Below are 144,179 nucleotides of genomic sequence, written 5' to 3' on the forward strand. Positions count from 1 at the left end.
GGCTAACTCTAGGTAGGAAAGGGCCCTATCAAACAAGTATTAGCAGGAAATAAACTCCAATCACTAATTTTAGTAACAACTGGCATTGACACTGCAATAGTTAAAAAAAAAAAAATCTTATTCTCTAACATTTACAAATGTGTGCTTACAAGAAAATTGGGCCCTAATGGACATTCTCTTCTAAATATTGACACATTCTTTATTAAATGACATTAAAAATCACTTTTAAGAATTGGGATGTTATAAAGAAATGTTTTAATTTTTAAAAATACTGTTAAAGTAGAAGGTGGCACCTGTATGTTTATAATAACAAATAAAGGAATGTAAACAGGAAAGGCCAAGCAGACAATAATGCCCACAGTTTGCTACCTGACAAAGTATTTTTTGTCTAGACTCTTAATGTTTAGACTCTCTGACATTAGAATTTAGGCTGTTGTTTCAATCTGTAAGTAATGTTATTATTAATAGATTGCACTTAATCTAGGATAGATTGAGCAACTTTCACAAGTGTTCTGCATCTCAAATCACACGTCTTTTTTTAAACTAAGATAAATGCTTTATTTCCCTTTATGTCGAATTACAATGTAAGATATCATTGAAGTGTAATTTCCTTCCCTGATTATATGAAGAAAAGAAATGCTACTTTTTTTCAAGATTCTCTATTTAACACATCATTTACAATTTCAAGATCTCTCCAAATACCCCTCCTGCAGAATTTGTTCCTAATAGGAAAAAAAATCAGAGAATCCATATTACCCACTATGCCCTGGATGGAATTAAAATTTAAGCATTCTTCTCAAAAAGGCATTCAAAACCCCAGAGACCTCCATGTTCCCGAGAAACTGACACTGAAATATGTATACCCATTTATTCACTATCTCCCATTTCCTCCTACTCTGACCTTAACTTTTTATTTCTTTACATTGGAAGTGTCTTAAGCACAAGGGATTATAGCAAAGGTTCTCTCCTTTTTAACATAACTCATCTGAAAAATTAGATCAAATCGTCCTTCCTGAACACTACCTATAGCCACAGAAGAATTTCCATTGAGTTATATAATTTTCTCTACTTTAAGCTATTTTCTGAGATAATCACTTTGGATGTTATCAGATACATCAAGATGAAAGCCTGCAAAATTCCATTTACAGATAGGGAAAAAAGTGCCATCTTTTGCCAAAAGATCTGCCTAATTCATTTTCACCACCACCACCATCATTTCCCTTCCCCTGCTTTCCCCACCAAAAAAATCCTAAATATTTAAATTTAATAATGGAGTCTCACCATCTACAGTACATGAAGAGCATCATGTACTTCCAAATGATGAAATCAGAGTCTAATTAGGATAGGGCTTGACCCAGGGTGCTGAAATTTGGAGAATAGCCTGAACTTGAAGGTTTTTGTTTTTACAATATTTAGAAATAGCTGAGCTTAGCAACCACTTAGTAAGAATTGTTGAAATGTATAGCTTTCTTAGGAGAACTTTGTCCTCTCCTCCTTTAACACTAGTATAACAGAAACTGTTATACTTGCCCAGGTTCATTTTGTGTTTCCGTCCTGAATGCAAAAATCGGTACTTATGACTGACCCAAGTCAGCTATCATTTGGAATGGCTTCATTTGAGTAAAAGAAAGATCTCTGGGGGAAAAAACTACTCTTTGAAAATTGGATTAAAAGCTCTAATGCAAACAATGCTTTGTTAGTAATTATCTATGAATCTAAAAAAATATTATTTTATATATTTTGCTATATTTTACTTTAAAGTTTAAAAATATCATATTTCCAAAATACTTTGAAAAAGTAGGCATTTACCAAATTTTTGTTGAACCAGTTACTGATATAAAGATGTATTAAATTCACTATTCAAAAAAAAATTACATATCTATTATATGTGGGTTTTTAATTAATATGCCAACCACAGTTACCATTAGCCCATTCTAAATTGCTACTATGTAGATATATATTTATAGAGTTGTGCTTGCAAAATTACAGTCAGATGGCCCGACTATTTGTCAGGGGCAGAGCTAAAAGAGGGTTCTGGTCACAATATAACCCTTTGTTACTTAGGACCACAACTTTTCTTCCTTCCTTCCATACTAGCAGGAGGATCTCTGAGATTGCAAGCCTTCATTAGATGGAATCAAGAAAGGGAGAAGCATTTTATTTTTCCAGTTTCATTATTTAATTGTATTTTTGTCCCAATTAAATACTTTGCTATTTAGAAAAACAAAATGGATCAATCAAAAAAATTGCGCAATATAAAATAACCTACAAATAAAAATATGTATTTCTTCAATTAGAAAGATATGATATCAAAACCACCTACAACAAAAATTGAAAAATTAGATCAAATCGTCCTTCCTGAACACTACCTATAGCCACAGAAGAATTTCCATTGAGTTATATAATTTTCTCTACTTTAAGCTATTTTCTGAGATAATCACTTTGGATGTTACCAGATACATCAAGATGAAAGCCTGCAAAATTCCATTTACAGATAGGGAAAAAAGTGCCATCTTTTGCCAAAAGATCTGCCTAATTCATTTTCACCACCACCACCATCATTTCCCTTCCCCTGCTTTCCCCACCAAAAAAATCCTAAATATTTAAATTTAATAATGGAGTCTCACCATCTACAGTACATGAAGAGCATCATGTACTTCCAAATGATGAAATCAGAGTCTAATTAGGATAGGGCTTGACCCAGGGTGCTGAAATTTGGAGAATAGCCTGAACTTGAAGGTTTTTGTTTTTACAATATTTAGAAATAGCTGAGCTTAGCAACCACTTAGTAAGAATTGTTGAAATGTATAGCTTTCTTAGGAGAACTTTGTCCTCTCCTCCTTTAACACTAGTATAACAGAAACTGTTATACTTGCCCAGGTTCATTTTGTGTTTCCGTCCTGAATGCAAAAATCGGTACTTATGACTGACCCAAGTCAGCTATCATTTGGAATGGCTTCATTTGAGTAAAAGAAAGATCTCTGGGGAAAAAAAACCACTCTTTGAAAATTGGATTAAAAGCTCTAATGCAAACAATGCTTTGTTAGTAATTATCTATGAATCTAAAAAAATATTATTTTATATATTTTGCTATATTTTACTTTAAAGTTTAAAAATATCATATTTCCAAAATACTTTGAAAAAGTAGGCATTTACCAAATTTTTGTTGAACCAGTTACTGATATAAAGATGTATTAAATTCACTATTCAAAAAAAAATTACATATCTATTATATGTGGGTTTTTAATTAATATGCCAACCACAGTTACCATTAGCCCATTCTAAATTGCTACTATGTAGATATATATTTATAGAGTTGTGCTTGCAAAATTACAGTCAGATGGCCCGACTATTTGTCAGGGGCAGAGCTAAAAGAGGGTTCTAGTCACAATGTAACCCTTTGTTACTTAGGACCACAACTTTTCTTCCTTCCTTCCACACTAGCAGGAGGATCTCTGAGATTGCAAGCCTTCATTAGATGGAATCAAGAAAGGGAGAAGCAGTTTATTTTTCCAGTTTCATTATTTAATTGTAGTTTTGTCCCAATTAAATACTTTGCTATTTAGAAAAACAAAATGGATCAATCAAAAAAATTGCGCAATATAAAATAACCTACAAATAAAAATATGTATTTCTTCAATTAGAAAGATATGATATCAAAACCACCTACAACAAAAATTGAATAATTATCAAAATAAATCTTTCAATTACACATTTTCCCCACAGAAAATTTGACTAGTTTCCATAACTCTTAAAAACTGTCAACTGAACTAAAATGTTTAGTCTGGATAAAATTATTTCACAATAGCAATCAGTATATTCATTTTTAAATGTAAAATATATTTAATATTGGTTTTACCAATAAAATTTCATCATAATAGCATTGCAGCATAGCATTTTTCAAAAATGCAAAATATATTTAATAGGGCATTTACCAGTAAAATCTTGTCATAATAACATTCTAACATATCCATTTTTTAAAATGTGAAATATATGATGATTTTACTAATAAAATGATGTCATAATAGCATTCGGATATTCATTTTTAAAAATAAAGTATATGGGGCAGCTAGTTGGTATAGTGAATAGAGCACCAGCCCTGAAGTCAGGAGGACCCGAGTTCAAATGTGACCTTGGACATTTAACACTTCCTAGCTATGTGACCTTGGGCAAGTCACTTAACCCCAAAAGTCTCAAAAGAAATTAATTTTAAAAAGTATATTCAATAGTGGTTTTATCCTGTTACAAAGTCGCTGGTAATAAGATATTAATTTCTACAGGAAATACTAAGATTAATCTGGCTTTGGTCAATATGGTACAAGAATATTAACAAGGGGAAGCAAAGAAGAAGCAGAGTTGGCCAAAGTAGAAACAAAGAATTGGAGGACACCTCAAAAGTTACCTTAGTCCAAATTTCTCATCTTATGCTTAGGTCACCTTGGACACTTCCTCTCCCTAGAACTCAGTTTTCATATCTGTAAAATGGGGAGGTCAGTTAGGTAAAGCAGTCCATAGAGCTCTGGGTTTGGAGTTAGAGATACCTGAGTTCTAATCTGTCCTCAGATATTTACTTGCTGTGAAACCCTAAACAAGTCATTTACCAAATATTTGTTGAACCAAAGTCACTAAGACAAAAAGATGTATTAAATTCCCTACTCAAAAGAACAAAACAAAAAACCTGTCTTTTTCAGTTTCCTCAACAATAAGGGAGGATAATAACAGCACCCACCTCACAGGGTTATGGTGAAAATCAAGTGAGATGAGATTTGTAAAGGATCATAATGATAGCCGTTATAGCTATTATTCTAGCTATTATTATTAACATCATGAAAACCATCTAGATAGAGGACAGGAATCTGCTCACTGTTAGAACGTTAATTAGACTTGTATAACATTAGAGTTTCTGAACTTCAACACTACTTTGATTCTTTTCCTTCTTTCCTTTTTCTCCTATAGTACAGTGCATGTACACACACACTTACACATACACACATATACACACTTTTCTCTCATTCATTTAAAAATATATATTTTCCCTCTGAAATTAATCTCTACATTGAAATTACTGACAATTCTTGAACAAAATGTCAATCTTTAGTAACAATTCCACATCCAATTTTTAGTAACAATATTCCACACACCTACCCCTCAGTCTTTCATGTAAATAGACATTTTTACTCAAACAATTTGAACAGTTTGTAGAATCATAGAACATAAACTTGGAGATGTTAACAATTCATCTCTTCTATTTTACCAGGACCTTAATTAGACCAGGAAAACCTGAACTTTATCCCACATCAACAACATTTAAATAATCAGATGGTACCAAAGTCCCATCATAAGGTGCGCTTTTTGTCCCTGGTAGCTAATCCCCAAGTGAATTCCTTCTACTCTATCCCTCGCCTCCATCTTCTGTTTCACAAGATACAAAAGTTCAGCCATAAATCTGAATTTTAGATATGAAGCAACTGAGGACTATTGTGATAAAGTTGTATAGTCAAAGTCACCTACCCTCAGTTGTGGGAGACAGCCCTAAAATTAAAATCATCTAAATCCCAGTTGAATGTTCATTCAGTATAATACACCAAAATCTTATTCAACTGTTTTTGGTTTTCTTTTTTAATAAAATTATGTATAAAATACAGGAACACTTTAAATTTATCACTCTGTAAAAGTATTCAAATACAAAAATCTCCTCCTTTTAAAAAAGAAACAGTGCATACAATACAGATATGAGTGCAAGGATGTGGTTGGGCAATTTCCCCACCTGGGTGAAACATTTTAAATGTTGATGTTGGTTCTTTGAAGATTCAAAAAAAATATATTTTCTTATATATTCAACAGGAAGTTATTTTTTTTCCAGGTGAGATAGGGCCTAAAAACATCTAGTGCTAAAAGTGTTGTTTATTGGGAGAATTTAAAATGGACTGATTTGGAAAAGGGTGAAGACCTGGGTCCTTTCCGTTTCATCCTCCTCACAAGGAACAAAAGGACTTTGCCTAATTTCTTACATGGCCCTATGATTAAAAATCTTCACAATAAATAAACAAATCATGTTTTCAGGTCAGCACATTTGCTGAATAAAACTGATAAAAAAAAAAAGCCCCAAAGCGCCTCTCTTTTAATGCACTCAAAAAAAAAAAAAAAAAAAAAAAAGAGTTGCATCCCTTTTCAGTTTGTTAAAAAAGGAATAGTGATACCTAAGCCAGTGTGACTATTTGGAGGACTAGTACAGTGCAAATGAAACAAGAAGGAAGAGTTATGGGTTGAAGATTTAAAGTTAAGATGGACTCCTGTCACCCAATCTCACATCACAATCAAGTTGAGTGACAAGTCCAAAGAGCAGAGAACACTTTTCACAGTTTATCTACCTAGAACATGTAAAACCATTAAAACCAAAAAACAAAACAACAACAGAAAAAAAAAAAAAATAACACGTGTAATACAGAAAATGTCCCATGGCCTTCAATTTGAAGACCCTAGGATTCAGTTAGGCAATGTCACGGAGAAAGATTATAAGAGTGGTTTGTCATTATCTCTCCTTCCCCTGCCCACAAAAGGTGTCTGCCCCTAAAAAGGACAGTGTGAATGGCTCTCTAGACGTGTACTTGAAGGTACACCTAAACTTCTTGAACACAGGTTTGAACACATAAGAAAACTACTGCTTGGAAATACTTGTTTCCTTTGAGATCTAAGCCGTAACCCAGTCTTGTAATCCTCTGGAATCTCAAGAAGCAGTTTCTCATTTTCATTTCGCCTCAGATAGAAACAGGTAAGTGTAGAACATCAACATATGGCGCCTTCTTTGGAATTCAATTGATCATGACTTATTATGGCCATCTTCTGTGGGTACAACTTCCAGCAATATTTGCAGGGTTCTGGTTATTCTATCTATAAATAATAATTTGAAGAAGAAGAAAAAAGTATAATTAGAGATAAATGAAAAGCAAAACTCCAGAAGACATATCGGTACAGTGACAATGTCCTTGTTCCTGGCCAAAATGTTCAAAACACACAGTAGTCGCATTTCTCATCTTTCATCTGGCTGAACTATCTTGTAACTTCTCTTGACTGACTTCTCTAACCTGCACTCAAAAATTCATTATTGAGATAAACCCTGTAAGATCTCATCAGCCTTGATCTTCTACCTTCATAGAGAGCTTAGGTCAGATAGCAACTCATTTCTCACCTGGCTGTACTACTTTGAAATCTCTCTGACTGAATTCTATACTATGTCCTAGGAATAGTACTTTTTCCTTCTACTTTCCCTCTTCCCCACCATCTCTCAGCTTCCTATTGCTCATTAAATTGTAAACTCCTGGAGGGCAGAAACAAGTTTTTTTTTTTTTTTTTTTTTTTTTTTAAAATCTGTATCCCTAACACTTAGCACATTAAGTGCCTTAAGCAAACTGGGTGATTTGTATGAGTATTTATTTCATCAGGATCTCACATAAGGTTCAAATTAATATCACTTTTGCCATTTCTCTCCCTACTCTTTCTGGGCTCCTTGGTGATGATAAATTAACCCATTTGTTGGCAAGTTTCTCATTTCTGAACCAAACATCTGAAAATATCTAACAGAGGAAACTTTATGCTATAAAATTCAGTGAGAGTTTACATGAACCATTTGGCCTGTCACTTTTAATAGGGTAAAATCATTTGCTATTTCCCCAGCAATCTTTCTTACCCCTGGATCCAGGCTGTTGCCTAGTTAATCTTATTGGAGCACTCTTCTTGGATCACTTTTGCTCCTCAGAATTTCCCCACTGGCTCCAAAGTATCAAAGTTTCTGTCGTTATAGCCAGTCTTAATTAATCTCTCAGTTGGGCTGATATAAGCTTTTCTCCCTCACTTGGGATTTTGTTGCCAAGAATACCAGTTAAGTATTAATTAGACAGAGCTAGTATTTTTTCCACTATTTTTTTAAATCTCTACCCCTTACTAAGTGCTTTTGCTTTTTTTTTTGGGGGGGGGGGGAGGGAGGAGGGTGGTAATTAAGACATAGAATAGAATTTAAGAGGGCATCTAATCTAATCTCATTTCACAGATAAGAAAACGGAGACAAAAAAGTGAAGTGATTCGTTTTCATTTTCCTAAATAGATGACTTTCCATTTATATGAAGAACAAAAAGATACTCTCAATTATGAGATTCAAAACAAAACATTTTACCTGTCTGTTTCATCCTATCATACCTCATCTCTTCACTCTTGTAGTTTCTTACTATCAGCATATCAATCTCCTCTGTTAAAGTATACAAAATATTTCAGGTTTACTTTGCCTTGTCATTCTAATCTCATGTGTGAGTCTCCTTTCAAGTTAAACCCAATATCTATTTAAATAAAGAAGAAAATATGGCCTCACATAGCTATGTAGTTGCTTTTAAAGGCAAAAAATATTTTAGTAATATTGTGAAAATAGTTTTGACCTCATAGACCTCCTGAAAGGGTTCCCAGGATTTTCAGAGAACATATTTTGGGAACTTTTAGTTTAGATAAAAAGAACCAATTTCTATCAGGAGTGGTCCCAGAAGGCAAAAAATAATCTCAAGTCCTTACCAAGAAGTCTAAGTACATAGCTTGACACTGTTTTAGTAGAAGGATTTAGAATTCATTATTAATTCCTTTCATGCCCTCTGAGTTGCAGCTAAAGTAAATTGCTTCTATTGGCCATTCATGATGTTATTCCATCTCCCACCATCATGTCTTTATCTAGACTGTTCCTGATACCTGGAATGACCTCCCTCTGTATCTCTATCTTGTGGAGTCCCTAGCTCCTTTAAAGGATTATTTGAAGGATCTTCTTCTACAAGAGACCTATTCTGATTCCACTAGTTAGTGATTCCTCTCTCCTCCCTCAAGCCTGGAAATATAAGACCACATTTAAAATTATTTTTAAATTGAATGACCTCAGGATCCTTGGTTCCATAATATTTCTACTATAGAGGCTTGTGTCAAATCATCCCCCTACCCCACCCAATCCTACCCAAGAATAGAAGGCCATTGCTACCTAATACCCTGTTGTATGTAGGATAGAAGCATACATAAATTGGTTGAATTAGCTAGCAGCAGCTCAATAAAACTTTCTGCGACTTCTAAGGGACCAGGAAGATATAAACAGGAAGAAGAGATGGAATTTATGTAGAATCTTTGAGTGTTCAAAGACTGAAAGAAATGAAACTATCTTAGAAGAAAAAGAAAATCAGGTTCCATGACAATTGCATCAAAGATTGGGAGTTCTGGGCTAAATAGGATCATAGAGTATAATGTAAAAAGCAAAGTAATAAGAACCAAAGGACCTATTTAAAAATATCAGTTCTGCAAATTCCTACTTGCAGGACCAGTACTTTAATGGTCACATGCCAATGACTTTACTTCATGGGGGACTCAACTTCTTCAACTCTAGCATGAGGGAAATTCTCCTAGCTCTACATTATTATTATCATGTGTGAATTAGGGCAAAATCTGCACAGGGGCTTGAAGAAGTAGCAGGGTTAGCTAAGAAGCATCCTTTGTACAGGGCAATTGACCTCCTTCTCTCCCTCAATCCTCATTTCTTTCTCAATTGCCTTGCCCCTTAGATCCATTCAAGGTGAAACGAAAAGCAGAGTGAGGGGGTCTATAAAGAATGGGATGGAGGAAACAAACTCCCCGTGGCAACAGCCCGTGGGAAGAGAGAGAGGAGGAATTCCTAAGGAGGAGAGACAGAATTATAGGTTTATAGATTTTGTTTTAGAAAAGACCCTTGGGGGGCAGCTAGGTGGCGCAGTGAATAGAGCACCAGCCCTGAAATCAGGAGGGCCTGAGTTCAAATCTGATCTCAGACGCTTAACACATCCTAGCTGTGTGACTTTGGGCAAGTCACTTAACTCCAATTACCTCAGCCAAAAAAAAAAGGGGGGGGGAGACCTTTGAGCATGAGTTCTTACTTTAATTTTAAGGGAGTTATGAAGTTGGGTAGGAAAAATATTTTAATGACTACATTTCCTGTGAAATTGGTTTCTTCTACAACACATGCATTTTGTTTTTATGCATTTAAAAACATTCTGAGAAGGGATTTATAGTCTTATCAGAGTCCATTGCTCACAAAAGAGGTCAGCTAGTTTAATCTTCTCATTTTATAAATTAGGAACTGGCCTGGAGAAGGGAAGACCTAAGTAAAAGACAGGCTTAGACTCTGGGTTTCTCAGCAGTGTGGTGAACAGGTCATCTGGCTGAGTGGTTGGATGTTGAAGAGTGAATTGTAATCCTGTTAAAGTCCCAAGCAATGAACAGGAATTTGCAGCACATTAATACCCCATCTTCCTCCACCTCCTAAACTGAGGACTAAGAAGAAATCCCTCCATGTCTTTCACCGGCCTTTTGTGTGATTAGACATGAGAGTCGTGTACAATAAGTCCCGTCTTCCCTCTGGCCCTTCTGTTATTTTGTTTACACCATTGATTCACATCTGGTCACAAATCATGGACTTACTGAAAACAAGAATAAAGTATTCCCTTTCTCTTTAAAGTCAGCTTTCAACAGATAGGGCCTGCTTGCAGGGCTGTGAAACCTGCAGGTGCCTTTATTCTATTTAGGGCAACCACAGAGTATTTGGAAGCTAATCTCCAACACATTTGCTCTGATTCAACGCTGTAGGTTTGAGTGCAACAATAGGGTGTTGAGACGAGAAGAGCAATGATGTGGTTTAGAATGAGACAATGAATTAATGGCCTTCCTTACAATCTCAAAACATATAGAGGCAGTAAGGCTGAGGTTCGGGGTGTAGAAAACCACCATTTAGAGCTGGAGATGAGGCGGCTTCTCAACAGAAGAAACTATGATAGTAAACTTGGGTGTTAGGTAAGTGAGGAAAGGAAAAGTCTCTCGACTTTAAGTGGGATGGTTGACAGCTGATCTCATTTTCTTGGAACACAGCAGGTGCTCAATAAATGTTGGTTAAATTATATGGGAAGGGTACTTCAAGCACAAAGAAACCAAACAAAATATATATAGTAATGTAAGAAGAGGGGAAAGTACTAACAACTGGGGAGATCATGAAAGCCTCATAAAGAAGGGAGTATTTGAACTGAGGCTGAAAAGAAGTTAGGGATACTAAGAAGAAGTGAGTAGGAAGAGGAGTTCAGGCATGGGGAACAACAAAAGCAGGTATTAAGAGAGTGCATTTCTATATGCAGAACAGTTATAAGGGCAGCCTGGCTGGAAGATATGGACACAAAAGGGAAAGAAAAGTTGGGGGGCTCTTTTGAGGGGGTGTCTAGGAGTGGCTTGGAGTCAGGAAAATTCAACTCCTTGAGTTCATATCTGACCTCAGACACTTACTGTGTCTGTGTGCCCTAGGCAAGGCATTTAATCCTGTTTACCTCAGTTTCCTCATCTGTAAAATGACCTGGAGAAGAAATGGCAAGCCACTCCAATATCTTTGCCAAGAAAACCCCAAATGGGGCTGTGAAGAGTCAGATATGACTAAAAACCACTCAACAGCAAATTGGAAGACAGAATGCAAGATTTTAATTGCTAAGATGAACAATTTGCATTTTGTTTTAGAGGCAATAGGGAGCCACTGAATCTTTTTGAATAGGGAATTGGCAGAGTTAAAGCTATGTTTTAGAAATGTTGATTTAGCAACACAGTTGATTTAGATTGTCATGGGAGAGATTAGAGAAGAATAGAAAATCAATTATCAGACTATGGCGACCTATGAAAGAAGGGGATAGATGTAAGCATTTCTCCCTAAGGTTTCTCCTCTGGGCACTGAGATGTGCCACAAACCCACTTTCTAGTTGTATGTCAATTCCCTCTCTCCAAATGCTGAACAGTTAGTATTTCTTTTCCTTCAAAATAGTTATAAAGCCCCAATTCTCTCTCCTCACTTCTCCTATCCTCTATGCATCTCCCCAGTAGAGTAACTATAATTCGGAGGTCCCTTATAAAGGTCAAAACCAACCTTTCCTGGCTTGTAATATCAGAGGAGGCAATTAGGCAGAGTAAAATCCCATTTTTCAAGAACAAGGTTGGGAACAAGACCAATCCACTAAACAGAATTTTCCCAGGAACACAGCAATTGGTTAACAGTGAGGCAGCTGCTGAAACCTTTGTAGGCAAAGGCTGATGGCAGAAATATGACTGAAGGGAGCAGGCAGAAACTAGCAGATCATGAGACAGGCTGGCCTACAATGACTGACCAAATGGCAGGAGGGGCTGAGTAATTATCCTCTACCTTCCACATTGGTTCCTTAGAAAAACCAGGCCCACACTGGACAGCAGGTCATTCTGAAACACTGGAGAATGCATATTTGCCCTTGCCAATCCCTCACTCCTTTTTGGAATTAAATGGTATGTCTGCCAAAGTTGCTTTCTCTCAAAATCAACCTTAAAAACCTCTCCGTGCCTTCCTACCACACTTTCTGCTTTCCTTTACTCCTGACTAAAGAAGCCCTTTTACGCACAAATAGGATTTCTCATTCAGCAATGCCAGCAAACCCTTCTTCCCAAATCCTAAAACACTAAAAGACAGCTTGGAATCAATTACTTTTTAATATTCCCTTGATATACTTGTCACTTTCTTTGGCTATTTGGATTCTTGAGATAGAAGGTGGTGAAATGGCTAGAGTGCTAGCCCTCGGAGTCAAGAAGATCAGAATCTGAATCCTTTCTCAGACATTGGACAGCTTCATCTACCTCTCTGGGCCTTATATTCCTCATCTGCAAAATAAAGCTATTTATATCTCAGTAGAGTTCAACCCATCCAATATAAATCAAGTATAAAGTTCTGAGATATAATGAAGAATCAGAAGCTATTTACATCTCAGTAGAGTTCAACCTATCCAGTATAAATGAAGGTTAAAGTTCTGAGATACACTGAAGAATCAGAAGTTTAAGGATCTAATAATAAATCCAAGGGTCTAATAAAAAGCCTAATAATAAGACATCTAATCATGACTTGATCCCAGAAGATGAAGGGAAAAACACACATTACTCATGTAAGCTAAGACATGGACTTTATCTGGAATGGTTGTCATAGAGAGCTAGTATCCTATTAAATTTTGCTTGACTATTTATTAAAGGAGAAGGATTATTGGAGAAGAACTGGGATATAATGAAGTACCAATTAACCTTTTTTAAAAGAAAATTATCATTAAGGTAGAGCACTCAGCCTATCCAAGTGGGCCTCCACAGATGCTTGTACACTCAAAGGTTCAATTTTAAAGCACGAAGATGACCATCCATCCCCCTACTTGCAGTAATGCTTATCAAGCATTTTGAGGGCCACAGATTACAACCCCATGATACCGTTCTGGCTATTAATAGATAAAGTGGAGCAGATGAGGCAGCACGTGGTAGAGATTTTGTTATCTGAAAGCTGCAGCATAAAACACTATTTGTGTATTTTTAGCAATACCTTCTGTGTTCAGGAGCTTACCTTGGAAGACTGAAGCAGGAACAGGCCTACTGGCTCTGATTTGCCCAGCCACATATGGTAGGAGTGTGGGAACAGCAGCAGACAGCTAATACATGGGTGAAATATTAACTGCCAGGTGCAAGGCCAAGAGTTCCCCCTCCCACTCTTGGAAAATGGAATTGTAATAATACTTTACATATGAAAAGTGCTTTTATCGTTTTCAAAGGGCATTCAAACACACAATCTCACTTGATCCCCGCAGCATGTGCAGTTTTGACCACTAAGGTAGTCTGGGCAGATGTTGAGAATGACTAAACAAGCTTAATTAATTTACAAGCCAGGGTTAGGAAGAAAAATGTCACACTGTGGACTCCACCAAAAGTCTGTCAGACGCACCCTCCCGATTTCTAAGAAACGGATTTATACCGACACCTTCCTCGGGACGAGCGCCCGTGGGACCCTACAGAAGCACAACATCGTCCATCAGAACAGAGATTTTAATAATTCTGCCGGCACTGCTCTAGGCTGACATAGATAATTATGGGTTTTATTTAAAGGCGAGTGTGTTGTACAGGAAACCTGGCCTCCACATCCCCCAAATGTTTAGCGTAAGCATTCATTCTCTTGCTGGGAGACGCAGAGGCCACCAATAAAATAGGAAAAAAAAAAAAAAAAAGATTATGGGTCCGGGCTCAGGCTGTACTTTGTCATTTTCTCTGCTACCACAGTGGATTTGAATATGTCACAGAGGTATCTACCCCTCCCCTCCTGCACAAGAAGCTCATGTTTTTAAAAAAGAAAGAAAGAACAGAGGAATTAACTACTCTATCACAGCTGGCAAAGGAAAAAAAAAAAAACGCTTTCCATCGAGCCCACGGCTCCCTTAAAGAGCACATTTTATTTCCATCAGAGGAACGCTATCAAGCAAAAAGTGGTTCAACACTGGCATCCTGTGGCCAGAAAGATTAATCAAATCTCAGCTTCTGCTTTTCAGGCTCCGAGCATCCTCTTACCTCTGAGTCTACCACAGCTCTCTGCTACTTCCTAATGGTGGTCAGCGAAATCTCACTCCTGGCAGAGGTATATTAGGAATATTGGGTACAGCCTTGTGGGAGGCTCTGTGTCCCTCTAAAGGGGCTCATACGATCTGTTAACTTTAAAGAAGCCAAAAAATAACAACAAAATTCATATGGAACAATAAAAAGTCGAGAATCTCAAGGGAATTAATGAAAAAAAAATCAAATGAAGGTGGTCTAGCTGTACCTGATCTAAAATTATATTATAAAGCAGCAGTCACCAAAACCATCTGGTATTGGCTTAGAAATAGATTAGTTGATCAGTGGAAAAGGTTAGGTTCACAAGACAGAATAGTCAACTATAGCAATCTAGTGTTTGACAAACCCAAAGATTCTAAATTTTGGGATAAGATTTCATTATTTGATAAAAACTGCTGGGATAACTGGAAATTAGTATGGCAGAAATTAGGCAAGGACCCACACTTAACACCACATACCAAGATAAGATCAAAATGGGTCCATGACCTAGGCATAAAGAACGAGATTATAAATAAATTAGAAGAACATAGGATAGTTTATCTCTCAGACTTGTGGAGGAGAAAGAAATTTGTGACCAAAGATGAACTAGAGACCATTACCAATCACAAAATAGAAAATTTTGATTATATCAAATTAAAAAGCCTTTGTACAAACAGAACGAATGCAAACAAGATTAGTAGGGAAGTAACTAACTGGGAAAACATCTTTACAATTAAAGGTTCTGATAAAGGCCTCATTTCCAAAATATATAGAGAACTGACTCAAATTTATAAAAAATCAAGCCATTCTCCAATTGATAAATGGTCAAAGGATATGAACAGACAATTTTCAGATGAAGAAATTGAAACTATTACCACTCACATGAAAGAGTGTTCCAAATCACTATTGATCAGAGAAATGCAAATTAAGACAACTCTGAGATATCACTACACTCCTGTCAGATTGGCTAAGATGACAGGAAAAAACAATGATGAATGTTGGAGGGGATGCGGGAAAACGGGGACATTGATGCATTGTTGGTGGAGTTGTGAACGAATCCAGCCATTCTGGAGAGCGATCTGGAATTATGCCCAAAAAGTTATCAAACTGTGCATACCCTTTGATCCAACAGTGTTTCTATTGGGCTTATACCCCAAAGAGATACTAAAAAAGGGAAGGGGACCTGTATGTGCCAAAATGTTTGTAGCAGCCCTGTTTGTAGTGGCTAGAAACTGGAAAATGAATGGATGCCCATCAATTGGAGAATGGCTGGGTAAATTGTGGTATATGAACGTTATGGAATATTATTGCTCTGTAAGGAATGACCAGCAGGATGAATACAGAGAGGCTTGGAGAGACCTACATGGACTGATGCTAAGTGAGATGAGCAGAACCAGGAGATCATTATACACTTCGACAACGATATTGTATGAGGATGTATTCTGATGGAAGTGGATTTCTCTGACAAAGAGACTTAACTGAGTTTCATTGGAGAAATGATGGACAGAAACAGCTACACCCAAAGAAGGAATACTGGGAAATGAATGTGAACTATTTGCAATTTTGATTTTCTTCCCGAGTTATTTTTACCTTCTGAATCCAATTCTCCCTGTGCAACAAGAGAACTGTTTGGTTCTGCAAATATGTATTGTATCTAGGATATACTGCAACATGTTTAGCATATATAGGACTGCTTGCCATCCTGGGGGGGGGGGGAGGAGGGAGGGAGGGGAAAAAACGAAACATAAGTGATTGCAAGGGATAATGTCGTGTAGAAATTATCCTGGCATGGATTCTGTCAATGCGAAGTTATTATTAAATAAAATAAAATTTATTATAAAAAAAAAAAAAAAAAAAAAAAAAAAAAAAAAAAACTTTAAAGAAGCCCAGGTCCAGCCGAGAAATAAGAACCTGCAGCAGGAAAGGACTGAGTTCTAGCACAGCAGGTAATGGGGGAAAGCCTTCCAGCTGAGCTCATGTGATTCCTCTCTAAAAAAGCTTTACAAGTTTTATCCATGAGGCTCAGAATACCTGTGTACATGGGTATGTGTGTGTATGTATATGTGCATGTGTATATGTAATTGCATGTCTGTGTATGTAAACAAACATGCAAGTATGTGTTTGTGTGCATGTATATGTGTGTGTATATACACACAAACACTTTTTTTTTTTTGGTTACACCGACAATAAATATTAATTTCATGTATTTTACTGCAACGGCATTTCATGAGAGTATGGGTAGAGAATAACACAAAAGCAGAGGAAGTCATTACTTTTTGGCACTCTCTTGCAAGGAAGCTATAAAGATAATGACTGATAAGATGTTGGTTTAAATCAGAAAATCCCCAGATACTCAGGAGGTTCCAATACCATTTCCTTTTCAAAATCACTCACTACAGTATTGCTAGTAAAATTCAGGAAGGATGAGAGCTAAACGTGGAGGTCACACACACATTCAGAGATTAGTGAGGGGGAAAACAATGCTACAAAGAGATTTGAAAGGGAGGAGCAAGTAGGCAAGAAAGGAGGGAATTGGAATCAACTGAGGAAACTGCAAAAGCTGGAATTGGAAAGGAAGAGGTGTGAAATGCAGAAGACAGCTGCAAGGAGCAGGAGCAGAAGCAGGAAAGACTCACAGGCTGGAAGCATCCTCAGGGAGGCAGAAGAGGAGCAAATGCACCTCCCAATGCTTGGCAGGGGGTGAGTTTCTCTTTTCATTATCTCATCATGAGATAAAATCCATAAATCAATAAACCAGGCTCTAAATGCCAGCTGTTTTCTTCTCATAATATCCCTGAGACCAGGCATTCTTCATATGTACATACATGCATACCTGCACACATGGAGAGATAAGAGACAGAAAAGAAGAGAAGAAAAATGAGAGAAGAGAAACAGAAATAACAAGAATTAAGGGGAGGGAGAGAGGGAGAAAAAGAGAGAGACAAAGAGAAGAAGGGGAAGAGGGAAGCAGGGAAGGAGGGAAGAAGGGAAATAGAAATGAATATGTAAAAAAATCTATTGATTCTTATATGGATTTATATACCTATAATAATTCATTGATTCTATATACATATATTCTATTATATACTTATAGCTAGATCAATATAGATAGAATATATATGACATGTATGAGTCCATGCATATACATATATAGTCTGAGAATGTTATTTTAAATATAAGTGGTTTCCTGTGTAACTCTCTATATTTTATTGTATGTACTAAAAACATTATCCTGGAAGGGTTTCATAGGTTTCACCACACTGCCAAAGGGGTCCAAGACACATAAAAATTTCCTGCTCTAGGAAAACTGTAAGGGCATTATAGATTTTTCTCTAAGTTAAAAACAACAACAGAGCATTTGTTAAATACCTACTATACCCTAAAAATGAAAAACAGACTCTTCCCTCAAGAATTAGCATATCTGCCACTTTTATGTTTTTAACATGATTTCATATCATTAAGCACCATTTATGTCAGGCACTGAGTTGGGGACTAGAAATGTCTTAGATTTTCACAGTGCTCCAGGATATCATCTTAAAGAGGGAAAGGGCCATTTCATTTAAAGAATATACCAAAGCTCACCCTGACAAGAGCTAAGTTGAGAAAAGGCACACTAAAAGGAAGCTTCGGTGATTTGCCTGCCACACAATTTTACTGTTCACTGTTCAACTAGACCTTTCCAAGAAGAGGTGATTTCTTGAACAGCCTAAAAAATGTAAAAAAATAAAAATTCAAGGGAAATATTTTGACTGGGCTAAGAATACTTATTAACGAACCTGTTAGAAATTTTTGTTAATCTAATTCTTCAAAATTTCTGGAAACAGCATCTATCAAAATATTACTCGGAAAAAAAAAAAGTTCAAACTTAAATAGCAAAAATGGGGAGAGGATAAATGAGTACAGAGTCTAGATTGAGTAGATAGTGGGTCCTTGGTCTCCAATGCTGACATATCCCATGTTTCCCTGCTGGTATTGGTCTTCCCCAACCTTCCATATGACTTTATATTCAAGGAATTCTTGGGATGGAGCTAAGATGGCGGAGTAAAGTCAGAAAGCTGCCCAAGCTGTCCCAGTTCCCCTGGAAAAACACCTGAAATATGGTACTATGGTGATAAAGCAGACCAAAACACAATTGAGATGAGAACAGAATCTCCACAGAAGAAATCTCAAAGAATGAGAGAAATTGAGGTTTCTTGGAAATATTCATATGATTTTATATCCATTCTACACATAGTTTGGATTTTCTTGGTTCATAATGGTTCACAAAGCCTCCTCTGACAGAGGTTATCTCACTTTTTGTCTTTATATGCTCAAATCCTAGAGCAAATCCTATTACATGGCAGATACTTGTTGCTGTGAACTGAATCAAAATCCTAAACACTAATGAAAAAATGAAGATGTTTAATCTGCCAAAGACAGCTAGATTCTGAATAAGTGTCTATGGCACCATGTAGTTCCCACACTTTTAATTTATTTATCATCTTTACTACATCCTCCACCTCCATATCTAACCCTTTTCCCAATCATGCTACAATCTGACACTGATGCAACTCAGCCCAACATACATGTCCCAGGATGTGCCCATGTTCTACACAGGGTGGACAATGCAACAAACAACGGCTCCTGCGCTAGGTGCCAGGTACAAGGTTTGATACAGAACACTGAGAAGAACCTGCTCACAAAGAGTTATAGCCAGTTATGGTGAAACAAAGCCATAAGTAGTCAATCTGTGATAATAAAGATCATGGAGTCTTCATTCCCTTTCTCCTAAAGGGAGCTGTTTATCCTCCCCACATACTTTTTAGGGGTGGGGTGGGAGAGGGATTTCAGTCAACAATTATTAAACAACCACCATGTACAAACCCTACCTTAGATTCTCTGAAATACAGCATTTTGATTAAGCTGCCTTTATTCCCAATCCTGAACCACTGTAATTAAGTTACTTAAGGGATTGGAAAGTACAAGTAGGTCATTACATACCTAATAACATTTTTATCTAAAAATTCTTTAACAGAGCTTAATAGCTTTAAAATCTTAAAGAGCTACTCTCTGTCTGAAATAAATGTCCTGGCAAGGCTCTTCCAAAAGTGGTATCAGCCCCTGGAAAGGACTTACTTAGTGGCTTGCATTCAAATGTTTCTCTTCTTTCCAAAAATTATTCACTTCAGAGAGGAGCAACCCTCAATTTTGAAACTGGTTGTTCTTCAAAAAGATGGTTTTGTTTTGTTTTGAATGCAAGTTGTTTATAACTGCAAATCAACTTTTCTTTGGAAATATGGTGTCCAAGTTCCCAAGCTAGCTCACAATAACTTGTTAACCTAAAATGTTGTATAGGAGAATTGAATCATCATGTCTAACAATATTTCTTTGGGTAAATGCACAGACTTCCTCTTGCAATACCTGAAATACAACTCTCCTTCCTCCTCCTCTTCCTCCTGCACTGTAGTGGGTTTTTGGTTTTGAAAACTTTCTCCTTCCACCTGCCCTATCTATTAAGAAGGTAAAGATGAGGGCCTTAGAAGATAAAAGGTAGAAATTTTGGAAAAGTGAAGAGAAACAATACCTTCTGCCATTGTAACCTCCTTGTGGGACAGATTTCTGGGAAATCTGTTCCTTTTATTCCACAAGCCCTAAGGATTAGCTCAGGATGATTCTCTATCCCAAACAAACTACACTACTTTCTGTCAATTCCCTAAATAGATTTCGTGCTTCTAGCTCTGACCTTTCCTGAGTAATCAAACAAGAATCAGGTACCCTGAAACAATATAAATTGTTCCCAGAACCACATTAAAATGTTGGGAAATTTTTTAACAAAATACATAAAATGGCAATAAAACACAGGTAACATTACATTTTATAATTAAGTCAATATGCGCCCCATCAGGATCCTCATTCATATAAGGTTTAGTGGCTCCTGTTCTATATGGCTTTGACACCAATGCCTTAAGCAATTCCCGTATGCCAAACATAAGCTGAAACCCATCCTTTTCTCTGCTAGATTTAACACCTTTCCTTCATGACCCAGTTAAATATAATCTCTGTAAAACAGCCATTTCTGTTAATATAGATTCTGACTCATGATAGGCCTAAGGAGAAAGTAGATCATATGAGGTTATACACAGGGCATCTAGAATGTATTATTATTTTTTAAATGATTGGCTATCAGGTAAAAAAATCAGCAAGAAGCTATCAGATGAAGTGCTTGGATACTGGCTGACCTAGTCAAATGGCAACATAGGGAAGTGGACCAAAAGATCTTAAAAATATACACTAGGCAAAAATCCTGATTTTACAGATAGGTAAATTGAACCCCAAGGAAGTTAAATGACTTGCATAAAGTCACACTGCTACTAAATACACACCGAGACAAGATTTGAGCTAAGTAAACAGAATCAGAAATATAGAGTTGGAAAGAATTATAGAGGCCACTGAATTCATTTTGCAGAGAAGGGAACTGAAGGCCTGGAAAGCTGATTGACTTGCACAACATTGTTGAAACAATAAACAGCAGAGATGGGATTTTAATCCAGTTCCTTTTGTTTTCTTGCCACCATATAACACAATTTCTTATATTTTTGTTGTTGTTTTTCAATTATGAGTCATATCTAACTCTTCACAACCCTATATAGATTTTCTTGGAAGATTTGCCATTTCCTTTTCTAGCTCATTTTATAGATGAAGAAACTGAGGCAAACAGGGTTAAATGACTTGCTCAGTCTCTGAGGCTGGATTTGAACTCAGAATGAAGTATTTTCCTGATTCCAAGACTAGCATCTATCCCAGCTGCCTCATACATATAAATATATATAGTAGTTACATATTTTCTTCTCCTTTAGAATTTAAGCTTCTTGAGAACAAAGGTGATGTTTTTGCCTTTTAATGCCATTTAATTGACATTTTAATGTGTTCTACTGTTTTAAGGGATACATATGTCCCAATCAGTGTGGCTTTCACAATAATAATATATCTACCTTTCTTAAGTCTTTGCCTAATATCAAGACCATTACCTGATATTCTCTGGAACCACTTTGGCTTCTTGTCCCAGACAATGAAGAAATAGTATGCCGGGACACCAGTCAGCGTGATCCCAAAACCTATCCCGGTACTGAGAGGATCAGAATAAAGGGACAAGGCCACCATGAAAAGGCATGTGAAGGAAAAGAGAGCTGGGATAAACAGCGGCACCTGAAATAAAAAGACATGACAAAGGTCACTTTGAGCTCTCTTTGGACACTGAATAAATGTAATACAAGTAAATAAAAGTTGAGTCACTTCTTGTAGCTATGGAGTTGATTACAATGATGAAAGGAACCTCAGTAATAAATGCCCAATAATAGCATCCTGGGGTATATATTAAGATACGTGTTTGGAATAAGTCAAGATGGATGTCTTCACATCATATAAAACATAAAGTCAGGAACATTATCTCTCTATAGATGCCCTTTCTTATATTAAGTATTATCGTTAGAGATGTAAGTAAAATGTTTGTTACCGAGGGCAAGCTTTCCCAAGAACACAGCAAAACAAAACAAACAGCAGGGTAACTTATGTCAAGTATCCAGAGCACATTTGAAGAAATGTTTCCATTGGGTAGGAAGCTGGAGAAAGACTGGGATACAGCAAGGAGCTGCTGGGAGGGGGAAGGGGGAACTTACATGGGTTTGATAGCTAAAGGAAGAGGACACTTTCTGGAAGTTTTCTTTTTTAATTAATCAATTGTTTTTACTGTGCTGAAGGACCACAAAGTATTTTCAGTGGGCAGTAACACCCTGGAGTAAAGACCTGTCTTAGTTTTGGCTGTGATGAGCATGTTTTATATTTTTGGACTTCAAACACTGAATCTTTGAGAGTTGCCATTATTTAATATGATACAAGTAGCATAGGCCACTTGTTACACTTAAAAATGATTAAGTGTGTATTGATTTCTTTTCTGAGAAATGCCACAAGGACTGATAAAAGGATAAAAGAGGCAAATTCCTCTTTGACCACCGATGAAGATAGTCCCTAACACTATGCAATGAATATAATTAAAAAGTTTTCTGATGACATTATCAGTATCTTTTTAAAATAAACTAAATGACAAGATCCAATCAGTTCTATGAAGGATTCAGAGAAACTGTGGTCATTAATATTCAGCTTTTCCAAGGAAAGTTGTGATGAATAAAATAGACATTCTGTAAAGTGATATATTCTTCTTGAATTCTACCCCAAAATATGAACTTAATATTTTTCTTTTTGGAATTTGTGGTTGAGAAAAAGAAATCATACGATAACATCAAATAGCTATGTTGGTGACATTAAAATACTCAAAATATTTCATTTGTGAACTCCTGATTTCTTATATTTAACTCCAGCTGTAAGGAGGAAAGATTTTGTCACATACAAATGATGCCTTGTACAGATTATCAAGATAATAATAAAAAGTGATGATAATTATGATGATGATGATAAGGACTAGACTTTAGCTTACTTCAGTATGGAGAACTCCCAATGAAGAAACTCCCTCTACCAACATTGGTCAGTATCTTCTCTGTAATTTATACCCATAAAAAGTTGCTTAGAGCAGACTTATCAAACTCTTTTATCCACAGACCTAAGCATCCCATAAAAATCCCTAGTGAAGTAGATTAAAATATATTTGGGAAATGTTTATGAAAATAAATAAAAATACAACCTAAGAGAAAAAATGTGAATTTGTGATTTTTTCTAAGTCAATATGAGACCAGTAGCAATTCACTTCTTTTTTAGTTTATCATATTACATATTGGTTAAGCCCTTTTTCTAAAATTCCAAGTCCACTTAGATTCCTCTAGTTTCTGCAAGATCCTGTATTGAGTGCTGAAGATACAAAGGTAAAATTCCCTCATTTTTACTTTTTTGAACTTAATGAAGATTGTGGACAAGTAGAACACTGAGAAGACAAGCAAAACCTACAGTCTCCATCATTTAGAGGGAATAACAGGAATGTGTTGAACCAGCACTTCCTGAGAACTAATTATTCATTTTGGTGTGAGACTTTATAACAATGATTCAGTAAATACTACAACTCTGAGGATTTATTATTTTGTTGATTGTCAAGACTTAAAATGATGGAAAAATGTTAATAGTTCTGATTAAACTTAAAAGCATATTCCCACCCACCCCAGGGAGCTAATCATTAAATAAATGCCAGCACAACCTTGTAATAACAAGATCAACAGGATCACAAACCCCATAGAATAATGTAATAATTAGTGGCCTTTCATAAATCTTTATCTGACTCTTTGAAAATCTTTATGGGTCTTGACAATCCTAAGATTTTCTTTCTAATTTGTTATAGAAAAAATACGGAAAGCGTATAAATTCTAAACCAGTGGTTCTCAAACTTTTGTTTTCAGTATCTTTATCCTATTAAAAATTATTGAGGATCTCTCCAAAGCGTTTTTGTTTATCTGGGTTTTATATTTATAGACATTTACAATATTGGAAATAAAAACTATTTTTGAATTTGTAGACCCTCTAAAAGGGTTTCACAGATCCCCAGGATTCTCTAAACCATACCTGGAGAACCACTGTTCTAAACCCTCTAAAGTCAACAGGTGTGATCATGAGAAACACAAGTCTACTTAATGAGTTTCCTTCAGTAAGGAAAATAGTCTTGTATCTCCTCCCCCCCCCCCCCCCATTTAAAGGAAATCTATTGGCCATGCATTTACCATGGAGAGTTAAGCCCTGGATTCAAGAGAAGACTCCTGTCACCAGTGTCATCACTGAATTGAATTGTCCCAAGTAGAGAGCTATGGCTTGTGGAGAACGATTTATGTAAAGCCATTAAAATGACTAGGTTACCTTGAAAGGACGATGCATATCTGGCCGTTTGTATCGGAGATAAATCAGTCCCGCAACTGCTAGCCCAATAAAAAGCCACCTGGCAAAACTGAGGAAGTTCAAAAGACTATAAAGATCACCGAAGAAAAGCATTATCATCGTCAAAGGGTACTGTGGGGGGAAAAAGGGAGAGAAAAAAAGTTTCCAATTGAGTCTAGCAAAACGGAACATACAAATAATGAGAGCACTACAGAGCATCAGCCTCTAATTAGATTTCAAATGACCCCTTAGACCACTGAGCCACCAATGTGTTGTAAGAAACAGTGGATTAACAGCACCATTTTGTGACAGGACTAAAAGCAAGGCCATCATTATCATCTCCTCCCACCTGCAAACAAAATAACTAACAGGATCAATGAACAGGGCCATTCTATTTTAATATGAGCATCTGGTTGTGGGTTTGTTCCTTTCATTGAAAGGGGAAAAAAGTAGAGAAAATATTTTTGTACCAAGTGAAAGAAATTCAACCCTGGAAACAGTACCTAGATTCATATGCTATGTGGGACACTTGTTATAGTTGAAAATAGTTAAGTTGGTATTGATTTCCTTTTTTGAGATCATAGTAATGCGAGTGTCCCTGGGCTAATTATCTGATTTCTCTGGATTTCTGTCTCCTATTCTCTGTCAAATGCAGGAACTGGATTGGAAGACTTGTATGTCCCCTTTAAAAGTTCTAAAATTCAATTTAATACACATTAATAAAACATTTACTACATGCCAGTAAGTTTGCCAACTTTGGGGGATAAAGAGACAAAAATAAACCATTCTTGACCTCAAGAAGTTTACCTTTATTTGTGTGTACATACACACATCATATATATGTATAAACATATATACATGCATACATATACATGTATAGATATAGATATTTTCATTCTATACAGAATTACATATACACAGGAGTAAAAAACAAAATAATTATCATTTCAAAATTGGGGGAAGAACTAAGTACTAGCAGAATTAGGAAAGGCTCTTGTAAAAGATGGCAGAGCTTGGAAGAAATGAGCTGAGTTTGGGAGGAAGTGGGGTAAGAAGGAAGACACCCTTTGTAAAGATCCAAAGGTGAGAGAGAGAATGTTATTAATGGGAAGCAACAAGTTGGCTGGTTTGGTTCCAATGTAGACTATGAAAAGAATCATTATGAAAACCCAAGTTGATGTCAGACTGTGAAAGACTTTTAAATGTCAAATATGAGAGGCTGGTTTTTAGCCTAAGAGCAACAGGGAATCACTGGAATTTCTTGAACAGGGCTTGACATGGTCCAATCATCGGTTAGGTATAAATTTTCAGCAATGAAATAGAGAATTGTGTGGGAGAAAGATTTGCAGGTAAACCAATTAGAAGCCTATTAAAATAACCCAGGCAAGAGATAAATCTGTGTTACTATACGCCTGTTTGTTTTGTTTTTTAGTATGACCGTATATGAAGAGATAACAAATAATAATGACAGAAGACATTTTGAAAACCAATGGCTCTTTCTCATAAATGCTGCCCAATAAATTCCTTGAGATACACACCTGCGATGCGGGCATCTCTACATAACGGTACCTTTACTCCTGAATACAAACCACTGACCTTTCTTTCCCTCCAAAGTCACTCTCACTCTGTACCTGCCTCGTCTGACCCTCAAGATAGTAAAAAAAAAAAAATAAGGAAAAAGTCAAGATCAGCACAAAGTGTCTCTGCAGCTGCGCATACCAAGGAGGGTCTGAGTGGCAGTCTGGGCTTTAAATGAAAGGTCTCTTCACAGAATAAATAATACATTCTGTTCTCACGAGGGAAGCTTATGGAGAATGTGTACTTTAGAAGGAATTTTTGCGGAAAGATTTTGAAAGAAATTAAATGCATTTATTAAAAAAAAAAAGATTAATGCATCATCTAGTGCACCTCATAACAGATGGAAGTGTTGAAAAATAATAGGTAAAAGTTTACATCAGGAGTATTTTCCATTTCTTACTAGCTATTATGGCCCATCTTTCCAAAATATATGTCCCTAAATGAAAAAAAAAAGTTGAAACCCTAATTTGTATTTTAATATGTATGTGTGCTTCCTTTTGGGTACTCTCCCCAACTGTCTCACTTTTAATCACAGAATCAGTCCCCAGCCCAAGTCTTCCTCCATTATCTTTGTGCATAATTGTCTGTGCTTTTCATTATAAGGTGTCTATGATGAGCCTGGGTGTTCTCAGTCTACAGCACTGAGCTTCACTTTCAATTAAGTGAATCTGAGCTTCATTACTCAGACAGCCTTTTCTACAAGGTGTTGAGTCAGTGACAGGGGTCAAGCTAATCATTTCCCTTCAAACTCTTAGGAAAATCCTAATGAGATGGGCTTTAGTTACCTGCCTGGGAGAGTTAAAGACGACGAGGAAGAATGATGGAGCAAAGGGAGCCCATGTTCTACAGTGGAAAAAACATCTAGAGGACTGGGGTTCAAATCCTACTGCTAATAAATACTACCTATGTAACCTTGGAAAACATACTCAACATCCTGAGCCTCAATGTCCTCATCTACAAAACGAGAGGGTTACAGGAGATAGTTTCTGAAGAATTACAGTCCTATGGGTGGTGGACAGAAGTAATGCTGTACAGAGGAAATAGGACTGGCCCTGAGCATTAGGAACCAATTTGAATCCTGCCTCCAACACTTAGTTGTGCGAATGATGCAAAAGTCACTTACATAGTCTGATGCCTCAGTTTCCCCATCTGTAAAATGGGACCGATAACATCTGCAGGGTCAATGTCTTAGGTCTGTTGTGAGGCTCATAAGAGTTTGTGCATGTAAAGAATCTCAGAGTACTGTATAAATGTCAGTAATGAAAAAGGAATCCGTAAGGACGGAACACTACTCATGCAAGTCTCACCGCACCCCTTATGTGCTTCAGTAAGAAAAGTGAAGAAAGCAGCCCCTGAGAAGTTTCCTTTGATTCCGCCTTTGCAAGCCTATTATCCCCGTTTCATGGAGAAGCACTTGTTAATATGCATTACCAAAACGATGACAGCTGGCAGAGGAGTGTGCTTGCGGACATGAATCATGGAGAGGATTTCTGGAAGGTGACCCTCACGGGAAGCAACATAAAACAACCTGATGGGAGAAAAATGTGGATTGACTTTATGAATGTTCATTCCACAAAGGAAAACTTGAGAAAACCAGAATCTTTTCATATGGAATGAGCTCAGTTCTCCCAAGGTGAATCCTGGAATTTCTCTTTTGAGGCAGGACTACATAAACAGTGAAAGAAACCGAATTTAGAAGTATACAAAATTTGCCAACCCCATACGATTATTCATTAAGTGGACTGAATAGTCATGTCTCATTTACGGTGAGTTCCTGTATCTAAAAAAAAAGGAGCAAATAATAATGACAATGGAAAAGCTGACAGTTTTAATCATTCCAAGTATAAACCACAAGAGATAGCATGACATTGGGGATCAGAGTCCTAGCCTTCAAGAAAACTTGGATTCCGACCTGTTCTGCCTCTGCTATTTATTGTCTGCTTGGCCCCACCTAAGTTCATTAACCTTCCAACACCTCCAGAAAACTATTTAAGGCTTAAATTAGAGAGTTCTCATTGATCTGCATTGGGGAAGGGCCTTTTTCACACCAGTGAAGGCATTGATAAAAATTAATCAGAAAAGAAGAGTACTAATGATAATGATAATTTTTATGGTTGATAATAAAAACAATGAAAACGAAACAATAGGCCCTTTGCAAGACAATGTAGGATTTTGACCTTTGTCTCTCTCTTTATCTGACTCTCACCGTGTCTCTGTGTTTCTCTCTGTCTTTGTTTCTGCCTCTCTGTTCTCTCTCTCTCTCTCCCCCTCTTTCTGTCTCTCTTTCTCTCTCTCTCTCTCGTTTTCTCTCTCCATCTCTCTCTCTCTCTCTCTCTCTCTCTCTCTCTCTCTCTCTCTCTCTGTCTCTCTCTCTCTCCTTTCTCAGGAATTGGACCTAAGGAACTTCCTCTATAAATTCAAGTTGACAGCTCTGAAAATTAGTATCTTAGGGAGCTGTTTAGCATACTTGAAAGCAACTTTCCCAGAGTCACATGGAATGCATGCGTCTGAGGCAGGAGGATTCCAGATTCCTGGCTCTAACACACACACACACACACACACACACACACACACACACACACACACGAAATTCAATAACCTATCCATTATATCCCTATCTCTATCATCCTTCTATCTGACTGTATCTATCTATCTAACTAAGGTTAGATAGACCTTTCTAGGACCTAAGTCCAAAACACCTTAAGAGCCAAAAGCAAACCTATGCTATTGTACCTGTAATTCTCACTAAAAAAGATACTAATCTTCATCCCCCTCAAAAGAATTATAATCAAGTTAAGGATAATGTCTCCAAATAAAAGAAGGAAGTCAGTGCCTCTTTCCCCTTCTGAGGATCTAGAACTGGAAGAATCCTTGGAGATTATCTAATGACTCTATTCTAGCCTATCTACTCATTCCATTGCTATAACCATTCTTTTGATTAGTTGGCCCAGCACAACCAAAGAGCAGTCATCTTTTGATTAGGTACACATTTATTCACTTACCTGGAGACAGCAAAAACACCCCCATTCATGGAGCCAAAACAGGAAAGGGCAACAAAAACTGGAACGGCTAATGAGAATTTTCCCAAAAGCCTTTCTGCAAAGGTCTAGAGAAAGATACAATAAGGGGGTATTCATAAAGTGGAAGAAAAATGAAGCACTTTGCCAAGAATAAAAATGAACTTCTTAATAATAATTCTTAATTGCATAAGGCACAAAATTATTCTTATAAAGTGGGCCACAATGGATTGATTACCTCTTTTCGACTCAGTTGGTCATACATGAGTACATTTAATGTGAACAGGGAGGAAAGGAGTAGAAGAAAGATGAGAGGAAGGAGTTATCCTATTGTTCAGCAGCCCATAGGTAAGAGAAAGAAATAGCAGCATCAGGAAAATAAGAAAGCAAGCAGTAATTCACCAAGCATTTATTATATTCCTACTTATATGCCAAGCATTATAGTAAGTGCTAGGGCTACCAAGGAGGTAAAAAAAAAAAAAAAAAACAAAAAACCAGAACTATCATCACTGACTCGAAGGAGCTCAAGTTCTAATGGAGAAGACAACATGCAAACTATACACATTTACCTAAATCCATATAAATATTGATAGATGTTTAGTCATATACAGAAAAATATTACATATACATATATATAAAATCCATATGAAATTTCAGAGGCTACATTTCTGGATGAAGAGGAGTCCTGATTTTTATTCATAATATATATAATCTATGTGAAATTTCAGAGGCTATATTTCTGGATGAAGAGGAGCCTTGATTTTTATTTATATATATATACACACATACACACACACATACATACACACACAAAGAAATAGTTTTTGTGTATAGGGAAGGAGAGCATTCCAGGCATTGGAGACAGAATAAAGTCAGGAGATAGTATTTTGTGCAACGGACAATCAGAAAGTGAGTGTTAATGGTTGTTAAGTACAAGAAATGAAATAAAATAAGTGTAAGGCTAGAAAGATAGGAAGGGGTCAAGTTGTAAAGTTGGGGTTTGCCATTAGCTTCTACAGGTAATAAGGAGTCACTGAGGTTCATTGAGTAGGAAGGTAACACGGCCTGACCTGTGCTTTGATAAAAATCATTTGGACAGTTGAGTGGAAAATGCATAGGAGTGAGGAGAAACTTGAGGCACAGAGACTAGCCATAAGACTACTAGAGAAATCCAGAAATGAGATGATTGTCACTCATGTGAGTTGAGAGAAGGGAAAGTATAGAGCAGATGGTAAAGATGACAAGACTTGGCAACAGATTTTCTAGGACATGTGAGTGTGAGGAGACAACAGTGATACTTGTGTTGTAAACCAGGGTAATTAGAAGGGTGATGGTACCTTCAACATTAGTAAAGAAGTTTAAAAGAGGGAAGGATTTAAGGGGAGAAGAGTTAACACAAAAAATATCCAGTCACTCTGGGCACACATTCAATGGCAAATCTCTTCAATTCTCTTTAACTTGGTGATCATTTCTTTTTCCTTGAGATCTCTGTCCATAAGGAGTCAGTTTAAAACAGTGAGATTCCAATATCATTAAGTGAACACTTCCTCCTTCTAATCCATATGAAATTTCAGAGGCTACATTTCTGGATCAAGAGGAGTCCTGATTTTTATTTATAATACAAACCTGACAAGCCTACAATCCATTTGAGAACATTTCTATACATGCAGGAAGTAGACAGGAAAGGAAGAGAAGAGTTGCCTATTATTCTCATCACCCATTCAAACAGTCAGACCCATTTGAACTATTAATCACAACCTATTAACTCCAAGGAAGAGCTGGGGACATAGTTTTTAGGCATCAGTTATCCATATTCCCAGAGGGGAGCTGGTATGCTTCCTAATACTTCTCCCACTGGTGGGTTGATGATCCCATTGTTACCTTACTAAGTATAAGAAGAACTCAAGACAGTCTGTGAAACCTCCTTTAATGAAACCCAAATTCATTTTATACATTCTTATACTAGATTCTAAGGACACAAGAACATGTCTCCAGAAAACTTACTCATTCAATTCATCCAAAATGACGCATCAAGTCCCATGGAAATTAGCAAAAGATAAATACAGAGAGAAGTAATATAATATAATACATATGTTATTTTTTGTTACTTCTAACATTATTCCCTCAGAATATGCATCATGGCATACTTTCCTCAGTGGTATGAATGATGGAAATTTTTACTAAGCAAATCATTATTGTTGGGCATGCATATATACACAAAAATAAAAATTTCTAGCATTGATTAATTGCCTTTGACATAGATGATTCATTATTATGTCAGACCATACCAGGACACCCCACCCCCCAAAAAAAAAATTAACAATCTTTAAATGTTAAAATCATCTTACTGACTTGAAACGAGTAAAACATATATATATATATATATATATATATATATATATATATATATATATATATATATGTGTGTGTGTGTGTGTGTGTGTGTGTATATATATACATACACACACACACACACACACATATATATATGCTTTGAATTATTTTGTATGACTAGTTGCAGTGAACAAAATCATTCTTAGTGCACTAAACTCCCACATGTGATCAAAAGAGATTAGGCAGCTTATCCTTAGTAAATGATGCTGGCTGAGTAGATACTCAGAATGTAGTACTATCTATTTAAAAAGGACAATCAGCCAGGAGGGGGTTCACAAACTAATCTAGAGATCTAGGTTAGATTTTTATGTTCAACTTGTAGTCCAATAGAGTAGCCTAGAGCACTGAGAAACCAAGTGAATTGGCCAGAAGTTACATTGCAATTATATTTCAAAAGCAGGAATTGTACCCTGGTCTTTCTGGTTTCTCTCTGTCTCTCTCTGTCTGTCTTTGTCTCCATCTTTCTCTTCATATGGGATTCCAACTAAATCTTTTGTTTGATTTGTTTTTTTCTCTCATCAATAAAGATTTTTTTTAATGCAGCAGTATGAAGTTTTTTTTTTTAATAGAGTATAAAACAATTATTTACCAAAAAGATTTCCCAATCCCTCTTGATTATCCTGTTTAGTTTATCCTGCTTTTATCTTGTACATAGTTGATCATGTACTCTTAGATTGTGAACTCCTCAAGGGCATGGACTGATGTTTGCCTCTTTATTTTGCTTTTCTAATATCCAGCACTTAGCACAGTACATCGTACAAAGAAGACTTGTTAATAAACACTTACCAACAGTTTCTGAGAGTCAACAATTGTTTTATACACAATTTGGTCAACTCCAAAATCCTGAACAGGAACTTTGGGGAAAAGTTGAGTCAGAGATATTCTATTTAGGTAGACTCTATTAGCATTTTCTAACTACAATGAACTCAGCTAAAAATAAATTTGAATGCCAAGCATACATTATTGCTTAGATTCAATTACTGTCTATATAGTGTCTGGTCCCCCAATGGTAAACTATATTCTTCCATTAAAAAAAAAAGTCCCCTCCAAATATCCCCAACACTGAAAGTCTTCTAAGTTCTACATGTGGGCCTATTTTATCTATAAAAAACCTGAAAATGCATTAAATGATCATAAAAACAGCACTTGTTTTATAGGACCCTAGCTATATAAGTTAAATGGAATATGCCAAGGAAAGATGTTGTAAAAGTGAAGTTGTTTATATTAACATACTTCTATAAAAGCTGATGTCCAAGACTTTTTTCACTTCCTCACTTGCCCTGATGCCTATGATCAGAGGACAGAAAATTTCAAGTTTCTGCCAGAGAGAACCATTGGCAAATTGCATCAGCTCCATAACCCATTTTGCATTTGCATTTTCCATAACTTGTACTTACCACTGCCACGGCATTGGAGAGCAGTAACTCTTCAGCACTGATGGTAGTGAAGTAAGCCACATTTGTTAGGACATAGCCAACAGTGACTATGATCATTGATATGCATATTGCAAGAGGAACATTTCTGAAATATAGAAAGCAGTTATATATTAGCCATCTGTTATTTGTCATTCACTTCCTGAAACCAAGGCAGGTAATTATCTCTTTGAGAAGGATGATAGGTAAAAAGTAACTCCTTCTTTGTCTTATTTTCTTCCAGAATGATAAGTCCATTTCTTGGCTTATAAATTTCATTAGGAAGAAGGACCATATGTTCAAAACTAAGTTCAACCTTGGAAAATAACCCTAAGTTCAATCTGGGAAAGTAATCACACACACACACACACACACACACACACACACACACACACACCCTTCTCAAAATTGGAATTAGCTTAAACACCACTGAAAATCTGAGCCTAGAAGCTATAGAAGATAATAATGTTTTCAAAGCTTCATTAGTGAACAATTCCTTTTCACTCTAAGAATGAATACTTGACCTCTTCTAAAAGGATAATGCCATTGTATCATTAAAAACAAGGGGCAATTATTTACAAAGAGGAAGAAAAGGAGGGAAGAAAAGAAAAGGGGGGAGGATGGAGAGGAGTGGAAGTTGAGGAGGAAGGGGAAGAAAGGGGAGAAGGGCAGAAAATTAAAACTAGGAAAAATAGTGCCCATCAATTGAGGAATAGCTGAATAAATTATGGTAAATGAATATAATGGCATATTATTATCAGAAGAAATAAGTAAAGAGAACTTGGGAAAAAACTGATGCATAAGGGAGAAAAAAAAGGAAAAAATTAAGACAATATCCAATAGTGTTAACGACAGAAACATAGAAGATAACCTAACTTAGATTAATTACGAAGAACTGGTCCCAAAGACCAGTTGATAAAAGAAATGCCCCATCTCTCAGTAGAAAGTAGAGCAGTATGGGTGTAGAATGCTTCAAATGTTAAATATAGGTGTTTTGTGCCTGTTTATTCAATCTGTTTTTCTTTATTGTAAGTGGAAGGGAAAGGGTTATTTTTTTTTTAATTATTCTGGCATTTTAAAAAGCATCAGTATAATTTAAAATATAGCTGATACCAATTCTGCACACAAGAAGAACAGCCCAGAAGAATTCACAGTGCACCCCTATTGCTGTAAGTTCAGTAGTCCAAGGTCTCAAGGTCCCACGTAAGTTATGAAGCTATAGCTAAGAATCTCATTCATTTATAGGTGGCCTGCTGTTCAATGCAGAGGCTGGCTAGTGCTGACCTAATGTAGCATCAAGATGTACACAGAACACAGGTGACGCTGTATCTTCATTCAATATGCTGAAAGAGCCAGGAAACTGCTGACCCTTGTAATTTGATGCGATGTTCCCTGTATACATCCCTCGCTTAACATAATCACCTCTTCAGACTTTTTTTCCAGTTCACAAAATTTGGACCTTTATCTCCCTGCACAAAGGCTGCCTCTTTTGTAACCATGGTGCTTATCAACCCCAAAGAACCTTGATACTGTTGGGTGATTCTAATGAAGACCTCAGTATAATTTCCTCCAAGATGAAAATTCAGTTCGAGAGAAGAAGAAAAAGACATTGTGTGTTTGACTACTGACCTATAGAACATCCCTGGGTTTAGCATACAGAATCACTGCCTATTATGTTGAATGATAATCATATTCCCCTCTGACAGCAACAAGATTAAAACAAAAGAAACAAACAACAACTAGCTAGTCAGCAGTGATTGTTCATTATAGAAGTGAAGCCCGGAGCCATACCTGAAGCAGGAAAAACCAGGTTTTGTCCTGGAGTATCAAATTTTAGAGGGTACTGACTAGATGGTCATAAAGTAGGATTAAAATTTCATAGAACGCTTTCTCCCAGATAATGTACATCATAGAACCTCCTTCCTCACCTAGAACAGCGAGGACTTTAACAAGAATGGATGACTGGGAACTCTTTCCTTCTTTTGCAAGTATAGAAACACTTGCAATGACTATAAGAAATTAATCATTTCATCTCTTCTAAATGATAAAACTTCCCATGATCTCTCAAATCTTGGAACTTAACAGAGAGAAACATAAACCTCCAAATATCTCAGTCTCTTAAAATGAAAGTTTCTAATAATCTTTCATAAATGTTTCTTTTTTTTTCATATCACTTCATGTACAGCTAATTGTATGACTGCCAAACCACATATAAACAGAGAAAAGCATTGGTTCAACAAAGAGGCAAGTGGCATAAAACAGCTTCACCATCAACTGTGAAATATAGAAAATAATAAAAGATAAGTATATAAGTAGTTATCCATCCAAATAGCCAACTAATGAATCAATCAACGAGCACTTATTTAGTGCCAACTTGTGCCAAAGCCTTACAGTAATTAAAAAAAGACAAAAATTGGCCCCAGCCCTCAAGAAGTTTGCATTTTAATGGGAGTGATTACATGGAAATAAATGGCTACCTTCAAGATATAAACAGAATAGATGGAAGGTAACTAAGAGAAAAAAAGTTTTAGAAGCTGGAAGAACTCAGAAAGTGAACATTGTAAACCTTTGTTACCTGCTATGCTTTCCCTCTCTGTTCTTTTAGTCCTTTCTGCTTAATCATTCTATGCCATTGCCTTTTCATTTGTTTAAATATATATGTCTGTATGTGTACACACACACACACACATTCTTAGGTAGGCATATAAATGCATCTATGGATCATGTATTTAAATGAATGATGTATCCTCTTGAAATCATCTATTGCTTTATTATTCTATAGAGGCAAGCCCATATTTTTGATGGCTATGTCTATAACACTAAGCTGGAAAATCTTTGAATATGTCTAGTTATGATTCTGTGTTGTTCAAGAAAAATTTGAGCTAATTTGGAAGAATGTAACTAGGCTTACTAAGAAAGAGTAATAAATTTTTTATCTACCATAATTTTGGAGGGTATACCCATACCATGAAAGCAAACAAATCTTTTAAGTACTAAGATATAGTGAATTAATTCTTAATTATAGAGGTAGGACTAATGCAACCATATTCGGTGCTAATGGAAAATAAGAATGATGGATGAAGTTAATGGAGGATATCCTAATGTGGAACTGTGTTTTTCCAACCCTACCAGTAAAGTCAGCCTAGCACTATCTGCTATCCTTCTGTTTTTTCCCTTGTCAAGAGATAAGAATCTTTTTCATTCTATCTTACTATTTAGTACTAGAGTCATGAGACACTATAGAATAGCATTCAACCCCAGGAAATAACTCACTTTTCTTCTACCTCACTTATCAATGGATATGGGTCCCCCGAATTCATTTCCAGTGAAGTTAGTTCTTATAATTATAGTCTAAACATAAATATTCCTAGTTACATCCCTCATGGTTCCATGGTTCCATAGGAATTTTAAAGCTCTTTACCAAAGGGAAGGTGGTTCTATAAACTACCTTTTAACTTGTTTGTTTGAAATTATTATTGAGAAAAAAATAATTTTTATGATGGAGCATGAGGATGAAATGTGTTTTACTCATTTCATTAAAAGTCATTTCATTCTGTTTTATAATGTTTGGAATATAATATTTTTAATGGAATTAGCTTAAAAACGATGGAAAATTATTAAACTCCAGAAACTATATAAGCTGAGAATGGTCTCAAAATATTATTGATCTCCAACTCCCACTCACAGCAAGAATGTATAACTTTGTGGAAAAATAATGCCAGTAGCAATAAGTAACATTAAAAAGTAGCAATAAGTAACAAAACATTGACAGCAGCGTTTCTAAGAAGAGGAGGAGGAGGAAGAGAAAGAAAAGAAAGAAGAGGAATAGGAGAAAGAAGAAGAGGAGAAAGGAGGAGAAAGAAGAGAAGGAGGAGGAGCATAAAAAGGAAGGAGAGAAAATAAAAAAGAGAAACTGGAAACAAAATAGGTGTTCATTAATTAAGGAATCGTTTAACAAATTGGAGTTTTAAGAATGATGCTGTTTAGAAATGATGACTGCAAACAACATGCCAACTTCTTTAGGTAAAATTAAAAAAAAAAACAAAACACTTGGAGAAACCAAGGAAAGAGTGAGAACAAGTGTGGACTAAGTGGAGACAGTGTGTTCTCATGTAATATTCTCGACTAATAGTCAGGAAAGCAGGGTTCAAATTGTAACACTGCCACTTACTTAAATAATGACCTTTACTTCTCTGGACCTCAGTTTCAAATTTACATTTATCTATAAAGTGAAGGGGTGGACTAGATGATCTCAGGCCATTTCAGGGACCACCTGACTTTATACATCTATGTCTATAGTTCTTGATCATAGCTTGTTGTCATTTGAATCCGGTGGAAGGCAAACATAGAAAAGGTCCAGTTCCTACCTTGGTATTAAATATCAACACTTGGAAATATAATTTTAAGCACAGCAGTTTAATTAATTAAAAGACTTTAATACTTAATATAGCTTACCTTTGCATTTCAGAACTCAAATGGGCAAGAACAGATGGGTTAGCCCATAAAATCTTGCACCAAAGGGAATGATTAGCACAGGTTAACAACTTTAGATTAAAGGCAAATAGCTAGTAATAATAGTGTGAAATAATAAACATAGGCAGGGCAGCTTACAATATCTCATTTTTTTTTCCTTTCATTCTTGCTTTCAGTTTACCTTCCATAAAGGTTGTACAATCTATTTGTGATAATTTCATCTGATGAACAATTAGGAGAGAGTGAGGAGCTAGTGCATTAAATGTGAGTATCTGAAAAAGCAGAGATAGGAATGGGGTGGGTCAAAGTGGCTGGTGTCATGACTTTTTACATCAAATTTCCCATCTATAGGGTTAAGACACTGTACATCTTCAGCCCAGTAGTACATGAAATCTTGAAGTGCCCTGTCTTGTCCCATAATAGACTACAGTTGGCATTCTCTTGCCTCTGTGTATCCATCTCAGAAGATAGCAGAAGCTGCATTCTCAGAATGAGAATGAATCATGAAAACTCAAGGAAGTCCAGCTTAGTTCACATTTATGCCATAGCTCAAGAGAGTTCTTGAAGGTCAGACTAACAAGAAGTCTTTATGAGATTTGCAGAAGCTGTAGAGGGAGTACTGCCAACCCAAACCCTTTTTAATCTGCAGGAAAATATTCCATGCTTTTGGACCAAGGCACTGGAATTCAGAACTCAAGCCAGGAGTCAACAGTGAATCTTCCAAGATGCACTAGAACTAGTGTGGCTACACACTATATATCTACAGTGATACACTATATATCTACAGTGCTATCTAAAGTAAACATACACACACATATGTATCTACGTATCTAAAGTACATACACACTGATTGAATAGGCAAGAATAGATAGGGTAACAACTCAATATTAAAAGTAAATATGACAGACCTAGCATGTGGATAATAAACAGAACCTATAAATGGATCTAAAATCAAATAGGATTAAGAAAGGATAGAATTAAACATTTGACTTGTTGGATATGTTGTAGTGGGAATTTGTTTGGTATGAGGGTTACACTAGTTAATAACTGAGATACCTTCCAATTCTTAGATTCTATAACTTTAATTCTCTGGTTCAGGATTGCCTTTGTGAAAAGTACTTCCATACTTCTTGAAGAAAACGAAGGTATATCTTTTTTTTATGAACCAGGAGTAATTTTATACTACTGGAAGTCATAGAAAACCTCTGAATAAATCTAAACAAAGATGAGAATTACAAAAGGTCAGTGGAGAGGCACAGAGTAAGCATGAACAGGCTGCAGTCAGCAGATGGGCTGATCCCAGAGTGAGAATGAAAGATAACTGATAAATAGCTTACATGATGCATGGGTATCCTTACTATGTCAAGAAAACACAAGGATGGTTCCTAGTAATTTGTAGAAGATTTAAGAGAGGATATGGATGAATTGTGATTTGCATTGTTGGAGGGGATACTCACATGCACATGCTGATGAGATCACAGATTCATTGCAGTGCTTGAGTATTATTATACTTTGAGTATGGAATATCGATCAGGTAATAAGTACTTATTGTCTGTATTTACTAATATTCCAAGCACCTTGCTGGGTGCCTGGGACATAATACAAAGAATAAAATCATCCCTTTCCTCAATAAACTTACAATTTAATAATGAAATAAGAATCAGTTTCTGAAACAGGAAGACTAGGATTCAAGCTTCACATTTTTATGTATACTAGATGGGTGATCCTAAATATGTCATTAATTTTCTTGGTGTCCCTGGAAACTCTCTAAAACAGAGAATTTTTTTGTCATGGACATTTCAGAGACTGATGAAACTTCTAGATTTTTTTTATAATAATGTTTATAAATGCTTAAAACAAAATAGGTACAATTTTAAAGGAAACCAATTATATTGACATACAATTATCTATCAATCTAGATATAGATATAATTTATATCTATATTTATATCTATATATTTACATCTCCAAATTAAGAACCTTTGCTCTAGAACTTTAAAGTAGTAAGTAGTACAGATTTTTCTTGGCAAAGGGAGTTGTTTCATACACTAATGAAATTACAGACCCAGACTACCCCAAAATATTGCTTTGTTTATTAAAAAGGGGAGGGGGAGGAAGAAAGGAAGGAAGGAAGGAAGGAAGGAAGGAAGGAAGGAAGGAAGGAAGGAAGGAAGAAAGAAAGGAAGGAAGAAAAAAAAAGAAAGAAAAGAAAAACAGCCCTGAAGAGAAAAAAGGTAGAAGGACAATGTTGTTGAGAACAACAAAACTAGAGAGAGGAAGAATGTATTTAATCAAGTCTGTTATGAACCTTCAAGGTCTATGGTTCATAGTCCAGCTTCAGAACAAGTTTTAGGGCCAAGGAAGGGCATGATGCTGTAACCGACCTGTTCTCACTGACGTGTGCATTGTGGCCCCAATTGAATTCCAGAGTCAAGTTCCTGCCCTTTATTTCTGAGTGTTCAATGACAAGGCCATAGGACTCTTGCTTGAAATTTCAGTTATCCTGAAAACTCATCTAAGCTTTACCAGTACCCACAAAGAGAAAATATCACAGAGAGAAGTTTAAAAAATTAGCATTAAAAGCTGAGAAAATGAATGAGAAACACAGAGAAAGGCATAAGAGAGAAGAAAGTAAATGCCAAAAAGTAAAAATCCAAAATAAATTCCAAGCCCAGATTCAGGATAGAGGGACCACTAAATTATCTCAAACATGTGTTTCAATAATCTGATCATTTCTAATACTTCACCCATAGCTCAAAGTGGAAAGGCAGAGTCATTAATTTTAAAATATGCAGAAAGACATCTGCCTTTACCCTAGCATTAAAAGTAAATGTGTGTAAAGTACACAAGAAGAAAACTTTAGCCTTTGTAATAACATATTCCCAGCATAATATCTACGGGCAGGTTCCATTAGCTTCCATTTCATATAAAGTACCCCCCCCCAAAAATAAAACAAAACAAAACAATGCATTACCTGCAACTGATTTTTTCTTACTTTCAAAAGCTTATAAAAAGTACTCTCTCATCCAAACTGTTTATTCTTAATGTATTTCTACTATCTACAATTACCATAGATAGTAAATTTACAAAGGTTATCTCCCATGGATATCATATTCATAGGTCACACCCAGAAATACTTCCTCAGCATGATGAGGTTTTGGAGAAAGCCTTTCACGGAGGAGCTAAAAGCAAATGCTTATGCTTTGATATTTCAAGGATCTTCATCTATATCAGGGGAATTCCCTCCAATAATGCAACCTGTGACTCCTCCCATAATAATAATGTGTTTTATGCCTTTCAAATATTTGAAGACACAATTTTCATCATATTACATAAATCCTCCTTTCTCCAAATTAAACCTCTATTTCTTTCAGCAAATAATAAATACATAGGATATTACACTTTTTATACTAAGTTGATTAATCTCAGCTATGATTAAAAAGAGGTGGGTGCTATAAAAAAAACTTTTACAAAAATATTTCTGTTTTATTCTCATCTGGTTTTCATCAACAATATCCTAAAATGAATAAAGAATTTTTAGTGCTAAAAAAAGTAGGAATACAGATTGATAGTAGCTAATAGCTTCTCAGTCACCTTTTTGAGGCAATAAAGACACAAGTGATAGTTCAGTCTTTTAGAATCTTCTATTCTTTTTGATATCTTGGGAAAAGGTCTCTAAGGATTTAGTTAAGCCATCAGCAAATATTTCTTTCCATTTTCTAAAGTTGGCCCCGATATCTTTATCAATGCCATCTTTCTAAGATATTTTGACATTTTGATACAAATCAGGATATAAATATATTAGTAATGCTTTCAACCATGCATAATTTTAAAAAATATATATTTTACATGAAGTTTTTATGGGAAAAAGCTAATAAATACAGTTTGCATGAAGGTTTATCTTTCTATTTTGTTTAATTATAATTTGTCCAAATGACAATTTATTTGGGGAATCAGAAACACACTTCCTCCCCATCTCCTCTGCTTGTCTAATTTTAATTTCTGATCAGCTTTGCTCTCAACCCTCACTGAAATCTGACTGGTCAATATATCACATGAACTCTGTAAAGCATGTTTCCTTTACATCAGAGTAATTCCACTCAATTCAATGAACATTTAAGGCCCTGCCATATGTAAAACACAGATATGTTGATAGCTTAAGAAAAAAAAAATTGGGTAACAAAAATTACTCAAATTGATACAGTAATTTAGAGATACAAGGTACTTTCCTCACAAAAGCTATGTGAGGCAAACAACACAAGTATTACTGGTTTCACTTTTTCCAGTTTTTGTTTTCGATCTGGACCTGAGATTTCTTTGGCAAAAAGAAATCTTGATGTGAAACCATTGGGGCACATTAAAAAAATCTATTTGTAAACTATTGTCCTTGACAATAGCTCAATACACTAGGGATGTGACTTGTCCATGGTCATAACAACAGGAACAGCATGCAGGGTACGTCAGGATTTTCCCATGCCCGGAAAATTTCAGGTCCAGATTGAAAACAACAACAACAACAACAACAACAAAATGAGACCAGTAATACTTGTGTTATTTGCCTCACGTGGCTTTTGTAAAGAAAGTACTTTGTACACTCTAAAGAACTATATTAATGTCAGTAATTCTTATTAATATTTTGTGGCTCTCCATCGTAGTGTCTTGTATATGGTAGATCCTTAAGATGGTGCATATTTTTACCCACAAGATTTTGAATTTATCATCTCTAAATTTCTTCCTATTGAAATCCTTTCTTCAAAGCCCAGTTTGGGTATCAGTTTGAGTCCCACATCTTTCATGAAGTTTCCAGTCTCCCCACTCCCAGGGTTTCTCACATATAAATCTAGTCCTTTTTTTCAAGTACTAAAAGCAATTTCCAAGAGAAAAAAAAGTGACCTGAACATCGAGAGAGTTGAGTCCAACCACAAGGTTTCCCTTCTGATATACTTCTTGCACTACCAACATTTTTTTTTAAAGTACCAAAAAAAAAGTGTGAATTGAATTTTGGTAAATAAAATCATATGTACTATTAAAAGGTACTATTTAAGGTACTCCTATGATTAACATTTTTGCTTTCTCTCCATAAGATTTTTATGACAAAAACTACATACTGCATATGGAAATGTTTAAGACTTTTTTGGAAAAATAGGGCTGTATAAATGCCATGCATACTGGCATACTGATTATGAATAATCTTTATGGATTCTAATTGCTCCTACTTACTCTTAGAAGATGAGAAAAAAATAAATCAGCCTTCTTTTTCTTTAGAGCCTTTTAAAATTTCTTCAAACCCTAAGCCTCATAAGATTTTCTCCCTCAATTATATTTCCCAAATATCCTCTTTTTGCCTTTCAAATGTGAAGAGGTGAAAGCTTAAGAAAAGAGCTTTTTGAAAAGCAAGCACTTATGTTTTCATAAATCCTTTTGCCACCTGTAACTTGACACAGGGAGGCCTTCTCAAGTCTTTGACATTACTGATATTCTTTTCCTTTTATCAACCTGCTTCTCTTCTAGGCCATCTCTCATAAGAGACCAAGCAATAAAACCGAGGAAAACAAGGGAGCTAAGCTATCACTTGGGATTGCTCTAAAATAAATAAACAAACAAACAAAATAGCCTGTTTCCTGGGCAGATAGAGAAACTCGGAAAACTTATCAAGTTCAAGTCCCTTCAAGCCAAAAGCAATTATCCAGTGATGGTTCTCCTTTTCTGCCTTCTCTTCCCTGGTCATGGGACACATCTGTGCAAACCTCCCCAAAGAAGGCTTAAAATAAATAGAAAGAGGCAGAAGAGAGAAGAAAAGGGAGAGTTAAGTAAATTTTGCATGGGGAGGATGGGGGAGGAAGAAAAAGAAATGTTTTATTCCAGCATATCCTCATGTGAATTCTGAATTATTGAATCTCGGAGAGCACCTGATTTATGAACAGGATAACACTGCCCCCAGCCAAAATCATTTTTAATAAAAAGCAAGAAAGCTTCTGAAGTTCATCTCAGATTTAATATCAAACACAGCAGCCACATATGAACATTTCCCCATAAAGCATGGAAACAGCATGGCATAAGCGGCTGGCGGCCACCAGCAGGGAGCTCCAAGGTACAAATAAACAAGGATGTCTGAGCCATGGAACAAATTGAGCCCCACAACTCTTGAGGTACCAGCCAATGGAGAGGGAACACAGTGGGAAATTAATGTCACCACCAGGAAAGAGGAGCAGGAGCAGAGGAGGCTCATCTATATAGTAAATACATCATAGAATCCAGCTCAACACTCTTCCTTCCACCCAAAGGGCTTGGCTATTTTGTATGACTATATGGTTGAGATAGAGATGGGTGGGAGGTTAGAACTTGGGAATTAAATGATACAGGGAACTCCTAGGTGAAGAAACTGGCTTAGGGAGTTACCTAGAGAAGAGTTATTCAACGTAGGTCTGCAACATTTCCCAACACAGCCTACACCAGATTAAAATGTAATTGAGAAATAGGTAACAAAAGAAAACAGGTACAATAAAACACAGGTAGTGTAATATGTGGTTTTCAATAGTATAGCTACAGAGATGGTTTAAAGACTCTCCTTTTGATTTGATTTTTACATCACTGGCTGAAAGCATTTACAATTTAAGGGACTTGTATAGAGTCACACTATATAGTATGCACCAGACACAGGGATTTCCTAATGGTCTAAACTTCATGATCCTGTGGACTATAGCATGCTCATAGAGCCCATATGATTTTATTGGCAAAGACACTATAGGGGTTTGTCATGCCATTCTCTAGTGGATTAAAACAGAGAGATTAAGCGACATAGTCAGGATCTGAAGTTAATGAGGTCACATTTGAATTCAATTCTTCCTGATTTCAGGCCCAGTGTTTGTTCTATCTATATAGTTGCCTCTCAAGATTAGCTGCATACATGTTGAATTGAAAAAAGGTTCAAATTCTGATTTTGTACTAATTTATCCTGGGTAAACAAAAGATACATGACTTTGTGATTTAATGTAAGGATTTTTAAAAAAGACAAAGAAATGAGATATTTTGGCATTTATAGTTCTCCCCCCAAAAAAAAAAAAAACCTGCTAAACAATTGACCATCTCATAAAAATCATAAAAAAGCCAAATATTATTTGGGGATAGGAAGAGGTGAATGTAAGATATGAGGGAAGAAACAAAATGTCTTCCAATTTGTATTTGCCTAGTCTTAGGTTATTGTCTCAATCTGATGAAAATAGTCAATTCTGGAATGATAGGTCCTGGGTTGAAATCCTAGCTCTACTTCTTATTATATATGTGACCTTGACACTGGACCTTTTAGGTCTCATTTTTCCATATGTGAAATAAATGGGTTGTCCCAGAAAATATTATAACTAATTCAACATAATTGATTTTCTTTCTAATCCTGTATTAGTTTTCTTTTATACATTTAAAATTCTTATTCTAAGAAGGTCCCACCAGAATGAAATGCAAAAGTCCTAGGCCCAAAAAAGATAAAGAATTTCTGGTGGTGTTGAAAAAAGAAGTAGCTTTGTAATTCAGACATTTGGGTTTCAATCCAGCTTCTCTTTATTAGCCTCAGTTTCCTCAGCTGTAATATTGGGATTATATTTCCTATACTATTTACCACAGAGGGCTGTAAGGAAAATCATGATAATGAATATGAAATATTTTTAAAACCTTACAGTGGGACTTCCGGTTAAGATGGCGGAGAGGAGGCTCACAGTTGCATAAGCTCCGCGCTTTCTCTCACTATCCACTTCATTACAAGCCTCTGAATCAATGCTTGACTGAAAAAAACCCACAAATAGTTACCAAGAGAAGCCATCCTTGAGATCCGCCAAGAAAGGTCTGTCTTTACTGGAGGGCTGGGGCGGTTTTAGATCGGGCGCAGGCTGAGGGCAGCGGCAGTGAGAGCACGGGAGCAGAGCTGAGGGGGGGTGGGGAGTGATCGCAGCCGTCTCTGCGGGGAGAGCTTCGCTACAGGTTTGGAACCTGCAGCAAGTCAACAGCCCAGCAGAGAAGCTAAAAACACCGGGGCTGAAGAACACAACCGCAAACAGCTGGAGTCTCTCAGGACCTGGCCGCTCCCCCCTCCCCCCCCCCCCCCCCCCTCAGTGACTCAGCACGCTTTGGGATCTCAGAGCGCAGGCGCAGCACAGTCCTGCTAGTGCCTCACTGCTGCCCCCTGCAGTCTGTAGAGGAAGCTCGATAACACACCCAGCCCCCCCCCCCCAAGAAAGACTCCAGTTTTTTCTGTTTTTCTTTGGTAGTTTATCTCTGACTAATAGACAGAATGAGCAAGAAGCTGAAGAGGACTTTAACCCTTGACAGCTTCTATACAGATAGAGAGCAGACTCTAAATCCTGAGGAGACTAAAAACAGGCAGTCCCCAGGTGAATCCCCAAAGGAGGAGATCATCTGTTCCTTAAAAAGGCTCTCACAAGGGAGCTAGAAGAAAAATGGGGAAAGCAGAGTGAGGCTTGGCAAAAGGAGAGGGAGGCTTGGGAAAAGGAGAGGGAGGCTTGGCAAAAGAGCCTGGAGAAAGTTAAAGAGAGAGTGGATAAAGAAGTAAAATCCTTGAAAAATAGGATTAGTGAACTGGAAACAGAAAACAGCTCTCTAAAAAACAAAATTGGCGAAATGGAAAAAAATTCCACAGAACAAAAGAACTCAATTGGACAATTAGAGAAAGATTTTAAAAAAGTGAGTGAAGAGAATACTTCACTGAAAATCAGAATTGAACAAGTGGAATTGAATGACTCGAGGAGACAAGAAGAATCAGTCAAGCAAATCCAAAAAAATCAAACAATGGAGAAAAATGTGAAATACCTTCTGGGGAAGACAACAGACCTGGAAAACAGATCCAGGAGAGACAATCTGAGAATCATTGGACTCCCAGAAAAACATGATGAAAAAAAGAGCCTGGACACTGTCTTCCAGGAAATCATCAAAGAGAACTGCCCAGAAGTCATAGGAACAGAGGAAAAAATAAACATTGAAAGGATTCATCGATCACCCACTGAAAGGGATCCTAAAATCAAAACACCAAGGAATATAGTGGCCAAATGCCAGAACCCTCAGGTGAAAGAAAAAATATTGCAAGCGGCTAGAAAAACCCAATTCAAGTATCAAGGAGCCACAATAAGGATCACCCAGGATCTGGCAGCATCCACATTAAAAGATCGAAGGGCCTGGAATATGATATTCCGAAAGGCTAAGGAACTTGGTATGCAACCAAAAATAACTTACCCAGCGAGAATGAGCATCTTTTTCCAGGGAAGAAGATGGACATTCAACGAAGTAAGCGAATTTCATCTATTTCTGATGAAAAAACCAGAACTTAACAAAAAGTTTGATCTACAAATATAGAACTCAAGAGAAATCTAAAAAGGTAAAGATTAATCTTGGGAACTATATTTTGACTATATAGATGTATAAAGAATACATGTATACCTTGTTCTAGAAATTGATGTGGAAAGGACATTGTACCAGAAAAAGGGTAAAGTGGGGGTAGTACATCTCATGAAGAGGCATAGGAAACCTATTATATCTGAGAGAAAGAATGGAGGGGGATGAATATAGTGGGTATCTTACTGCCTTCAGAATTGGCTTTAAGTGAAAAATCTTAAGACATATTCAATCTATGGTGAAACTTCTCCCATCTCATTGAAAAGTGAGAAGGGAAAAGTGGAAAGGGAAGGAATAAGCTAAGCGGAAGGGAATACGGGAACTGGGAGGGAAAGGGGTAAGATAGGGGGAGGAACTCTAAGGCGGGGGGAGGGACACTAAAAAGGGAGGGCTGTGAGAAGCAAGGGGTGCTCACAAGCTTAATACTTGGAAGGGGGGGAAAGGGGAAAGAAGGGAGGAAAGCATAAACCGGGGTTAACAAGATGGCAAGTAATACAGAATTGGTCATTCTAACCATAAACGTGAACGGGGTAAACTCCCCCATAAAGAGGAAGCGGTTAGCAGAATGGATTAAAAGCCAGAATCCTACAATATGTTGTTTACAGGAAACACACCTGAAGCGGGGAGATACATGCAGGTTAAAGGTAAAAGGTTGGAGCAAAATCTACTATGCTTCAGGTGAAGTCAAAAAAGCAGGGGTAGCCATCCTGATCTCAGATCAAGCTAAAGCAAAAATTGATCTAATTAAAAGAGATAAGGAAGGGCACTATATCTTGCTAAAGGGTAGCATGGATAATGAAGCACTATCTATATTAAACATATATGCACCAAGTGGGGTAGCATCTAAATTCTTAAAAGAGAAACTAAGAGAGCTGCAAGAAGAAATAGACAGTAAAACTATAATAGTGGGAGATCTTAACCTTGCACTCTCAGAATTAGATAAATCAAACCAGAAAATAAATAAGAAAGAAGTCAAAGAGGTAAACAGAATACTAGAAAAGCTAGATATGATAGATCTCTGGAGAAAATGTAATGGAGACAGAAAGGAATACACTTTCTTTTCAGCAGTTCATGGAACCTATACAAAAATTGACCATATATTAGGACATAAAAACCTCAAACTCAAATGTAGTAAGGCAGAAATAGTAAATGCATCCTTTTCAGACCACGATGCAATGAAAATTACATTCAACAAAAAAGCAGGGGGAAGTAGACCAAAAAATAATTGGAAACTAAATAATCTCATACTAAAGAATGAATGGGTAAAACAGCAAATCATAGACATAATTAATAACTTCACCCAAGAAAACGATAATAATGAGACATCATACCAAAATGTATGGGATGCAGCCAAAGCGGTAATAAGGGGAAATTTCATATCTCTAGAGGCCTATTTGTATAAAATAGAGAAAGAGAAGGTCAATGAATTGGGTTTGCAATTAAAAATGCTAGAAAAGGAACAAATTAAAAACCCCCAGTCAAACACTAAACTTGAAATTCTAAAAGTAAAAGGTGAGATCAATAAAATTGAAAGTAAAAAAACTATTGAATTGATTAATAAAACTAAGAGTTGGTTCTATGAAAAAACCAACAAAATAGACAAACCCTTAGTAAATCTGATTAAAAAAAGGAAAGAGGAAAATCAAATTGTTAGTCTTAAAAATGAAAAGGGAGAACTCACCACTAACGAAGAGAAATTAGAGCAATAATTAGGAGTTACTTTGCCCAACTTTATGCCAATAAATTCGACAACTTAAATGAAATAGAAAAATACCTCCAAAAATACAGCTTGCCCAAACTAACAGAGGAAGAAGTAAATATCCTAAACAGTCCCATCTCAGAAAAAGAAATAGAACAAACTATCAATCAACTCCCTAAGAAAAAATCCCCAGGACCAGATGGATTTACATGTGAATTCTACCAAACATTTAAAGAACAATTAACTCCAATGTTATATAAACTATTTGAAAAAATAGGGATTGAAGGAGTCCTACCAAACTCCTTTTATGACACAGATATGGTACTGATACCTAAACCAGGTAGGCTGAAAACAGAGAAAGAAAATTATAGACCAATCTCCCTAATGAATATTGATGCTAAAATCTTAAATAAAATATTAGCAAAAAGATTACAGAAAATTGTCACCAGGATAATACACTATGACCAAGTAGGATTTATACCAGGAATGCAGGGCTGGTTCAATATTAGGAAAACTATTAACATAATTGACTATATCAATAACCAAACAAACAAAAACCACATGATCATCTCAATAGATGCAGAAAAAGCATTTGATAAAATCCAACATCCATTCCTAATAAAAACACTTGAGAGCATAGGAATAAATGGACTTTTCCTTAAAATAGTCAGGAGCATATATTTAAAACCATCAGTAAGCATCATATGCAATGGGGAAAAACTGGAACCTTTCCCAGTAAGATCTGGAGTGAAGCAAGGTTGCCCACTATCACCATTATTATTTAATATCGTATTAGAAACACTAGCCTCGGCAATAAGAGTCGAGAAAGATATAAAAGGAATTAGAGTAGGCAATGAGGAAACCAAACTATCACTCTTTGCAGATGATATGATGGTATACCTAGAGAACCCCAGAGATTCTACCAAAAAGCTATTGGAAATAATTCATAATTTTAGCAAAGTAGCTGGCTACAAAATAAATCCCCATAAATCCTCAGCATTTTTATACATCACCAACAAAACCCAACAGCAAGAGATACAAAGAGAAATTCCATTCAGAATAACTGTTGATACCATAAAATATTTGGGAATCTATCTACCAAAGGAAAGTCAGGAATTATATGAGCAAAATTATAAAAAAGTCTCCACACAAATAAAGTCAGACTTAAATAATTGGAAAAATATTAAGTGCTCTTGGATCGGCCGAGCGAACATAATAAAGATGACAATACTCCCTAAACTAATCTATTTATTTAGTGCTATACCAATCAGACTTCCAAGAAAATATTTTATTGATCTAGAAAAAATAACAACAAAATTCATATGGAACAATAAAAAGTCGAGAATCTCAAGGGAATTAATGAAAAAAAAATCAAATGAAGGTGGCCTAGCTGTACCTGATCTAAAATTATATTATAAAGCAGCAGTCACCAAAACCATTTGGTATTGGCTAAGAAATAGATTAGTGGATCAGTGGAAAAGGCTAGGCTCACAAGACAGAATAGTCAACTATAGTAATCTAGTGTTTGACAAACCCAAAGCCCCTAACTTCTGGGAAAAGAATTCAATATTTGATAAAAACTGCTGGGATAATTGGAAATTAGTATGGCAGAAATTAGGCATGGACCCACACTTAACACCATATACCAAGATAAGATCAAAATGGGTCTATGACCTAGGCATAAAGAACGAGACTATAAATAAATTAGAGGAACATAGAATAGTTTATCTCTCAGACTTGTGGAGGAGAAAGAAATTTGTGACCAAAGATGAACTAGAGACCATTACTGATCACAGAATAGAAAATTTCGATTACATCAAATTAAAAAGCCTTTGTACAAATAAAACTAATGCAAACAAGATTAGAAGGGAAGCAACAAACTGGGAAAACATTTTCACAGTTAAAGGTTCTGATAAAGGCCTCATTTCCAAAATATATAGAGAACTGACTCAAATTTATAAGAAATCAAGCCATTCTCCAATTGATAAATGGTCAAAGGATATGAACAGACAATTTTCAGAGGATGAGATTGAAACTATTACCACTCATATGAAAGAGTGTTCCAAATCATTATTGATCAGAGAAATGCAAATTAAGACAACTCTGAGATACCACTACACACCTGTCAGATTGGCTAAGATGACAGGAAAAAATAATGATGAATGTTGGAGGGGATGCGGGAAAACTGGGACACTAATGCATTGTTGGTGGAGTTGTGAACGAATCCAACCATTCTGGAGAGCAATCTGGAATTATGCCCAAAAAATTATCAAAATGTGCATATCCTTTGATCCAGCAGTGTTTCTATTGGGCTTATATCCCAAAGAAATACTAAAGAAGGGAAAGGGACCTGTATGTGCCAAAATGTTTGTAGCAGCCCTGTTTGTAGTGGCTAGAAACTGGAAAATGAATGGATGCCCATCAATTGGAGAATGGCTGGGTAAATTGTGGTATATGAATGTTATGGAATATTATTGTTCTGTAAGAAATGACCAGCAGGATGAATACAGAGAGGCTTGGAGAGACCTACATGAACTGATGCTAAGTGAAATGAGCAGAACCAGGAGATCATTATACACTTCGACAACGATATTGTATGAGGACATATTTTGATGGAAGTGGATTTCTTTGACAAAGAGACCTGAGTTTCAATTGATAAATGACGGACAAAAGCAGCTACACCCAAAGAAAGAACACTGGGAAACGAATGTGAACTATCTGCATTTTTGTTTCTCTTCCCGGATTATTTATACCTTCTGAATCCAATTCTCCCTATGCAACAAGAGAACTGTTCGGTTCTGCAAACATATATTGTATCTAGGATATACTGCAACATATCCAACATATAAAGGACTGCTTGCCATCTAGGGGAGGGGGTGGAGGGAGGGAGGGGAAAAAAAAAATCGGAACAGAAATGAGTGTAAATATAATGTAATTATTAAATAAAAAAATTTAAAAAAAAAAAAAAAAAAACCTTACAGTGTGATAAAGTAGTCATGTTTGAAATATATATGTGTGTAAAAAAAAGGAAAAAACATATATGTGTGTTCACATATATTTCTATATATTTTATTTCAGCTTTGTATCCTGATAACCAAATATAGCATCCTGCAAGTAGTGATAAGCACTTCTTAAGTACTTGCTGAATTTAAACACTGGGTGGAACATCAATCTTGTAAGTTGGGTGTTACACCTAGAAAACTGGGGAAAAGTTTACTGAACTCAGGTACTGAAGCAGTTGACCCAAGTTTGAATGAGAATGCATGATTTCCAGTTCTCTCTATATACAAAACACAGTGCATTTTTATAACTCATTTATAAATAAGAAAGGATTATTTTTTCAGACTTGTAAGAAGTAATAAAACAAATATAAATAAATGATTCCTCATTAAATACATACTAATTAATTTCTCTGACATTTATTTCTTAACAGGAGAGTTTCCACAATGACAAGGATCATCAAGGAGCTATTTGCTGTTATATATTAGCAATGATATTTCAGCAGGCATTGAAATGATACTATTCAAAGATGAATAAAGCAGCTACTTGTAACAAGAAGTGCCATGGAAACCAAAATATCATTTACCAACAAAAGGTACCTATTGCTGTAATTTTTTTTTTTTTGAAGAGTGGGATATAACAACAGTGGATGGAAGCAAAGAAGGGAAGGGAAAATAGCAACGGCAAGTGCCTGTAGAGACTTTAATTAGTTAAACATTTTTAAAACTTGGAAAGATTAAAAAATGAAACAGAGCATCAACAGTATTGTATTACAATAAAGGAACCGATCTCATATATAAATAGCTCTTCCCCCAGAGTATAGAATTTGTTAGAATCATTGAAGCAAATGAATTTGGCAGTTAGGCCTGTAGCAGCAGTTCCTAAGAATGTAAATAATTTTAATACAATTTTAGAAACTCCAAGTGAGCAAACCAAAGATTTTGCATGTCCTGAGGCATCCTGGTCCACTCCAGCATCTTTGTGGGAAAAGCATTCTCTCTGATCTGGCAGGGAAATCAAGGCCAGCAGCTGAAGGTCATTTTCATACTAATGCAAAATCACCACAAAGGTTATGGAATAGGGTGTTCTGATTAAGAGGAGCTGATGATATTTCTATTTGCTTCCAAAGGTCTTTACTGTACTTTATCTTATTTGATCCTCACTGCAAGCCATGGAGGGTAGTCAGAGCAAGTATGACTAGCCTCTTTTTACACATGAGGAAATTTAGCATTAGAGAGCTCATAACTACTTGACTAGGGTTAAATAACTAATGAGTAACAGAATTGGGACTTGGATCTAGGTTTTAGAATTCCAGAATTCATTGTTCTTTCCATCACAGCACATTCCCCTTTTGAGATTTTCCTCTAACTGGTAGATGTGCATTGTTAACTTAAATAAAACATAAGACATTAAAATAAACTATATTAGAGAGGAAGCCTTGCATAGAACATAAAGGGCCAATCCTAGAGAAAAGGTAAGTTAGGTTCAAGTTGCCATTCTACAGTGGGGGAAAGAAAGGGAAAAATCACAGGTCAGGATCAAACAAAAAAATACTGCCCATAACAAACAGCAACTATATTTTATGATTTCAAGGTCACTTCAGGATTTTGTATGTATTAAATCAGGGTAGAGAATACCTACTTTTATCTTTAGGCTTAGCACTATTTTCCATCTAGAAAGTTATCAATATTTAATTTGCTAGAATACTATGTATGTAGAGAAATGGAAGAATCTATAAGGAGTCCCTCCTGGCCACATGGAATGATCTGTAAATAGGTCTGAGATAACAAATCCCTTAGACCATTGGATTTTTAAAATGTTCAGATTCTGAATCAACAGGAGTTCCTCTTGAATTCCTGGATATTTGGAGTATAGTAAATACTGCTAACTCCGATAGATAATTCCCAATTATAAAAGAGTGAAAAATCGCAAAGCTATAACCCATGTTAGTTATAAAACTTTGGACCAAAAGGGAGTTAAAAGGATCTCAATTTTCTGCAACTCAGATGCAAAAACTATAGCTCCAAAAAGTAAGATAACTTGCCCAAAGGTCACATAGTTATTAAATGTGGAATGTAAAAGGAGAGCTACAACTATTTCCTTTTTGTCTCTGAATCCCCAGGGCCTCAGAGTTCCTGGTAAATAATAGCCTCTTAATAAATACTAGTTGAATTGAAGTGTATTGAATTCAAAACGAGTTATGATCTCAAGGTTTTATTTTCTCTTTTTTTCCCCAGGAGAGCACAGCATCAAAATAAACACAACAGAGCTCTATTTTCAGGGCCATGTACTAGCTGATGATCTGGATTTCGGTATTTGGAGGGAAGAAATAAGAGTAGTTGGTTAGGAGAAACACTGGAATATGATGGTAGGGTCACCTGGTATTCCTTGGTGTGCCCTAAACAACACAAGGCAAACATGGGGAAAAAAAATCACAATGAAATGAAATAGGACCAAGATAGGGGATTTATGATCATTGTCACCATGGGAATTTAAACAACAAAACACCCAGGACTCAGAAAGGGTTGTCTTTTAGACAACAGGAAACTCCAGTTGATTTTATCCACATCAACTGCCTATGGCCCATGTCTCCTCCTCCAAAGGGAAACCTTAAGGAACTGGAAATTGTGTTGATTCTCACCAACTGGAAAATGGCTGAATAAGTTGAGATATATGAATGTAATGGAATACTATTGTTCTATAAAAAATGATGAGCAGGCTGAATTCAGAAAAACCTGGAAAGAAAGACTTTCATTAACTGATGCTGAGTGAAGTGAGCACAACCAGGAGATCATTGTGCACAGTAACAGGAAGAGTGTGTGATGATCAACTAGGATAGACTTACCTCTTCTCAGCAATGTGGTGATATAAGAAAATTCCAACAGACTTGGGATGGAAAATGTCATCCACATTCAAAGAGAGAAATGGAGACTGGATATGGATAGAAACATACTATTTTTACCTTTTTTGATATTGTTGTTTATTTGCTTGCTTTTTCTTTTTCATGTGTTTTTTTCCCTCTTTTGGGAGGGCTGATTTTTCTTACACAATATGAAAAATGTGGAAATATGTTCAGAAGGACTATACATATTTAAACTATATCATATTGCTTGACTTTTTGAAGAGAGGAGGGGAAAATTTTGGCAAAAAAAGTCTTACAAAAATTAATGTTGAAAACTATCTTTACAAATATTTGGAAAAATAAAATACTATTGAGAAAAATAGCAAAAAGAAAAAAAAAAAAAAGAAATGAAGGAAGCCCCTCTTCCAAGCCACAGGTTTACTTGGTGGCTTGGCATATCAACATTGGCTCAAAAAGCATGGAGTTTGGACTGTCTCTGCTCTGACTTCTTTTTCTTTATTCTTTTTCTTTCAATATTTGCTATCTGATCCCTTTGCCTTATAAAAAAAAACTTGAGGTTACATGAAAATGGAAAAGGTAACATATGCATTTCAAAATATCTTTAATCTCCATTTCACAAAATTTTGATCAACTCTGACTTTTGGTATCTGGGAATTCTATCTTGATAGCACAGCATCAGTCATTATTACTCTTATTGTTCTGTTCGCTAATAAAGCTTAATTATTGGCTTTTATGTCAGTTTGTCTCTGAATCCTCTCCCATTCAGCCAAGACCGACAACAAAACAAACTTGGTTTTGGTTTTTGTGTTTTTTTTTTTCTTTGTTCATTTTTAATAATACCAATAAGAAATCTACATAATGGATAGGAAAGAAGGTGAGTCAATGAAACCAGAAAAGTAGGTTCTAATCCCAGCTCTGCTACAAATCTTGAATGTGTTTTTTGGCAAGTCAACCATGCAAGGTGGTTTACTTATTTGTAAATTAAGTAGGTTGGACCTCTAAGATTCCTTGTGCCTCAAAAATTTTGTCAACTTAAGAATATTGAAGTATATTCTCAAAGGAGAAACTACAGCAATTTTTGAGAGTCTATTTACAGGAATAATTTTAATAATAGTTGGCATTTATAATAGTGCTTTAATAATAGAAATGTACTCTACCAATGTTTTATATATATATATATATATATATATATACATACATACACATACACACACATACACACATATATATATAATACACACACATGTGTGTATATGTTTGTGTGTATGTATGTCTGTATTTCCATCTATATATACTGTAATGTGTATATGTATTGTGTATGACACATGTATAATACATTATATTATTTTATATGTTTAGGTAAGACATATATATCCATTTGTGTTTTATATATATATAAAACACATGCATATATTACATATAATGCACATCATACATATGCATGTGCATGTATATATGTATATACACATAAATGTATATGTGATTATGTCAATATACAGACGCACACCCGTAGACAGTCACACCCATACACACTCTGGCTGCTCTTAACAATCCTGTATAGTAGATACTATTTATTATCCCTGTAAATATAGAGAAATTGAGTTTAAGAGAAGATGTGTTTTGTCTAGAACCACATAGCCAGTAAACATCTTTGGAAGATTCAAATTCAAATTCTTCCTCTTTACTAATCTAACACTCTTATCTACCGTATCACCTAGCAACTTTACCTAACAACTGAATTTTTTTTAAAAAAACACTTCTTATAATATGATAATTTCTAAGTAGCAAAGCTAATTTTATAATTAATCAAAAGGAATTTTGGTAATTTTATAAAACAATTCAGTTTTAGGGTGTAAATGATATAAACCTGTCTTCAATGAACTTTCTTCTTTTGGAAGGGCAGAAGGGAGAATGTCAAGAGAAATGAGAAATTTGGGGCTCAGGAAGATTAAAAGTTCAAATTCAAGTATAACCAAAAGAACACTGTATACAGCAAGAACAAGATTAGGTGATGATCACTGGGATGGACTTGGCTGTTTTCAACAATAAGGTGATTCAAGGCAATTTCAACAGACTTGTGATAGAGTCATCTCCAATCAGAGAGGAGATTATGGAGACTAAATGTGGATCAGAACATAGTATTTTCATCTTTGTTGTTGTTATTGTTTTTCTTTCTCATTTTTCTCCTTTTGATCTGTCCTGCGCAGCATGATAAATGTGGAAAGATGTTCAAAACAATTGCACATGTTTAAACTATATTGGATTACTTGCTGTCTAGGGGAGAATGAGAAGGAGGGAGAAAAATTGGAACACAAGGTTTTGCAAAGATAAATACGGAAGACCATTTTTGCATGTATTTGAAAAAATACAAAGCTATTTTTTTTAAAAGTTCAAGTTCAAGGGTCTTTGAACTAGAACATATTGTAATGAACTCTTCCCCTTTTATCAACTAGTAAGGAAATTCCTCGAGAACAGGGACAGTTTCATTTTTCTCTTTATATTCCAAGCCCATGATAATAACTGAATTTAATTTATTAGTTTTTCTTTACTAGTTCACCAACATACCAGCCACCTACTCCCAAACTAGTCAAACTAGACCTGATCTTTCCAGAAGTCTCCTGTGCTACTTCCCAGGGCTTCTCACCTCCTTGTCCTAATTAGACCTTCTTTAGCCTCTAATTCATGTCTTTGGGACCAAGTTCTTAGTGCTTTTCACTGTGACAATTAGCAATTAATAAACTGTTAAAGGGGAAAGGGCAGAAGGAACCCTCAATTCTTCCCACCCCAGCCAACACACTGAGCAATAATCCACCTGCACATGCAAATGCTAAGAATTTAAGGATAAGATGTAAGGACAGAGGAATAAGATGGGAAAGAATGCCATGGAAGGAGACCAGTGAGAAGACAGCCCTGGAAGTATGTGACATAGGCAGCATCCTATCCTACATATAGAACAGACACACTTAGAAAGGGATGGTCTCCTTCTAATTCCTGAGTACAGAAGGGAATGACCCCTCCATAGCTGATTGAGGCAAAGTCCCCAGATTTATTATCAGTGCAGGTCTACAAATAAACTTTACACTTTAGTCACTGGCAGCCCCAGATGATAAGCATTAGTATTGATCAACATATCAACTGAATCTTTGTCAGAAGTGTCTCTGTCATTTTCCCATCTGTTAAAAAAAACACTTTGAACTCCTGTAATTTTCACATTAAAAGAAAGACAGGAAGAAGTGGTAGTAATAGACAGAAGGCCAGGAAGGCATATGATTGTAAAGTGGTATGGGGTTGTTTTCTTGGAAAGCCAATTCAGAAATATGAGAGGTTTTAAGAAAATAGCATCCAATGGCAGAGATTACCCATTATAATGGCCAAAATGGCAAGAGAGAATGCCTGTTTCCCATGACCTGGAATTAGAGCCAGGGGTACTCTTATCTTTGAGGATAGTTAAGGATTGGCTGAGAAGGCAAGGCACTCTAAGAAGAGGGAAAGGGGGGGGGGGGGCACATGGAGAGTTTGGTCCCCATTTCTCTTCTCTAAGCTAAATACACACCCCAGGCTAGTCAGCTTTGTAATATAAAATTGTAGTGTGGACTTCACATAAATTGATCCTGATAGTGCTTGGAGTCAGACACTTCTGTTTAAAAGAAAAAAACCATACAAATTGGCAAGTACTATGAGAGTGTCTTAAGTTCATATGCTGCTCAGAAGAAACTACTATAAAAACAAAGTATAATATTGTAAATATGCCACTAGATTCAACTTCCTAAATCATGCTTTAAATCCTAAAATAGAATTCTGCAGCATCCTCTGAGCATCCATAAACATGGCTCTCTACTCTGTAGAATAGGAGTTCTTCTTGACCCTTATTGTGTCATGGATCTCTTTGCCAGTCTGAGTAAGCTTGTGGACCCCCTTTCAGAGTAATGTTTTTAAATTCATTAATATATTATACATTAAAGTACTGGATTACAAAGGAAACTAATTATATAGGAATACATTTATCAAAATACTTGAAAAAAATATTCCAGGTTAAAGATCTCTGCCATAGAGGCTTAAAGTTTGGTCCTGCCATTAATGAAGATGCCTAGAACTACTTCAGTTTGCCCATAAATCTCTTATTAAAGGGTTATATTAGCAGGACAGCTTGAACTCTGATTGGATGGATGAGAGATGAAATGTAAAAGATGGATGGAAGAGAGAAGAAAGAAGTGAGGAGGGAAGGAAAAGCAAAAGGACAAGAGGAAAAATAAAAGGAGAGGGTACAAGAGAAGACAGGATGAGAAAGAAGATAAAAGAAAAGACAGAGATAGAAATATTAAGAGACAACTCCCAGGCAGGATTGGTAGGAGACTTCCCTGCAGTCCAGGAAGAAGTAAAAAGTAACTGGTATAGTGGAGAGATTAAGGAGACAAAGTGTGAGAAAGACCCAAGTTTAAATCTCCCTCTGTAACTAATTAGCTATCAGTCTCAGGCAAATCAGGAATCTTTCTGACTACTCTGGAAGCCTTAACTATGTAAGTCCTAGAAAGATAGAATTCCTATTAATGAAGTGAGTTCCTTTAATAAAATTCCCCAGATCCTCTTCAGATTCACTTATTCCCAAGGGGAAGCAACGAGACCACTCTACAATGCAACATTGCCTCCTTAGAGGTAATTCAGGCTTTGGTGGAGAGATGTTTCATCTTCTTAGAATTGAGTCTAGAGTAGTTATCCAACAGACAAGCCTGTAACAAACATCCCTTTACCATTCCCATCATTACAATTTGAGTCAATTTATCCAAAATGGAAAGTGAGGAGCACCAAGTACATGAATCCATTTTTTTTGTCACCATATCATACCATTCTAGGCTGAAGAGCCGAGAATGGGGGGCAGAGACAAGTGAATTTACAACCTTCAGTCTCTGGATATTTGGAAGGTGGTCGTTTGGTTGATGAATGGTGTAAATGTTTACTGGTTTTTAATGTTTTGTTTTTTACCTTGCCTACTGCCTTTAATTCCTTATAATGTGGTGTTTTACATTGTGGTCTTGGGGGAATTTCAATGAAAATGGAGACTTATGCCTATGAGGCTGTGAACATAATAGATCCAAATATATTCCAGGAACCTAAATGTTACAGTGGGGCTCCAAACAGTTTAAAGGCTATTAGAACATTCAAAACCCTCTTACAATCTGACTCTTACCTGCCAATTCAAATCCATGTGCTACTATTCCTCTAAATAAACCATCCAGTTTGGCTAAACCCATTGCTTCCTACAGAAAGAAACCAAAGGATTCTGTACCATGAAATCTTTGCTCTTGTCCTTTTCTTATGCTCTCTGCCACCTTGAGCAAATAATTTCATTCCCAGAAGTATCCCTTTACTTCCCTGTTAAATAAGAGGTTTGATTAATAATATTCCCTCCCACCCTAAACCTATAATCCTCTGGTCGGAACCCTTCTGAATTCATTTTGATATATTACTCTTTCTTCAAGAACCATTCCATTTCCATTATAAAACTTTCTAGCATGGCCCCAACTTGAATTCCCTCTTTCTGAACTTCTAAATAGCCGGAAAGATTTTACTTTAAAAGCTTAGTAGAAATTAGAAATCTTCAGAGCCAAGAACTCAGTACAAATCCCACTCAGGATACATATTAACCATGTGCCTCTGCTTAAGAGATTTTACTTAGTGCACTAGACACTCTATAGAATGCTACATTGGCAAAGATACAAAAGTGGTTTACCATTTCCTTCTTCAAATCATTTTAAGGATAAAGAAACTGAGGCAAATGGGATTAAGTTTTTTTTTTTTCCCAAAAAAATCAAAGGGCAAAGATTTTATTATGCTGCTAAGAGTGGGCTAAATTCCAAGATAAGTAAGCAGACTAACCACAAAAGGAAGTTTACTATAACAAAATTGCCATGAGGCAATAGGATGCCCTAAAAGGGGTTTAGGACCCTAAAAGGGGTAATCCAAGGGTTAAGTTTTTTGCCTAGGAGCACATAGATAATAAGTGTCTGAGGTCACAGTTGAACCAGATCTTCCTGATTACAGGTTCAGTGCTTGGTATAGTCTCTGATAATAGAAATTGAAGATTGTGCAAGTTTAACCTAAGTGAGAAGGAAAGGAAGGTAGAGAAAAAAAATTGGAATGGAAAATCTTATAAAAATGAACAATGAAAACTATATGTGGGAAAACAAAAATCTATTGAGGGAAAAAAAGACAATTGAGTAGTCACACTAAATTCTGTGCAAATATGGTGAATCCCATTGAGCAGTGGACCATTAGATTACATAAAAAGGGCTAGACTTGAACAAAAATGGGTTTTGATCCATGAATAGACATTGTACTTCCAGCATTGAAAAGATTTGGACATTGTCTCAAAAAATAAATAAAAGAAAATAATAACATAAAACATAAAATAATACACTTAACAAAGCAAATATTGACCTATATTACAGTTTCCTTAGCCAAAAGTTCCTTATTATCTACCTGGTATTAACCCTATATCGTCTTTATTTTAATTTTTTAAAAAGACTGGGCAAAAACTCCAAAATGGACTCTAAAAAAGATAGACTATATATTCTTTTTTCCTTTCAAAAAATTTTAAAATAAAATCTAAAAGGAAAATAAATCAGTCACCCAGATGGATACCCTGTTCACCAAGTTTTATAAAGGAGTTTCTTGTTAAGATACAGAATCCTAAAAATAGATGACTCAGTGAAAAGACAAACAGATCATTAATTATAATAGCCAAATCAGCCAACAAGGTAATGGCATGGGTGTGGGCAAGCAACAAAAGGAAAAATGCTTTACCAGGAAAAGTAATCTGATTAGGCTGAGTAAGTAAATTAAAACTCCAAGGATTTCTAGACTTTTAAAGTTAGTGTCTTTATGCCATGTACATTTTAATAACTATTAAAATAAGAGTTTTTCAATTTAACCAATGCTAAATACTTTTTTTATAAAAATATTCCTAAAACACCTACTTTCATTCCATAGATTATTAAAAATTTTAATCTTTGAAAAATGCAAGTTAAGCATCTTTATTGAGGGCTGTGCATTAATTTCAAAGTATTTTTATACTTTCACTTTTGGCAGATTTTATGCTCATACCACAATTTGAATGACAACACAAATTTCCTAATGAGAAATTTCCAAAAGTGCTATGGCACTTATAGGATCCTTATAATCTAAGGTGCACAAGGGAAAAAAAAAAAAGAATGACCACTTGTTTGAAAGTGTTTCTGATTGGATACTTCTTCAGGAATGAATTGGATTAAGGTAGCCTCTGAGATCCAGTAAGCTACAAAATTCAGTGATTCTGTGATGGTGAAACAAAATTATTAGTTTCATTTACAAATGTATAGGTAGAGAGGGAATTGTCAGCTTTGGAGAGCAAAATGCTTGGGTTCAAGTCTTATTTACTGACTGTGTGAATCTGGACTAGTCATCTTTAACCATGCTGTGGCTTCTAGCAACTTTTTGATTACAGAAAGTCATTAAACCAACAAAATAATAAAAACATTTTATGTAAAGACATAAAGTTAGCAAATCATTTCCTCTATGTCGATCTATCAATCAACCAAATAGTAAGTAAAACATCTACTACAGTGTACTGTGAAAAGCCCTGTGATCACATTTGTTTATCACAACAATCTTGGAAGGTAGATGCTATTTTTAGCCCTATATTACAGATGAGTAAAGTGAGGCCCATAGAGATAAGTGTCTTGTCCAAGTTCACATACCTAGGACTGGATCTGAACTCGGCAGATCTTCCTGACTCCAAGATAGATGCTTAATCTATTAGGTGATTCAAAATATTAAAAATAAGTAAAATACACCTATGTCTATGAATAGACATAGGAGGGTTGAATAGTTATCAAAGTCACTAAATATCTAGGGTCAACCAACTAGTTAGTGATAAGAGTGAGAAATAAAATCTTATCTCTTATTTCTTAAGCATACTGCTTCTGTCAATAAGAGGGAATCTTCCCTATAAACAGCACTGAAAGAAAAATTTGTTCAGTTCCCTTAGAGTTTATCTTGGTTATTTGGTTACTTGGGAACATGTGTTGACAACAATTCAGTATTTGTTCAGAATTTATTGGAGTAGTCAACTGCATCATAAATCCAACATGGCTGGCCACAATTGGCAAACCATTTCACAGTATGATTGGGCTTGCTGCAGGTGTACTAGAAATATATTTTTTCTCTGATAATAATGAGAAACACAGGGCACTGATGGTACTACAGAAAGTCTCAATCAAAACCAAGTTTATGTGAATGCCCTAGCAGTGAACCTTGGGCTCACTCAGTGGAGTAAAGACATTCAGAATAGCTCATAGTTTGAATGTATTCATGCATCAGGTATAGGAGCATGACTCTTGTTTTTCTAATTCAGGATCCCTGGAAGAGTATGACAGTGACTGTCACTTCTCAATCACCCACAGGGAAAAAAGAAAAATAAGGAATATGGGTGAAGGTAATAGAAGTATCCAGAATCACAAATGGGGGGAAAGAGAAGAGAGAAGGGGAGAGAATCTGAGTGTTTTATGTCTACTTCTAGGTAGGAGAAAGTAATTTCTCTTTAGATCAGGAGATGTTGAGTCTGCCAACTTTGATCTGAACCCGCCAATTGTCCCCTAAGCTTATTCTCTTAGGAAATACCCTGGGACATTCACTCCACCCTACTTATGTAACTAAACTACTCATACATTTACTACAGCAACAGGGCAAATAAATTTACATGATGGCAGATCAAATCAAAAAAAGTAAGGGAGAATTAGCAAATTGATTCAAGGAAGTCATTATCATTCTCTTGACTTTTTTTTTTTTGAGGAGTGGGTTTTTTGGGAGGGGATGTTATGTTTTAATTTGGGTTTTTTGTTGTTGGGTTTTTTGTTTTGTTTTGGTTTGGTTTGGTTTTCTGAGTTTAGGAAAAAAGTATATTGCTAAACAATTTCATCTCCTTCCCAGCAAAATATGGCTTTTCATCTTATATTGCCCTGAAACCTGGTCTTCATATCACTTCTAAACATTTGTAAACTATGACTCCTGAATACCATCCCTCCCTCACCACCACCTTCACCCCTATTTCTCTCTAGTTTCCATTAATGTACCGTCTTCCTCTCTTAGAACGTCAGCTTATTGGGGACTAGGTTGCTTGCTTGTATTCCCAATACTTAGGCCATAGTAAAAGCTTCATACATGCTTTATCAGCAGTGGCCTTTTATTATATTCATGGCTTAGCAATTACTTAGCCTCTTAAAGTATTTTTAAAAGGACCTGGATTTGAAATTTTGCCTTAAGGAGACATTGTCACTGTTCATAAAGTGTATGTGAGGACTAGAGAACCTAGAATAAAAACTTTAATAAAATTGAAATTGAAATTTGAAAAAAAAGCCTAAAATGAAATAGAATATTCAAAAGTATTATTCTTCAAACTACACTTTATATCTAGCTGAAAAGCCTTAACTTTTTTAAGCCAAATAGCTTCTGGAAAGCATTTGAAGGATTAATACCTGTCCTTTTTGATTACCATATGATAAAATATTATAATATAATCCTATAATTTCTGCACCACTTGTTTGACATTTCGGCCTTACATGAACAAACTGTCTTTGAGCCAAATGTATTTTTTATGCATATGGGAAGCTGAGAAATGCAAGAGGAATTCTGATCCCAAGGTACATCAACCACATGTTCCATTAGGCCGAGACTCTAAGTCTGAACACATGCAAGGACATGCTTCTTAAGGACAGAGGCCTTTCTCTTATGACCTTGAATGGAATCCTTTACCTTTTGGTGGGACACTGTGCCCACCTGTAACATTACTCTCTCCTCTCTTTAAAACACACTTTTTTGCTTCAATAGGACAAAAGTAGATTTGGAGAAGATTTGGAGATAACATTTAGTTAACTCTCCGTTGGTTACAGTCAATTATCATTGAGGTTGAGTCCAGTCTTGAGGTCAAAAAAGACCTGGGTTTAAATATAATCTGTGACAAAGATGAGGCAATAACTATGTACCTAAAGCAACTCACTAAAAAAAATAATTTACAGAGAGCTGCAATCTGCATGAGCGGAGGAAGTTTCTGCATGAGTAATTCCTTACACTGATGAAATCCTTGGTGGAAGCCTTCTTTTACTTTATTTAAAACAAAACGTGTTCTTGAAAAAGGCTGGTGACTTTGTACAGTGCACTCTCATTTCAATCCAATTTACTTGCATGTCGTAGCATCACCTTCCTGATGTTATAGTCCTCTTCAAGGACAAAAGACAAAGGACAAACAACAACATTTTTGAAAAGTTCTATGCAGAAACTGACTTTCTCTAGGAAATCAGAAGCTTTGGATTCTAATTCCAGCACTACCAGTTCCTGGCTAAAAGTCATTCAATTCCTTTGAGTATGAATTATGACATGGACTAACTGAGGTAAATATGGGAACCAGCTCATCTGAGCTATTTGTCATTCTAGTCATTTTTCAGTTATGTCCTATTCTTTGTGGCCTTAGCAAAGATATGGAGTTTTCTACATTAACCATATTTGCCTCAGTTGCCTCATTTGTAAAATGAGCTGGAGGAGGAAATGACAAACTTCCCTACATGCCCAGAACTCTCCACTGGGCCACTTAGCTGTGCCATTTGAGCCGTATCCCTCCTTCCTGGTTCCCAAATCCTCTGACGATGTATATAAAATCAATCCCACCCCTCCAAAAACAATCCACCCTAATTTATGATTGGTCAACCCAAAATTTTAAGAATGGAGTGCCCTGCAACAGACTTTTCTTGAAATTAGTTGAATTAAGTTCTATGAAAAGTGAAAATATAAAACTTTCTGGATAGTAGAATGTCACCCTGGTATTTTTTTAAATAGGCACAGATTAACTAAATTGAGAATAATCTGTGCATTGGTAATAAATACTTAAATGTGATATAAGTTGATACCTATTCAACCTGTGGAGATTCTAAAGCAGATTTTTCTTCTAGTTTTTTGTGCTTTTTTTTTTTTTTAAATATCATCACTTAACTTGAGTAAGGCAGAAGAAAAATCTCATGGTGTTTTAATGGTTTCTCAGTCATTCATTACTTTAGATGATTTTTGGTGATTTTTTTTTTAATTTGAGGTGACAATTTTTATGTTCTCCTAAGTAGGAAAGAATGGATGAAAAACACTTATTAAACAGTTCTTATATATCAAGCACTGTGATGATCTCAAACACAAAAGCAATTTACAGTCAAAATGACTTTTTACTTAACTGCTGGTAATAGTGTCAAAAACTAAGAATCAAATGGGAAATGCAGAGCTGAAATTAGTATTAGGTGGGTAGAATATAGGTACTAAGACATAGGGAGATACTTCCCCCCAGAATAGTAATGGGTATCAACTCAATTTCTTATATACCTCATTTGCAACAACCTCAGCTTCTTTCCAAACCATGGCCAGCTTGAAAATCCATGCCAAATGTGGAAAGTTCCTGACATCAATATGGGACAAAGACAAGGGTGGGCTTTGAAGACAAAACCAGCCAGTCATTTCATATTCCTCAAAAATAAATTTCCTTGAGCAGGACCAAGAGATCATTATATACTTCAGCAACAATACTATATGATGATCAATTCTGATGGACCTGGCCATCCTCAGCAATGAGATGAACCAAATCAGTTCTAATGAAGCTGGAATGAACTGAACCAGCTACATCCAGTGAAAGAACTCTGGGAGATGAGCAAGAACTATTACATCGAATTCCCAATCTCTATATTTTTGTCCGCCTGCATTTTTGATTTCCTTCACAGGCTAACTGTACAATATTTAGGAGTCTGATTCTTTTTGTCCAGCAAAATAATGGTTTGGTCATGTATACTTATTTTGTATTTAATTTATCCTCTAATATATTTATATTATTGGTCATCCTGCCATCTAGGGGAGGGGGTTGGGGGAAGGAGGAAAAAAATTGGAACAAAAGGTTTGGCAATCGTCAATGCTGTAAAATTACCCATGCATATAACTTGTCAATAAAAAAGCTATTAAAATTTAAAATAAATAAATAAATAAATTTCTTCCCAATTCTCCAACCATGTCTTTTCCTTCAATCTTTACAAAAAAAAAAAAAAAAAAAAAAACACTTTGTCTTATAAAACTCTCCTTGTGGGTTTTGCAAGGGTCAATGTTGAAAAAAGTACCTATACATATGTTTTGCAAATAAAAAGCTATAATAAAAATAATAATTATTATTATTTTTAAAGCCTCTCCTCCTAATGTTATTGCACATTTCTTCCTCTCATATTTTCTGTTGTCTTGTACTTGACCCAACCTTCTTCTAACCGTATTACATACATATAGAAACTGATCTGGAAACTTATGGAGAATAGTAAGAAGAATATGATCAAGTTGGGGTTACATTTAAAAGAAGAGGGGCAACTGTTGAGAGATGGTGAGAGAGGGGGGGGTCAGAAAGTAGTATTACAGAAAGAATAAGGCAACTCCCTTTCCTTGCCCTTTGTGGTTGAGGTATGAGATTAAGAGTAGCCAGCTTTTGAAAGGGTGCCAAGAGCTGTTGGCATATTGAAGGTTTCCATGAGCACAGGAAAGGTGACAGAAAGAGATCTGGAATAAAAGCTTTTTAACAATAGACTTCGAGAAGAGACAAAGAGAAGCAGAATTAAAACCTGCCTCACTGAAGCAGCGAGGCACCCTGAGGGGAAAACAGAGGGCACCTGGTATTCAGACAGCCAAACCACAACTGCCACCTTGCCCACCATCTCCCAAAAGACCAGGGTGCAGAGCCTAGGAGCCTGCTCCCCTCCCCTAAGCCCAGATTCCACAGACATCAGTGAGGAGAGACAGCATTATGTACCAGCAACAACTGCTGACCAGCTGCCACCCACAAACAGAAAGACCCAGGAAGCCCCAAGAGTAGCAGCAACTTCCAGACCAGCACTTCTGCTTCTAGCCCAGCCTTCTCAACCATCATCTGGGTAAGCAACTCCTCTAAAGAAAGAGCCAGACCCACCAGCTGGCCATCAACAAGGCAGGAAAGTCAGCAAACCAAAGCAGGACGGTAAGCTGGGGCAGAGCTAGGAGACAACCCGTGCCAGGTGAGTCAAACCACTATCACTACCCTAGCCATCTCTCTTTAGATCCTGATGGGGCTAGCCTAAGACCTGAATCTAAGATCCCTGGGAAGACCGATGTTAAATAATGACATTAAAGAGCTATTATCAATATTTATCTTGTCTCTACATCTTAAGGAGCAGGAGACCTTTCCATCGGACTTGGAGCTGAAACCTTCCAGATGTGTTACCTATCCCAGTAGTAGGACAGCTCCTTGAGAGGAAGAGAATGTTCTCTTCATATTCTCAACAGTCAGTTCTGCATAGTAAGTGCTTAATCCCTTTTTCTTTCTTTCATTCATTTATCTCTTAGTTCCCTGCCTAAAGTTAGCTGCTTCTCCCCTCACCCCATCCCATCTTCCTGATACAGAGGACCACCAGAAGTTAATATATTCTTTCCCCTCCATTGCCACTTTCCACCCCATTTTATGCTACCATCACTCAACTGCCCCCTCTTCTCATTTGTAATTTACCTTACTCTGTCTAAAGCCTTGTCTTTATCATCTCCAGCCTCCTACTTCACTCACCCTATTCTCCCATTGGCTTATAACTTTCTTCTTCCTAACTTATTTAAAGTTCAAACAGCAGAAACTCTAAAGTTCCCCAACTCCCTTAAATGTCATGACTTCTTTATGTCTTTACCTCATACCCTACCCATCCCATTGTTGCTCCAGCTGCCAGAAGTTTTAGTCGTAGCTCTGCTGAAGCCCCTAAAAATTCTAATGCAATTTAACCTACTTGGCTGTCCTCCCTTTCTTATTATCAGCAATCCCACTGGCCCTTTGGACATCTTCTTAAAACTAAGTTTTTCCTTTTCAGATCTCATTGAGACAGGGGGTGGTGACTTTCAGGCCCTAATTAATATAAATTGGTGCCAGGCAAAATATTAATTAAACATGACACTGAGATTATTTAAATCTGATATTAAAGTCGATTATTCAGAGCATGTGGCTACCCTGGCTCTTCTGAAAAGACTGATGATATCAAACCTTAGAAACTTGCTGCCAGTCCACTATTTGCTAGAACAGAAGGAATAAATGAAGTGAGAAGAATACTGGAAAAGTCTAATAGACAAACTGACTGATTTTAGACCCCAAGGTCATAGCAAAGCAATTCATTTGTGGGCTTTCCAGCAGCCTCAGACATGATTTATCAATCCCAGAGCAGGTTTACAAACACAATACATCTCAATGATACGTTCTTTGCACTGTGTAACTTCTTAAACAATGATAGATGGCTCCATCTGCACCAAACCTACTTTATAATCCAAAGTCAGAATATTTGCAAAGAAAAAAAAAAAAAAAGCAAAAGCTCAATTTAAAAAGAAAAAAAAAAGAATAGTAATCATAGCATATTACAGAGCAGAGATTCTTAAGCCTTCTTTTTTTTTTTTTTTTTCCATTGTGGAACTGGGAAAACCAATGGACCCCTTCCCAGAATGTTTTTAAATAATTAAAGTAAATGCTCAATTTCAATTAGAGTTTAGTGGAAATAAAGATGCTATTTTCCCCCATCCAAGTTCATGGAATTCCTGAACTGTGCCCATGGAATGACCTCTGAGAGGTGGGGCTATGAAGTACAGGTTAAAAATCCCCTATTTATAGAAAGAGTTTAAGGGACTTGGGTTTCTTCTGTTGGTTTATTTGTTTTTTTAAACACAGGTGTTTCTTGAGATTGCCTCCAGGTACCATATGTTAGCCTTGCATTTATTTCTCAAAAATGTTATTTAGTCTTGAAACCAAAGTCTAGTCCTTTAGCATCAATGAGGTAAAAATAGAGTGAGAATCTCTGAGTGAGGAATACCTGCATTAATGTTCTATCTCTTATGCACACTGACTGTGGGCTCTTCACTTAACATTTCTGTTCACAAAGCAACTTTCCAGTGTTTTTAAAGTTACAAAAGAGTTGGCATTCTCCATTAGCATACGTCATTTTTTTTCACAAGGAATTCCCAATACTAATAAAATAACAGATCCAATTAAAAATAAAAAGATCTCCAATAATGCCATAAGAGTGACAATCACATAAGAAAAGATCACAGCTTTATAGTTGGAAAGACCCTCAGGAGTCATCTAGTTTAAACCCTCTTATTTTACAAACAAAGAAAAAGTAAAGGATTTTTGTTATTGTTTTTTTGCACAAAATGACTTAAGCAGTGAATGACAGAGCTGGTCTTCGAACCAGGTCCAAAAAGGGGATTTTCCAGTGTTGATGCAGCATATTCTTTACTTAGAAAACTCAAAGCCAAGCCTTTGGAATCCAAAATATAACAACTTAATCAAGAATTTGCCCTCAATATTGTGGCTATTCCTTCATAAGCTTCTAATAAACTCGAGGTGAAGTTTAATAGCTAGACAGTATATAATGACTTTGACTCCATTAACCTTTATATTAATGTCCTAATTGGTCTCTCTGTCTCAAGTTTCTCCCCTCTGCAGTCTATTATATACATGACTACTAAAGTCATTTTTTAAATAGAGAACTGACCGTACCAGTCCCCTACTCAGTAAACCCCAAAATCTTCCACTCAACAGACCCCCAAAGTCTGCCTATTACTTCTAGAATAAAATGTAAACTCCTCAGTGTCTTTCAAATCTTTTCACTACCTGGACCCCAACTTAACTTTTTGGTCTCACTGGACATTACTATCCCTCTTGCACTCAGCAATCCAGACAAAGTGTTCTCTCCAGTCCTCGGTTTTGGCACCTTTTCTCCCATTTCCAAACTTTTGCGCTGGTCATTTCCCATAAGTACTCCCTCCTTAGCTCCCCTCCCCAGAATCTCTCACTTCTTTCAATGTACCCCTCAAAAAACAACGTTCATAAAGCCTTTCTTAATCCTCTCTCCTAGTAAGGTTCTTCCTCTTAAACTAATTTGTCTTTAATTTTATATATTCTCCTTCCATTTATGCTGTCTTTATTTGTTCTTATCTCCCTCATTAGAATGTAAACTCTTTTGGAGTGGGGATTATTACATTCAGTGTATTTGCATAAACAATGTCTAACACAGTTCTTGACACATAGATCTTTAATAAATACTGGTTAGTTGATTATATTTATTACATATACCTTTCGAGGAGATTTTGCTGTTTTTTGTTCATGCAAAAAGACCAAGAATTGTAGGTAGCTAGATGGTGTGGTACACAGAGCCACTGGCCTGGAGTTAAAAAAACCTGTATTCAAACCCAGCCTCAGAAGCTTCTTAACTGTGTGACCTTGGGCAAGTCACCTGCCTCAGTTTCCCCACTACGAGATGGGGATAATAATAGCACTTAACCTTGCAGGATTGCTGTGAGGATCACATGAAATAATATTTGTAAAATGCAAAAAAAAAAAGGCAAAAAATCAAATATTATACTATACTACCTTTTACAGATGCAAATATACTTAATATTAATGATTATACCAATATTACTCATATCTGTCTCCTTTCCTCTATTCACAGAACCACATGTGTAGTTCATGTAAGTTCACTTAAGTGGGTGCGAGAATCTGGCACATACTAAGTGCTTAATAAATGCTTATTCTCCTCCATTTTCCTTTTTACTTTAGCATAATTTAATTTAAGACACTCAAATTTGAGTGAAGTTATCCTGAAGGGATTAAAAAACACCAGTGTCAACTGGGGACTTGTCATTTTTATTTCTATGTAAATCCCAGTTGTACCTCCAATATACTTTGAACCCTCTCCCCTCTCTCACCATCACAGTTACCATTTTCATGCTAATTCTCAAGACTTCCATTAAGCATTTTACCCCCATCAAAGAAGTGGAGGAGAATAGTTAAAAGTGTTGAGTCATTCCCCCCTGGGGCCTGATGCATGTTGCAGCATACCTGAAAATGCACAATTGTGACTGTTGTGAAATACATTTGCCTCAGCAAGTCACAATTAGGAAGAAATCATCATTACAATCACTTGCTCCCAAATGTAATTTGGATCTCTATCACCTCACAAAATGTTGCAAATTACACATCTGGACTAGATCCAGACACCTCTGCCATTTGTTCTAGATAGAAAATCTTAAATATTTCCAAAAGCACAATATTTACTTTTTAAAGGCAGGTTGTTTTTTCTAAATAAGTTATGATTCTCGGCATTTCAGAGATATTAAATAAATGTTTAAATACATGTAAGACATAGAAAAAATAAGATTTCAGATGCCTGTTGTTACATCACACATTAAAAAAAAATTAAAATGATTTCACCATTAAGTAGTTTCTTAGGCAAGTTTCTCCATATTTACATTTTGAATTTACAAACATAACAATGATACTGACTATAAAAGTTGACAAAAAGAAATAAATCCTTATGTTCATGAATGTACTGTGATTTTCTCAACATGGGGAATTTGCTCCACCAACTTAATAGTATCAATGGAGATGTCCTTTTGGAGACTGAGTTAAACCCAATCATCCCTGATTCCCTTCTCAGAATTTCATACATTATGACACACCACCTTTTGCGCGTGCAAATACACTTAATGTTTAAAAAAAAAAAAAAAAAAAAAAAGGTGATTACCACATTACTGTTTCCACAACATTGCTCATATATGTCTTCTTCCCTCTACTCACTGAGCCACCTCTGTTATTTCATCCCTTACATGGACTACTGCAATGATCTTCTAACAGTTCTCCTTGACCAGAATCTCTATCTCCTCCATCCATCAAATTCCAGTCTGACCATAACTGTGTTACTCACTAAGCTTCAATGGCTTCCTCTTACCCTATTTCCTAGGAAACATTTAAAAATGCATACTATATAGTTCCATTCTCTATTTCTAGACTTACCTCACATTGCTTCCCTTCACTTACTACATTCGAACAATCTGCCCTCCATCCAATTCTCCAGACATTATTCTATTCTCTTCCTCGATGTCTTTGAACAAGTTGTTCATCATGTCTACAATGCATTGCCTTCCCAAGTCATCTTTGTAGCATCCTAGCTTCCCTCAATGCACAGTCTAATTGGAATCTTTCTTGATTTCTTCAGTTTCTTATTTTCTTCTGTTATCCCCTAAATTACTGTGTTTACTATAAATTACTATGTGTTTACTGTGAACCTATTTTGTACACGCTTATCAGCATGTATGTTGTTTCTCCTTAGTCTAATGGTAACTCCTTCAGGGTAAGAGCTCTTTCTTGTTTGTCTTTACCAATATCTGGTACAAAATTGAACTCAATATTAATTTTTATTCTTATTAAATCAAATGTTCCATTTTTACGTAACTAAACAAAGTTTAGTATTAAAATAATGTATTGACAAAATTTCTATCTCTTTGACTTGTTAAAACTAGACTGAAAGCTCTATAAAGCAACTTTTATAGTGCCTCAAAAATTGCTGGGTATACAGTGGGCATGCAATTACTGTTTGATGAATAGAATGAATAAGTGAAGATATATTTGATAAGTCCCTCTTTCAACGTTGTCTTTGTTAGTTTGTTCATTTCCCTGTACAGATCCCAGAGAGTTCACATCTGAAATTCTGTATTAACTTCCCTAATCAATGCTCCTAAATACCCACTTCAAATGGAAGGTATTCCAAGGTTATCTGATGAACTTTCAAATCTTGATTTACTGGAAGTGAAAATGTCCTATTTTACCTAACTATTAATGGTTTATCTAGTGCAAGTCAGTTGGGTTAGAATGATTTGTTAAATTGGTTTGGAGTCATCATTATTCAATAATTTAACTGGAAAATCCATGTTTCTACTTCTTTTCTCAGAAATATATATACCTGACACAGAATAATATATTCAAAGATTTAAGAAAGCCTCCAGTATAAAATAATTGATTCAACTAAAGAGATTTCATTAAGGTGAGCAATAATAAGTCTTAAAATGATGCCTATTTTAAAAATCCCATATAATAGAACCTACTGATGGTAAGATTCTCCAAATGCTCCTAGTCATAAATGACATTGTACTAATTGTGTCAACCCCTAGAACTTTAAAAGCAACCTTGCTGAATGTTAATTATTCTCATAAAAATTTTATAGATGACTCAATGATCCTGCTACTGGGCATATACCCCAAGGAGGTCAAAGATAGAAACAAAAGTCCTATATATAACACAATATTCAAAGCAGCACTCTATGTGATAGCAAAGGAATAAAAAATACAAACTGGTGTTGGCGAATGGTAGGGAAAATATACATGTATGATATGGTATATGAATAAATGGGATATTCTTGTGTAAAACAAAGGGACCGAGATAAAGAATTTAGATGCATGGGCAGATTCTTATGAACTCATACAATCAAAAAATCTAAAATGAAAGGAAAAAACCCACCTACATCATGACTACTACAATGTAAATGAAAAGAACACTTTTGGAGTCAATGGGGGCATAAAAGATCTATGGAAAAGGGGGGTAAAATGTGGGAGAAAGGTTTCCACATGGAATCTGTGGGCTTCTTCTCCTCATGAGTTTATTTCTATATAGAAATGAGAGGGAACAGAACCACCAGAGCTAAGTGCTACTGTGCATCCTTTTCTTTATAAAAGCCAAGTATACATCTTTTTTATTAATTGTTTAGTAACCTATAAGGGTCTCATTTTCATTTCCTTTCTTTCCAACATTCAATCTGAACTATCAGATACAAACAACAGATACAATGATTCCTCCAAAAGGGCTCCCAAGGAAAAGTCCTTTGTAAGTATTTAAACATGTGATCTTAAATGTGAGATCATTTATCAGAGTGTTGAATTTAGAGTCTGAGAACCTGAGTTTGAATCTGAGCTCTATCACTTTCTATCTCCATGACCTTGACCAAATAATTACCTTATCTGCAAAATGAGGTGCTTGCACTAGATGACTCCTCAGTTTCTTCCTGATCTAAATCTATGCTGACGGAAGATTTTGGAGAAACAGTGTGCTAAAAAATTTTTATTTGACCTTCTATTAAATACCCTTAAAATTCCCCTGGGTTGAGTAAAATTATGAAAGACTGGTTGACACTAGTTTTGGAAGATTTTTTTGTTTATTATTTTTAATAATTGTGATAGTTCAGGGCTTCCTCCTCCTACAATCTAAGTTTTTTGGGGTTTTTGTTTCTTTGTTTTTTATTATTATAATAACTTTTTATTGACAGAACCCATGCCAGGGTAATTTTTTACAACATTATCCCTTGTACTCACTTCTGTTCCAATTTTTCCCCTCCCTTCCTCTACCCCCTCCCCTAGATGGCAAGCAGTCCTATATATGTTAAATATGTCGCAGTATATCCTAGCTACAATATGTCGCAGTATATCCTAGCTACAATATATGTGCCTGCAATCTAAGTTTTTGTTTTTTTGTTTTTTTTTCCTAAAAGCCAATAAAACTGTCCCTAAGTCTTAATTGGCCCAGTGGACCAACATAATATCCACCAAATTGTAGAAACATACTTTTTCCAGGACCTTTATGTGGCTTTCTAATTCACTAAAAGGATAAAGATGTTTGTCAATGTGAAGAGTCATGGCCCTTAAAATTTGTTGGATGTCCCAAGGTACCAGCCCTGCTTACCTGGTCTATTTCCCTACAGAATGAAAGACTATCACATCTACTAAGATGGGAACTGTTTCTTTCAATATCTTTTCTATGCAATGGTAAATAAGTCTCCTTTTTTTAAATTATGAAAGACCTATGAGTGTCTCATTTTGTTCCAATATTCAAACTAACCTACTAGAGAGAACTAGCCTTAGTCAAATCCAGCTCACTATGTGTAGGTTCCCATTATCTTGGATTATATAATCACAATTTAAAAAGAAGGAAACTTCTAACAGCATAAGCTTTTTTCATAATATACTTTTTTTAATATTTGCAAGGAAAGCTGAGTCAAAGTCTACCACTCAAGAATTCTGCACAAAAAAAAAAATATAACTTTTAAAGGTTGTTTTTAGTAAATATAAAAAACAATCATAAAAAAAAGTGAGGGAAAGAATAGGAATTATGGACAGCACAAGAAGTTTGCAAAATAATTTATTTCAATATAGATAAAAAAATGTCTATTCTTTTCAAAAACCAAGGAGAAAAGAGTTTGGGAAATGTTATTGTTCGGATTTCTCACTTTGCAAGAGAAGTGATGGTAGACGGCTCCTTAGTTACCACTGACCCAATTCCTCACTAAACTTCTTTGTCTCATAATAGCATGAGGTTATCCTGGCTTCTCAAAGAATATGCCAATAGAGAGCAACATCTGACTAATTTACTAATCTAGACAGGTTTAGCATCCACACTAGATGACAGACTGTTTTTTGTTTGAAGATCAGTCTTGCTAAGTTTAAAGGGCTTTATCCTCAACTTGGACTCAGAAGCAGTGAATTTTTCATCAAAAGCAGCTCTCAAAATGCATCTACTCGTTGTTGATAGAAATAATATGAACATAGACAAAATTACCATTCCTTGAAGTAGTGAACTGAAGAATGGAGTGTTATAAAGGAAAGAACACTGGGTATAGCCAGCAGATCAAGGCTAAAGTACTGGCTATGTTATCTACTACCTGCATTAATTTAGGAGAATTATTTCACTTTTTTAATATTCAGTAGATTCTTTTATAAAAATAATGGAATGAGGGGCTAGACAAGATGATCTTTTAGACATTTTCCATCACAAAATACTATTAATTGAATATAGACTATCTTGTACACATTTAGAGAAGACAATAAAAATAATATTTAATAATAACTTACATTTGTAAAGCATTTTAACATTAGCAAAGCATGTTATATGCATTTCATTCGATCCCAAAATTCAAACTAAGACAGTTCCTAGAATCCAAGGGCTTTCAAAAAGCAAACTACTCTCCTGGAGTCCTTTCATACTCCAAATGAGCATCTGGCACTTTCAAAATTTAGTTATTTCTACAATTTTTTTAGCATGTTACAATACTTTTTATGAAAGGCAGTAAGTGAATCTATCTTTTCTACCATACCTTCAAATCATGACTATCAGTCCATTCACACGTTTACTTCTTTCAAGGTAGTACTGTGCCACATATTTCAAATATAAATAGATCTAAATGGAAGTCAGTTCAGACATTGTGAAATTTATAGCACTATCCAAATCTTCTGGTTGAGTTGTTCTCATGAACTGCATATATACCATACTCTTAGTAAGAATGTCTCTAAGGAAATAGAGATTTGTATATCTATAACCAAAAACAAACTGAGTGGTTATACCTCAAATTTAAGTATACCATTGAACCTGCAGTCAAAAGATCAAAGATTTCTAGCTCCATTATTTAGGGTGACTTTAGGAAAGCACCATAACTCAAAGACTCAGTTTCTTACTTTGTAAAATAGAGATAACAAAGAGGCCCAAATAAGATAATGTATTAAGTAAAAGATATTTTGTATCTATAAAATACTACATAAATAACAGGTATTGTTAAGGGACCTCTGGGATGTTTCCATTTTTTCCCTCACATTACATATTATAATTTTTAGGTCATATTTTTGAAAGATAAAAAAATATAGCTATATAATATTCCAAAAAATGTTGAAGTGATTTGAAGTAATCATTTAAAAGCAATTCCTTAACTTTGTTGTCATTAAAACTAATGCATGAATGATCCTTTAAGCTTCCAAGAAATGACCAGCTGACTAACCTATGTGTATGTTAAATTAAGTGACAGGTTAAGAAAAGATAGTTTGCTCCCTCCCAGAAATACTGAAGAGGAAGTGAAGCTAGTGATGCTGTCAAAAGGTGAAGAGTTCTTCTCTACCCCATTCAAAGCCATAGCTCCATCAATATATCAAGCAAGATGTGTCCTTTCATCAATTCTCCAGCACTATGCCCTGATCTTTAAAAATCAACAGATCGAATGAAACTTAGTTTAGTCTATATGAAATGTTTAATACTTAGTAGTGACTATATGTTGGGTTGTTTGAAAAATGCCCTTTGCAAAATTTCTTTACCATCTGATTATACAATATGGCAAAAATGATTTGAATTGAGAAACCTTAAGCACTCAAGTTTTTGATCAGTTTTCTGAATCTCAGATTCAGACACAACCTCAAAGACAAGAGCCAAAAAAAAAAAAAAAAAAAAAATTTGAACAAGGATCTATTCAACAAAATGCCCAAGAAGTGCATATCCAGTCTAGTGAAGGCAATTCCAACAATGCCTAAAGAAAATTTTCTTTCTTCCTTTTTTCCTTCCTTCCTTTCTTGCTCCCTGCCTTCCTCTTCAATTTCTCTGTCTTTATCTGTCTCTCTCTCTCTCTTATCTTTACAGAGACTATTGGATTTAAGAAACATTATAAACCTGGGAAGTAGATGCATTTTAAGGACAATGGTCCCATTTTACATTTGAGGAAACTAAGACCGGCAGAGACTAGGTGACTTATCCAGAGTCACACAACTAGTAAATCTCTTCAGGACAGATTTGTTGAGTCTTTCTGATTCCAGGCCTGATACTTTATCCATAACTGTCTTCCTCTTCACCTACTACCAGCAGTTGGACTCATTTCCTAACTTTGATATTGACTGTATAATTCCCTAGGTCAATCGCTTTATCTGAGTTTCAGTTGTCTCATTTGTAAAATAGAGGCTGAAGGAGTTAATAAAACCCCATTATTTACCTCACGGGGTTATTTTAAGAAAGCACTTGACAAGTGTTAAATCCTACAAGAAATGTGAGTTATTATTATCATTCCACTAATTGAATCTAGTTCTGCTTTACAGAGCCAAGCAGACTATCTAATCCTTTTTTTTTCCAGTTGACAACCCTTCAGAAACATAGTTTTCTTATACCCCTTAAGGTTTCTATTCTCTCAGCTAAACATGGCCCATTTCTACAACTGAACAGTGTGAAATCACAGTCCAAAGTGTATATAGCATCTCAACTGTAGTCTTACAAGGTGACTATCCCTTAATTGTGATCTAGTTAACACAAAATCTCAACAAGGCTCCAAAATATTTCTGTTCAATGAAGATTAAACTCAACATGTCCAAAAATAGAAATCATTATTTTCCCTACAAATCTTTTCCTCTTTCAAACACTTTTCTTGTTGTTAAACTCCCCACTCTCTTCCAAACACCCAGGATCCCCAACATTGGTATCATCCTCAAAATGTGATTCCCATTCACCTCACATATTCATTTGTTGCCAGGTCATCTTGTCTCTAATTTCATAACATCTCTCAAATATATCACTGTCTCTCCTCTCCTTCTCACTCATACGGTTTCAGCTTCCATCCTAGTATAGGGACTCAACACTTCATATTTAGACTTTTGGACTAGCTTTCTGATCAATCTCTCTGCCTCAAGTCTGTCACCACTTCATTCCATTCTCCACTAATCTGCCAAAGGAATCTTCCTAAAGCACAAGACTAACCATATCATTCCCTACTCAGTAAATACTAGTAACTTTCTCCCTCTCACCTTTAGGACAAAATATAAAAATTTCTTTTTGGCTATTAATAATTGTTCAATTTGACCCCTTTCCTACCTTGCCAAATTTCTTATACTTTATTCCTTACATGTATTCTACAATTCAATAACACTTATTTTTTTCTGGTGTTCTTAGAGATGACATGCCATGTTTTTTCACTGATTAATCCCTCTTCCTAGAATTTTTTTCTTCCTCATCAAAGCTTCCTGGTTTCTCAAGATTCAGTTAAATCTCACTTTCTTCAAAAGTTCTTTAAATTAGCTAGCATCTTCTCATTGACGTTACCTCCCATTTGTTCTCTCTTCTCTCTCTCTCTCTCTCTCTCTCTCTCTCTCTCTCTCTCTCTCTCTTTCTCTCTCTCTCTCTTTCTTTCTCTTTCTCTCATCTCTCATATATATATATGTATATGTATATATATATAAAATATAGATGATAGATAGATTGAGTGATATAGATAGATACACACATATATGTATATGTACAGACACACACACACACACATATATATATATATACACAAATATATTACAAAAACATATATAAATACATGTGTATGCATTTTGTGGATATACATAGAAAACTCCATCTTAAACTGGAGTTCTATGTTCTCCTACACAGTCATTATAATAATCCAGTCCCCTGAAAAACAGTAATTTTCTATAAACATTCTCAATAACTGAAATAACTGTCTGCTAGAACTCTTCTTGTCTACTGGATTACTTCAGTGATAGGGAAATCCACAAATAAACATGATATTGTATACATAGGAACCATTGGTCAAGAGTTTAGCCACGTAAGAAGGACCTCTGTCCATCTGGCTTTTCTACTTCTAGAGCCAGCCAGGAAAATAGAATACACAATGAGGTTACTTTATTCCAAAAATAACAAATCTCCCAGGCAGAATTCAAATAGATCTCATTTATCTGAGGGGTGTGGAGTGTGGAGAGATAAACAGCATGGAATTGCCTATGCTCTAAGTTGGCATGTTCGTTTTAATAAATGTTTTAAAATGAAAGTAAATATTAGTACTTACTTCTCAGGATTTTCTACTTCTTCAGTAACAAAGTTGAGATAAAACCTATCAAAGAAGAATTCAATGAGTGGGAAGGAATAACAACTAATGATAATTATATAGTAATTTAAAGCAAATATAAATAATATTATAAATATATAATATAAGTAAATATAGCCTCTTAGTAGAACTTATTCTCCTTCAGGGCAAAGACCGTTTCATTTTTCTCTTTCTTTTTGTCCTATCCTTGCACCTTATACAGCCCCTAGTGGAGAGAAATTGCTTAATAAATGCTGGTGGAATTTAATTTATTTTAATTAGATTAAATTTAAGATAAAGCATTATCATTTGAGCCACACTACAAATAGAGCCATAGTTATGTGATTTAAAACTTATTTTGAAAATATATTTAAAGTGAAAAGTCACCTTTTCTGTACACACTATTTTGCTCATTGCAATTCCTTGCAACCAAGGGCTTGACAAGATGAAATAACCATTAACTAGGTGAATGAATGTGGCTACAAACTCTGAGTATGCCGAGATGAAAATGTCTTGAATTTCTGCTTGTGAGAGCTCAATGTACTTAAAGCCTTCTATTAACCTAGGACAAAAATCATCAAACTTGTCACACTTCATCTCTGTTAAGTGTCAGACTTGATTCTGCAGCAAGCAAGCAATGTTCCAAGACCCAAGGGCTGGATGTTTGACTCTGCTTGGAGAAGTGACTTTGATGGAAAGACACTGAATTGGCGAGTCCAAACTGACAATAAAGGTCCATTTTAAAAGTTAGTGCCTAAAGTGGCATGTGTTCATTTTAATGCCTAAAAAGCAAGTTTCAGAAACTGAAGCTCTGGTCAGATAGGGAAAGCAAAGCATGATGAATACTTCTACATGGATCATGTATTCATGGATCATGTATATGATACAATGATTATGGTCCAGAACAACTCAAAGAAGTGGGGAAAAAGGGAAGCACACATATACACACACACATATACACATATATGCATATACATACATATTCACACTTACATTTACAGATACACATACCTAGACTGCATATGCTTTTTTAGAAAAAGTGCCCAGTTCCTGTTTTACCCCTTGTTTTTTTAAATAATTCTTTCTTGAAGAATATGAAGTACTTAGAAAAAAAAATGTAAGACTAACATGATATACTATAAAACTAACAGTGAATTCCAGCACTCTCATAAATATCTGCCTCCCTAATTCCAGTTGTTTTCTTTTTTAAGTAATCAATTCCTTAAGCTGGCTCAATACCACCACCATCATCATCATTATCTCTAAACTATCATCATCATCTTTAAACTAAAAAGTTTCTTAATTGCAGTTCCATTTCTAATTGATTCTAAAACTGGAAAAATTGATTATTCTAAGTGATATATCTCTGCTCATTACTACAGTTGAATTTGTCATACAGTTCCTTATTTCACATAGCTTTTCTTCTGATCTCATAAACCAAGTGCTTCCCCTCTGAACTAGTTAGAATATGTCTTCCTTTCTCAATTATTTAAGGTCACAGCCTACTGGTCCAGACTTAAGCTTTGCCCATTGCATAAATCAACCTCAATTTTGACAGTTCAGCATTCTATGTATCAACAAACAACAGAATATGTTTCAGGGAATTCAGATGAGCACAGAGAAAGATTGGGCTGAAACTAAGCCGAAATCTGAAAAGGATGAATGTAAAATATTTTACACTGGAGTTCAAAATACCAATTTCACTAATATAAGATAGGATTAACTAGACCAGATAGTTATTTGTCTGAAAAGATGTTTAGGTTTGGATGATAAGCTCAATGAGTCAATTGTGGGATATTATAGCCAAGAAAACCATTACAATCCTAGGCTATATTGAGAGTCAAAGTATCGAAGATTAGAAAGGTTAAAGAACCAAAAGCCAGAATGGGTCTTCTACCATCTAGTTCAAACTTATTTTTTCATGAGACATGCATCCACTCCAAATGTTCATATGGGCTATTCATACCCAACCTAGGGTAGAGCTTTTTGGTCTTATATTAGTCTGGGAAATCACAATCAGATACTGACCCCAACATGATTTTATTTTAGTCTTCTCCACAACTACATCTTTTTATAGAATCGGACATCGAGGTCCAGAGAGGTTGAGACTAACCAAAAATCACATGGATAGTAACTGGAAGTAAGGGATATGTATTTATAAAGCCTAAGGAAAAATATTAGGGTTTTACCTAGAAAGTGTCTTCCAAGAACCTTCACTAGAAATCAGTACTCCTGTACCTAGGAGAAAGACCAGGGAAAGGTAGATCCTTTAAAAGGCTGAGAATTCTAGCAATGATACCAATCTCTAAGACTTGGGAGTCTCAAAGATTAGAATATTCAACCCCAGTGAAACTGGGATGAGGCAGCAAGGGGGCACAAAAGAAAGAGCCTTAGGGGTAGAGTGAGAAAAACCTAAGTTCAAATTCTGCCTCTGATACTTATTACCTCTGTGACTATTGAGTGATATCTTAACTTCTCAGGTATCCAAGTTTCAAAAAGCAGGGATTAGATTTTATGTTCTCTCAGGTCTTTTTCACTTTTGAATATATGATACAATGACTGCAGGGATAAGAACAGCAACAACAACAGAGTCAGAGGAGACAAAATCCCTTAAATCATAAACGCTCCATAAAAGGATAAGGGGGTGACTAAATAAAAGACCTCTACAGATTTCTTCTGATGCTTTTTATTTTATGATCTGTCAAGTCCCTTCTGAGTAGCAATAACAAAACGTGTAAAAACCCTGAGGAGAAATGGGTACTTATTTTAGATGGAAAATAGCATAAAGATCTGGAGGAAAGAAATACTGGAGGAAGACTGTGGAAATGATAACAAGGAAAGCAGGTAAGGAAAATCTGCATTCACAATGGGAAGAAGATAAAACACAGGAATCAAGATAAAAAATATAATGGTGGGAGGGGTTAATACTTTTGACATCCAATTTAATGACCAAAACTTCAGTTTGCCTTTGCACGAGTAATATTTAATGACTATTGAATTTGGGGAGGTATTATAACAATGATAACAATAATAGCACTTATAATTGTACAAATATCTACTCTATAAATGCCCACTATTTTTCAGGAACTGAGCTTAACACTTGACACATATTATCTCACAACAATCTTTTGAGGTAATTGCTATTATCATCACCATGTTACAATTAAGGAAACTGAAGCAAACAGAGGTTGAATGAGTGATCTGCTCTAAGTTACGGAGCTACTAAGTTTCTGAGGTGGGATCTGGACACGGGTGTTCCCAATTCCAGATCAAGGACTCTGTCCACTGAGTCACCTAAAATCTTCAGCTTTCTTTGGAAAGCTAGACACCAAAGATCCAGTCCAGCAAGGTTCAGGAAAAAGAATACCAGACTAGGAATCAAGACCTGAGATCAGACCCAAACTCTGATACAACTTATCTACATAGTCACAATACTTGCACTGTTGTGAAGAAAATGATTTTCTAAATGTAGATAAACATGAAACATGATTTCAGTATTAACCCTAATGGTCACTTTGCTTTTTGACTTTGGACATGCCATAAAACCAAGATCTCTGGAATTGTTTTCTTTATTTTTAAAATAAAATTAGGGCATACCAATAATAGTAGCAGGACTAAGATTCGAAACCAAAAGTCCCCAATTCTAAATTTAGCATTGTTTCAATAGCACTACTCTCCGGGGTGGCTGGACAGATAGTTGGGAAATATAATTCAAAGATTATAATGCATTATGGAAATCCATGAGAGAAACAAAAGATAAACAGGGTTCATCCATAAAAATCCACAAATATAGAATAGCCAAGGTAGGAATTCTGTCTTTGGGAGGACGAGAATTGAAGGAAGATACCTACATGGGTCTGTTGTGAAATTTAAATGAAATAATTTGGATAAATCTCTTTGTAAACTTTAAAGCCCTTTATGAACGTCAGCTATTATTGTATTTATTACTACTTTGCTAAAATATTTACAAATCCACACAGTTTGATCTATGTGCTTCAACATTCAGATGGAGACCACCATTTTGAACATTTCTAATCTTGTATAAGCTACCTGTCCATGGAATTGGAGTAATATGAACTGGATTCAAATCCCAGTTCTTGATACTAATGACTTAGTTGAATTTGGTAGACTTTGAATCTTAGTTTTGTCTTGTATAAAATTAGAGAATTGGATGAGATAGTTTTCCTTACAGTTCTACACAGATGGAGATATGACTCCACATGGATCCTACCTATTCCAGAAGTTTAAAAAAAAAAAAAAGATTTCTGCTTAACTGCCACACAAGTCAAACATTCAGACACTCTTGATATTTTGAGCAAGAATGTAAAGCCTGAAAAAGTTATAGCAGTGAGACAGGATTGCTTAGAACATCGCAGGTGACATGAGAATGTGTCAGGAAAGGAAACTGCTTCAAGGCTAATGCATATACTTGAATAGCAATGAAAAAAAAAATGCCTTCAGAATATACAAGCAAATATTTCACACTGGTACCCTGGGAGGTCGACAGTATTTTTCCAATATATTGTAATACTTCTGTTAGGAGACAGTCCCATTGCAAACCCAGATTAAGCAAGGAAAGCATTCTTTCAATACTTTTTGCCTGGAGATGTTTAAAAATTTTAGCAAACAGCTATAAACTCCAAAAGGCATTCCTAAAGCCACAGGAGTCAACTATTAAAGCAAGAAGGAGACTTCAGAATTCCCCACTCTTGCCCCTGCATTTCATAAAGGGGGAAAGAAACCTTCGGAGACTCAGAAAAAGGAAGTAACTAATTCAGTCTTACAATGAATGGGCACCATTCCCATTCCCACCATTCACCTGGTTATATGGAAGACATGGTTTTCAAAACCAGATCTCCTGACCACAAGATTCATATTATTCTCCCCATAGCTACTTTTACCTATCTCTGTCCTCAGACTCTCGCTCATATATAAACATGCCTTTCGCCCTTTCCCACATCCCACAAAGTGGCCCTATCCCAAATATTTCACATTAGGGAGTGATTTTTTCTTTTATTCCTCTAACATAGGACTTTCATTTTTCCATGAAATGTGTTACTTTCCATTTGTTTTTCCAGTCAGCTTCTGAGGGGACAGTACGGTACCTCCTCAGGAAAGGGAAGAAAGAAATCCCTGATTTGGAATCAAGGGCAATGTATTCAAATTTCACCTCTTTCTTTTGTTTCTCTGATGTCTTTTTCTCATAATGCATTATGAAATTTGAGTTACTCCTCCCAACTATCTGTCCAGCCATCTCTAAGAGTAGTGCTATAGAAACACTGCTAGATTTAGAATTGGGGACTGTGGTTTTAAATCCTAGTTCTGCTACTACTGTATGATTTTGGCCAAGTCATAATATCTCTTAGCCTCAGTTTCTGCATTCATAAAATGAAAGGATTAGTTTGAATGAACTTCAGGTCCTTTCATACTATGTAAGATCTTACTTATTACAAGTGCTTCACAGATTTTAATTCATTATAAAAATTCCAGCTATTATTATTACCTATATACCCACTGTATATCCCCCCTAGTCCCAATAGAATTAAAGTTTCTGGGGGTAAAGACGCTTTTATCTTTTTCCTTATATTCCCAGTGCCTTGCACCATGTCTTGTCCATAGTAGAAGCTTAATTAATGCTGGTTAAATTTAATTGACTGAATCTTATTCGAATGGACCTAACCAAAGACCATAAGAAAATGTATGTGAATTTGACTTTAGAATATATTATGCAGATTTTTCTCAAGACATATAGTCTGAAGGAGCAGCTAAGTGTTGAAGAAGATAGAGCTCTAGCTCCGGGAGTCAGGAGAACCTGAGTTCAAATCCAGTCTCAGACACTTACTGGCTATGTGACCCTGAGCAAGTCACTTAACCCCAATTGCCTTACACACATACACAGGACACAGAGCTTCCAGATAATTTGGGCTAATCCTACTGCATAACTCTTAAGAGCTATGTAACAGTGGAAAGACTGGTAATAATTACAAGATCCCTGCTAGGCAAGATATGAGATTGTTTCATCTCCAAGGTCCTCTAAAAACACACAAAAAAATTTCTCAGTGTCAAATATTAAATTTGGATACATCAAATGCCAATGGAGACAGGCAGCTGAATAAGAGATTTGGGACAAAGAGAAACCAAACTAAGTGTTAATTTTTTTTTGCCATGGTCAAAGTCCATCCTGTTCAATTGGGAGTTTACCAGAATGGTTTTTTTGTTTACAGTCTCTTGTGTAATCTGTTGAGCTCACCTGGCACTCTCTTAGAAATACATAATCATTTTTCTTATGTGGTCCTACTGCAATAAATAGGCGGAGGGAAGAAAGGGATTTTATCTATGATACTTGTTATTCAGCTCTGCTAATAAAGTAATAAATGCAAAGTCCCACGTCTTTAGCCACATTGTTGTCCTTGTTGGAAGTGCTTGAAAGGCAACATTTCTGTGATAAATAAGGTCTCTAATCAGTTTTTTTTTTTACCTATTTCTATTTCCAGGTATTTAAGGAACTTAAGAAACTAGGTACTTTGAAGTAGAATTGGTCTGTCCTATACAACTGAGCTCATTATCTCGGTTTCTAGTCCCTGTCTTTGAATGTCATCTTACCTCTTGGGAGTCTCTGACTGATTTCTTAATCTGAAATATTTCCCTTTCTCATGGGAATGTGAAGAGAATTAATCAGTATAAAAGACTCTTGAGACCCACAGATAAAAGATATTTTGACAAGGAGGAATTAATATCTAACGAACAGTCACAGGCAGCATACTGGACTTCAAGTCGGGGAAGTATGAGATCAAACCCCAAATCTCTGATACTTAATTCTTGAGTCACCCCAAGCAACTACTCAGAATCCTTCTGAGCCTAAGAGAGCTCGTTAAGCTTCTGTGATCTTCATTAGTGACAGAAATTCTCCTACCAACAAAATCAGAGCTTTTGGGCATTGATGAAGGAACTGTTGCTTCTTCCCTGCTCCATCTTGTCTCAACATTTAAAGATGAGGATTTATTGTAGTTTAACATATACATAATAAGGTAAACAAATACTATTCCATTCTCTCAAGTCCTCATGTCACTGTTCACACTGACTGTATCCCTCAAAGACTTCCCATTTTTCTCCTTTTGAATTCTTGTCTAACTCAAACGCCACCTTCTTCAAGAACTTTATCCCTAACTTTTGTCTTTACTCAAACCTCCTAAAGAGCACTTTGTTCTAATTTTCTAATTATCATATAATTTTTGCATATTACTCCTTTACTAGAAAATAAGACAGAGAGGATGACTTCTTTAAGTATTTTACTCCCCCTGATGGCACAGTGCTCTACAAAGAATAATAAATGTTTGCATTTGATCTAACAAATTCTTAGTCTTAGAAAAATGTCATTTAATCAAAACTGAACCACACAGTTGTTTAAGCTCAGGTATATGGATACAAAGGGGTCAGGAATTGAGGAAAGTGACTCCCATTCTTCCCTTTCTTCATGTCAAATGAAGAATACTGTTGTTTTGGGTGTTGTTTTGGGCCTATGATTTTCATTAATTTGGAGAACTTTGATGCTGTTTGGGGCAACAAATGTAGGGGGCAACTAAGTGCCACAGTAGATAGAGCATGGATATGCCCTGGAATCAGGAGGATCTGCCTCAGATGGTTAGTAGCTGTGGGACCATGAGCAAGTTATTTAACTCTGATTTCCTTCAAAAAAAAATTTTAAATAAAACATTTAGGAACAAATACACACACTGGCTGCCACCTGAAAAACAGAGAAATCAACTTACCAACCAGCATATGCATACATTCCATAATAAAAAGCCAATGGTAATCTCATAATACTGGCATCATTTCCAGAAAAGGCATCTTTAAAGTGCTGGGTTTCACCTAGAAAATCAAATAAAAATAAATAATTGTATGAATTGTTGAATCTCTCTCTCTCTCACACACACACACACACACACACACACACACACACACACACATATACACACACACACATTTTTTGGAGAAAGATAGTTTGGCGTAATGAGTGGAGAGAAAGGCAGCCGTGGAGGAGTCAGGAAAGTTTGTCCTCCAGTCTTGACCCAAGATGTAAAATCCATGGGCAGACTGACAACTTCCCAGACATCCAGGCAGCTGTTAAGGACTATTAAGTTACGGATGAATTAGAATTCTGTATTAGTGGAAGGAGTTTCCAAACAGCATCAAAGTCTTCCAAATTAATAAAAATCATAGGTGCAAAACAACACCAACAATAAATATATTATTCAATCATTATGGCTCAAACACAAATATGTCATATTTTTAAGAACATTAGAAAAAAATAATAATATTCCTAAACAGTAGTTTTCAAGGCATCTTGGGTTAAGGGTTTTCACCATGCTTGAGTCTACTGAATGAATGAGGAAGCAGAGTGCAGTGAAAGGAGCTTTGATGGTAAATCCTAGGACCTGGACGTGAGTTTCATCTTTATGACTTACTACCAGTCTGGCATTGCAAAACAAGTCACAATCTCTCTGCACTTCATTTTCCTCATCTGTAAAATTAGTGAGGCTATAATGAAGATTTTCCATCTCTAAGTCAATGATCCTATGATGCTTTTGATACTACAGATTACCCTGCTTGGTAAAAATATGCACCCCAACTTCTGCCCCACGACCCATGCTAGACAATGACAGCCAAATTGGAACTGACCACTAGGTGTCCCAGTCTCACAGTTTTAAAACCATAAAAGACCACAGATGTCATCTAATCCATAAAAGGCAAATTTACAAGACCCAGAAACATTCCTAAATACAAGCAGAACCAGATTAAAGTGCAACTTGGAAATATTTAACAAAATATGTAAAAACACAAGAGGACATTGATAGCATTTAGCGACATCAATTTGAGTACTGCGAGATGCCCCTTTATTGTTTAATGCTCTATTGGATCTAGATTATTTCTATTCTAATTTGACAGCACTGATCTAATCCAATGACTTCATTTTACAGATGAGATAACTGAGCTCTATGGAAATTCAATGATTAGTTCAAGGTAATATAGATAGCAAAAGTCAAAGGTGGGCTTTGAAGCTAAATCCTATGGCATCTGGTAATCTCAAATGGATTAAGAAAAACTAGGAGCAGACAGCCAATCTTTTAGCCAGTCTGATGGCAAAATTCTTGCATATATTATATTTTATTATTAAGTTTGAAAATGAAAAAAAGCATCACTAACATTACTTTCTCTCTTCATCAATGGAAATTACTTTAGGAATATATTATATGTTCATTTAAATGTGTATCCTCTCTCTCTTCCTTTTTCCCTTCTGTCTTCCTCCCTCAGAGTAGAATTTAAGTCCAGGACCATTTTTTGTTTTGTTTTGTTTTAATCATTATCTATTTAATAGGATAATAATAGCACTTAGTCCTCAGAGTTGCTGTCATGATTAGATTAAATAGTAATTATAAAAGTCCTTAGCACAGTACCTGGCACATATTAAGCACTAAATAAATATTAGCTATCATCATTTATTTGTGTTTGTTTATTTCAAATCCTCATTTATGTCATAGAAATTTTAAAAATGTTTGTTGAATGAGTTTTTGAATTAAATGAATTTAAACAGATACCTCTGAATGTATGTATATAAATATATATGCATATATATGTATATAAAATATGTATGTATAATAAATGTGTATAAAAACATAAGTATATACGTGTGTGTATATACATACATATATATATAAATATAAATAAAAAATTCCTTTGGGACATTTTAAGCATTTGAGTCCAGCTCTCGCCTATATTTCCTGACTTAATGTTTATTACTCTTTTGCATACATACTCAACATACTGGCCAAACTTGTTGTTCATACACATTTCATCACCCGTGTCCATGCTTTGGCACATTTTGTCCCTCATGTTTCCTCCACCCTGTAGAACCTCAAACTTCCTTCAAATCTCCACTCAGGGATAATTCCCATACCAAACCTTTTCTGTTCCCTCAAGCTGCTAGTAGCTTTCTCTATTCATGTCCCCTCAAAAAACAAGAAACCAAAAAAAAAAAAAAAAAACTTTTTTTTTTCAGGCACAAATTTTTTCAGGCATAAATATATCTTTATATATACTTTGTTTTTCTTATGCTCATCAAGTGTTGTTTCCTAGATAAAATATAAATTCTTTGAAGGCAAAAACAGTTTTATTTGTCTTTGCACTGCCCTCAGGCATGGCCTCCCCAGTGCCTAGTACAAATATTTATTGAATTGAATTGTATTAATTAGGATCTTGTGTGGAGAAGCCTAGAGGGCAGGCCCCACACAATTAGTAAAACTAAATAGGAAAGAGCTTCTCATGTCCAACTAGCCATCCATCATGAAATCATTGCAGTTCCAGTTCAGGCACCTTGTCCTGCCCTCCCCACCCCCCATCCACAATACATTTCCCCACCCACTTTTCACTGTATCAATCAAATCAGTGCTACCATTCCTACCAAAGTCTCAATGGAAAAAGAAGAGGGCATTTTCCCTCTTTTGATCTGATTTTGCTTGTGCAACATGATAAATGTGGAAATATGTTTAGAAGAACTGCATGTGTTTAACTTATAATGGATTATCTGCTGTCTAGGAAAAGGGAGAAAAATTTGGAACACAAAGTTTTGCAAGGATGAATGCTGAAAACTATCTTTGCAGGCATTTTTGAAAAATAAAAAAAAAAGAAAGGAAGGAAAAGAAGAGGGGACAACGTAGGTATTAGTTGAACAGGAAATGGCTAAACAAAATGCTACACAAGAATTCAATGGGACATTTTTGCATCAAACAAATGACAGTTATTTGGAATTCAGAGAAATGTGGAGAAAATGTGGACCAATGAAGAGCAAAGTAAGTAGAACCAGGAAGGTGATAAAGTCATGGCCAAGAAAAGAAATGCAAAGGAAAAGAGAAGAAGACATAAAGCACTTATTTTTCAAAGGCAGGAGGCAACAAGAAAATGTACAATATAAAAGAAAACAAAGCATCCTGATGAACTGATCCCAGAAAATCCTTCTGCCTCTAAAATTCTATGATGCCTTCAAGAAGGCATTTTCCATTGGGAAAATCCACTATGGCTTTTTCTTCTATGCAGAGTCCAAGCTTTATCCTCTTGTTAGAGACTACAGCTATAAATACCATCTCACCCCCAAAGTAACAACACTTCAAATCAATTAGATGATGGTATAGAGCTTAAGTTTCACAAGCAGAGGATAATTAAGAGATTCTGCTAGTGTTAGCTCAAATTTGGAATGAGAAGACAAAAACAGATAAGTAGTTAAAAGGCATTTACTTTCCAGTGCCTACCTTTAATTAGTTGCATAACTCCAGGGACTATAATTATCAGAATTGCTGTAAGCTTACAAAAGGTTAAAAAAATCTGGATCCGGGCACTCCAGCTGACACTCATGCTATTGAGAACCATGACCACCGCTGTAAGGAAAGAAGAGGAAAAGTTATTGAAGGAAGTTGGGTTTGGAATGAAATATATATATATACATATATATTATATATATATAAATATACTTTCTATTACTCTCTCTCTCTTTCTTTCTCTCTCTTTGACACTCTGACCACTGCACTATCTAGCTGCCCATCTTCTTGATGCACTAAGCCTTCATCAACATAGAGAACTCCAGAATTTGATAATTTTGAGCATTTCAAAAATCCGAAATTAAACTTTTGGCTTCTGCCTCAAATATCAAAATGACTTTGATTTAGAAGTCTCCATGTTCTATCAGGTTTCATAATTTAGTATCAATGTGACCTTGCCTCAGTTTCCTTACTGATAAAATAGAAATAAACATATTTTTATTAGCTAAACCTCAGGATTGTTAAGCAACATAAATGATTATTATTGTTCTTAGTTTTTCCTACCACCCTAGCTGAGCTGAAAATGAATTTTGGGAAGAAAGGAGGCTATAGAGAATAGGGGAATAGGTTTGGAGAGGAAATATAATGTAATGGAGAGAGGATTGTCTTTGAGCAAAACAATCTGAATTCAGATCAAGCACTCTGGACACATACTACCTGCGACCTTCCCAAAGTTCTCCTGAACATGTCTACTCTATTCAGTTAAATGGTCAAAATTACAAATCCTCTGCTTGGCATTCAAAGCCCTTCCCAAACATCCTCTCTTACCTTTCCAGTCTTTTTTATCTTGTACGTTCCCCCATATACTCTAAGTTCTAAAGTGATACTCTTGCTCAAACAAGACCCTCCATCTGCCAACTCCAGACATTCCTATTTGGATATCCTCACATCTGCAATTCTCTCCTTCCTCATCTTCACCTCCCAACAACTTTCCAGTTTCCAAGTTTCAATTAAAATTTTGCCTTCTACAAAAAGCCTTTCCTGATTCCTCTTAATATCAGTTCCTGTCCTCTATTGATTATTTTAATTTTTCCCTCACAGTTGCTCCCATAATGTATCCCATATTATGTTCATGCTCTTTCCACCATTAGACTGTGAGATTGAGGAATGTCTTTTGTCTTTGTTTTCCTAGCACTTAGCATCATGCCTGATATAGCTGGCCAGGCTCTGGCCTCCTGGTCACTTAACAAATGCTTATTGACTGCTCACCTTTGTGACTATATGAGCAACTAACTACCTAAAACCAATTGCTGATATGGAGAAGTGGGAGGAGTTTCTATATCTGGAGTTCCCCCACATTGAGGAAATACTATCTTAAATTTAGAGTTGAAAGGGACTTGCCAACTAATCCATGGGTCTCATTTTTACAGTAAGAGATTAATTGGCTTACTAATGTCACACAAATAGTCACTGGCACAGCTAAGATCAGTACGAGAGAAAGACAATGAGACAGAAACAGAGAGAGACAAAGACAGAGGAGAGACAGTCAGAAACAGAGATGGGAGAGAGACAAAGAGATAGAGAGACAGAAAGAAGAAACAGACAGAAACAGAAAGAAATGTATGCTTAAAAAGAACCTTAAATGAAGCTATCTTATCCAAATCCTAATCTTATAGCTGGAGAAATAAAACTCAGTAAAATCCAAGTATTTGTCATTCTCCTTCTTCTGTATTCATGTAGCATCAAATGACCTCTCCTTTTTGTCCATATCTTTGCTTTACTCCCCAGGTCCTGCAGCACTAAAGATTGTCTTTCCTCTATCTTCCCAGTACAAGGTTAGGTTATGACCATTGATGATGAAAAATGGAACAATTATTGGGAAGTTCTTTCAGTGGTCATCCTACCAAATAGATGGATTTTGCTGACTCGGGGCCTCTTGCTAAAGGAAATGATTCTACATCTACAGGATTCTAAGTGGTCCCTCTTATGAGTTTTGACCTACTACCATGACTGAAAAAGGAGTTAAACTGTCTCAAAAAATGCTACTGGGCAACAAGAGCTGCCCACACAATAAATTTAAAAAAACAAAAACAACTTTCACTCTCATTCTTTCTTCTTTTGGGGACCTTGCACTATTCTTCTTTGATTTCTCATGGACTGTAGTGTCTCCTTGGATTTTCCATGAGTTATGGCTTCTTTTCACAAATAGCAGTAAGTCCATAGACCAACCTATGTGGCTCAAAGACTAAATCTCAGAGTCCTAAAAACCTCAAAATCTCTTTTCCTTGATATTCCTTTTCCTAAGTACAATAAAAACAAATCACAGTCATGAAGATCAAACTTTTGGAACCTAAGAACTACCTCAGGAGTTTAGGAGTATAAGATCCCTTAAATAGTCCTAACCAACAGTGTAAGTTTTCTATAACCTTTTCAATGCTTCTCAGAGTAAAACATTCCAAACAGTTTTCTGATGTGATAAATGTGATTTTTGAATAGTTACTTTTTAAAAGATTTTTTGTTTTAATATTATTTTATTTTTCAAAATACATGCAAAGAGTTTTCAAAATCCACCTTTGCAAAATCTTGTGTTCCAAATTTTTCTTGCTCTCCTTCTCCCTCCCCAAGAGAGCAAGCAAGCCAATATAAATTAAACATGTGTAATTTTTCTAAACACATTTTTATATTCATCATGCTGCACACACACAAAAAAAAGAATATCTGATCAAAAGGGGGAAAAAACATAAGAAACAATAAATAAATAAATAAATAAGCAACAAAGGTGAAAATACTATCTATGCTTTGATCCACATTCAGTTTTAATAGCTCTGTTTCTGGATGTAGATAATACTTTCCCACACAAATCTATTGGAATTACCTTGAATCATCATTGTTAAAAAGAACCAAGCCATAACAGTTGATAATCACATAATCTTCTTTTTACTAGGTATATTTTCTTGATTCTGCTCACTTCATTTAGCATCAGATCATGTAAGCCTTTCTAGGCTTTTGTGAAATGACCCTGCCCATCATTTCTCATAGAACAATAATATTCCATTACATTCATATGCTATAATTTATTTAGCCATTCCCCAACTGAGGGATACCCACTCAAATTCCAGTTCCTTGTCACTATAAAAAGGACTATTACAAACAATTTTGCACATGTGGGTCCTTTTGCCTCAAAAAGTGTTATTCTTTTATATCTCCAATGCAAATGATAGACGTGTGTGTGTGTGTGTGTGTGTGTGTGTGTGTTTGTGTGTGTCTGTGTCTCTGTCCTTTTTATTTCTCCCCATTAGAATGAAAGCTTACACTTCCTCTTTATACTTGACTCTTCAGCAACTAGCATAGTGCCTAACTTAAGAAAAACTTGTTTAGGCACTTATTAAGCAGGAACTTAATAATTACTTAGAGAAGACATGTAAAACACTTGGTAAACTTTAAAGCAATATACAAATTACTTATTTTTTTGTGAACTTTAAATCAGGTTCAAATCTTGATTTCAGTTATTATAATAATGAAATGAAATTTATATATATATATATATATAAAACTGTAAATATTAAATTGATGTAAGTGTATATTTTTGTTTGGTTTGGAGGATTTTTTTTTAGTTCTTTAGATTATATTTGGGTTAAAAACAACAAAGGCTCATCCCTCAATTTCCATTGGTACAAGTTTATACAGGGGCTGCTATTTGCTTGGGGAAAGCTTATGACATCATCATTTATTTTTATGAAAGGACTACTGAGTAGAAGATGAACTCTTGGAAGAAGAAAAGCAATAGACGGGCCTTGCTTTTCTAGAAGATCTAAATCATGACTGAGAAGAGAGGGGGGGAAAAATTTGAGTCTTTCTAAATAAAAGGCAAATATATATTGTTGACTAAACATTATTTCTGGGTGTTTGGGATTAGCTTTAGTTCTTTTTTTGTTTTGTTTTTAAAGTTTTCCAGTAAAATATAATAGATAGGATACTACAATTCTATAAATTGTTCTTTTCTTCTTCCTGGAAAATGAATAAGGAAGAATTTTCAAGGTAAAAGCTAATTCATTTCAAGTGATTATTAAAAGTACAGATTTATCTGGACTATGCTCCCTTTTTTTCTCTCTCCCTTCCTAATACTACATAAAATTTCAATTTGAAAATGCTCATTTGAAATCCATAGCTTACAATTTAACAAGAAAGAAGACAAATAGCACACAGGTCCAATGGAGTATCTCCAGTATTGTCTTTGGGTACAAATTGAGTCCCAAGCATGATACAGCCAAGATACTGATTTAGAGCAATAGAAATTGTATCTAAGTGATAGAAGTCATGTTTTGTTTCTCTAGCTGCACACATAGTAAAAACCCAAGAAAGCCAATTCTGACAAGGGTCTGATATTAATTAATGAGTCTGAACATAAAGTCATGGATAACATAAGAGAATCACTTCACAATTGTTTTTCTTTACTGTAATAATTACTGATTTTATTTAAGATAGCTACAATGTTTTAATTGTAGCCAGTTTGGGGGGAATTACTTTTGTTGAACTGAAAATTCAGGGAAACTCAGCTTTGATTTACTTAAATGCTATTCAGTTGCTTTTTTACTTAAAATGAGAAAGGCTAAAACTATATAATAACCAATATGGAAAAATGGTGAAGAGGACTATACAAAATACAGGTCTTTCTAATGATACTGCTGAATTCAGTGGCTATCCATGAGTGGGATTTGTATGGGAGGAAAAATGTTCTTCTATGTCGTGTCCAAGTCTGTCTTCTGCTTTTAAGTCTCACTTATCTGTTCAAAATTGTCCTTAAGCTTTTGTTTTCTACAATGACCTTTCAAAATATAAATTTAAAAAAACTGAACAGATTTTGGATTATTCAGTGGTGATTTGGTATTACTATCGATGCCCACAATATCCGCACTTTCTAATAGTATCAATTGGATTCATAGACAATTTTTTCTTTTCCACAATCCTATCAGTTTACAACTTTTCTTCCAAGATGGACACTATGACATTTTGTTTTGTTCCTTTCTCTCATATGCCTTATATGTTTTATAAAAATCTGTGCAGGTATCTTAGCTCCTTGTTAGATTCTAAGTTATATGAGAGCTGGAACTGAATTTTATCTAAACTTTATATCTTTTCTAGTGTCTTAGGACCATGGCCTACTAAAAAATAGGCCCTTAACATATTTGTTTTCCTTCACTGAAAATGAATTTAATATCTATATATTTAATAATCTCTAAGTAATCATATCTAAATAATACCATAAGAAAAATAGTTAATAAATCAAATGTGGCTTCTAAAGCAAAGACAAGCAGAGCACCTTTGCAAATCTTCAATTTGATCTTGGCTTTATGCAACATCGATGATGTGCTATTATTGTCCATTCTCCAAAAGGATATGGTAACATTAGTGGTAAAATTTTCTGTTTCCATACTAATCAATGATTCATTAAATAGTGAGTTTCCAACCCAATTTAGTTAACATGAAAAAAAGGTCAGTTATAACTAGAATGTGGTATCTTAGTCTTTTTAATCTTAGTCCTGAATAACATCTTAAGTTAGTTATTACCAAATCGGTACAAGTACAGAAAAAGTAAAGCAAGGAAATAAATATTTATATGTTCTATTATGTGTAGACTGTGTTAAGTGTTTTTTACAAGTATCCTCACAACAATCCTGGAAGATAGGTGCTATTATAATTTTACAATTGAGAAAACTGAGGTAAAAAAATATTCGAGATCACACTTGAACTCTGGTGTTCCAGACGCCATTAGTTCTTTCCTGTTATTACCAGCAATCATAGCTTTCACATAATCTTTGATGGAAATAGGGATGTTAGTTTAAGAAAAAGAAGTCTTTGCCAATACAATTCAAATATTTAGAGGTCTGTCATGTATAAAGGAGATTGGACTTATCTGATCCCAGAAGGAAGAACTAGAAGGGTAAATTGACATTGTAATGTTAGATTTCACTTGGACCTGAAGAAGAGCTTTGTTCCAGTGAAAACTTCCACAAAGGAAAAAAGCAGCCTAAGGAGGTAGTTAAAATCTCCATCATGAGAAGACTGAAGTCAGAGATTAAATGATCCTAATCAGGAATATTGTACAATGGATTGCTGCTAGAGTACAAATAGGTCAGGCTTGTTGACATTCCTTTCATCTCTAATGATAGGAACTCTTATTAACAATATTTGCATAAATGTTGACTCTAGAGTGCTTTTTTCTTGTTTTTATTTCCCTATTTATTATTAATGCCACAGAGGAAAGTCACTTCAAAATGACCCATTTTAAGTAGTCCAATTTAAAAACAAAAATAAAAACAAAAAACAATATATGCTATATGTCCTAAATGTTAATTTGCCTCCTTCACACATTTACCAATGGACCAGAGGATGTAAAATTGAAAGTTACTGGCTTCCCTCAATTTTAAGCCAAAGGAGTCAAGGAAAGGGGAGAAAAAAATCATTCATAGCATATTAAATCAGAACCTCCAGAATATATACCTACACATCAAATCAAATCATTTCTAGAATCAGCCTCAAAAGGGGGTTCCCAATCCAGGCTAATATGCGTTTTCAACCTCACACACTCCCCGCTTCCAAAAAGGTACTTCTCAGATGTGATTCTTTTGTGTGGAATAAACAGGTTTTAAGGGGAGCCGAAACCTTTCATCTTGGCTGAATTATGCTTGGGTTGTAGTGACATTTTCTAAAACAAAAGAGCTGTCAGGGCTCAGTGCTTCCCTTTCATTTCTGGAAGCTGTTAGCATTATAAAGGCCAATCCTCCATTCCTTTGCTTGCTTTCTGAGTATTCCTGAAAACTTCCCAAAACAAAGGTCTTAATTTCTATAGGTTTACCAGGAAACTACTTTTTTTTCTCTGTTTTTTATATCTTACCAACCTTCTGCCCCTAAAGGTATGAAATCACCCAAACTACCTTTGAAAACTGAGTGATCTTCCACCTAAATCCTGCTGTCAAATCTATTTACCCTCAGGAACTATGATCCTTTTCATTCAACTCTTCCAGCCTTAGGGATAAATCTTCTGCTTAGATACATGTTGGTTTTTCCCTTCAGACCACAGCTTTAAAAGAACCATCTGACATTGGATTGGGTTTTGTTTTTTGTTTTGCTTTCCTTCCAATTCAGTTAAAATTTCCCTTCCATTCTCAAGTTTGTAGAAGGAACACTAGAATTTGTGAACCTGTGCTTTAAGTCAACAAAATGATGTCTTTATCCACACAACTTTGTAAAACCAAACCAAAACAAAAATCTCTAGCTTTATTCAAGTTCATGCTCCTTACAAGGTTTCATCTGCCTCCCTCTGAAAGTGTCATTGTTTCAGAGCATCATTTCCCTAAACTAATACTTCACTGTTTAATTCCTCTGTGAAATTTTGATTTGTTTCCCAGTGTGTTCAGCTACACTTTACTTTGCCTTCCTATTTTTAACAAGTATGTATGGCCTGCTTGAAAGAGTCATTGGGATAGATTGGAAAGAAACCACTTAGATTTGCCAAAACAGTAAATCAATTATCTAGACTCTCCATCTCCAGTCCCAGAATCAACACTACAAACATTATGGATTGGTGGTATTCATCTAGAGAGAATTTCATTTAAGCATTCTGTTTCTAAGTCTTAATAGAAGCCGTTGCTCAAAATTCCCAACTCTATGATAGTTCATTGGCTCCCAAATGCCCCACTCCACCAACCTTGATTAGAATACTCTCCCTCTTTACCTGAGATTCCCTGGCTTCCTTTGAGAGTCGGTGTGAATCTTACCTGTGAATCTCCTTCCCTCCCCCCCAATATTGTCCTCTAAAATTGCCTTCCATTCACTCTATAGCTACATATAAATATTTGTTTGCATTTGTCCTGCTTTAAAATGTGGTCTTCCTATAGACAGAGACTGTATTTCTGCCTTTCTTGGATGATAATTTGGCATATAATAGGTGCTTAATAAATGCTTGTTGACCTGACTGCACTGACTCAAGAGTTCTGTAAGTTAGTGGATCTCTATGTAAGACATTCCATCTCTAATTGCATGGAGAAGGGCCAGCCCCATCTGAAATGTAACAACTCCAGCTCAAGTATTACTTCTTACCTGAGGCATTTCCTGATTCCAATTCCACTTGTTCTTATTCTGGGATCCAAAACACTTGATTTTAAAATATTATGACAAACTGCATTTCAATATAACTTCTTTCCTATGTAATCATGTATGTTTTATTTTATGCATTTAAAAACATTATTCTAACAAAGAGTCCATTGGTTTCCCCAGTTGTCAAAGGGATCCTTGACACAGAAAAAGGAAGCTCTGCTCTATTGTCCACTCTCTCCAGGAGTATTCACTCTCTTCCATCCATTTCATCAAAAACCACATGCAACTTCCTGTTGTGGTCTTTGAACATAAGGTCCTGGATGATTTAGCAAGGCTGCCTATGACAATAGCTACCACACCAAACACTAGGATGGTGACTGAGTGGAAGATGGAGCAACACTCATCCCTCCAACAAAGCACATGTTCGTGCCAACTCTGACTCCAGAACGTCTGTTTTCCCATAATCACGCACAAGCCTTGTGGTGAGAAACACACTCCATAAACCATAAAGAAGTAGAAAAAATAACCATGAAACTCCATACAGAAGTCACTGAGGAAAGCCTGTTCCATAAACTTGTTTGCATGAGGTACTTTCCAAATATGTTTCATATATGGAAAAATATGGGCATTTTAAAATGTCAACCACATCACTACAGTAATAAGCAAGGGGAACTTGGAAAGAGCAGATTTGGTAAGTTGCTACAAACATTTCCCAGGCTGAGAAAGGTTAGGGCGAGAGGGAATTTTTTTTTTTTTAATATTTTGTCTTCTTCCCCTAAAAGTAATGAGACTGTTTTATTTAGTTTTTTTTTTTTTTTGCTTATTTCCATCAATCTATATATACGTATTTATTACATGTATATTGTGTATGTATGTATGTGTATACAGGTATATGTGCACATATGTACTATATTAGGCATTGGAGATACAAGTACAAAGAATTAAATAATTCTTACTTTGGAGGAGTTTATATCCTAATAAAAAAGACATTAAGTACATATAAAATTAATATAAAGGAATAAATACAAAGTAGGGCAGTTGGGGGCAATTAGGTGACATGATAGAGAGCATACCAGTTGAGAAATCTTCCTGAGTTGAAATCAACCTCAAACACTTACTAATTGTATCACCCTATGTCAATCACTTAATCCATTTTTTTTTGCCTCAGTTTCCTGAAATGGCAAACCACTCCAGTAGCTTTGCCAAGAAAACCCCCCAATATGATTTCATGAAGAGTCGGACATAAGTCAAAAAATGACTAACAAGAAGTTGGAAGCAGGAAAACATTGGCAGTTTTAAGGAAAAAGTAAAGGCTTTATGAAAATCAGGAGTTTTTAACCTGGTCCCTAGACCCCTGAGAATCTATGAACATACTTCTGATAATCATATTTAAATATAAATTATTTCCTTTGTATCCTAAATATGTTTGTGTATTTAAAAATATTATCCTTAGAATGAATGTGAACTACTTGCATTTTTGTTTTTCTTCCCAGGTTATTTACCTTCTGAATCCAATTTTTCTTGTGCAACAAGAGAACTGTACATTTCTGCACACATATATTGTATCTAAGATATATTTTAACATGTTTCACATATATGAGATAACTAAGGAAGAGGGTGGAGGGAAGGAAGGGAAAAATTGGAATAGAAGTAAGTGCAAGGGACAATGCTGTAAAAATTACCCATGCACATGTTTGGTCAATAAAAAGCTATAGATAGATAGATAGATAGATTATCCTTAGAAGGGGCCCATAAAAGAAAGGAGAAAAGCAAGCAAGAGAAGAACTAAAAAATGCATCCTTGTTTTACGGAGCTGAAATCTGAATTTCCCTATTAATTCCCAGATCCTCCAGCAGGTCTGTAATATCATAAACTTTAACTCTCCTAACAACAATCTATGCCTGCCTCATAATATTCATGTACTCCCATATGTTCTTCCTAAAATTTCCCCTGAAAGTCTGGGGAGGGGGGAGTTTTTCTATTTTGATACTGTAAGGATAACAATAACAGATGAGCTACCCATTGATTATCTGTGTATCCTTTCATCTAGTATTCTCATTGTGAAATTAAGGAAATTACCCTAATAATTCTCCCAACTATCCAACATTTTCTTGCTTTCAAATGTGAACTTTTTCTCTTTATCATTTCTCAGACTAGATCATAAAAAGGAGGCTGTCATATTGGAAGGTATGGTAGACCTAAAACACTTAACACAGTCTCTGGAATATAATAGATATTTAATAAATATCTTTCTTTCCCTTCCTTTCTCTTTCCCTTCAGACCACTCCTGTGTCTTTGTACAGAATGATTTCCATTCCCCGAATGCTCCTTACTTCTACCTCTCCAAATCTCAACTCCTTTCAAGAGGGTCCAAGTGCCTCTTCCTTGATAAAATCTTTCCTGATTTATTTACCCAATCACCACCTGAAAATCCTTTGCTTATCTATTTACTTTTCTCTGTATGTATTACCTTTCTTCCCAACCACCATCCCTGGAAATAAAATTTCCTTAAGGACATGAAGTATTTCATTTACTCTGGTATACCCAGTGACGAGTGCACTGTCTGGTACATTACCATGTATAAAATACCAAGGTATTTTACAAATGCTTGGTGAGTTGAATCATGTCTCCAAGAGTGAAACATGACCCATAAAGCCACCTGCTCAATCTCTAGTTTTAACACCATGAAATCCCCACATCTTCATCTGAAAGCTCCCAGGTGTTCCCTTCAATAAGACAATTACTTACCTGCTTTGAAATGTGGGTTTCTAACAAATCCTATCCATGTCTGGGATTCCGTGGGGATCATGGAAAGGACTTTAGAAACTATGAAGTCCAAATTTCTCATTTTACAGATAAGGAAAACTGGGATTTAGAGAGGTTCTGTGACTTATTCAAGATATTGTGTCTGAGGTCAAATTTGAATCAAGTTCTGACTCCAAATCTAGTGCCCTTAGCGAAACACCACACTGCCTCCGATTTCAATTCTCCTAAACAAATCTGGTAGAACCAATATGAAAGGAAAAGGATTATGTGAGGAGAGGTCTATGATGAAAAGAAACCGAAAGTGAATTAAGCTAATTACTTCTGCTACTACTTTATGCACCATTCATGTTCATGCCTGTGATACTTACTGATGCCCACGGCCGTAATTAGCTTGATTGCAAGTTCTGGGATTTCACACTGAATAAAAAATGGTTCCAGGATATAGCGTCCAAATGCCAAGGATATCACAGCAGTGGCAGCAGGGCTGGATAGTACAGAGAAAATGGTCACAATAGGAAAAAGCTAAAAGCATTTGCATTCAAGTTTTGTTATTCATTAGTACATGAAACACTTGCTCCTTTTTATGTTGGAGATTTTTCTTGCACTTCATAAAATCATAGTAATAATGAGAGCTGACACTTATGTGGCTTTTAAAGAACTTTTTACATACATTATGCCATTTGATCCTCACATTAACTCAGTGGAGCATGATTGTCCCCATTTTATAGATGGAGAAATTGAGATTTAGAAAGAATTAGGGACCAGTCATGGTCACATAGCTAATAAGAGTCAGAGGAAGAATTTGAATTTGAATTTTCCTGATAAAAATTGCAAAATATGAGTAAAAAAGGATTTTGGTGGCCATGTGATCCAACTCAAACATCAAAGAAATACCCAGATCATTGTTGTAGTTGAATCATTTCTGACTCTTTATCATTCCATTTGCAGTTTTCTTAATCAAGATCCTAGAGTGGCTTGCCATTTCCTTCTCTAGGTCAGATGAGAAAACTAAGGTAAAGGACAGGCAGGGTTAAGTGACTTGCCCAATTAGTAAGTGTCAGAGGGATCCCTCTTCCTGCTACTAAAACATATCCCACATATATTCGTGTAGCCTCTGATTAAAGACATCAAAGAGGGTAATCCATCACTGCCCAAAAGCAGACTATTCCACAGAGTCAGGAAGTCAGATGACTGATTAAGCAACATATAGTAAAATACTTTAAGCCAGGTTTTGTAATACAATAATCATCATCTGTGGGTCAAGCAAGGTTTTTTAAACTCTTTTCACTTGTGACTTTTTTTCCTGAGTAATTTTTATGTGTACCCTTATATATCATAAAGTGTACCCATACAAATCAAAAATTTACTGATAAAAATCACAATTTCGCAATCCCCACATTCAGTTACATGACCCTGTATGGGGTCTTGACCTACAGTTTAAGAAGTTTTGCTCTAAACAAAGGTTTGATACAGATGAGAGGTTAAAGACTGAGGTCTGAAGACCTGGATTGTAAATCCAGTTTATTAATTCCTACTTGTGGTGATCAAAGACAAATTAAACTCTTTTAGTCTCAAGTTTCTTATCTTCATAAAAAGCAAGTTGAGCTAGATGTTTTCCAAACTCCACCCCAGTTCTAAATTCTTTACTAGATGAGCCAATAAAATCAGACAGTATGACAGGTTAGTGGGTGGAGATGTTACAAATATCTTAGTATCTCTCAAATCAATCAGTTCTGTCAATTCTGTCTGTATCTACTTTAGAACGAGGTCTTTTTCCCCAAAGACTTAACAGATTCTGTTAGACATAATCTAATCTATTTTCTGTAGCACCAGGATTCTAAAAAGATCATTTTATTTTAATGGATTCCCAAATAATTATAGGGTACAATACACATACATATGTGCCTCTGTATATTTGTGCGAACTTCTATTCCCTCTCCTTAGCACTCATATTACTGTGCTTGGGTGAAATGTCCATCAGCATTAAGCTAACACACAATAGTACCCAGGTAATTGGGCAGAAAGAGGAGGAAAAGGATGATAGGATCATGGATTCATAGTTGTAAATTTCCTCAGAGGCCATGGAATCTATACCCATTCTTCCGAGACTTGGTGACTTTCTCAATGTCAAAGAGATAGTCAAAGAGATAATGATAGGGATAGTGGGTTTAAATCCAGACTCTTTGACTCCAAATCAAATGCCCTATTAAATCCCCAAAATGCTTTTTAGTGCCTTCCTCACCATTTTCTAAATATGAAATTTGGAAAAGAAGAGATGCAGTTCCAACCCAGGTGGGGCAAGAATGCATAAATAGAATACTTCTGTCATTTCCCCCCCAACTCACTTCTGGATAAATCTATGAGACAGTCAGCCAAAAAGCAGCCTAGCCCTATAGCCCATCTACATTACATTGTGCTGAACTACTCCAGAAAGATACTCATCAACTATCTTCTTTAAAATCCCTTGAGAAGATTAAACTACCTCCCCTGGTAATAGATTCCGGTGTCTCACAACGATTATCACTGAAAAAGTCATCAAAATGTCTAACCTTTTCCCCTGATTTCTAAGAGCGTAGACATTTCAAATTAATAGTGTCTTCCTACCATATGGGAGAGGAAGAGATAATCTGACATTTCAAGTATAGCCTATAACTCTACATAAGTCCAACATTCATATGAAAGCATAAGTCTCCTGGATTCAAAATATTAGAGCTGAAATTCTTAAAGATCAAAATCCATTAAAAATAGAGATTAGGCATCTACTACAATGCACGGAGGGAGAAGAAATGGTCTCAACTAACAGGAATTTGCAATTAAGTTAGAAAGAAGAAAAAAAGAAGTAAATCCAAGGTAGAATAAAAACCAAACTAGAGATATAGGAGAAGTAGAGAAGGACACAGAAGGACAAATCACAATTAGAGAGTGCAGTAGATGGAGCACCAATTCTGGAGTCAGAAAGTCAAATCCGGCCTCAGGCACTTACTAATAGTGTGGATCTGGGCAAATCCAGCCTCAGATGTGGGCAAATCCAGACTCAGATCTGTTGTGTGGATCTGCTTAAGTCACTTGTTTGCCTCAGTTTCCTCAGTCATAAAATGGGGATAATAATACCTATCTTGAAGGTTTATTGTGAGAATTGAATGAGATCTCAAATTTATCAACCTATATTGTTTGATAACTCTAGCATTCCATAATTCCATGTGGTGGCTCCAATCATGTCATCCCCTATTCATTAAATTCCAGTCGCTTCCCATCGCCTCCAGGAAAAAAATGCAGTTTTCTGTTTAATCATAACTTAGTCCCCCCTCTACTTTTCCCTACCTTATCCTGTTGTCCCTGACCTATATTTTTTAACCCAGTGACAATGGCCTCCATACCATCCCTGGAAGGAGACACACCATTTCTGCACTCCTGGCATTTCCAGTACCAGTCTCCCCAGGCTAACAGTATTGTCCTTCCTCCCCGGCTAAAGATCTCCCAAGGCTTCAGGTAAGTTCCAACTAAAACCCCACTTAGTACAGGAAACTTTCCACAACTCCTTCTAATTCCATTGCCTTCCCCTGGGTTACTAATTTCCTATTCATGCTATAAATAGCTTTCTTTGTATATATTTGTGTGTATGCAGTCACCCCAACAAATTATAAGTTTCTTGAAGGGCAGAGACTGTCTCCAGCTCCTTTCTGCATCTCCAGGGCAAAGCCTGGCATATATTAGGCACTTAAAATACAGATTGAGTTCATCTTTGAACAACGGATTGGATTCAGAGGGCCGAGTGGAGAATCAGGCAAGAATATGCAATAGGTTCCAGTTTGGGAAAATAACCTGAGCAGAATATTTCTAGAGGGAGTAAAGGAAATATGTCCTTATTGTGATTCCACTATGACAAGGCTGAAATAATGAAAGGAAAACAAATTTCACTAAGAGGGCATTACTCCTTTGTAACTTTTTTGTTGAAAGAGAGATTCTTTTGACCATGGAAATCATCATCACTGGTGCCAAGTCCATTCTCTACCAGTAAATCATTTGCCTCTGAGCTGTGGGAGACAGAAATAAAAGCTTCCATGGGAACTCAGCAGTGCATTTCTGATAAATTAGACACTCAGTGTATGTTTCCTCGAGCTATTATGGGGGATTTTGGAATTGGAAAATCCTGGCTAGCTGTTAAAATTGTGAAGTTAAGGTGATGAGGATTACTTTTAAGACATGAAAGGATGTTAAAAGGTTGCTTATTTGGGTGTGTATGTGTGCGTGTGTTTTTAAGTGCAATTCAGAGTGACTTAGCATTACTGGTTCGAATTTACATTGAAGAAATCAGGAAGATCAATTTCAACAATATAAGCAGAGACTGCTTACATAACTGGAGCTTCTTGGATTCTTCATGGGAGGAAGTGAGTCACTACAAACAAGCAAATTAATCATGCAGCACCTAAGGGGACCAGTGTGACATACTAAGCTAGGTGGGAGGACGTAAAAGCCGCAACCACTAGAATGGTGTAAAGTTATACGGGCTTAGTTGTGTAATCTGGAATCAATGAAAGTTTCAAGTCATGCTAACATTGCACTCTTGTCTGGGTAGGGTCTGAATAATCCGTACTCAAGGCATCAGGGGGTAATTTCATGCTCTGTAGCCTTAAAAAGAAAACGTATTTGCTAGAATTGCAAACTGAATAATTGAAAACTTATGAAACATTGGGTACTTGTGATGTTTTATCATATTTGGGGAACAGAGTAACAACAAATAAAATAGAAATGTCCTTACCATAGCCTGGCACATAGCAGACACTTAATTATTTTTTGATTAATAAAATTCAGAAAGCAAATATCAAATTTTAAGTATAAACCAATTATGTCTATTTATACATTATATATGTAAAATATATAACTGTACGTGTATATGTATGTAAAATATATGCACATATGTATAGTAAATAATTAAATATATATGCATGTGTATTTAATTTTTAAAGCCTTAAACATGATTTTTTTTTTTTTTGATTGTGGGAGTGTATGCTTCTACATGATTTCATTAATGAATGGAAGTCTTGGGGGGTCAGTTTCTTCCATAGATTTATTTTGACTACTCTCTATAATAGTCTCAGAGAATTGCATAAAGTTCTGAAAGATTAAGGGCCTTGTACAAGATCATAAAATGTGTATATTTCAGAGTCGGGGATTTCAAGCAGATCTTTTTCTTCCCCCATACTTACTGTTGAAACATATGTGCCACAAACTCTTAATTAGCCAGAAATAATCCAGGTGATTCAGAAGTATACTACAGATGAAAGCTAGAAGTAAAACAAACCAGTGTGCTCACCGTATTATGAGTAGTTCCACCCAGACTCGGACAAAAGCTGGTAATGGGCCAAAGACTTCCAAGATGTAAGTGTAGTGTCCACCAGATTTCTTTATACATGTCCCCAATTCAGCATAAGACAAAGCCCCTATGAAAGATTGATAAAGAAAAAAAAGAAAGTTTGAAAAGAATCATTTCAAAGTATTCAGGTGGCACCAGATGAAAATCTTACGGGCAACCTTAAAAATAACACTTCTATCTTGAGGGCAGACTATGGAGAGAGCTCCAAGTTCCAATAACACAAGTTACTTTTCTGAAGAAATATTTCCTAATGAGTAATTACCTGTATATCATTTTATAAAATTTAATTTTAAAATGTTATAAATAACTCTTCAGTGTGTCCCCAAAATCTTAGTGTAGTTTTAGCTTCAGAAGCTCATATATCCTTGGTTCATACATTTTTATTTTAAGTTTTAAGTAAGCTTTTGAAACTTAAAACTACACTACAGTTTTCAGATATACTGAATAAGCATCAGTTGTTAGCTGTATTTTCAAACAGGAAAATAAGTCATCTTATTCAATGCCCACCAATTGCTCTTTTAGATACAGCTAGGTAGCACAGTGTATAGCAGGGGTCCTCAAACTTTTTAAATAGGGGTCCAGTTCACTATCCCTCAGACTGTTGAAGGGCTAGACTATAGTAAAAACAAAAACTTTGTTTTGTGGGCCTTTAAATAAAGAAACTTCATAGTCCTGGGTGAGGGGGATAAATGTCCTCAGCTACTGCATCTGGCCCCCGGGCCATAGTTTGAGGACCCCTGGTATAGAGTGTTGTGCTTAAAGTCAGTGCCTGAGTTCAAATCCAGCCTCAGATTCTTAGCTCTGTGACTCTAGAAAAGACTTAATCTGTCTGCCTCAGTTTCTATAACTGTAAAAAGCTAAAAATGACTTGGTTATAAATCGATATACTAAATAATTTTTTTTTTCTGACAGATGAGCCTAAAATATAGAGTATGTGATTAGTATTAATAGTGGGGGAGGGGGGTTCCCTTCAACAGGTATCACAATTTACTCTATCTGCATAAGTATATAATCTTGGATAATAAATTACCTAAAATTGATCCCATTCTTCCTTTGAGATTGTTTTGAATCATCACGCTTCCGTGTTAAAGAATTAGCAACAACCATCAGTAGATTTTTTTAAAGAAAGCTTCAAATCTAAAACTTTGTTATCACACTTTGACAACTTTAAACTTGAAGGACTCAATTTGTAAATTGCATAACTAAATCACTGAGAAGAATTCTCTGAATTAGAGCCAGGCTAAATCTAGTGAATGGATACCTCCTTCTGGGAAAGTTGAAAAGACTAACAAAAATAGGTCCTGCCTTAATTTGTGTTCCTTTAACCTGGATAAACTAACCATGAAACAATACTCCTATTATTTTGCTAATATAATTCAAAAGAAAATTATTGTTTAGTTCTAGAGTAAATATCACATGATAGTACAATATGTTAAAGGCTGTAAGAACAATAAAGGTCTTTATGTCAAAGAAACACCACTAGGAACTGTCCAACATGAGTATCTTTTGGCTATTCAAAAGTTTTTAAAATCTCATTTATTTATTGCATCTCTTGTATAAGACAGAAACAGATGTAAACGTAAAGAGTTGTAACCCAGGTACTTTGGAGAGGCCGTCATACTATTGGTAATATATCCAGGAGATCCGGTTAGCATTTTTATTGTTAAAGGCCAGCAGGAGACTTCCTGGCTGCCAGAGGAATCAATAAAGAGATAAATCTGCTCTCTGTTAACACACCAGGATGACTGCCCCCAGGTTTAACCTGGTAAAGCCTGAAGGAAGGTCTTTTTCTAGTCAGAGGTCTCAGCTTTCACAACTGTCAGAGCCCAGATGTGAGAAGTTCAGAACAAGATATCTAATCTATCTATTGACACTGGGCCTTTAAAAGGTCCTGAGACAAAGCTTTGACCTCCCCTAAGTCTGGTTTCGGAGCTTTGGAACATTTGAGGCAAATAAAGATTTGTTGTTGTTTTAAATTTTTATTTAGTTTCCTGTTTAAATGGCACTCCTTTCTAACTCCTAGCAATCCAGTGATATGTGGTAAGCAAACAGATAAATAGATTCATAAAAGAGCACACTCCTAGCAATAAGCAGAGAATACAAGTTAAAGTGAAAACAAAGCTAAAGTTAAGTGGAAGTGGAAACAGCTAAAGCAAAGTTAAGCAGCAGTGCTTTTCTGGTAGACACCCACTTAAGACATGATTCCAGTCAAGAAATGATCAATTAAATGCATTCATTTCTGCACAGAAAGAATGGTCTATTACGAAGAGATACATCAGGATGAAAATTTCCCTTAAGTTTGTTATTCTTCCTCTTTCAAAGAGTAACCCTATATTATATTTATCTACAACAGTTTAACTCCATCCCATCTCACCTTACCTCTCACCAGAATACAAACTCAGGGATGACAGGAACTGATTGATTTTTCTTTATTTTTATTACCTACAGTATCTGATAAAAGTATCCACTTAATAAATGCTTATGGAATTGCACTGAATTGAAATGCCTACTTACAGACAAATTTTCATAGTAAGATTCAACAGAACAAGTTATTTTATGCTTAGAACATATACATATACATATATATATACAAATAATATACACATATTCAAATTTATTAACATAAATGTATGTATAGACATATAACATATTAATGTTTTTAGGATCAGTGTTTTTTCATCTTAGGGAATTCCTATTATCAGTACTTCCTTCACCCACATACACATATCTATGACTTATTTAATAAATAAACCCTAGAGAGTTGATTCCAACATACTAAAGTTAATGTCCTCATATTTTGGAGGGTTTTTGCCCTGAAAGAGAGATTTAAATACAAGTCTTCTTATTAGTCCCATATTTTATTAACTTCTCCACTGTCTCTAAAAGATGCCAAAAGTCATTAATATTAATTATTCTATGTAACCACTTCAAGAATTCATCTAAGTTAAGAGGCTGAAACTGGGCTAGGTTTCTGAACATCTGGAGAAAATTCCAACTTATCACCAAATACAGAGACAGCAATCCCCCTCTTTGCCATATGCTAATATTTTCATGCTTGAAGGGTATGTGTGAAAAAAAGCATTTGATGGATTGCAGATTATAATGAAAACAGTACACATTTATACTTTCCCTGCCACAAACAAGTAAGTTAGGTACTAAAGGTATTATTTTTGTCATTTTACATATGAAGAAACTGAGACAGAAAAGGTAACAGTGTTCGAAGTACAGTTTAAGTCCAGGTCTTTTTAACTTTTAAGCACAGCCTCTGTCCAAGTCAATAGGCTGCTCTGTGTGTATACAAACACACACACACACACACACACACACACACACACACACACACACAAATATGGGTATCCTGGTAAATTTTTAACAACTGGATTTGGGGGGGGGGAGTAATCTGCATTGTTTTATCTGTGTTATTAATATTTTCCCCATCACTTTCACAAGTCTAGATAACCAATAAAATCAATCCTTGATTTGTAGCATTTGCTGATTTCCAAAGTATAAATGCTTACACTGAAAATTTAACAACTGGTTAGGTATGAGCTGGCTCCAGCACATCTCTATTATAAATATAGACAAATTCTCAAACAGATACAGATAGATATATATGTATCATGTTATGCATATCCTGTTGTATACAATAAAATATATAATATAAATACAATGTATATAATGAGTATGTGTTTTGTCTGCTGTATACATGTACACATAAATGTTGTAGTGTGTGATGTGTGTGACTGCAACCTGTGTGTACATGTATATCATGTATATGATTACTTTGCATTTATATTGCATATATTATATCTATACTTATGCATCTATCTGAGTTCAACCTGAACTTGAAGGAAAAGAGCTGTTTGATTTTTGTCTTTGCATGCTCAGCACCTAGACAGCTCCTGACACACAGGACCATAGCTCTAGAACTAAATCATTTCATACCACCTGTAATTTTTCAGAAAAGTAAACTAAAGTTGCCTTGAGATCACACTGTAATTGGCAGACTAGGATTGGAATGATTGTATTGTGCTTACAGATTCCAGGTTCAATGTTTAATAAATATTTCTTGATTTTTATTGATTCTTAGTATCTCATCTATGTATGAATCTAATTACTAGAATTATATGTGCAAAACTAATTTTTGATACAGGAAACAAGATAGATGTATTTTTCATTTGTAATCTTAATTCATTTATGTTGACTACAGATGTTGTACCAAGGTTACAATTCGTGATGTATGAGAAATATAACGGTTACATTTCTCTGTACTCAGAGAAGTAGTGAAAAGAGCATGAAATATGAAATTAGAAAGCCTAGATTTATATATATATATGCTCTTCTATTTAACCTATCTAACCCTGGTCAACTCATTAAATCTGAATGTCCATTTTTCTCATCCACAAAAATAGGTGTTTGAGATTGATACTAGTTCTTGCTCTTACGATCTATAAAAATGTAGCATGGAACTATTTTGACATACAATACTGTCCCAAAGACTCTATGCATTTTAGAATCTTTTAAATCATAAGAATCATATAAATTCAAATTTATTGTGTCAACCACAAAAATAGAATCCAATTGTTTCAGAAGAAATGATGTTAGGATTGCTATTGAGATAGGCAGGCTGTATTAGGAGATGGAGAAATGGTCTTGCAGCCTGAGAGACCTGAGTTGAAGTTCTTCCTTTGATATATTCCCTCTGTGAACATGGCTATGTCACTTCAACTTCAGCATCCCAGACAAACCTATAAGGTCCTAAATAGTTGATCTGAGTTGGTGGAGAGTTTTCCCAGCAAAAATTGCCTACACTCAAGTCCTAGTTCGAGACCAAAAGAATAAATAAATAAATAAATAAATAAATAAATAAATAAATAAATAAATAAATAAAAGCAATGGTTGATATAAAAGACTAAGAATTAGGAAGAGAAAGGAAAACCTCCAATTATTAAAAAAAAAAAAAAATTGTCCTAGATACTCCACGCCTTTATTTAATGGCAGAGGTATAGATCCAATCAACTGGTTTTTATGTGCATGTGAAATTCCTTATAATGGAATTCTGAGCTTTGCAGTTGAAAAGAAAATCTTTGGAATGGGATATTTCAGAGTTCAGAAAAAGTTGAGCAAAATCCTAAGGAATGTGACTCAGGGCATATCATAAGACAGTTTATAGCGCAAAGGTCAAGACATTCAAGGATCATAGAGTCAAAGTTGGAAGGAACTTTAGAGATCCTCTAGTCCAATTCCCTCATTTGACAGATTGGGAAACTGAGGTCCAAGGGAAGTTCAGTAACTTATTCAAAATCACAATAGTCAGTGGCACAGCCATGTTCTCTGACTCCATTTGCAATGATCTTTCTTCTGTATCACTGGAATCAAAATAAGTTTTCCTTAAGCCTTAAACAAACTTACTCAGGACTTACCTTGCTTTAGAAAGACAGATTTTGTGTTTTTTTCCTCCTAAGAACATTAACTGGTGCCATTTCGCTGGGTCGATACAGATGGCATTGCATGAATTGGACACTTAATTGGAACTTGAATAAGTTCATTGAGTTTCATTGAGGGCATCTTGTCACCAAATTCTTTGGGACAACAGAGGAACACAGGGGAAGAAAATGCTGGTATACTGTCAGACTACCACTTAACTAAGTTCAATGTTTAGGTCACGAATAATTTTAAGGGCCTGACATCTGAAAGGAATTCAGATGATAATTTGTTTTTGTTTGACTTCTTGAGTAGATATCTTTTAGAGTTGCCCATTATTCTTTAAATTGATTATTAATACAGCCATCTGAATTGGGGAAGGCAGCTTCTTTTCCATTTTTTTTTTCAGGTTATTAAGCTTCAATGAAGATATCGTGTCACCAAACTTGTGGACAACAGAATGCAAAAGTAAAAAAAAAAAAAATAAAAAACTCTTGTCTCTTAAAACTCCCACCCAATCTAGCTCAATATTTAGGATACAGATCACTGTGGGGATGGGGAAAGGGTGAATAAGAAGTTATAACATGCTAATTATATTCTCTACTTATATAAGAACAGAACTCTTGCATAGCATGTCCTACCATATCTTTCTACAGTTCAGTGATTGATGAGAAAATGTCAGGCCCAAGTAGTTGGGGTGCGTGCGTATGAAGGAAAAACACTATCTCACCATTTAAGTCAGGAAAACTCCTGCTGGACAACTCTGACTAGGCCAACCAGGTTTTACATTTCCCAGAGGCTTCAGGGGCACAGCTCTAGCATTGCCCAGACAAGCACAAACGTCCAGTGCTTGCCTTTTTATAGGCAATAAAAATGAGTGCTTATTCCCATCGCTATGAAGAAAAGAAATAAAAATATTCTCTCTTCATCAGGAAAGGAAAATCAAAGATATGGGGGAAGGAAAGAGGGAAATACAAGTCTTCCAGGAACTAGGTAGCAATATCTCCTCATTCCTACTCATGTGCTCTAATTCTCCCAGCAGAAGAGTCCCTCAAGCTCCCAAATCAGCATGCCAGTCTGCATGCCCCCTGGCACCCTCCCACAGACATCCCCTCAGAGGCTCCACTTTTAAACATCAACTCACCAAATAGAGAGAGGAGTCCACAGACCGACCAGACGACCAGAGACATGCCCACTGTGCCCGTGTTTTGGAGAACTCCTTTGGGGGAGATGAAGATGCCAGCCCCGATGATGGTCCCAATAATGATGGAGATGCCCCTTAGCAGCGTGATCTTTTTCTTCAGCACCATCTTTTCCTGCTCCAGGGCCTCTTTGCTGCCCATGGAGTCCAAGTGGCCACGAGCATCCCCCTGGAGATAGCCTCCATTGGAGATGGCGGGCATCACGGGCTTCCTGACCATAGTGGGAGAGCAGAAAGAAAAAAGCAAAAAGTGCAAAAAAAAAAAAAAAAAGGAGAAAAAAAAGGAAGAAGAGGAGGAGGATGGGACGAGGTGGATATGGAGGTGGGGAAAGAAGTAAAAGGGAGGAGGAGAAAAACTTTCAAACTAAGGTCTAGTCTCCCTGATCCCTGAGTTCGGATTGTTTCTTTTTCTGGTGCCTTTAACGCTGCTCTGGGGCTCCCAGGTAGGGACCCCAAAGGCGTGTGTTACTCTCGCTAATGACTTTTCCAGAACACCTGTGCCTTCCGTGGCTGTCCGAACCCTAGTTTCCGTCCCTAAGGTTGCTGCTGCCGCAGCTCCAAGCGCGGCTGCTCCAGCCCTATCATTAGAAACTAGCTCGGCTTCCTCACGCGCTGGGCTTTAAGTTCCCGACACACCAACTTACTCCGGCTAAATGATGATGCAAATTCTCCAGGTTTGCATCAGCCACGAGAGAAGACTCCAGCATTACTCAGCTTTTTTTTTTTTTTTTTTTCCCCTTTTCCCAAACAGTAGCAGCATGTAGCTCTACTGACCTGCGCTTTTCACAGAACAAAGCCCTCACTTAAAAGGCCTCAGGAGCCAATCCAGGAGGAGGAAACATACACAGACCCTCCCAGAGGTGGAGAGCTACTCCCTGGGAGGCCCCAGGGTTCTTCAAACAGAAAGAAAATGAAACGAGAAACAGGAAACATCTACTTAATTTTTATCTGGGATCGCCACCCTTTTCCTCTTACACGCGCATGCACACACCTCTTATATAAACTTGCCAAGAATTCAAGGGAATATCAAGCTGCATTAGTAACCAAAAATACAGAATTCTCAGTGACCCCCCCACACCTTTTTACTTCCTTAAAAAAACTTTAAGTTGCTTAGCAACACAACTAAAGTTATCTTGTGCAAAGAGACTGTTTCTGCTGCACCTTTCTCGTCACGAAAGCGCCTGACTCATGCTGAAAACAAGCAGGGGAGAAAAGGCTTTTTTTTTTTTTTTTTTTTAATTTTACTCTTATGACACACTTAAATTTCCCCGGCGTGATGGTGTGATCCGTGGGAATTTGACTACTTTTAAAAACCACAATTACCCAACTTGAATCATTTTCAGATTATTTGGTGATTTCCTAAGGAGACAACTTTTCTTTTTCTTAAAGGACATCTCTCAGGGCATTTTTGTTCCCTAAAAGTAGTTGTAGAGGCAGCAGGGATTTAATGGTTTCTTGTGGTTATCGTTGAGGCATTTCAGTCTTGTCAGAGTCGTCCCGACCCCATTTGGGGTTTCTTTGGAAAAGATCCATTTCCTTCTCCTACTCATTTTCCAGATGAGGAAAGTGAGGCAAAAAAAGAATTAAGTAATATGCCCAGGATCACACAGCAAATAAGCGACCTGGTCACTTACAAAATTTTATGACCTTAGGCAAGTCAATCCATCACACAATCACACAATCACTCTCCTCAGAGTAGCATGTTTGGAATTCTCCATCCCCATTGGGTCTTTTTGAGCTTTACAATAATCCCGAGAGAGATATCTACATGTATTATCAGCCCTATTTCACAGATGAAAAAACTCAGTTTCAAGAAAGGTGCTAATTTGTCCACGGCTAAGTGTACCCTAGAAAGGTGGGGAATGAAGAAAGTTATAACCAGATTTTCAAATTTAGCTTTCATTAAAAAAAAAAAAAATCCACATGGAAAGAAGCATTAAAAAAAATGGCAAAGATTTTCAAGCCCTCAACTCCCTCTATCAACAATTGCTGAAACTGGTGCCAAGAGAATGACAAGCCTGTAGGTCAGCGATTGGCTGCTATTACCTGTGGTTTGGGATTCCAGCAGCCAAGTTACATTATCAGCCCTCTTTGCACTTATCACTCAACTAGCTTCTGAGGAGCTAGATAAAAATCAAATAAAGCATGTTAGAGAAGTGTGAAGGGGAGGAGAGAAGAAAAAAGGCTGGAGAAAGTCAGGAAGGTAGTCATGGAATGCTCCACTCAACTTCTGCCCAATTATCCTCCAGAATATTACTGTGGCCTTAACTACCTGGATATGTAGTTCTGTAGTCGCTGGTTATTTAGAGTTGCAAGGGATCATCTAAATCACAGCAAATGATTTTATTTACTTTTTCATAAACACTTTTCTCGGTTTTTTGAGGGGAAACCCGGCAATTGAGGTTAAGGACCAGGATCATACATAAATGTTAGGTATCTGAGATCAGATTTGAATTCAGGTACTCCTGAATCCAGGGCCTGTACTCCATCCATTGTGCTTTCTAGCTGCCCCTTTCATAAACACTTTTAAAAGATTTGCAAAAACACAAAAGTCTTACAGAAATTATTTTCTTTGGGTCTTACAAAATACCACTCCAGCTTAGAACTACAAGTATTATGAGCCCCATTTCACAGATGAGGAAACTGAGTTTCTGAGAGGGGACTGCCTCACCTTTCACTGAACCAGAGTGAATGAATAAAGCTCATCTAGTCCTCATCTTCTTAAACTGTGATTTGTGATCCCATATGGGGTCCCCTAACTGAATGTTGGGGCCACAAAATTATGATTTATTATCAATAAATGTTTGACTTATTTTTGTTTGACAATTTTATGTACCTAAAGACCTGGGATCACATAAAAATTTTTTAGGAAAAAAAGGGGCACAAGTGGAAAAAGTTTAAGAAGCCCTGATCTAGTCAATCTGTGCCCAGACCAGAATTTCCTTTTTAACCGACATGAATTGATACTGAGTAAAGTGAGCAGAACCAGGAGAACATTGTACACAATAATAGCAAGATTATGTAATGATCAACTGTGATTGACTTATCTCTTCTGAGAAATACAGTAATCCAAAACAATTCCAAAAGACTTGTGATGAAAAATGCCATCCAGAGAACTACAGACACTGATTAAAGTATACTATTTTCATCTCTATTTTTTCTTTTTCTTTTCTTTTTTTAGTGATTTTTCCTTTTTGGTCTGATTTTTTCTTTTACAGTATGACTAATATGGAAATATATCATATTATATAACATATATCAGATTGCTTGCTGTCTGAGAAGTCAGGAGGAGAGGGAAGAACTGAGAAGAAATTTGGAACTCAAAATCACCTAGCAAGACTAAGTATAATCTTTCAGGGAAAAAGATGAATCTTTAATGAAGTTGGAGAATTCCAATCAAAAAGACTAGAACTAAACAGAAAATTTGTTCTACAAATACAAGAGTCAAGGGAAGCATAAAAAGATAGAAGGAAACAACAACAACAACAAAAAAAAAAAAAAACCAACATATTATTTAAAGGTTAAACTGCTTACATCTTTAACTGGAAAGATGATACTTGTAATTTCTCAGAAAAAGAAAAATTCTTTTTATTAGGGGTCTTAGAAAGGATATACATAGAAAGAGAATGTGAGTATAAGTTAATTTTGATGTGATGTTATTAAAAAAAAGAAATTAAAGAATAGGGAAAGGATTGAACTGGGAAACAAGGAAAAGGTAGGTAAAATAAGTAAATTAGAAGAAGCACAAAAGATCTATAATAGTAGAGGGACAAAAAGGGGGTGAGCATTTTCTGAAGATTAATCTCATCATGATTGGCTCACAGAAGGAATAACATACATATGCAAATCACTATAGAAATTTATCTTACCCTATTGGGAATTAGAAGGAGAAAAGGAAAAGAAAAGAGAAGGGCTAGAGGGGAGGGCAGGTTGAGGGAAAGGTTGATCAGAAACAAAACACTTATAAGGAGGGACAGGGTAGAAAGGAAGAAAAAAATATAAACATGTGAGAAAATAGATTGGAGGGAAATGCATAGCTGGTAAGCATAACTGGGAATGGGGATGGGATAAACACTCCCATAAAATGAAATCAGATAACAGATTAGATTAAAAACCAAAATCCCACAATATGTTATTTACAAGAAATACATTTGAAACACACAAAATAATGGTAAAAAATTGGAACAGAATACATGATGCTTCATCTGAAGCAAAAAAGGCATGGGTACTAATCCTGCTCTCAGATAATGCAAAAGCAAAAAAACAGATCTAATCAAAAGGGAAAGGGAAGGAAGCTACATAGACAATGAAGTAATATCATTACTAAATATATATGCACCAAATAGCACAGAATCCAAATTTTTAGAGAAGTTAAGCCAGTTACAGGAAGAAATAGACAGCAAAGATATACCAATGGGGGACCTCAACCTCAACCTCTCAGAGTTAAATAAATTTAACCACAAAATAAATAAGAAAGAATTAAGGGATTAATATAATTTTTAGAAAACTTAGATATGATAGATCTCTGGAGAAAATGGACAGGGAATAGAGAGGAATATACCTTTTTCTTAGCAGTACATGAGACCTACACAAAAATTGACCATGTATTGGGCATTAAAAAAAAAAATCACAATCAAATGCAGAATGCAGAAACAGATCATGGTGCAATAAAAATTACATGAAATTAAGGGCCAGGAAATGATAGACTAAAAACTAACCAGAAATTAAACAATCTAATCCTAAAGAATGAGTGGGTCAAACAACAAATCATAGAAACAATAATTTCATCCAAGAGAATGGCAATAATGAAACGACATATCAAAAAATGTATGGGATACAATCCAAGCAGTTCTTGAGGGAAATTTTTTATTTCTAAATGCTTACATGAATAAAATAGAGAAAGAGGAAATCGATGAATTGAGCATGCAACTAAAAAATCTAGGAAAAGAAAATATTAAAAAAAACCCAAGTATCAAATTAGAAATTTTAAAAATCAAAGGAGCAATAAATAAAATTGGAAGTAAGAAAACTATTGAACTAATAAATAAAACTAAGAGTTGGTTTTATGAAAAATAAAATAGATATATCTTTGGTTAATTTGATTAGAAAAAGTAAAGAAACAACTACCAGTATCAAAAATGAAAAAAGCTAACTTACCCCTAATGAAAAAAAAAATAATAAAGCAATATTAAGGAGCTATTTTGCCCAACTGTAAGCAAAAAATCTGACAATCTAATTGAAATAGAGTAACATTTACAAAAATATAAAATGCCCAGATAAACAGAAGAGGAAATAAAATATTTAAATAACCCCATTTAAAAATATATGTATATTAAATATGCCATCATTGAACTCCTTAAGAAAAAATCTCCAGGGCCAGATGAATTTACAAGTGAATTCTATCAAACATTTAAAAAACAATTAATTCCAATACTAAATAAACTATTTGGGAAAAGAGGCAAAGGAGTCCTGTCACATTCTATTTATGACACAAATATAGTACTAATACCTAAACCAGGAAGAGCCAAAACAGAGGGGAAAAAAATTATAAATTAATCTTCCTAATGAATATTGTTGTAAAATTTTAAATAAAATATTAACAAAGAGATTACAACAACTTATCACTATGATAATACACTATGACCAAGAGGGATTTATACCTGGAAAACAGGACTGGTTCAATATCAGGAAAACTATAGGCATAATTGACTATGTCAGTTTTTGATAAAAAAACTTTTGATAAAATATAGGATCCAGTCCTATTAAAAAACATTAGAGAGCTTAGGAATAAATGGAGTTTTCCTTAAAATGATAAGCCTCATGTATTTAAAACTATCAGCAAATATTATGTATAATAGAGATAAGCTAAAAGCATCCCAAGTAATATCAGGAATGATATAAGGATGTTCATTATCACCACTATCATTCAATATTATATTAGAAATGTTAACTTTAGAAAGAGAAAAAAAGAAACCAAAAGAATGAGAACAGGCAATGAGAAAATAAAACTATCACTTTTTGCAGTTGATACGATAATATACTTAGAAAATCCTAGAGAATCGGCTAAAAAACTACTTGGAACAATTTAAATTGCAGAATATTAAAAAAAACACACATAAATCATCAGCATTACCATATGTCACCAACAAAGCCCAGCAGCAAGAGAAACTACATTTAAAAGAATTGTAGACAATGTGTACTATGTGGGAGTCTATCTGCCAAGACAAACCCAGCAACTATATGAACACAATTACAAAAACTTTTCCATAAATAAAGTCAGAAATTAGGGAAAATAACAATTGTTCATGAGTGGGCCAAGCTAATAAAATAAAAATGACAATTCTACCATAAATTAGTCAAGTTTACTTGTTCAGTGCCACGTCAATAAAACTGACAAAAATAATTATTTTATAGAGCTAGAAAAAAATAATAAAATTCATCTGGAAAAATGGGCATTTGTTATTGTTTGCTTGCTTGTTTTTATTCATTGTGCCTTTTTTTCCTTTTTATCTTTCTTGTACAGCATGACAAATATGGAAATATATTTTAAAAAAATGTTAAACATTTTTTGTTTGCTGTTTGAGGGTGGGTAGGGAAGAAAGGAGGCAAAAAAATTAGGAACACAAAGTTTGATGAAAATAAATGAAACTATCTTTGTGTGTATTTGGGAAAATAAAAAGCTGTTATTAAAAAAAAAAAAGAACAAAGGTCAATAATAACGGAAAATAATAGGAAAAAAAAAATTTTTAAATGCTGGCCTAGCATCACAGAGCTAAAACTTTATAATATAGTGGCAGTCATCCTAAATCAGTGGAATAGATTAGATACATGAGACAGAAAAATCCATACCTATGGTAATCTAGAGTTTGATAAACCCAAATAGTTAAGTTTCTTGGGTAAGAACTCACTATTTGATAAAAATTGCTGAAAACACTGGAAAATAGTATGATAGTATGATAGACTAAGATCTCACATTCTATACCAAGATAATTTCAAAATGGATTTATGACTTAGACATAAAGGGTGAAATATAAGCAAATTAGCAGCACAAAAGATAGTTTACCTATCAGATCTTTGAAAAAGAGTGGAATTTATGACCAAACAAAAAATAGAGAGCAATATGAAATACAAAATAATTTTGATTATATTGAATTAAAAAGGTTTTGCACAAATAAAACTAATACAATCAAGATTAAAAGGGAAGTAGAAAGCTGGGAAACAATTTTTACAGCCAGTGTTCCTGATAAAGGCCTCATTATATAGAGAACTGACTCCAATTTATAAGAATATATATATAGTATACAAGTCATTCCCCAACTGATAAATGATCAAATTAATAAATGAACAATTCTTAGATAAAGAAATTAAAGTTATTTATAGTTATATGAAAACATACTCTAAATCACTATGATTAAAGATATGCAAGGTAAAACAACTCTGAAGTATCTTCTCACACTTATCACATTGTCTAAGATGATAGGAAAAGATAATGATAAATGTTAAAGGGGACATGAAAAAAAAAAAAAAACTAATACATTGTTGGTGGAGTTGTAAATTGATCTAGCCATTCTGGAGAGTAATTTGGAACTATGCCCAAAGGTCTATAAAACTGCATACCTTTGATTCATCAGTGTTACTGTTGAGACTGTATCCAAAAGGGATCATAAAAGAGGTAAAAGACCCACATGTAAAAAAATATTTGTAGATGCTCTTTTTGTAGTGGCAAGGAACTGGAAACTGAGTGGATGCCCATCAGCTGAAGAATGACTGAATGTGTTGTGGTATAAGAATATAATAGAATATTATTGTACTATAAGAAATGATGAGCAGATTTCAGAAAAGCCTGGAAATGAACTGATAATGAGTGAAGGAAACAGAATCATGACAACATTTTACATAGAAATAGCAAGATCAACTATGATAGACTTGGTTCTTCTCAGCAATTCAATAATCCAATGCAATTCCCATAAACTTGGGATGGAAAATGTCATCTGTATAAAAAGAGAACTATGAATACTAAATGCAGACTTTTTCACCTTTTTTCCTGTTTTTTTTTCCCTTCCTCATGATTTTTCTCTTCCAAGATGCTTATATGGAAATAAGTTTTAAAAAAAAATGTATCTCCAATTGATAAAGGGTCAAAGGATATGAACAGACAATTTTCAGATGAAGAAATTGAAATCATTTCTAGTCATATGAAAAGGTGCTCTAAATCATTATTAATCAGAGAAATGCAAATTAAGACAACTCTGAGGTACCACTACACAACTCTCAGATTGGCTAAGATGACAGGAAAAGATAATGGTGAATGTTGAAGGGGATGTTGGAAAACTGGGACACTGATACTTTGTTGGTGGAACTGTGAACTGATCCAACCATTCTGGAGAGCGATTTGGAACTTGGCTCAAAAAGTTGTCAAACTGTCCATACAACTTTGATCCAGCAGTGTTACTACTGGGCTTATATCCCAAAGAGATCTTAAAGGAGGGAAAGGGACCTGTATGTGCCAAAATGTTTGTGGCAGCCCTGTTTGTAGTGGCAAGAAGCTGGAAAGTGAGTGGATGTCCATCAATTGGAGAATGGCTGAATAAGTTATGATATATGAATGATAAAGAATGCTATTATTCTGTAAGAAATGACCAGCAGGATGATTTCAGAAAGGCCTGGAGAGATTTACATGAACTGATGCTGAGTGAAATGAGCAGGACCAGAGGATCATTGTACACAGCAACAACAAGACTGTAAGATGATCAATTCTGATGAACATGACTCTTTCCAACAATGAGATGATTGAGGCCAATTCCAATGATCTTGTGATAAGAGAGCCATCTGTACCCAGAGAGAGACTGTGGGAATTGAGTGTGGATCACAACATAGCATTTTCACTTCTTCTGTTGTTATTTGCTTGAATTTTATTTTCTTCCACATATTTTTCCTTTTTGATCTGATTTTTCTTGTGCAGCAAGATAATTGTATAAATATGTATGCCTATATTGGATTTACATATATTTTTACCATGTTTAACATATATTGGATTACTGTCAACTAGGGGAGGGAATAGGGAGAAGGGGGGGGGGATTAGAACACAAGGTTTTGTAAGAATCAATGTTGATAAATTATCCTTGTGTATATTTTGAAAATAAAAAGCTTCAATTAAAAAAGAAAAAAATGAATATATCTGTGTAACCTTAAAAATTAAATAAAATAAATTGAGGAAAAAATAATTTAAAACTATTTTTACATGTAATTGGAAAAGCAAAATATTATTCAGAGAAAAAAATTCCTCGTTATCATTCCTAAAATATAATCATTACACTTCTACAGTGACAAGGAACCCACTACTCTTGAGGTAGCTCATCACATTTTTAGATAGCTCTGAATATTAGGAAGTTTTTCTCCATAGAGCATGTTGCTCAAACCTTTCATTTAATAACAACATTTATAAAGCACTTACTATGTAGCAGGCAGTGCTAAATCCTTTATTTCATTTGATCCTCACATTAATCCTAGAAGATAGGTTCTATTACCACCATTTTACAGATGAGGAAACTGAAATAGATAAGATCTTGCCCAGGGTTACAACTAATAAATGTCTAAGTCCAAATCTTGAATGCAGATCTTCCTGATTCCAGACTCAGATCTCCATTCACTGCTTTACCTAGCTGACCCCATTTTACAGAAAGAAGTACCTAAGATGGTGATAACATTAAGCACCAGAGCCAGCATTCAAATGCAGGTAGTCTTACTCTAGACCCTCTGCTCAATTTTCTTTACTCCTCCAGGAATTACTCCATGTTTTCATTGCTCCTGTCCTATGGAAGCTTTATTCTGGCCTAAATTCCTTTGACAAGACTAATTCTTTGCTAATATGTGGGCTAGCTATGAACCATCAACCATCAATTGATGTCGCTCTCACACACACAAAAACCCATACACAAGAACAACAACAACAACAATACCTAGCATTTTTTTTAACTTTAAAACTTGTAAATCTCTTTGCTTCTCATTTGGCCCCAGATGGCAGAGCCAGGAATAATAGATAAATGTTGCAAAAAGGCAATTTAGGTTTGATATCAGGAAAAAACAAACAATCCCAACTTCTTAACAATTAGAGCTTGTATACAAAAGAAGAATGGGCCATCTTGAGAGATATTAATTTTCTTTTCATCATATTTTGTGAAGAATGAAAAGATGGAAAAGTTCAAGAGACAATTTCTGGGTAATTAATCATTTCATTAATTATGGCTAGTGAATAATTAATAAAAGAATGGTCACATTTAGCTGTCTCTTGTAAACCAAAAGATGAATCACTGAGGCCTCTCCAAGTTTATATGCCCTTGGAAGAATGGGTGATCCCACAGGCAGTAATCAGCTCTGATTAGTTAACAATTAATGAGAGAATGATTCCTGGGCATGTCTACTACATTTATAAAATCCCTACATTTACAAAATCCCCTTGGGCTATACAAAGCAGTTCACTTTTAAGGTTCAAATGGGAGTTTTTTCATAGACTTCTTGCCTTTCAAGATTAAAATGGTTCAACTTCTCTTTATATTCTCTTTCTTGTAGCTTAGAAAGGGAAAACAAGTGTCTATGTGTTTGTGTCTATACATATACATGTACATACACATTCCTTCCACTATTGTCTTCTCTGCTCTTTATCTTATATTGGCTTTTTCAATTAAAAAATGTATTGAGCAAATCTTTTATTAGGGGAGAAGAATCATAGATTAAAAACTGGAAGGAACTTCCGAGATCATTTAATCCATTTCTCTCATTTTGTAAATAAGGAAATTACTGTCCAAAGAGATTCAGAGTCACACAGAAGTGACAGAACCAGGGCTTGAACCAGGTCTTCTCTAAACTGTATCACGTAGGGTCCACTCTCACCAAGTTTTTATCCCTTTAAAAGGGAATATCTGGTGCTACAGAGCTCTAGTTCAGGCTAGCAGTGTCAGCCACACTCCTCTCAGAGCTCACTTGTTGGTCCCACACTTCCCCCTAGAATTGAGACTATCATGTGAAATGGTCTATAGGTAACAACTTGCCTTAAAAAGCAGCTGATTTCACCTATTTAACATGTAAAGGACTGCTTGCCATCTGGAGGAGGGGTGGAGGGAGGGAGGGGAAAAATTGGAACAGAAGTGAGTGCAAGGGATAATGTTGTAAAAAATGACCCTGGCATAGGTTCTGTCAATAAAAAGTTATTAAAAAATAAAATAAAATAAAACGCAGCTGATTTCACAAGGATTAATCCATCAGCCCTGACTCATTGCCCTCAGAAAGGAAGTCTAGCTAATTCTGAAGAGGAACACGCAATTTCATATCAAATTTGAGTCTCTGCCTTGACAATTGCCCTTCTTGTGACATTCATGGGGAAAAGCATCTGAAGGAAATCTGCTGCCTTCCAGGAAGCTTCAACTACTTCTGAGTAATAGGTGAGGTTAAATGAATCTCCATTAAAACAAGACTTTAGATAAAGGTCCCAATGGCAACAGTCCACTATGATTTTTTCCACCCACCTACAAAGTCAGAATCTGTGTTATTCCTCAGGTTTCACACACTTAGCACAATGCTTGGTATATAATAAATGATCAATAAATATTTATGGACTGAAGAGAAAGAATCCTGCTGTGGAAATGACATAGTCATAATTAGGGTGTGGAGATTGGGGCTCTGTCCCAGGAAGTAGACATATAAATGTACTTCTTACATTACTTACATGACTAAGAATAAATGAAGGAAGGAAGAAAGTCTAAAGCTGGAAAAACTGAGGCAAGATAGAGATTAGAGTCTTTAATAATTTATTTAAAAGGGAGAGATTGTGCTGGGATCACGCTGCCCCCAGGGCTGATGTCCAAAGTATCAGCAGCTCATGTGTGCTTCCCATGAAATATATATACATACATGGCTCAGCTATTGAGGCAGACCAAGGCAGGGGCAGAATCAGAACACTGGAACGGACTATCAATCAGGTTCTGACAGGGTGGGGGGGAGGCACCAGATATTCTGATTAGTAGGGAAGGGCTGGGGTCTTGAAGTCTAAGATAGAAGGTCTTTCTCCTTATCTGGATCATGATGATTAGGAGGGAGGAATGGTGTTGCAGGACTGAGCAGAACAATTAGGAACTGAGGCAGAACAATTCAGGGAAACCGAGGCAGAACAATAAAAAGGAACTGTGACACAACAGGAGGAAAGAAGAAAGGACATTAGGAAGAAAGGAAAGGAGAAAGGAAGTTTAAAAAGAAAGAAGGAAAAAGGAAGGAAGGAAGGAAGGAAGGAAGGAAGGAAGGAAGGAAGGAAGGAAGGAAGGAGCATTTATTAAATATTTATCATGTTTAAGGCACTAGAGATACTAATAGAAAAGGAAAGCCATCTCTGCCCTTCAGGAATTCACTTTCTAATGAGGGAGAAAGCAGATAAAAAAGTTGCTACTTCAGTCAGACTGAAAAGTTCTATGATTCATGGGATACAGTGACAAAGCAGTCATCAAGGCTTCTTCTGAATTTGAACCATTTGGCAGTATTAAAGACTTTGGGGATGAGAGCTGTAGATGTGGCTATGGCACCTGCAGGAGTACCTGCTAAGCTACATTTTCACAGGGGTTTCTTGGAGAGTGATGACTGAAGGTAATAGTCTGAAAACATAGCTATTCACCGAGCTCTTGGGTTCAAGGTCCTAGGCTATCCCACCAATGTATAAAGGGAGATGGTGAACAAGGGTCCTGGTCTTGTACACGCTGCCTGCTATCTCTCCCTCAGTGTCAACTGCTTCATCTAGGCTGGTTGGCCCCTGTGCAAGAGGCAATTGCTTGGCAGTTGGTAGGACCTTCCTGAATAAGCTACTGCATCCCATCTCTCCCTTAGAGTGCTTTGCTGTTTCAACAAGGTTTTCTTACCTGCCTATGAAAGTTAAAAAGCATTTATTAAGCACTTACTAGGTACCCAGCAATTTGATAAGCACTGAAGATAATTCAAAAAATTAGACAGAATCTGCATGTAGAGTGGTGGGAACCCAAGAGGACTGTTCTGTGCTTTAGATTAAGAAATCAAAGAGGGGATGAATTGAGCCATAGAGCAATTGTCTGATGTAGCCTTTCCAGAAATGATAGTATTTGTTTTTGTTCCCAGATCTAGATGGGCAAAGATACAAGGGATATACTGGCAGCAGCGTGCAGCAGTTTGGTGATGGAGAGTTCTATCCAACCATGGACAAGTAACACCCTAGGATGGGAGCTGGATATCTGAGCCAAAGGCAGGAAGTCATAACTATGAATGTGACTGGAGAGTTGCAAGTAGTATGGTGAGTCTATGTTGAGCTAAACTTTCACCCATCAGGTGAGTAGCCATCAGCTCTTTCTAAATTTTAAGATTCCTGATGCTAATCTGTAACAGTAATGAAAACACCACCTGTGCCCCTCATGTCTTCAGAGCCTTTCAAAGGCCTTTGCAATCTGTTGCAATGATATATGGTTTCCTTCTGAAGTTAGATTTATTCCCACATAAATCACATGTAATATATACTTTTCAATACATTTGAACAATTTCAGGATGCTTTCCATCACATCATAAATATATCAGCTAGGAAGACAATAAACACATATCTTGTTAATTGTCAACCTATGCTCATTGTTTCATCAGTAGCAGAGTTACCAATCAATCACCACAATCAGTGTCTTTTTTCATTATGGAGAAAATCTGAGGCAAATATGGAGCCTTATCCTTATTCCTTGGATAATGAGAAGCTACTTCTTCCTCACTAACTCAATTCCCAACCCGTGCAAAATAAGTTTCAAATTTATTTCATAGATTAAAAAGTTCTATGATCATTCTTTCTCTTTCTCTTATAGCTCATTCTTCTACATCTTGTGCTCAGATTCTACCACTCCATATTTACTTTTTTCTTTATTTTCCATTTAAAGTATTTCTTTCAGCTAAGTGGTATAGGTGATCTAATGCTGAGCCTGGAGACTGGAAAACTTCAATTCAAATCCAACCTCAGACATTTAATGACTATGTAATTCTGAACAAGTAATTTCCCCTCTGTTTTTTTTTTTTTTTTTTAATTTTCTCATCTGTAAGAAATTTGGATAAAAATAGCACCTATATTCCAGGGATATTGTAAGGATCAAATGAAGTAGTCCAGCATTTAGTTCAGCGCTTGGCACAAAGCTATTATTATTATTACTATTATTTCAAGAAATGTATTGGTCTCCCTGATGAAGTAGGAAATAGAGGTTTCACTCTAGTCCTAGAATTCTGTTTTGTACGTCATGAACTTCTCTGAAAGTCTGATATGGCCTATGGGCCTTTCTCAAGATTATGTTTTTAAATCCATAAAATAAAATTCATAGGATTATAAAACATAAAATTAATAACAAAGATAAAAATGTATGCTTTTTTCATGATGATTATATACACAAAAGGAACTATGTCTGCTAACCTGAAGCCAGCTACGTTGAAAGAGTTATTCTGAATCCATTCATCTAAAGAGCAAAATAGTGGGAAGATTTTGTAGTTGAGGTGAAAGGTCTATCAAGCTTAATTATAGCTTTCAGTTCAATTTTAAATTTAAAATCTTATTTAAATATAACAAATTTAAAAGCTAATCAAAAGGAGGACAGTTCTTTTGATCATGTAAATAAATTTTCATAGAGGTTAATGCTACAATATAAACAATAGGAAACTTAAAATAGCTACCAGAATATTAAAGGTTGAACTCACTTCTAATTTCAAAAATTAAGTCTAGGGGCAGCTAGATGGTGCAGTGGACAAAGCACCAGCCCTGAAGTCAGAAGGACCTGAGTTCAAATCCAAGCTCAGACAATTACCACTTACCAGGTGTGTGACCTCGGGCAAGTCACTTAACTCCAATTGCCTCAGGGAGGGGAAAAATTAAGTCTAAATCCTTAATATTATTTTGGAGGATTACATTGAAATATAGTTATGAACATTTTTTTTAAAGCAAGTTCCTAGACATGCCCCTTCCTTCCCTCAATTTAATAACCTGTGCCCTAGTTTTTTACTTTCTGTAAGATCCATATATATATATATATATTTCCATACATAGTTACTTGGCCTTGGTAGAATCAAACATAATTCAATTTCTACAGTTCACTATAAATTTCCCCTGCCTTTTGTACTTGCTAGAAGCAAAATCTTTAGTTCTCTGTTTTTCTTAAAGTTAACTGCCATATTTGAACCTCCAGGGCACTTTGAGGTTGACAGAGGAAGTCTTTATTTATAGTTGTTCTTGTTTCCCATAATTAGCAGGTTACTGCCAGTGCCCTAATACAAAGAGAAATTGCACATGATATCAGAGGGCACTCATTGTGCAAAGCCACATTAGACTAGGTAAAGGAAAGAGGGAGCAACTTGGCTGGGAAGGCTTTGGGGATTGTACTCATTGGTCCATGCAAATATTGTAATTCATCCAGATATTCCTAATGAAAGATAGAATGTAGTTCCTGGCCCCAAACACTATGCAAGGGGAACTCAGTCAGACGTTGTCATACTAGTTGTGACGGTCTATCCTTCAGAGAATATATATATATTTTTTAAATTTTGGTCTTCATTCTCAAAAAAAATCAAAATGACATCACTATGTTAGAGTCAAGTTACAGTGTGTCCAGTGTACCACAAGTAGGGCACAAATAATCCATATGAACAGTTAGACGGATTCTCTAATTTTTCCCATCTTGTATTTCTGTTAAGCTACTTCAATTCTGCTTTTGTTCATAGAGCACAACACCTTCTCTGAAGAGGGCATACCATGCTGGGCCATTCTATGCCAGTGTCTCCCAAGTTGCACATTCAATTTTAAAGTTCTTAGACCCTTGAGAGTGTCTTTTAATTGCTTTTTTCTGACTACCTCGTGAGCGCTTGTCCTGTATGAATTCTCCAGAAAATAGTCTTTCAGAAAAGCATACATTTGGCATTCAAACATTGCGTGGGAACAAGCACAGAATCTTGTCTCACTCCATTGATGACTGGGAAAGCACAAGAGCATTGTCTGTTAATTAGATCCCAGGTAAACATGTTGTCATATACTTGCTGTAACAATACTGATGAATTTCTGCAGACAACTAAATTTTGACATAATTTTTTCCCTTATGACGGACAGTTTCAAAAGCATTGGACAAATCTACAACTGTTGTATACAGACCTCTGTTCTGCTCATGGCATTTCTCCTGGAGTTGCCAGGCAGCAAACACTATATCGACCATTTCTTGATCTTTTCAGAAGTCACGATGGCTCTGAGGTAGGTGACCATCTTCCAAGTTATGGATCTTGCTAAGGCAAGAATCTTGCCAACAATGACTAAAACAGAGAGACTCCACATTGTCACAGAGCAATCTGTTCCCTTTACCTTTAAAGAAATGGAAAATGGAGGCATCTTTTGATTTCTGGGGATATTTTACAATATCACTGGGAAAATTTCAGTCAGTTTTTGTATGAGCAATGGACTGCTCCACCCCCTCCACCTTGTAAATCTCACCTGGAATAATCAGGACCAAGTGCTTTGCCACACAAAAGGGCCTTAATGGCATTCAAAATCTTTTATTCAGTTAATCTCAAGGAAGAAAGGATTGACTTCAATCTGGGCTTCAGCACTGATTGATGATGGTCTTTTGACAACACATGGAAGTGTTCGGTCCATCTCTCCAGGGTCATATCCTTAGACTAATCAATGTGGCTCCATCAGCATTGATAAGTTGAGCTACACTATAGGTCTTTGGCCCATAAATAGTCTTCAGAGCAGAGCATCATAAAAGTGCTTCTTTTAGCATAGAGCTGAATTTCATCTGCCTTCTTACCGAGCCAAGAATCCTGCATCTATCTCTAAGTTTTACTTGTACTTGAATTTGGATGGAATTGAATGCTACCTTCTTAGAGGTGTATGAACTATCCTGCTGGTACATCCTATGGAGTTCTTGTTTTTTCATTTAGCAGCTTCTGACTTTCCCCATCATTTCCATCAAGCCAATCTTGATGTTTGCAAGTGTTCTGACTTGGATGAGGAAATACAATGCTATACAAATCTCTGAAGCTGAAAGCTGACCACTCCTTTTCTGCCCCAATGTTGCCAGATGAGTGTGTGTGCTCTATTTTCCCTACAAGTTAGCAGCAAACTGTTCCTGCTCTAATCTATCGAAACATTAGTTCTTCTGGTTGGCTTTTTGCCTTGAGGCCACTGCTTTTGTTGAATGCACATATTTAGCTTGGAGAGAATGGCCATGATCAGATCAGCACTCCAAGAGCCAACATTGTCTTCTTCCCTCTCACATTCTGTCTATGTCTTACAATCACATAATCTGTCAAAGAGCAGTCTTTGCTAGGAGGGTGCACCCACTTTGTTTTGCATTTAGGTAAACAGAAGTCCATGTTGTTAATAAGGTCATGAGACTTAAGTCTTCAGCAGTAAATAACCATTGCTGCCGCTATTTCCAACTCCATTTCTCCCAAAGTTCCCTCCCATGCCATGTCTGTTAGTCTGATCCTACTCAAACATTAAAGAATTTTAATGTTACCCTCTTTTGGAACATTGATGATGAGGGCCTCCAGGTCTTCACAATTTTTTTTATTGTTTAACCTCATTGGGGTTCATCATGGTGGGAGCAGAAGTACTGATGATAGTGATGAGTGTTTTTCTGAAGTAGCAATTACATTGTCATGAACCTATTATTTACTCTTTTTGGTAGACATACAAACTTGTTGATTAGATTAGTTTTAATTGCAAAACCTCCAGCAGCTTTATAGCTCTCCCCTTCACTATAGCCACTCCAGAAAAATGTGTATCCAGCCTGATTTCATTAAATTGATCTTCGTTTGCCAACCTTGGCTGTGATACCTGCCTAAAAAGTATTCCCTGGGGTAAGCGGGAAGAAGATTCTGTTAATGGAGATCAGTTTAGATCTATTGAGGTAATCCAGTCAGAAATCCAAGTTATGTCAAATCTTTAAGGCTAAATTTACCCCATAAAGTAGCTTCTTGGCTATGGTTTTGCTACTGCCCTTCTTTGGGTCAGTCCATCATGGCAATTTGCCTGGTATCTTTCTCCTTCCCTCTCCCCCATGCCACATGGTATCTCCCCTAATTCCACTATGCTTCTCAAACCCACTTCCCCCTCTTATAACTAATTCTTTTAGGGTGTTAAGTCCTTTCAGAATTTAGTCTTCCAGCTAAAGACATTTTCAACCTCAGGGGTGCTCCTTTTCTACTAGATAATTATAAAGTCCATTAAGGAACTTGTTTCTCATATGCTCTCCCACTCTATTTCATATTTACCATTCCTAGAATATATTGTATTCCATCATTTTGTCTCTAATGTATTTTCCTTTAAAAAAATCTATCTTTTGTCAAAAAGAACAGCCATTGTGAAGAATTCAAAAGAGAGAATTCTTCACATGACTGAACTCCAACTTTTGGTGTTTTTCCTAAACTACATTATCTGGTGCCTAAATAATAACATTTGGTGCTACATTAGCCACATCATATGGACATGTGTATATCTGAGGAAACTCTAAGGAGACCTGGATAGTACAGAATATTCTAGCTGTTAAAAACAATCTACCTGAGATGATTTGTATGAACTGCTGATGAGTAGAACCAGGTCAACAATTTACACAAGGCCTATGACATTTTAAAGGGCAAAACTTGGAAATATTGAAAAATTCAGATCAATCCAATGACCACTAATCAACCTCAAATGATTGATAATGTGAAGCAAGCTTCCTATTTCTTGTCACAGAATGGATAGTTTAAAGGTGCAAGAGAAAAGCGTTTTCAGCTGTGGCTAATGTATGGAGTTGATTTGTTTGGCTGTACTTATTTGTAAATAATGATGACCTTGTTGGAGATGTGGAGAAAAGGAAGGAAAGTTTTGGTGTTTATGATAGAGATGTCCCCTTCCCTCTCCTCTTCTGCAAAAAAGGCCACTAATGAAAAATTTTAAATGAGCAGAAGAAAATACAAAATATATATAGGAAGTGGTGGTGCTACCATTTTAAATTCCATGTTGTTTTAAAAACAAATTATATAATAAAGATTCAAAGTTTTGTGTGGGATGGTAGTGAACACTAAAACTAGAAATCACACTATGAGTGTGGGAAAAAGTTTATTTCTCTCTCATGAGAAAGGGTACCTTTTTTCTTAGTCTCTGATATACAAAGTGTGGTTTGAGAGAGACACACATAGGCAAAAGGCATTCCTTTTCTATTTTTTATTTTATTTTTATATATATATATATATATATATTATTATAACTTTTTATTGACAGAACCCATGCCTGGGTAATTTTTTTACAACATTATCCCTTGCATTCACTTCTGTTCCGACTTTTCTCCTCCCTTCCTCTTCACCCCTCCCTCAGATGGCAAGCAGTCCTATACATGTTGAATATGTCACCATATAGCCTAGATACAATATATGTGTGCAGAACCAAACAGTTTTCTTGTTGCACAGGGAAAATTGAATTCAGAAGGTATAAATAACCCGGGAAGAAAAACAAAAATGCAAACAGTTTACATTCATTTCCCAGTGTGCTTTCTTTGGGTGTAGCTAAAGCAATCCTTTTTTATTCCCCCACTCAAGCCCCCACCTAACCCCTTGGCTCCTTTTCCTATTGGCAGGTGTTTTTAAAGTGCATTTTCTAAAAATGTGAGATAAGAAAATTTGAGGCTATTAAGTGCTTAACAGAGCTGGGTGTTTTACTTTCAATCTCATCTTCCTTACTATGTGACCCTGAGCAAGTCATTTAACCCTACCTCAGTTTTCTCATTTGTAAAATGAGCCAGAGAAGGAAATGATAAACCACTCTGGTATCTTTGCCAAAAAACAAAACAAAACAAAACAAAACAAAACAAACAAACAAATAAAAAAAAAAAAAGTTCATGAAGAGTCAGACAAGCCTAAAACAAGTGAATGATAATAGCATCTATCTCACAGGGTTGTCAGGTTTATTCATAAGAATCTTTATAATGAGACAAACCAAATCTGAAAGTTTCCGATAATTAATAATCAATTTAGTAATTAAACTAGCAATTTAAGGCCAGTGGTCTCTCTCATAACCAAAGATCCTACATGAAAGTCATTGAATGTTCAAATGCTTTTGGAAAAGGGAATATTCCTGAGGGTGAAAAGCAACACTGATTGATTAACAATTAATGAGGGAGTAGATATGTTAATAAGAAGGCATATATAAAGTCTTCAACTCCTCCAGTTGAGGCCATAACTTAATGACTCTCAGCTGCCTCCAGTTATCTAGACAAAGGAATCCATCTCCACTCAAATTACTTGTTGCCGAACAATAGGGCCAGAATTCACGTAGATTGGATTCTCTTTATATCATTTAGTCAGAAATAAGGTCTCCCAATTGGGTGAATCCCACCCAAAACTAAGGAAAAAGTCGTAATTGTCTGCTCTGCCCTTCCCTAGTACTGGGTTTTGAATAAGAAAGTAAAAAAAAAGAGAAAAAAATTCCTAAAAATACCCTACTAATAATTGGTTATTAATAATCAAGAAGAGGATCTTTGGGTCCCATGTCTAAAATTGGTTATTAACATAAGAAAAGAATCACTTTTTTAAAAATATGGAACTTTTAAAAATATAAATTATTACTATGAGTATAATGCTGACATGCTCGTGTCTTATAAAGACCATCCCAGCAGTAACCTACAATTTATGAAAATGGAAACCTTGAGTTGCTTGAGCCCCCAGTTATCCAGGTAACTGAGGGGGACTTTATGAGGCTGTATTAGCTAAGTTTAGGATAGTTTGATATACCAACCAGACTTTGTGGTCTGAGAGTAAGCCTAACTGGATATGCAAAAAAATCAGCAACTTAAAGCCAATTATAAGCACACACCAGCTGTGAATCAGAGTCAGAGTCATTTGGTGGTTTGTGGACCTATAAAAGTCATCCTTATCTTTAGAGACTTCCTGAACCATTAGTTATGGGACTCTTGGACACATCCTGTTTTATAGTTTGGGGATAACCCCTAATCTTGTCATCTGTGTTCAAGAATTGAACTATGGACTGCTTATCACCAAGAATGCCTTCCAATTTGTGTGCACATCTGTGTACAGCTTTGATACCTGGAATTCCTCATTCCCCTTGTTTTCTGGATCCTCCTCCACTAGGAAATGCGATTTCCTGCCTAGGATCTGTCCAAATTTCTACTTTTTCTTCTTCCTTTGTTTAAAAAATACAAATACCTCACTATTTCCAACTCTTTTCTGAACAAGTGAACTCTTGACTCACTGTTCCAGCTTGAAAGCTTCTTCTCAGGAAATAAATGCATTTCTAATCAACATAAACTGTGATTAGACAAATCTTCTAATTGTGTACAGGTGTATCTGATATTAATAATAACATTGTGGTCTAGTGGGTATTGAGATTTGGGAAAACCTGGATTTAAGCCCTGAGTCTGAGAAGTGCAGACATTGTGACATGGATCAAGTTGTTTAATTTGCCTATGTTTCATTCTCTAAGACTATAAGCTGCAGAACAATTGCTCCTCAGAGTAATTGCTAATATCAAGGAAATCATAGGTGAAGAGCAAAAAAATTTTTTAAAGCAATCCTTAAAATCATATTATCCTTACCCTTATAATGTACAAATCTCAAATAATTTCTACCATTTAAAATATATTTTCTCTTATTTTCTTTGAAAGACTTTGGAAACAGAAATATCTTTTTTTTAATCCTTTTAGTTTTAGGGGCCTAATAATTCCAATAACTACCAGGATCATACTCTGTGAATATAAGAAATCAGAGAATTATTTGGTGGAACAGAATTGGGAGCTAGAAAGGGTCCTCAGAGGCCATTGGAACAACCCACTTATTTTATCAATGAAAAACCTAAGGCCCAGATAGGTTAAATAACCTACCCAATGTCACATTGGTAATAAACCAAAAGGGCAGGATTTGAACCAGTTCTTTTGAATCTAAAACCAATGTTCTTTCTTTAGTAACAATGAAATCAATTTCCTATTAAAATGAAGGGAGAAATAATGCAAATAATTGAATATCAATATCACAGGTACTATTAGAAGCATTCTAAATGCCTACAGAAAGATATTTGACATAGTCCCAGTCAACATTTTGATTGTAAATAAATTTTATACCTGAAATTCAACTCTTGAATTTGTCATGTTGGTGATGTGTCTAAGATATGACAACAAAATCTACTAGAAAGTTAGAGAGTCATAAGCTCCAATCTCACTTTGGGTTTGTAACCTGCTTTGCAGCTAGAAACAGGAAATCTTTCTGACATTAGTCCTGATATTCTTCATCATTTTTGGCTATATAGCTTCTTGATGACTTCTGTTAACATTTCCTAGAACCAGTTTTTATTAAAATTCCAACGAACTCACTTCACTTTAGTGGAAACTCTCAGCAAAAGTGAGTGAAGAAAAAAAATAGAAAAAATTAAAACATTAGAAAAAGCTTATAGAAAACACCAGTATCTCTAACAAAGTCACAACACATTCAATTAAATATCTTTAACTATCAGTGTTTTCTCTACACTATACAGTTTGCAATATGGGGTATTTGATCTTAGCACAAATACTGTTATGAGTTCCTATAATGTTAAGAAACCACAAAGATCCCAGCATGTTGGGTGGGCACTCTATGGAAGACTTTTGAGAAGATATTAAAAATATATAGCTTTGAAGTCGCTACTATTATTCCTATTTTATAGATAAAATAATTGAGGCTGAGGGAGAGACAGTTTGTGATTTGACTCAGGTCATGGAGTAAGTAACAACCAACTCCTGTATTCTGACCAATGAACCAAGTAGCTGTCATTAACAAGACAGTCAAGGCTAATCAAGCCATTTTAAAAGGTCTAACAGAGTTTCACAAGTAGTTTTCTTTAGACAATGAGCATTATGTAACAGAAAAAATGGTGGAGTTGGAGTTAAGAGATACTGGACTTGAATTCTTATTGCCAACATTTACTTATTGGCTGATCATAGACAAGAAATGTAACTTTTCTGGCTCTCAGTTTCCTCATCTATATAAAATAGATCATAATTTCTGTGGTAAATACCTTTATAAATGACTTTTTTCTTTCTCTTCCTTCCTTCCTTCCTTCCTTCCTTCCTTCCTCATTTCACTCATTTTTTTTTCCCTAAAAAAGGTCAAATGAGTTTGTATAGATAAAGTGCTTTGAAAACTTTGAACCGCCATATTGAATGGGAAAAAGTGAGTAAAGACATTTCATAAAAACCTATGGGCTTCAACCTATGTCCTAATTGTGACTCGAGACTTTGCAATAACACGTTGAGTTATAGCTTAAAGCTTCAGGTGTTCAATTATCTTAGATAAATTTACATTTCCTTCCCGTTCTCCCCCTTACCTCTTTATTACCATCTAATTACCTATTATGGTAAAGAGAATGTTATTAACTAGTATTCTTTGTTTCTAAGACAGATATTTAACTTTAACTGTGAGCCTGGACTCCCCAGCCAGTGGGAAAAATGGTTTGAAGGGACTGGGGACTTCTGCATTAGGATCTATCTAATCTTATGTTTGAGCTTTGTAATTCTCTACATTGGGAATTGCCTTTTCTTGCAAGATCATACATAATACATCCTTTTTTTTTTTTTTTTTTTTTCATTTTTACCTTGAGAATCTCTGATTTTAATTTAGGTAAGGGTCGCTGTCCCACACAGTTTGGAGGGGCTTATCTAGGATATTTCCTGCTTGTGAAGGATCTCTCCCATCCTGAATCCTTGGACAGGAGCCCTCTGGAGAATTCTCTGGTGAACTTTAGACTTGGCTCAGGAACTGCCTTGGACCAAATGTTTGCCTTTTGCTTTGTTAAAGAATTAGACTTGTTCCCCAGAAGTGATCTGGGGCTTTCCCCATATGAGATGCTATTTTATTTTATTTGGGAGGAGAAAGGGAAATATCTTCTTTTGAAACAAAAGAGAAGTTTTTAAGGAATTATCTCATCCCTTTTAGCAATTAGGAAGCAAGGATTACTGACCCAGACAACACCTTTGGAATTTGCAGTTTCAGGAAAATGAATGTTTCTAAGTCCTGGAAGAAGCAGAGTGGGAAGGACCTTACTAGACATTACTGGTGACTGAGATTGCAGTCTGGAGGCTGAAGAACACCAGGCTTAAAAGGACCTTGGAAGAACCTCAACAAAGGATTGTTAAAGACAATTTATAACCTCTAAAATTGATTTTGCACTGTGGCAATTAGGAATGTTTTGATGGGAGAAGAGATTAATTGTGCTTAGAGGAATTTTTAACAATATTGGTGTTGTATTTGTTATTTATATTTCCAGAAAAGTTTATAGGGACTCCTTGATTGGAAGAAGACAAATTAAAATTTTTTAGGATGAAGAAATCATTAATGTTAATTCTGAGAGGATCTTTAAAATCAAAATTAGGACAGTGTATTCTATATTCTATGTGACTTTTAATTAACAATAGTGAGTCATTTTAAAGCTATTTCTATTGTGTAGGAAGATTCTGTGTACAGTGGTCTATGTCTTTGTCCTTTGAACATGGTTAATACCTGAACATGTTTTGATATAGATTGGTTATGGAGCATCTTAAAGTAAACTGATTTGTGTAATGTTGAATTTAAAATAATCTACTTTGATATGAAGATAAGCTGTGAACTTTTTAGGATGAATCTCTTTGTTATTAATGTAAGATCACAGCTGATACTTATTTAGGATATGGGATCCTTGAACTTTGGTTGATGAGACTTGCAATTTGAGATAAAATCTCTTGGGACTGTAGCTGATATTATTTGGAGTTTTGAATTCAAATATGATTGTCTGGTGGATCAAAAAGCCAACTTTCCACCATCTGAAAGGAATATGTCACAAGCTACTCAGAGGAATGTGATCCTAAATTGCTACAGGTAAAGATTAGTGTCTGGGCAAGAGTTGGGAGGACAACCTTGGCTTCCACTTGGGTGGGATTCTTCTGACTCAGTTTCCCAGTGGGATTCCTTTGAATAAGAACCCACCTCATTATTCCTGAATCTGGCTTTAAGATGGTATTGTTATTGTATATAGTCACCTAAAGTCAAACTGAACTAAGGATGTTTTATCCTGTCCTGTGTGTGCTGTCAGGCTAAGGCTTAAAGGACTAATTTTTTTATTATAATCATGTCCCTGCCTTTTCCTCTTATAGCAAATTTCTATAACCAGGGGAAGTGCTCTCAGTACAAGCTATGAACATAATTCAAGTATGTAAGAGCTTGTAGTTTCCTATATGAAAATATGTTGTCATTATATCCTGATTAAGTAGGAGAGTATTTGGCTCAATCAATTATCTGTTGCTAGATGTATCTGTCTGTTTCTTTTAGCATTTCTGTTGTTGTTGACTTTTCCTGCATATTTATTTGTGAAGTGTTACCTACTCTAATTACTGGGAAAACAAATAGTTGGGGTGATAGACGACTCCAGATGGGAGTTGGAGGTATAAATCCCCAATTTATATGCTGAATATAAAGAGGGGATGGAAAGGAAAAGGAGGGAAGAGAAAGGGGAGGAGTAGGAGGTTAAAAAGGTTGAAGAAATAATTTCTGGGTAATTTAATCATTTTATTAATGAGGCAGCAGATAATTAATAAAAAGATGTTTATTTGGTCATATTTCTTAGACCAAAGATCTCTAATAGTGATAGGTCACAGTTTATATATCCTTCAAAGAGGTAGTGTTCTTATGAGATTTCTGATCACTTCTGATTGGTTAATCAACTGGAAGGTGAGTTATCCAGGGGATGTGACTTAAGTCACTCAAATTAGGTCAAAAAGACATTGATTTCCACATCACTGTTCTGATAATAGAGAGAATCATTGTTTTCCTAGTACATTTCCAGCAAACACATTAAGCAGTAATATATTCATTAGCTAAACTAAGAATTTCTTTTACTATTTTATTAGATCTTGACCTAGGTAAATTATTATTATTATTATTTTGGCTGAGGCAATTGGGGTTAAGTGACTTGCCCAGGGTCACACAATTAAGAATTGTTAAGTGTCTCAGACCAGATTTGAACTCAGGTCCGCCTGACTTCAGGGCTCGTGCTTCGGTAAATTTTTAAGAGAGATTTTTCACACATTGATTGATTTCTGCTTGAGGAAGTAGAGAAACCTTGGTCCTAATACAGTAATTATTAAATAAAAGACAAAAATATACATTTCTTAAGTAATAGTAGTAGCAGATGTGATAGTAATAGTGGTAATAGAGATGATAGTGATGTTGATGGTGGTATTTCATCCAAAAGATTTATCTTGATCTATCTATATTTGCCCCACTCTCTTTTTTCAAGTTAGTTGGAACTATAATTTATGAACTGCATATCTGAAGGCAAATTCAGTTGTCATTTTGGATATGGTTAAGGACCAAGTAAGATGTTTGGCTGTTGTTTGGCTCTGTTCTGGAAGAGGATCATGATGTCAGGGAGATGATTCCATGACTTGCAAATGAATTAGATTTAAGCAAGGGAGCTCTATGCAAAGTTAGCAGCCTTACTTTTTCCTCTGGAGTCTTCTGGGTCCAAAGGCTGTTGTAGATGTAGAAGACTGGAGATAGCTTTGGATGTAGAGAACTTTGGCCTTTTTTAAGCTAAAGTCTAACAAGTCTCAGTTTGACTGAGGCAACTCTCACTCAGTAGGTAAGAATCAAAATAAAAAATGACTTCTTTTATCTGGTTAAAAAAAAATCAATCTGGGAGGGAAAGACCCTCTGGAATTCTGGCCAAGCAGTAACAATTGCTATTTACATTTCCTCTGAATCAATCAGGACCCAAAAAAATAACTAAGTGAGGCTCAGCTTAGGACCTACTGTTTGAAAAGATTCTTTCTTATGCCTTATTGATTTATCCAGGTGACATAAATCATGGAAATTAAGAAGTCTGAGGAACTAGAAGATCCAAACTTGGAGGTTGCTGATAGAAATCTCCTTTGGCTTCTCCCAGGACCTGCTTTCTCTATCAAAACCTGAATATTGCATGGAATGGTAAAATCATGTGATACTAGAAGCACACTTTCGGGGATCTTTAGACTAAAATGGAAAAGATAAAGAATGTATCTAGATATTGGTACCTGAAGGTAAAGTCCAGGGGTCCATAACCTGCCCTTTCCCACTCTCCCCTTCCTCCAGTTACAGTTCTGTAATCCTGACCAACTTTAGCCTTACTCTATCATTTACTGCCAAAGCTAATAAGCCCCACAATGTATGACATAACTATAGTTTATGTATTCACAGTTCTTCCCACTAATTTAGGTTTCTATGAATACTAAATGAAAAAAGTAATAGAAACGAAAAGGAAAAACTACAGAACAAATCAGCAATATAATGAATACGATTATAATGTAAAGTTTATGGTTACAGTTAAAAAAGTGTGTTTACAAGTCCTGGCTGATGCCCCTGTGTTGATCCAATTACGTGGGAATTCTCTAGAGCAAACAATATTATACAGCATTTGTTCTCAGCCTCTGCTCATCTGTCACTTGAGCTAACGAAAAAATATCAAAAAAAAAAGAAATCACATCAAACAAAAACAAAGGAGAATAAATGGGTCTTGGTCCCTACTGATCATGGAACAGAACATGCATGATAACAACTGCTCTTGAAAGCCACATACTTGCCCAGTCCAGAGGTGGAATGGAAATCTAAAGCAGGAATGGAGATTCTTAGAACCCTAATGTAAACAACTGCCATGTGAAACTCTAAAATGTGTCAACAAATATAATAAATGAATTTCAGATGCCAATGTATCATAAGCAAATCCCCCAACTAGAAGTCTAATAAATCATTACCTAGCCTTCACTTTCTAGTCCTCAAGGAAATTTTGGGTGACCTCTCTTTCCCTATACTTTTCCACCCCTTATCTTAAGAAAAGGCTGTCAGTAAGTGAGAGTAGGCTAGGCCCCTGTTGACCAAACACATCAATTATACTCTTTTCCAATTGGAAAAAATCCCATCCTGAGGAGGATTATGATAAAGAAAACATGCTTATAGGACTTTTTGTTTACAAAGTATAACCACATTTATTTTCTCATTTAATGTGAACAACAAAAAGTTGTTCATATTAATATCACTACTCCTGTTTGTTAAATAAGAAAACAGATTCAGACAGCCTTGGATTTGAGATGTATGACCAACAGCAACATTCTGCCTTTATTTCATAACAAGTTTTCACCAGGTCTTTGTTGTAGAGATTTCTTAAGATGAATAACAAGAAATTGAGCCAATGATAGCTTTTATGTGTTGGCATTCGATACACTAACAAGGAAACAGTTCAAACTGTACCTTTTGGTGTTATATTGTTTGTCCAGGAATTTTCTCCGAGGCTAGTTCAATACTGAAATTTAAAAAGTCACTCTTAAGAAAAAAAAATATATATATATAACAAAATATAAAGGAGATTTTTCCTCGATGGAAAATGGTAATAATCATTACTTCTGTGCATTTTAAATATTTACAGTCCTATAAAGTATAAAGTGTGGAACAGATGGAAAGAAGAAGGAAACAAAGAATTTACTAAGTACACTATGCTGTTTTACAAATAATTATCTCATTTGATCCTCACTATAACCATCAGAGGTAGATACTCTTATTATCCATCTTTAATAGCTAAGGAAACCAAGGTAGACAAGAAGGGGTAAGTAATTTACCTAGTTTTATAGCTACCAAGAATCTGAGGCTATATTTGAATAAAATCAACCATTTTTCGTGGTTTTTTCCAGAACCACAAAATCTTTTGGTATTTTTTTCTTTCTATGACCCAGACACTGCTAAGTTGTGGCATTGTTATCAAAAGCACAAGAGAGATGATTTCTAGAGGCATCTCAAGTAGGGAATTGCTGATGTAGAATCATAGGCAGAAAAGAAAAGTAAAGCATAAAATTCTTTGGTATATTCTGCCTCCCTCCTGTTTTCTGAATGCCCAGAATCTTCATGCTGCCCAGTGGTTGTCCAAAGTTCTACAATGCAGACTTTTCCATACAGTAGAATATCAGCGCATTCAAAACCACCACTATCCAATCAAAACTCCCATTTCTTCTGCTTCTTAAGGAAAGAAATAAAACATGATTATATAAATTATAAATGACTGATAGATTAAATTCCAAAGAGAAGATTTATCTTTTGAAAGAATATCTTTTAAGCCCGAATGTATTTCTAATTTTTAGAATATTTGAGCAATGACACCAGAGTAACTAGGTGGGGTTGACAAAGAAACCCTGAAACACTACTTAGTTTATAATATTCCCTGAAGTAAGCATGGAGATCAACTCATTCTTATAGTTGTGGAGGTCTTGGGAAACCCCAATTTAAACTGTATCCCATTAGAAAGCCTGATTATGATGTTAACCCCCATTAAATTCCCATGTGTATCTGCCCATGGTGAATCCCTTTTGGGCTCAGTCTGCCCATGGTGTCTTTCTTCTCAATCCCTTCTCCATGCCCACCCCTTTCTCCTTTTAACAGCTAACTAACTTTTAGGGTGCAAAACTCCTCTGTGGATTTAGCCTGCTAGTCATAGCACACTCCCTTTCTCCTGGTTAATTGTGACTTTTACTAAAGTATGTATCTTTTCCATTATTAAAATCCCTTTCCTTGCTAAGTATATCTTCTCCCACATCTATTTCATATCGACCAATCCAGGTGTTTGATTCACCTCTTTTTTTGTGTGTAAACTCTTTTTATAAATAAAGATAGTTCTGTGGCAAAATACCTATGTGAATTCTTCACATGTGCTTTGTACCTTGAGCTTTGTATTTCAAACTAGGAATTGATATCATTTGGCACCAAATCCCATCATGAGGACTTAATGTTGGATGGTGAGAGAATCTATTTCAATATAACTGTGTCCTTTCCCTACTTCTTGCTTCATGATAATAGAGGGAAAGCAAATATGACATACTATATTGGTGAAGATAGAGACATATTGGAGAGGCAACCAATTCATCTCTGGTTGTGATTATTTTGGTTAAAAATTCATTAAGTGCTTACTCTGTACAAAAGTCCCATGCTAGCTTTGGAAATATGAAGACAAAAAGAAATATTTTTTTGCCCTCAAGAATCCTACGTTTTCATTGTAATTTGCTCCTATTTCATAGAGTTTTTTTTTAGGAGATCCTATAATATTTCTATAAAGATAAAATCAATTTTTTCAATTTTGTTTATTGAGTATTCTTGTGAATAATGGAAAACTATTGAAAAAGAATAGAAACAAGAAAGAATATGGGGTGAACTTTTATTTAAACTGGTAATAATTGAAATCCCTCAATCTGGGTCAATAATTTCTATACCTTTTTTAAATAGATATTTAGGGTATCTCAAAAGTTTTAGGGAATTTTAATTCATAATTAATGGGGAAGAAAAGAGGGA

The 144,179-nt window shown here is 35.7% G+C and overlaps 1 protein-coding gene across 1 annotated transcript; it reads right to left on the minus strand.

The window, feature by feature from the left end:
• Positions 1 to 3,280: 3,280 nt before the first annotated feature.
• Positions 3,281 to 114,787, minus strand: SLC7A11 (solute carrier family 7 member 11). The gene is made up of 12 exons (XM_051964190.1): positions 113,748 to 114,787; positions 107,120 to 107,246; positions 102,174 to 102,289; positions 90,937 to 91,062; positions 87,403 to 87,502; positions 79,616 to 79,660; positions 32,666 to 32,789; positions 28,860 to 28,963; positions 27,289 to 27,385; positions 24,262 to 24,411; positions 21,441 to 21,618; positions 3,281 to 6,891 (listed from the first exon to the last, which is right to left on the minus strand). Exons 1-12 carry the CDS (start codon positions 114,022 to 114,024, stop codon positions 6,821 to 6,823), a joined length of 1,515 nt encoding a protein of 504 aa, XP_051820150.1. The 5' UTR covers positions 114,025 to 114,787; the 3' UTR covers positions 3,281 to 6,820.
• Positions 114,788 to 144,179: the final 29,392 nt, after the last annotated feature.

Source organism: Antechinus flavipes, chromosome 6, assembly GCF_016432865.1.
Source record: "Antechinus flavipes isolate AdamAnt ecotype Samford, QLD, Australia chromosome 6, AdamAnt_v2, whole genome shotgun sequence".
Lineage (NCBI taxonomy): Eukaryota > Metazoa > Chordata > Mammalia > Dasyuromorphia > Dasyuridae > Antechinus > Antechinus flavipes.

Bases quoted from the DNA above. Each gene is read 5' to 3' on its own strand.
- SLC7A11 (XM_051964190.1), bottom strand. From the start codon at position 114,024: ATGGTCAGGAAGCCCGTGATGCCCGCCATCTCCAATGGAGGCTATCTC. The intron at 102,290-107,119 runs GTGAGCACACTG...TGTACTATCCAG, and splicing joins GTGGAACTACTCATAATACG to CCCTGCTGCCACTGCTGTGA. The intron at 87,503-90,936 runs GTAGGCACTGGA...TTGATTTTCTAG, and splicing joins AGTTATGCAACTAATTAAAG to GTGAAACCCAGCACTTTAAA.